This window comes from Myripristis murdjan, chromosome 19 (assembly GCF_902150065.1).
Source record: "Myripristis murdjan chromosome 19, fMyrMur1.1, whole genome shotgun sequence".
In the NCBI taxonomy this organism is placed as follows: Eukaryota; Metazoa; Chordata; class Actinopteri; order Holocentriformes; family Holocentridae; genus Myripristis; species Myripristis murdjan.
The window spans coordinates 19377312-19521490 of NC_043998.1; the positions used below are offsets into that span (position 1 = coordinate 19377312).

At 40.3% G+C, this 144179-nt stretch overlaps 8 protein-coding genes and 1 pseudogene across 9 annotated transcripts in view; 5 read left to right on the forward strand and 4 right to left on the reverse strand.

The window, feature by feature from the left end:
- LOC115378070 (1-phosphatidylinositol 4,5-bisphosphate phosphodiesterase delta-3-A-like) overlaps positions 1-27788 on the forward strand; it is a 29396-nt gene extending 1608 nt beyond the window's left edge. Inside the window, exons 2-16 of the mRNA XM_030078194.1 lie at positions 5730-5785; positions 7283-7394; positions 13038-13266; positions 14181-14310; positions 14923-15148; positions 15501-15702; positions 16404-16548; positions 17144-17296; positions 19402-19545; positions 20750-20903; positions 22228-22344; positions 23455-23633; positions 25266-25401; positions 25787-25936; positions 27070-27788. Coding sequence (XP_029934054.1) covers positions 5730-5785; positions 7283-7394; positions 13038-13266; positions 14181-14310; positions 14923-15148; positions 15501-15702; positions 16404-16548; positions 17144-17296; positions 19402-19545; positions 20750-20903; positions 22228-22344; positions 23455-23633; positions 25266-25401; positions 25787-25936; positions 27070-27278 — 2342 coding nt within the window. The 3' untranslated portion in view covers positions 27279-27788. The remainder of the gene's footprint in view (positions 1-5729; positions 5786-7282; positions 7395-13037; positions 13267-14180; positions 14311-14922; positions 15149-15500; positions 15703-16403; positions 16549-17143; positions 17297-19401; positions 19546-20749; positions 20904-22227; positions 22345-23454; positions 23634-25265; positions 25402-25786; positions 25937-27069) is intronic.
- A 7367-nt stretch (positions 27789-35155) lies between these two features.
- naglu (N-acetylglucosaminidase, alpha) lies at positions 35156-43300 on the forward strand. Its single transcript, XM_030077294.1, has 6 exons — positions 35156-35711; positions 39397-39544; positions 39791-39937; positions 40137-40222; positions 40592-40848; positions 41068-43300. Exons 1-6 carry the CDS (start codon positions 35299-35301, stop codon positions 42270-42272), a joined length of 2256 nt encoding a protein of 751 aa, XP_029933154.1. The 5' UTR covers positions 35156-35298; the 3' UTR covers positions 42273-43300.
- Positions 43301-50271: 6971 nt separating this feature from the next.
- ipmkb (inositol polyphosphate multikinase b) lies at positions 50272-73417 on the reverse strand. The gene is made up of 6 exons (XM_030077295.1): positions 72108-73417; positions 62591-62676; positions 60963-61059; positions 60083-60255; positions 53947-54028; positions 50272-53408 (listed from the first exon to the last, which is right to left on the reverse strand). The coding sequence occupies exons 1-6, from the start codon at positions 72343-72345 to the stop codon at positions 52549-52551; spliced, it is 1536 nt and encodes a 511-aa protein (XP_029933155.1). The 5' UTR covers positions 72346-73417; the 3' UTR covers positions 50272-52548.
- Positions 73418-84593: 11176 nt separating this feature from the next.
- On the forward strand, positions 84594-92204 carry ube2d1b (ubiquitin-conjugating enzyme E2D 1b). Of its 2 annotated transcripts, XM_030077422.1 has the most exons (8): positions 84627-84734; positions 85774-85889; positions 86906-86969; positions 87591-87622; positions 88846-88923; positions 89737-89842; positions 90722-90815; positions 90984-92204. In XM_030077422.1, exons 4-8 carry the CDS (start codon positions 87614-87616, stop codon positions 91027-91029), a joined length of 333 nt encoding a protein of 110 aa, XP_029933282.1. In that variant the 5' UTR covers positions 84627-84734; positions 85774-85889; positions 86906-86969; positions 87591-87613; the 3' UTR covers positions 91030-92204. The 2 variants fall into 2 exon arrangements, with proteins under 2 accessions (XP_029933281.1, XP_029933282.1); XM_030077421.1 differs by lacking the exon at positions 85774-85889 and having other exon boundaries at positions 84594-84734.
- Positions 92205-94095: 1891 nt separating this feature from the next.
- Positions 94096-101901, forward strand: tfam (transcription factor A, mitochondrial). Its single transcript, XM_030077420.1, has 7 exons — positions 94096-94423; positions 96265-96407; positions 97329-97399; positions 98780-98929; positions 99559-99654; positions 99926-99982; positions 100089-101901. Exons 1-7 carry the CDS (start codon positions 94335-94337, stop codon positions 100371-100373), a joined length of 891 nt encoding a protein of 296 aa, XP_029933280.1. The 5' UTR covers positions 94096-94334; the 3' UTR covers positions 100374-101901.
- A 1625-nt stretch (positions 101902-103526) lies between these two features.
- LOC115378418 (DNA-directed RNA polymerase III subunit RPC4) lies at positions 103527-110915 on the reverse strand. Its single transcript, XM_030078677.1, has 9 exons — positions 110506-110915; positions 109188-109515; positions 108551-108597; positions 108289-108443; positions 108059-108183; positions 107252-107360; positions 106763-107037; positions 105703-105855; positions 103527-104402 (listed from the first exon to the last, which is right to left on the reverse strand). Exons 2-9 carry the CDS (start codon positions 109374-109376, stop codon positions 104259-104261), a joined length of 1197 nt encoding a protein of 398 aa, XP_029934537.1. The 5' UTR covers positions 109377-109515; positions 110506-110915; the 3' UTR covers positions 103527-104258.
- A 2498-nt stretch (positions 110916-113413) lies between these two features.
- LOC115378235 (C-reactive protein-like) lies at positions 113414-115306 on the forward strand. Its single transcript, XM_030078425.1, has 2 exons — positions 113414-113471; positions 114678-115306. Exons 1-2 carry the CDS (start codon positions 113414-113416, stop codon positions 115304-115306), a joined length of 687 nt encoding a protein of 228 aa, XP_029934285.1.
- A 2090-nt stretch (positions 115307-117396) lies between these two features.
- On the reverse strand, positions 117397-125994 carry LOC115378236 (ectonucleotide pyrophosphatase/phosphodiesterase family member 7-like). The gene is given in 7 exon segments (XM_030078426.1): positions 117397-117434; positions 119203-119310; positions 120509-120662; positions 120664-120756; positions 121080-121712; positions 121872-122017; positions 125718-125994. Coding segments are annotated over 7 exon segments (1449 nt in total).
- A 2701-nt stretch (positions 125995-128695) lies between these two features.
- LOC115378237 (ectonucleotide pyrophosphatase/phosphodiesterase family member 7-like) lies at positions 128696-135824 on the reverse strand (annotated as a pseudogene).
- Between the last annotated feature and the right edge of the window lie 8355 nt (positions 135825-144179).

Here is a 144179-nt window from a genome sequence, read left to right on the forward strand (position 1 = left end):
TTGTCCAGACTGGGAACTCTGGTGTCCCGCACGGAAAGACTAAACATTTACCAGGTGGCCAAGCAAAATTCCTCCTGGGAGATATTTCGGGCTTCCAGGTTTAAGGCGACTTTGCACAGCACACTGTAATAATAGACAAGCAGCGGTGCATCTTGGGGTTTGTGTGCGTGGATGGGGATGGGTTAGTCAGTATGTTTCCACGCCCTGCGGCAGGCACCTTGGTTCACATGGCACGGGGGTTGTCATCTATCATCAGTGTATTCCTTTGCATGAGCCTGAAACATAACCAGAGCCATGAGAGTCTTTGTCCCATTGACTAGCAATGGAATGAATGAGCTTATTCAGCCTTTAAGCTGCTTAAATGTTTTCTCTAATCTAACTAAAATGTGTTAGACATTACTCCCACCTTCTAAAAAATTCATCCTTTTTCCCTTCTTGCACAAAGTTAAGTTGTCCCCTCCACTTGCTTAGGGCTAATGTTTTTTTCAAGTGAACTCTGTTATTGTGTTAACACACATTAACCCTAACCCTAACCCTAACCCCCCAACCCTAATAACACAAACCCCCTGAATACAGTGCTGGGGAATATTTTTTAGGTTCCCATTTTGTGCTATAGAGTTGGGGAACATAGGACCCTGGGAACTAAGGAATGACTCTGTGAGTTCGTAGCCAAAATTTGTGCCAAATGAATTCTGCTCAGCCTCAGACAACCAAGCTGTGCATTTCGAGATGCAACATTATTGCCCAAGAACTGCTCGAAGTATCAATATGGCTGCCGCAGGGTGTGGTACATAGTGAAAGACCTCTGATCTGCCCACTTACAGTTGGCCATCCACACACAGTGCATCCCTACCAGTGGCAATACAAGCCTTAAGCCTTTCTAAATGTAAGGCAAAAGCCTTGTAATACTAAGGTACAATTTGGCTAATCCAGCTCTGTCACCTCAGTACTCAGGCTCACTGCACAGGGGTTTCATTAAAATGCAGAGCAGCATCGTCCACAAACATAGGTTAGCTGTGATGCAGCAGTCTGGCAGCAGTTTTCCTGGTAGCCTATCCCAGCTCAGATCAGGTAGACATAATGTTTGTGTCTTCTAGCAGAGTGGTCTCAAGTGTCCTCCAGTGTCTTCAAGTCTGGAAAATACTAGGTGTCTGATGATTCATGCAGTCTGTTTTGGTGCTCAAATTTGTCCAATAAAACTTAAAAAAAAAAAAAAAAAAAAAAAAAAATGACAAAAACAAATGATAGATTCTGATTGTGTAGAAAAAATGTTTTCACATCTACCTTCAGTTTTGTTTTGTTTTGTTTAGTTTTGACTGTATGATTTTATCTTTTTAAAAAGCCTGTCATTCATGTCTTTGTGCAAACAAAAACAACTTCAAATGGCTTTAATCTTGAGCTAATGGCCTTTACTGAGAGAGGTGTTCAAGTGGAGTTAATTAAGACACTTACAGAGAACTAATTAGCTCTGAGAGACAAGTCTGCTCTCTACTGCTCTCTCTCTCTCTCTCTCTCTCTTTCTCTCCCTCTGTGTGTGTGTGTGTGTGTGTGTGTGTCTGTCCTTTATTCACTTTATTAATTTACAGTATGTGTGTGTGCAAAGGGACTCCGGGCATCAAAGCCAGTCTCATTGGCTATGATAATCTGTATTACTCCACCCAACCAAAAGGTCTCTTGTAGGTCTACAAGGCATGGACCTAACTTTTTACATTACTCAGTATTGGTAAAAGAATTCAGAGTTCACCACCCACTTTTATTTTTGGGCCTGTAAAATCATTTTTAAAATAGAGGAGCGCAGATCTCCAGCAGGCGTATCTCTGATTCTCCGGTGCTCGGACTTAATTTTGAAAAACAGGTTTTTCAAAAGTTTTGAATCACCGCAACCACAAGAGGTCCTTGATCATATAGTCATAACTGCGCACCAACAGGTTCAGTAGTATGCACAATTAACTGTGGACAGGATGTGGATAAACACACACACAGGGACAGAAAAAACAGTGTTTTCCTTTCTATTACAAGACTCATCTGAACAGGAAATATGGGGAAAAAAGTTTTTAATATGCAGCGCTCATGCTAAAAAATATACTACACAAAACATTTTGCATGTCAGTCTGTGGATGCGCAGCTTCGTAGGTATGGGAATACTGAGGTGTGGTCCAGTGTGTAACACCAGCATGTAGAAACCAGCATATAACCCTGCTTCTAATGGAGAAGCATGCCACACAACATAAAATCAGACAGACAGTGTGGTACGCTTACAGTGAAACACAGTTTTGTGGGCAAATTGGCCCAGTGACCTCAGCCTCTAGCTGGCCAAACATGAGAATACGCCATGTACGAGCGCTGTTAGAAACCACACGTTAGACCAGCAGCAGTCGGTGCCACTTTCCATTTGATTGCAGGCAACAGCGCGGCTCATCACATTTTTCTCCTGGCAAGAGTGTTTCACATGTCTGTGAGGGTGCCAGGCCAATCTGTTTATAAGCCACCCTCTAATGGTCTGGCTGTCTTCCCCTGCACACACACACACACACACACACACACTCACACACATGCACACACGTACTGCGCAACCACTCCCACAGTGAATTTCTTCCACTGCTGCAATCTTTCTGTCCTTACTTAGCTTACCTCTGCACACAGAGGGGTTAAGATGCAGAGGTGGAAGTAGCTTTTTTGTGTACTTGTCGTTATTTGAGTATTTATTAAGGCTGATAATTTTACATTTACTTACAGTACATTTTTGCTTACCTAACTACTTTTTAAATCACTTACAGTACAGAGTAAAAAATGTTGGAGACTCCCCATAAGCGTCAAAAACAGGACCATCACAAAATCTTAAGCAATGAGCAGTCAATCAGCGAAGATGAGAGGAGGAATCTGGATTAATGTTGTTGTTTTATTTTATCATTGCCAAATTTTTAAGTAAAGGTGTACTATGACAAGGTTTAGAGTGTTCATGGAAGCCATGACGTTTAGACTCAGCTGGCAAAACTGGCAGTGGAAAAAAGGGGGAAAATATCAGTAAGGCCCTATAGACGCATCCATCGTTTATAGATATTTAACTGAGCTACTTTTTTCATTTACTTATGAAGATTTTAACAGTTGTGCTTCTGCTTCTATGGAAGTAAAACATCCGCAAAGTAACAGTCCTTCTCCTTGGGTAGTAACTCTTTTCCACCGCTGTTTGTGTACATGCCTGTGTGTGTGTGTTTCCAGTATCAAGACTCCTTTGTCAGTGTAGTGACGCAGCCCCTCCCAGCCTACAGTGACACTACTGTTTGAGCTGCTGATCTCTGCCTAGTCAGCATGGGACTCAGCGCTATCTGACAACCACCACTGTGACTTTTATGGATTTCTCTTTTGGCTGGAACTGATTAACACGTTCTAATTATGTGCTGATGGGCTTCTCCCAATACACATATACACTCACACACATGTGGTTTATGTTGGTCTGTGACAGGCGTTTTCAAACGTTTTCATCTTCTGAACCCCCCAAGTTGACTTGTGAAGTGATTTTGCCCTGCAGGCACACTTAGACCAAGAGATATTTCAATTTGTGTTCAAATACCACTCACAAACATTTAAACACAAGAAATCTGATCCAGCATGACTGATCTGACTTTTAATATATATCATTTATTTATCATATTAATAATTAGCATTGTGAACAGATAAATACATAAATGCTTTCTTACTATGACTTTGCTCAGTTTAATTTTTTTCTTCAGTTTTTTTTTTTTTTTTTTTTTTTTTTTTTTTTTTTATAAAAGTTCTCAGTAATTTTTGCTAATTTGCCCATTGTGTTTTTCCCCATGTTTCTGAACAAAATCAAGTGAACTGGAGCAGGTTTCAAAGAGTTGAACTGTTTCAATGTCATACCTGAACTCTGAGAAATCACAGTGAGATTAAATGAGAAAGAAGAACATGTAAAAACGACCCCTCATACATTTTCTGCATTCTAACAATTTCTAGTAAATTAAATAGCAGAGATTATTCTTCATTTTGCTGAGGACCCCCTTGAGGTCCCTCTAGGACCCCTGGGAGTCCCCGGGTCCCACTCTGAAAGACCCTGGCCTGTGATAAGAAAGCCACGGTGGCCCCCCTTCAGAGCACATTTCTAGATAAGTTGCATTCCACACACCTTCCAGGTCAGCACACTGAGCAGGGGGCGTCTCTAAGTGGAGCAGCACAGCAGCCTGCTGGGTTGGGACCATCCCATGACAGGTCTCACATCACAGTTCACAGCTTGTTGTTTAATTTGTCCCCATATTTGGTGCTGTTCATTGCTGTGGCGTTTTGCACTGCGCCTCCCGGAGATCACCCGGCAATTAAACCGTATTTCCAGTAATGTCTTGTTCAATGGATTTTCTGGCGAAGAAATATTTTCTGTGCCCCCATAACCCTAACTAATTTTCTTTTTTTTTTTTTGTATTTTATATTCATCATTTCAATATTACGGTTATAACAGTAATATTTACGGGGAAAACAAGGTCACACAGAACATCCCAACAATGCCACACTTTAGATTTCAAAATATCAAACCGAACAAGGTGTGATGTCATATATCCTATCTACATTTTTTTCAAGGTCAGCTGTTGATATGTTTCTTCATATCCTAATGACACAAAGAGCCACATCAGAATGTTTTGAGCATTGCCATTGATTTCCTAAACAAAAAGGAGAAGCAGGTAGTTTTTTTTGTATTGCAGGTAATGATGCTGTTCCAGTAGTTCCTTTTTTAATATAATTTTTTATTGCCGTTCCATTACTTCATCAAAGTTATGGTGAGCAGGATATGATGTTTACAAGAGCATTTAGGAGTGAACTCCGTCAGTTCACTTATAAATATTTGTCCCAGCTGATTTCACCATCAACCTTGTCATCTATCACCGATGAGAGTGCAGATGCTTCCACTTTTCTCAGTTGCCTCTTGTTATGATATGAAGTTGTTTGGAAATGTAATGTTTGTCTATATCATGAAAACAGGGTTTAATGGAGTCAAATTTCTGAGTAATTTAGGAAGTAATTTGCAATGTAACATCTTTAAATTCGTCAGTTTCATGGCCAAAAATCAGGGTCAGAGGTTCCTGCAGAGTTTGATCTTGCCAGCGCTTCACCGTTGCCTAAAAAACGTATGAACATCTGTAATGTAGCGAGACACGTCTGCAGCCTGAAACATTGATTGACGGAGACACAATCAGCTGAAATCCACATCTGCTGACTCGCATTTAATTGTTCATCTGGCGAGACAAGGGCGTCATGTCTCGCCAAAAGCACTTAGCTAATTGCAACATCCTTTCTCCACTGTAACCTGAATTACCCCGTCTGTCCACTCATGCCCCAAACTATCACAAGCTTTATGTTTCTCTCTTTCATATCACCTCTCTTCTTCTCTTGCATGTTCACAACATCACCCCCCCCCTCCCTCCTCCTCTCTTTCTCCCTCTTTCTCCATACCTACTCATCCTGTTTGGCATCCCACACCCGACTGTTGGTTCAGGACCACAATGTCAGAATTACAGAGCGACCACATGAACTGCTTCGGTCCAACAGATGTATACACACCAACCCCTTAATTCTCTCTCCATTCATCCTCCCTCTTCTCCTCTCCTACTCTGTCTGCCCTCGTTCAGCCTCATCCAGCTCAAATCAGACCTCCACAGATACTGCTGCACATGTGTAAAATCAAATTCAAACTTCCTGCTCTCCCCCTCTTTCTCCTCTAGGAGTGCATGATGATGAAGATGTGAAGCTGATGATGCAAGGCTCCAGTATGGTGAAGGTACTATTATTATTATTATTATTAGGCTATTATGACTATGATTATGAGTATGATTATGATAATTAGTGGTAGTAACAGCAACAGTAGTTGTAGTAACATTAGTAGTACTTGCCACTGACACTAACAACAAGTAGAAGTACTAGTAGTAACAGGCCTACGTGTATCATTAATAGTAACAGTAACACTACTAGTATTAGTAGTGGTTGTAGTACCAGTAATACTTGTAATAGTAGCAGTAAAAGTAACACTACTTATAGCAGTAGTGGTAATAGTTGTGGCAGTAATGGTTGTAGTAGTAGTAGTACTAGCAGTAGTAACAGTAACACCTGTAGCATTAGTTAGTAACAGTAACAGTAACAGTGATACTTCAATTGTAGCCTTATACTACTTACTTGTAACGTGATACTTGTAGTATTAGTAGTGGCTGTAGAACTAGCAACAGTAACACTTTTAGTATTAGAAGTAACAGTAGTACTTGTAGTTGTAATGACTAATACTTGTAGTATTAGTAATAGTGGTCTGTAACAGTTTTACTTGAAGTATTAGTAGTAACAATAACAATAACAGTAGCACTGTAGTAGTAGTAGTAGTAGTAGTAGCAGTGGTAGTAGCAGTAGTAGTGGTTGTGGTGGCAGTAGCAGTACTACTAGTAGTAACTATAACATTTGCAGTATTAGTAGTAACAGTAACACTTGTAGCATTAGTACTTGTACTAGTAACAGTAACACTTTTGTATTAGAAGTAACAGTAATATTTGTAGTTTTAGTAGTAGATACAGTAACAATATCACAGCATTATTTGTTCTTTACTACAAATACGTTAGTACTTTGGCGGTAGTTTAGTGGTAGTGGTAGTAGCAGTAGTCTTAATAACTGTAACAGTTGCAGTAGTAGCAGGGGCGAAAATCCCATTTCATTATTGGGGGGGACAATAAACAGCAAAATTTCAGAGAGTAATTCCTGGGGGGGACATGAAAAAATTGCTGTCTGGCACGACTGTACCTCCCTCTTTCTCTCTTACGCTCCTTTGAAACTTGCCGTACAGCGTTGAGCCCTCAGCATGTTCATATGTTTTAAATAATGGTATTAAAAGCAATAATCTTCGAACCAAATTTCTTTGCTCACTGTTCTATTTCCACTACAGTCCATCAAAGTAGCTTTACAAGCACTAGAAACTCAAAATAAGCTCTAGAACTAGAGGAAATACCTTGAATAATCCAACTACATCAAACTATTCTTCAAAAAAACAGATTTATTGTAGTGTCAACAAAAAACAAAGCAAGATAATGCATCAAATAGTGACATACAGTATATAGTATATGTTTAAGCTGTACACTGTCCCTTTTAGATTAAATAGTAACAGCAAAGCTTGAAGTAGTTGTGTTAGTAGCTGCAACAATAGCATTATAGTATTACTAGTAGTAGTAACACTTGTAGTAGCAGTAGTAGTAGTAGTAGTTTATGTCAGCAGGCTCAGTGCTGGTGATCATGTCTGCAGGTCCGCTCGCCGCGCTGGCAGAAGAGACGGACTCTGAAGCTGCTGGACGACGGCGTCACTGTCTGGTGTCAGTCAAACAAAACCTCCAGCCGGGCCAAGGAGCAGCAGTCCTGTAAGTGTGTGTGTGTGTGTGTATGTGTGTGTGTGTGTGTGTGTGTGTGTGTGTGTGTGTGTGCTTTTGTGGTTCTATACCCACTAGAGTAAGGGGCTATGGGCCTTGCAGTTTTAGCATAAGTGGTTGAGGATTTGCATTTAGTGTGAAGAATATAACGAGGACTGGGTTCAAGTGAGGATAAGGGGAAGCTTAAACACCATTTTCAAGAGGTTATGTCGGGTTATGAAACTCGCTCCACACATAAATCATTTTCATTTCAAGGAAAAAAAGACAGAAAACCACCAAAGATTGCAGGCTTTTTCCATGGCAACAGCAATAAAAAAAATATAGTTACATTTTTGGGTTTTCTAGCCCTAAAATGAATTGTAAACCAAGATGCCAAAATATGATTGTTTGTTTATTTTCAACATCCAGGCTCTTTTTATTTGATGAATAAATATTGGAATAAACCTAGAAGACACAAATATACATGTGCCATTTTGCATTTGGTTGACAGCCTTTTCCAAAATGTCCTGCAGGGCCATGGGTCCACCCAGATTTAGCACAGGTGGCACCAACAGGACTCATACCCCTGCTCCTGGCAATGCCATGCGACTCTATAGGCAACACAGTACAATCATATTCCACTGCTCACAATACATACATGTTGCGTATGCATGTCCTTATTCATTTTGCGACCCCTTGAAAATCACCTCAAGACTCTGTCAGAGGCCCCAGCCCGTTGGTTGAGAACCAGCTCCATATGGCATCACGAGCAGGCCTGGTGGTCTGACAGGGCGTGTAACCTGAAACATGGAAATACGGTATTTTTGTTACCTATAATAGCACCTTCTGCTCTGTGCACGCAGAAACACAAACACACACACTTTCTCTGTCTCTCCCTCTCTCACACACAGCTACTCTCCCTCTCCCTTACTATCCGAGGGTCACACACACACTGCCTTGATTATAGTGCTGATCTATTTTGAGGCCGAGGCTGCAGCCCATCCCTGCCGTAGATCAAACAGCCAGATTACAGGACATCCTATGGTCCTGAGGCCTGTGGTCTGCTGCTATATAGTTACCATACAGCTCAAACAGCAGGCCAGCCTCCCAACTTAGATACAGTACAAGACCTTTAATTGCCACAAGAGTAGATTTCCTTGTGATGTGGCAGTGAGTATATGTATGTGTATGTATGTGTGTGTGTGTGTGTGTGTGTGTGTGTGTCTTGGAACCTCTACTCCTACCGCCAATAGCTGGGTGTGTATCTAGCTTCTCTTGCTGACACCCAATAGTTGTGTTATCATTACAGATGTGTCCCCTCCATATTAAGGAGCTAGATGTACCCGAACATCAGACAAGCTTTGAAACTGGGACCTACTCCCTACACACTCACACACTCACACTCACAATGTGCTTGTTCATTTCATTTTTCTCTCTATTTATATCCATTGTTCTATGTAAAACACTTTTTCGCCCACCCTGGTAGATAATTAAATTTGACTTGACATGTGCACAGAGGAAAGTAGGGAGCTCATTAGTGATGTTCAGTGATCGGTGTTACCATGCATTCAGACTATTACTATACTATGACTACTATATATAGTCATAAAGATTAAGCCCTTTAATATCTGTATTCTTTATGGAAAATGTTTGCCTACTCAGACAAAAGATTAACTTAATATTTTTTTCCCACCCATTCATTTCCATTCATTCCACTACGATATGAAAATGAGCCTTCAGAGACTTCAAACTTTCTTCATACCGGTATTCCTTTACCGGAATGAAGTCCTCCACATTAGTTTTCCTAGAAGCAGCAGCACTGTTGTGTTTTGATGAAACAGTCCCTCCGCTGGAAAATAATCCCTGGGGAACCGATTACTTTACACAGCCGGTTAGCCCATCAGTTCTGTGGTTTATGAATGGCGACGACTTTGTTAGGCATTGAAGCAGAACATTATAAGGTGGCTGTTTCAACCAGAAATTCAAATTTGAAAATGGAGGGATTTTGATTACCCCCCCCCCCCCTCCCCCCCCCCCCCCCCCCCCCCCCCCCAAATTATTTGCAAAATAGTTTGTTACATGTGGGTAAACTGTTGTAAATGAGCCAAACTTTCAAAATGACCAGCATGGTCCTCTAACCTTACAGCTGACGAGACAGATTTACAGGCCAAAAGCAGATGCTAAAGCTAATGCTAGCCTGTTGTGTGAATATCAATCAACTGAATAAATGTGAATAATAGAAGCTCATATCGACTGTCTACAAGTAGTGTTACTGACAAAACGCCCACAAGGAAGTCCACGCTTGTAAAATTGTCTTGTAGATAGATAGATAGATAGATAGATAGATAGATAGATAGATAGATAGATAGATTTAATTTATTGATCCCAAACTGGGAAATTCTCATGTTACAGCAGCATCAATAGAAACCTAAAATAAAGTTATGCAGAAGTATATACAATAAAGACAATAAAGACTAATGATATATTAACTAATACTAAGACTAATGATATATGAAATGTGAAATATACAGATGGTAATAACTATGAAATATACAGATGGTATTGAAGTATACACATGGTTGTAATAGATAAAAAGAGTTGCTGACATTGTGTGGCAAAGTGGGAGAAATCATATGGAAATAGCAAATCCTGAGTTTCATGTAGTAAGGGATGAATGCTTTGTGTCATAGCACATTTGTGTAAGTTGAACATTCTTAAACTTTTCCTTTTCGCGCATCTTGGCCTAGAATGGTGTTTCCTGCACAGGGACTGTCCCCTGACCATACATTTAACAGCTTGGACCCCTTAGCAGCCCAGGGTTGAAAATGTCTCCATAGCCTACTTTAAGGTACCCACTTGTGCATCATCCTTATGGACAACATGCTCAGTATTCTGCGTCCCTTCTCTCTGCATACTGTAATTCTTTGTCTTCTGAAATATGTCGCCCACACGGTGCACAGAGCCTTGTTGTTGCTGCTGAAACCATTAGCAAATAGAGCTGGACGAGCACCAGCCAATATTTGATCAGTGGGGATACCGTGTATTAATCTGGTTTATTCAAATTTGTCATACAGTATGGTGTGATTGTTAGAGGAAACATATTCATGTAGACATTTGCGTCAAGGTGTGCTGGACGAACAAACAGGTCCAAAATAACAGACACGCGGCGGTGTTTGCAGGCCAGAGGCAACATCCTCAGAGTGCTATTCGGAGGAAACCTTGCTTGCTCTGAGTGTGTGTGTATATGTGTCACCGACCCAACCTGCATTCCTAAAGCTGACAGCTCACCTCTGCAGCAAAATTTGTCACATGGGGTTGTTTGTGTCTAATATTAAGGATGAATTAGAATCAACACCAGTATGTCACCAGTGTAATTAGTTGGGAAGTGTTGGCGCTGTTACAGCATGGAGGTTTACCCAACAAACTGGCATACATTGGGAGCTATCATATTTGCTACCAGTGGAAAATGTATAATTGTAATTGGTGTGTGTGTGTGTGTGTGTGTGTGTGTGTGTGTGTGTGTGCCTACGCAACGCAAAACATCGACTTCCACAACTTCCTTCTGATTTTCTATCACAGGAACAGGGTGGCTGAACACTTTGCAGTTCAAGTTGTTTTTATTGCTGCACAGCACTAGAAGTGCTTGGATATTTACACACAAAAATGCAAACTGCAGTGCAGTAGATAAATAAACCAGAACTGATATCTTAATGCCGCATTATGCTTCATAGATTAGGACTGACCTCTCTAAGTGGACTGCATGTTAAAGCTTTTTGCTTGTGTGCTGTTGAGGTGTGTTTGTGTATGTGTGTGTGCGTCTGTGTGCGTGTGCGTGTGTGACTGAAAGCCACACCACCTTAAATACACACTACATAATTATCTAGGTAAGACATAATGGCGTAAAACACAAAGGATATTTCCTGAGTGCTGCTATTAGTGCAGCACTCACTTAGTGCAGAATGTAAATAAGGATAGTGTACAGGGGTGTAAAAACATAACAATGTATGAATAATAAACATGAAAAATATGTGTTACATGAATGTGAATATGTTTATATGAACAAAATGTGACCTACATGGGGTTACCCTCCAAAACCAGACCCGCTGGTGACTTTTTCTGCAGTCCAACTGTGCAGAGAATGAGAGAAATGGAGCCGTTGTGTGAAATTGTGTGTGAGTGTGTGTGCGCGCCAGAGTTAGACAGAGATAGATGAAAAGTGACAGCTATGATTGTGTAATGTGTGTTTGTTTGAGCATGGACTTGTACTGTGGTGCCTTTGCAGATGGGTGAAGGTTCAATCTCTCATCATCTCTCATTCATGGTGGCAATTGTTTTTCTCTTTACCCTCCCTTGCCTTACTTCCTATCTCTCTCTTTCTTTTCAAATCAATTCCATGCGCTTCACTGGCATGAAAGGAAAGGAAATTATTGCCATATTGACATGAGGTCCCTTATTTGTGTGTGTGTGTGTGTGTGTGTGTGTGTGTGTGTGTGTGTGTGTGTGTGTGTGTGTGTGTGTGTGTGTGTGTGTGTGTGTGTGTGTGTGTGTGTGTGTGTGTGCCAGGCTATCTTTGTGCCTGGGCACCGGGCACTGGAGTATCTGGGTTGCTGTGTAATGAGTTCCTCCACCATGATATCAGTAATTTAACCCTTTCAAACCTGAGCAAATTCACTTGATAATTCTCAAAAACATCATATATTTAAAACTAAGCCACATTCTCTGAATAGGGCACAAACACTACACAGTATTGTTTGTAATATGTATCTTTTGTAGGTAAGTTACAGGTTTCTAGAATACACTGTGTGCTGAATGTAGTGATTATCGTTCCAAGCAAACCAAGCAAATACAGTGGTGGAGAAAAGTTTTCGGACACCCCATGCATTTGTCAAATATTGCATTAAGAATCACTCTTAGGTCTTCAAGTGCAATTTCTTTTAGTACAGTCACAGCCAAAATACTAAACAAATCCTAAAAAAGCCATTAAAAACTTAAAATTGATTGGTTCCATAAAAATACATAAGAAATTTTGAGTATTGGGTCATTTTGGTACCAGTGATGAAGGTCGTTCTTTTTATTAAAAGACACAATTTTTGTTGCCAAGCTTCGTGTCTATATAAAGCCAGCACATTTGAAAGTTCTTCAGACACAAAAATGGCTAAAACAAGGAACCTAATGCAGGATAATGTGTATTTGTTTGTATCTGTCTAATGCAGCCACACCTTTTGAAACACAAAAAAGATTTTTCCACAAATATTTCATGATAATATTTGAGATTGGGAGATTGTGGAAAATTTAGTCCGAAAACTTTTTTCCACCACTGTAAGACCTAAATGTCCTAAGCAGTAAAGTCAAGAGCTAAAGAACTCATCTAAAGTGACCCAACCTGTCATCTGTCTTGAATTGCAGAATAGCAGAAACACATCAGTGTGCTATATTGCTTTCCCCCGTCCTTGACCAACGCCAGAAGTTTTCAGACAGTGTGCCCCGAGGCAGAGTCAAAGAATTTAGAAATGTCCAATGCATTTAACTCAGGCCATTGCTTGGCCTCATTACATTTAAGACAGGAGGGTGTCCATAGTACATAACTTCTAACTTCTTCTCTATCCTTTTCCCCCTTTTTCATGTTTTTCTTTTTACTTCACGGCCCCCTCCCAGTCTCTGTAACAGAGGTGGAGTGTGTTCGGGAGGGTTGCCTGTCGGAGACGTTGCGGCGGGTGGCTGGCTCCGTGCCCGAGGACCGCTGTTTGACCGTGATCTTCAAAGGTCCTCGCAAGAGCCTGGACCTTCTGTGCCAGAGCCAGGAGGAGGCGCAGCGCTGGGCCCGTGGCATACGAACCCTGAAGGAGAGGACTGAGAACATGAGTCAGACGGAGAAGCTCGACCAATATCCTGTTTGTTTTGCACACTGTACGGGGGGATAATAGCTGTGAGAGTGACGCTTATGATTGCGATATTTGTTATTATACATTTTCTAACTGGAATCATTTCCAGTGAATTACAGTGAAATTAGATAATTAGCTTTTCTTTATTTTTTTGTTGGGGACCCAGTGGAACCTCCTCCTCCTTGCTCCTCCTCCTCCCCTGAACTCACTTTGAGAGCCAATAGTGAAACAAGTCCCTGTTTCAATTTAAGTGATAACACAACAGTTATCAATCCAAAAACTTTTACTTTTGTCATCACTTATCTAACTACTGTGAAGTTATCAAAATACTACAAACATACTATCCCAACCCTATTTCTTTAATGATTTGCCTCGTATTTAATCATCATCCTCTCACATTCCTCTGACTTTAATAAAAGAATGGCAAAAACCTTTGGCTTTAGCACCGTCTGGATTTCTGAATATTGAAAAGCGAGTAAACGACCTTATTCTGATTTTAAAATGAAGCCATGGATGGAACAAATACAGTAACCAGTTACTGCAACAAATAATAATATCACTATTGAGTCATGATTAATATACTGAGAAACTGTTAAGCCAACCCAGAATAATTTCATCAGCAGGACTTTCTCTGGACAGTTTCCATGTCCCGTGATGATCTAAATGTTTTGGAGGCTTTTCATCTCACAAGAATAAATGTCTGAGATAAATTTCTGGCTTTATGAGGCTTAAAAGAAATGAAAGATGTTAAATATCAGCCCACAAGGCAGCTCTCAGCAGTTTAAATAAAATAAATCTCAGTGTTAGCCTTCAAAAACCCATATCATCCGAACCCCAATCACTGTCCCATAGTGCTGCTGCTACTCAGGCGCTGTGCATTTTGTGCTGCTGCTGCTTCCTTGACCTTGTTTGTCACCTGGATCCATGCTTACCTGAGACGGGCCGACCAGAACCACGACGGCAAGATGAGCTACGAGGAGGTGCAGACGCTGCTGCAGATGATTAATATTGACCTGAGTGAACAGTACGCCCGCAGCCTTTTCCAGGTGGCTGAACACACACACACACACACACACACGCACACACACCACATATACCAGACTTTGCCCCCCTATCTGGGAGATTATGATGTGCTTGTTCTTCCTTGTTTATGTCTCGATGTCCTCGGTTCCTTCTAAATCCCTTTGTACCAAACCTGTTTCTTAAAATTACCTTGTAAATTTAATTAACCTCCATCATCAATCTAGAATGCATATCTCTGCCAGTACTATGCAATTCTCGAGATATCCCATTTCCACATCACATAATTGACCAAATCGAACTTTTTTGTGTATGTGGTTGTCTGTTGGTCAGTCAGTGTGAAAAGGTAGCTCTACCTTCGAGCATTACCAAACTTTCAAAAAGTTTTGCCATATTAAATGAATCTATATGGGAGTTATCCACCTTTTTGCTATAGGCCACACCCATTGTAACTCCCATTTTTTTGGCCAATCAGCGTAATCAGCTCGTTTCTTGCACCATGACCAAACTTTCTACCAAATTTTGCTGTGTTACATGAGTCTGTTCAGACGTTTTATGACTTTTTGTGATCAGAAATGCCCCCTTCGGATCAGTCAGAATGAAAAGTTAATCAGTGTTTTCTTTCTTTCGCCTGGCAGAAATGTGACCGCTCGGCTGATGGTCGTCTAGACCACGGGGAGATTGAGGTTTTCTGCCGGGAGCTGCTGCGGAGGCCGGAGCTGGACGCTGTGTTCATCCGCTACTCCACCAATAGCTGTGTCCTGTCCACCGAGGACCTGAGGGATTTCCTGGTGGACCAGGGAGAGGACGCGTCGCTGGTCCACGCCCAGAGCCTCATACTCACCTACGAGCTCAACGAGTGGGGTACGGTTCTAAGTAACAATACACTGCAAAACTAGACAGGTGCTCTCGGTCAGCAACAGCAGGGTATATTCCCAAAACTGCCTGAATCCTCAACAGCACCTTGTGACTATCTGCTTCAACAGTTTGGCCAACCAATGGATGGGCTGTGTCAAGTATGGCTGCACCCAGCAATGAGATATGAGATGTCCCGTACTAACCTTTCTTCTTCATTGGTTCTAATTTCTTAAACCTTATAGACCAGCTTCATCGAATGACTTTTCAGCTTGACTTTGGTCAGTCATTCACAAATACCACGTATATATGTATATGTCCACTCGTTTACCAATGTGTTTCTGCCTTTTGCCCAGTACAGCCCAGAGGAACCAGTTCATGACACCAAATGGTTTCACCATGTACATGCTGTCGAAGGAGAACACTGTGTTTAACCCAGAACATGGCAGAGTTTACCAGGACATGAACCAGCCGCTGTCCCACTACTTCATCTCCTCCTCCCACAACACCTACCTCACCAAGGACCAAATAACTGGGGACAGCAGCACCGAGCCGTACATCCGGTGAGGACGGACAGCAGAACACGCACACGTGTGCATTTTGGCACTTTTATTCAGGACATCCTACAGTGAGCAAACAGCAAAAGAACATTTTATTGCCCAGAAAATCCACTTTTTAGTAATTCCATTGTAAAATAGCTTTTTACATTTGAAAAAATTGACACCTTCTTTTATAAGACAAGCTATCAGATATTGAAATAAAACATATTAAGTAACTTAAGGTCCTTGACTGAAATGAAGATGTGTCAGTGTTGCAGTTTCTACTGGCTGACAATAGAGAAAGATGAATAACTCTTTAAACTTTTGAAACCTGAACAAATTAATTTGATTCTTTCCAAAAATATGTTTAAATTAGCAAATTAGCAAAAAAGTTCCCAAACATAAACAAACAAACAAATAAATAAATAAATATTCAAGGAAATTACTAGAAAATTAGCATTCAAATTAATTAACAACAATAATAATAATAATAATAATTATTATTATTATTATTATTGTTGTTAATGTTATAATTTATACTACATGATTACAATTAAATCTCCAATCAGTGATTCTGGTTGGACTGATTTCTTTTTTTAAACACTTGTGACAGACAATTCAGTCATTTAACAAGCATTTAATTACACTTTCACAAGCATTTAATTACACTTTTCCTGCTTTATCCTCTGGATTTTAGCCATACTGAATGTTAAACTTTCTCTCAGGGCTCTGAATCATGGCTGTCGCTGTGTGGAGCTGGACTGCTGGGATGGAGATAAAGGAGAGCCGGTCATTTACCATGGACACACTCTCACCTCCAAAGTGCCCTTCATTGAAGTCATTGAGACTATCAATGAGTATGCCTTCAAGGTGAGTGCTGCTACCACAACCAGAGTGCCTTGATTTTGCAGGTAGAATAAACGTACAGGAGTTAGTCTTGGTCCCACTGGTGCACAGAGCTGCTGACAGTGCATTTGTCATCATGCAGGGTCATAGCAGCTGTTAACTACAGTTACACTGCTATAAATATATTTGGTTAGGATTTGAATGGACCACTGATGTTATAAATCCCATTCAGTTTTAACAAGCCCCACAACAGCTGTCAAGAAGTGTTACGACTTAGGTTGGACTAATAATTTCAGTTGATATGAAAATGTATCAGTTATGCTGTCCACTTCTGACATGATAGAGGTTTTGTTTTTGTTCCACTGAATGGATGGGATGCATCACCCTGTCTTAAAGGATAAATTCATCAACTTTGCACCTTTATATGATTTACCTCATTGCTGGCCTCTTGTAGCTAACAACAAGTCCAAATGAGGTTTGTCAGGTTTGTCCCACACACTTTCACCAGGCAGGAAATCACAGAACTGGTCAACTTGTCATCAACAGACCCTGTTCGCAGCAACCATTTGGCAAGGTAAACACAGGTGATACTACTGACATCGCTCTCCCTCCCTCTCAGGTGTCTCCCTACCCTCTGATCCTGTCTTTGGAGAACCACTGCTCCGTGGAGCAGCAGACAGTCTTAGCCCGACATCTGCGCTCTATCCTGGGAAACAAGCTGCTCACCAAGCCCCTCAATGGCCTGGATCCTCGCTGCCTGCCTTCTCCAGAGGTAGGGACTACAATACAGTGAAGAGGTTAGAGAGACTACCGATAAACAAACAGACCTAGGATCATGCCCCATAAAAGCCAACGTGTCCATCAACAGCTATGGTTCCCTTCAATAAGCAAATGGGATTTTCTCACACAGTAGCAGCTTTTTACAGTGGCCTCAGAAAGATGTAAGGTTAAAAAGGCTTGATGTATGATTGAATGGCTTGTCCAGATAAATATTTTGCAGTGCAGTTGTGAGTTTTGAATGGAATTTGGATGTGGCTGAAAATAGCTGATGACTCACAGGCTCTCACAGGCCTCTGCGAGGATTTCAATCTGACGTGCGCTTTAATGTCCAAATTCGTCGCTGCGTGTCCCGGTGGAACGATGGGATGTTGTTCTCTCCCCCTTGCTCTCTCTCTGTCATTTGCATGCGGCATTTGTAAACAGTTTCTCTGTCTCAGTGGGTAACACTACTTAGTTAGGATTATGAGTGAAGGAGAAAGCAGACAGTTTGTGTTGGAGAGAAAATCTGGGGCCATCTGCTCTGCCGCGTCCCACTTACTCTGTATTTCCTGGTAACCAAAATGCATGTGTGTTTGTAGGTGTGCATGTGTCTGTGTGTCTGTGTGTGCCAGTGTGCACGCATGCACCCATGATCTGTGCTCCAGTAATCACACTCCCTTGAGGCCGCTTTACAACATGCAGTGGTGACTTCTGCCTGCTGTCATGTGCCTGTAATTACACATAGACAGGCTTTCACTGATTTTATTCTCACTGTATTTTGATATATATATGGTTTTACATTTTTTTTTTTTATCATTATTATTATTAGTAGTAGAAGTAGAAGAAGTAGTATTGGTAGCGGTGGCAGTGGTGCCTGTGGTTGCAGTAATAGCAGTCGCACCAGTTTTAATAGTAGCAGGAAAATTGTGTGAAATTTGATCAGCTTAAGAGGAAAACTGGACATTATTTTTTTTTTATTGATGAGATGGATAGGCTTTGCCATTTATGTGGGTTAAACAATGTTATCGGATTGGTTTGATGTTTTCCAGCGCAATAATTTATTCAAAATCCACCCTAACTGATAAATAAAAAAATGCACATTTTTCTCAATAAACAATACAAATTAATTTATAAACAACAGCAACAGTGTGGTGGTTCATCACAATTCCTCAGTGTGGTATAATTTAAGTGTTCACAAGTGCACTGGAACAACAGAATACGTTGTACACTACAATGCAACTATACAACTGTTTTCCATTTCTGCCCTCTACCCTAAAAATACAGAAAAAAATAAAGGGGCAGCTCAAATATCAAAAATGATAGGTTTTACTTAACTTAAACTACAACACAAGCCTTGACAGTATGCCAACTTGTATATTGTGTATTGTATATATAAACATGTATTTTTTTTATTTACTGTAGTTTTAAATGTATTTAAAAACCTGTGCAACTCAAGCAAACCAGCCAAAACCTAAACCATCCGAACCCATTTTTCCCCACACAGTGCAACCCAAAGCCGCCCAGATTGGGCAACGCTGAGGTTAAATGAAGTTGGAACTGAACTGACTGATTTTTGTTTCATTTTTGTCCTTTGTATTATGTTTTTTTGAGGACGTTTTTGCTCAATAAGATCAATAAGGAAGGTCCTGATTACGTTTTTGATGGAAGACTTTAAAATAACTGAAAAAAAGTTTGAGAGGATTTACAGAATATTTGGGTAAAGCATGGTAACAGAAAGTATCTGTTGTTTAAATGGTTATAATGTCTGAAAATATGTTAAATTTATTATTACTTTGTTTTGCTGAGAGACCTAGAAGTCTATGTTCTATGTTGCTGTAGTTGTGTGTCATGTAAACCCATATGGGTTGGGCCATTTTAGATGGCATAGCATGAAAGTAAAAATTCATAAATTCATTCATTTTTTCACTCATTTATTCATTCATGCATTCAGCAGCAGGAGTAGTCAGTTTTAGTAGCAGCAGTAGAAATGATAGTAGTAGTATTACTGACATTAATAGTTAGTAGTATTAATATTAATGAGCAGCATTAGTGGTATTATCATTTTCGGGTCAACCAATAAATGCATTCTGTGCATAAATGCCCCCCTGTTCTGTGCAGGCTCTGAAGGGGAAGATCTTGGTGAAGGGGAAGAAGCAGCATGTTGTGGAGGGGAGCTCGTCCAGCTCCTCAGACCTCAGCTCCTCTGACGAGGAGGCCAGCAAGGCCGACAGCAAACCCAGGAAAAAGAAAGAGGACAAGAAGGTGACTTGGTATTTTCATAGCATTCTATTCCCAGCAGTCAGGGATCTTGGTTGGTTTTGGAGAATGCCACAGATCATGTAGTAGTTATGACTGCCGCCTGCACAACTACAGACTGTAAAAATAGTAACAATAAATTGACTGTGACCTTGCCCAGTGACTTTCTATGGGCCTGTCTGAAGCCCACGCAGCAGGACATCTGTATGTTTTTATTCCAGCTGGGGATGAACAATTCCAAGAATTCTAAGTCGATAATTTCGTGGTTGTGAAGAACCTTCTTGCTACATTTTCTTTGAGAAAATAAATTCTCAAAAATATAAGAGCAGTCAGTCCATCTGTACAGTATGAGATGGGCTATGTCCTTAAGGTCACACGTTAAGGAGGACATACAGGTGTTCACTTTACTGGCTGGTTCAACCAGCTCTGTACCAGTGATTCTCACCCCTGGTCCTCATGGCCCACAGCTCTGCTGTTTTTGGTAACTATCAAACAAGGCACTTATGAGCACCTGGGGTGTCAGCTGAATTCAGCTACCTACCTGGTAGGATAAAAAACAGCAGCAGTGTGGGCCTAAAGGACCAGGACTGAGAACCACTAAAGCTGTTTGGATGTGATGCAGCCAGAGAGACTGAACGGAAGCAGAACAGACATTGAATTGTTCATCTGTAATTTAATATAGCTGGCTGCAGTGACGTTTCAATTTCCCTGCAGGGAGTAATAAAGGCATCTATCTATCTATCTATCTATCTATCTATTTTCTACATAGAAGGTGAGATGTACTATTATTCTTACTATTATGTACAGCCTACCATTTCTTTTCATTATGGGAAAGAAATACTAGTGAGAACCATAATGATTTTACATCTTAATAATAAAATTTATTTGTTTATTTGCTCTCAAGGAAATTGGAATTTGGAAGTCATGAGAAAAACTTTAAGTTGTCATTGGCCTTAATACTCGGTGACAGCACTGATTTAGCTTCTCACTCACAGTTCCAGTGGTGGCAGGAAGCCTTCCACTGCTGAAGAGAGCCGGAGGGAACACTGCTGGGCAGCCTTTGTTTAAAAGGTGGCATTCAGACATGAGAGCTCAATGGCTGGAGACAGACTGTGATCTTGAATGAGACTGGAGCTGAATACCTAGTAACGGGTTATATTAACATTTGGTGTGTGTATGTGTTTGTGTATTTGTGTGTGTGTGTCGTCAGCCGGTGGTGTCTAAGCTGAGTCCGGAGCTGTCCGAGCTGGTGGTGTACACCCGCAGCGTTCCCTTTAAAGGCTTCGATCACGCCGCCAAGAAGCCGGCCACAGACCTGTCCTCCCTCTCTGAGAGCGAGGCCCTCAGGCACGTCAAAGAGTCAGGTATGCTGTGTGTGTGTGTGTGTGTGTGTTGTTGTTGTTGTTGTTGTGCTTCTGTAACTGTGAAAACTAGTCTGAATACGGGCCTTTGGACTGAGGTCATTTTGGTGAAGTTCAGGTTTACTGGCGTTAGGATGGGGGTTTATGGTTAAGATTAGAATTAGGTTTAGGTTAGAGTAATGATTCTTGATGCATTGATATAAATGATGTTCATTTTTTTAAAATTCCATCAATATTTATTTATCTTGTTTCATTAAATTTCATGAGCCTTTTACCATTTATTTACTTTTATTTATTTTGGTTAAATATCTGTCTCACTGAGTAGGTTTTATATCATGTTAGTGATTGTGTGTGATTACACGGGATTATATATGAACACAGCTAACGCTCTTAATTTTGGTTGTACTGAATGAATCTGTTACTGATCTTCTGTTTGTTTTATTATTATGAAGGAATATGGGTTTATGTGGGGTTGTGTGTGAACACTGGTATTTATTTTAACTTTGGTTTTATTGACTAATACTGTTTTATTAAGCTTTTGTTTGTTTGATAATGCGTTAAAGGTGCTTTACAAATAATTTCTATACAAATAATAAATGCAACATTATTATTATTATGTTTGTGATTTTTTCAAAAAATATATTTGATGGTTCAAAGCCCTATCAGTGTTGCCTAGTTTGTAAATATAAAATAGTACAATAATGTCACCTGTTGGCCACATATTGACATTGCAGTTTTCTTTAACTCCCAATAGGCTGGTGCTTGGCAGGTTGCCAGGTCAGCACAACTGTTAGCAAATAAAAAAGCTGATTAGAAACTGCTTTGAACTGATTTCTTTCGCAGCATCATGTCTGCTATTTGGCAACTATTGCTACACAGTAGCATTGCACTCAATCCAATAGAGCCTCCATTTGTGGAAACAAGAAGTCCCACAAACTCAAGCTTCAAATGCTACACAGTTTTCTCCCAACCTGCATGGTAATATTTGCAATATTTGCATTTGAACTGAAGATGTGTAAAACAGCCTAACACTGAGACGGGTAACAGTGCAGTGCTAAGGCTGGCATCCCTACTGAAATAGTCCCTAATCTAAGCTTTTGCCCCCAGATCTAGTGAGTGACACTGGATTAGACAATTAGTTGAGATTAAGATCTCATAAAATGAATACAGTCAATGGATAGTGTCTGTGTACAGGTGCCCACACTTAAAAACACATTTGTTTTTGCCTATTAGCCCTACCTCATCCACAGCACGAGGATAAATGATGGGTTACCCCTCAGTGCACCCCTGGTTAACTTTATAGACCCCTCTTCCCTTGTGTTTTCAGGGAAGTATTTTGTACGTCACAACAGCCACCAGCTGAGCAGGATCTACCCCTCGGCCCAGCGCCTCCAGTCCTCCAACTACAACCCTCAGGACATGTGGAACGCAGGGTGTCAAATCGGTGAGAACTACCTGACTTCAGACCAGTTAAGACGTGTGTCTCAGCCAGAGTCTTCAGCAAAACCCTTTGTAGATCACACTCTCCGGTGTGTGATTAATTATGCAACGTTGGCCCGGCTAAATCTGGACAGCACTCTGCCAAGTTCTGTCAAAAATTCAGACTTGTATCGTTGCTTATAATTCACCCCGTGCTGTTGTCATTGCAGTTTCTCATGAATGAATAATACTCTGCCTCTATCTATCCTTTTAAGTTGGATATCATTTTTACCTTAACTTGTAAGTTACATTTCATCTAGTGTCCACAAACAGATGACAGCACACTCATCTCACCTATCCCCTCCACTACTTTCTGGAGGGGACTGAAGGCTGCCTCTGTGTACTCAGGTTTCCCCCCTTTTTTTGTTTTTTTGTTTTGTTTTGTTTTATGTTTATGAGACAATGTCTACTCAGATATAGAATCATAAGTTTCACCCCTTAGATTGCATCGTTGAACACATCTTTACATAGCTTTCCCCACCCTGTCACTTCACACAAGGCTTCTATAAGGGAATTCCTGTTTGAAATTATTTCCAAATGCATTTATTTTTTGCGTTACATTAACTCTTTGAAACCTTAGCAGATTCAGAAAATTCAAAAATCTTTCTTTATTTTTTCTTTATTTTTTAAGCTAATTTCCAGGTTATTTCTTGTAGTTTTTACTAATTTCTTGAAAAATTTCAGGTCATGTCTTGCCAAGTTGCTCATTGCCTTTTTTCCCTTATTTTTGAAAGATATCAAGCCAATTTGCTGAGGTTTCAAAGGGCGAAATGCTTATGACAGGCATCTGAAAGCAGCCTGCAGAAATCTGTCATCCATCCAGGCATCAAAGGGTTAAAGGAGCATGTTTTGGTGCACTGGAGATGCCTGCATTGACAAGTTTAATGACTCATGAACATGCATGGTACTACTGCAATTGTAAAGATTTCTTCCACTGTATGTAGTTTAAGTGTTGAAACCAAGCAATAATTTGGTTCGGACACTTAGTTTAGCTAAGTTTCCTTTCTGATAGTTTCTTTCATGCCAGTGGTTAGGAGCATCCGCTAAACTGCATGTGTTACTGTGTTTTCTCCAGTGGCGCTGAACTTCCAGACACCTGGTGAGCAGATGGACCTAAACCAAGGGAGGTTCTTGCAAAATGGCATGTGTGGTTACATCCTGAAGCCTCCCTTCATGTGCCAACCTGACACCACCTTCAACCCCGAGAACGTTGGTGGAGGCCCCGGCCACAAGCCCGTCCTGTTCACTGTTCGGGTAAAAAAGACCAACATTATCCCTTAGGGACATCACAAGGTTCTCCGATGCCTCTCACACCACATCGATAACAAATTTCAAGAAACCTTTTCCTACAGTGTTGCACAGCAAAATGACAAAGATAGCGAGCGGTACGCCTGCTCCTCCTGACCCACAAACTAACAAAAAAACTTGTGGAAAGAGCAAAATGCAGTGCTGTCACGTTTTCCAGACAAGTACACAGTAACTTTTTGTCCATGGTATCAAAATTGGTATCGAGAAATGTGGATTTTTACTGGTATTCGCATCGAGTACCAAAAATTTGGTATCATGACATCCCTAGTACCTCTGTACCTGTATTTTCAGCATCAAATCTTGATGCCACTTACTTTCATTCCCCTGCATCTTGGGTTTGTACATGGCCAGTGCAAAATCTTCAGATCAGATACTATATGACTTCTTTGTCGAATGCATACAAAACAGATATACAGCCCAAAATTTAACTTTGTTGTTGAAATCACATGAGTACATCTCAGAAATGGGCCTTTCTGTGTCCAAGTCTATTTTCACCCCATTCCTGAACTAATCCGCCATGGCCCAATGAGGAGTTTATCACATCAGAGCAGGTCTTTGATCAGCTGCTTCTTGCCATATGGTCCAGACTTTCTAAAGGTTCCGACTCAAGTAGTAAATACAAATTAATTACAACATTTTGAGGCAGTCAGCAATTTTAAACACAGCAAGACTGGAAGCAGGAGACAGGCAGGCAGATACTTCATTAATTCTGCGGGGGAAACTGGGAAACAGATGAAGCCTGTCTGTTTTTCAAAACTATGAAATGGAATCAATAACTGAGGTTAACTAATGCTGTAGAATGCAGAGGTGTGTTCCAAATATGGTATTCATTTTAGAAATACATTACTATTTCTTCACTTTACTTTTTACATTTTTTAAAAACTTTTTCATTACTTCTTTATTACCTAAACTCTAAAAACTACACGATGATACAGATACAGGATGATTACATCCTAAAAAAGTCATTGTTTTGTAAGAAAAAATTTTCCTCCACAAATGATTGCTTTAAAAGCAGATGTCAGATGTTTTTCAAATGAATCACTTGTCTCAGACAACCCCTTACATTCTGGTTTTACCTTAAATTTCCCCTGAAGTAACTTAATAGTAAGAAGAGAAAAAATCCTATTTTATGAAATGTTGAGTCTGTTGAGTCTGCTGGTGGTAAAGCTTCACTTAAGCTCCATCACACTTATATTGAGTGAAATATTCAAAGCCAAGATGTCATTTTTTATGGCTATGGTTACATCTTATAGAAAATATCTAGATGTCTTGTGCATCATTTTAGACACATCTCCCTGTGATTCAGCAGGACATATTTGATATCTTTGGCAACCTTGGGATCTCAACTAGAATTTAAAATAAAGTTCTGTGAGCCTGAAGAAAGCTTGGCCACGCAGCAATGATAAATCCACCGAAAAGACAATATGACAGTATAATAATTTGGTAACTGGCAAGGTTTGGCATATAGGCTGTGATTTTTCCCTATTTAGTGTCATTAGAATGTTGTTTCAACAGGCATTTGTATTGCCTACCAGCAAGATTGTAACACTGTCAACCTATATAATTATTATTTCCCAGATAATTTCAGCTCAGCAGCTGCCTAAACCAGAATGGGAGAAGCCCAGCTCCATTGTGGACCCTCAGGTGTGGGTGGAGATCCACGGTGTTCCCATAGACAACAACAAGAAGAAGACCCATCGCATTGACAACAATGGTAAACACCACCGTGCTTACAATAAAGCCTTCATGTCCTATGGATTTGGCAGCAGCTATTAGTTGAGTGATAAGATTGTAAATTTGAGTGTTGATTGACAGCCGTGTTTTAGTTGTCAAATAACATAATCATGTATTGGCTTTAAAAAAGAACCTTACAAGAACACCATTAGTCTGTTAGAAGCAGAGATAAACTTATCTTACAGTATAATTATCTCATAAACATGAACAAGATATCACAAAATTATATTCAGTCTGGTATCATAGCACTGACCACACACTTGTCCCATAAAGAATTTAACTCCATGATTTTTTTTTTTAACACATTATGTTTTATTTCTAATACGTTTCATACACTGACGATATATTTCTAATGTGCCCATCAGGCTTTAACCCACGGTGGGATTGCACCTTTAACTTCACCATCCATGTCCCTGACCTGGCTCTGGTTCGCTTCATGGTGGAGGACCACGACTACACCTCCAGCAACGACTTCCTAGGACAATGCACCCTACCTGTCACTAGCCTACGCACAGGTGTGTTTGTGTGTGTAAGAGAGAGAGAGTGATTTCAGGAACACAGTCTATAAATAAAAAGCACAGATATGTGTTTTTTACCAGGTGTGCGCAGGAGACAGGAGCATTATGCAGGGGTGTAAAGAGTGCTAAAACATTCTACTCCAGTACATGTATTATCATATTGGCATTTTTTCTTAAATAAAAGCAAAAACTACTCATGTAGATGCTGGACAACAACCAAGCTAACACAAACTAGTAGTGCTAGAGCTGGATGGATGTCTTTTCAGCTGTTTCTAACCAATGGTACTTTCCATAACCTGGTACTTGCCAGAACCTGTGAAGTTCAGGGACTGCTTTTTTCAGGTCTCAAAACAAATTTAACTTAATTTGAAGCCCAAAATCTTGTTTTTCCTCTTCATCTTTATGAAGAAGCAACTGTGAAGGGTAGGAAGGGCCCTGTAAAAATTTTAGTTTTCATCTTTTTTTAGTCTTGATTCGTTTTTTTCACACTGTTTGGCTGTGCGCTGGATGACCGGGTCTGTCAAGTGCAATCAGTTTCTTAAATTTTTACTCTTCTTCAGGTCTACCAGTCAAGCTGCCTCTGAATAGGGCAACACTTCAGTTAAAAGCCGTGTCAGTCAGTCAAATCAAAATGTCACAGCAGTATCTAAGACTATATCCTCCTAAAAGTTTCTGGAAATCTCCTGAGCAGCACCAAAAATAGCTTCTGGGAACTTTACCTGGAACTGAACCGCTCTAGAATCCATGACACAGCCTTCATGGCACGGCACAGCTTGCTAACTTTTTTCAGCTGAAAAGGGCCATAAGCTATTTGAACATTTACTTGATGTTTCTGTCCACTTGTTTTATCAGGTTTGATGCAGAGATTTAATTAAGAACGCTCAGTTTCTGATTTTGACACAACTGAAAAACTCTAATTTAAAATGTGATCAAGTAAGATATATACCCTCACCCTTGGCCACAGTTTAGACTTGAGTAGGAGCAGATAATGTCATTAAGTTGCAGTTCTTCTTTGTTACCAGTGGAGGTCAGTTAAATTCACAGATTACTTAATTCCCCTTTAATCTCGGTAGCCCTCAGAATAACTCATCATATCTGCCCTCTTCATCTTTACCCCTGCCTTTCCCCAGGCTATCGTCATGTCCGCCTGTGCAAGGTCGATGGCTCCAGCCTTTCTCCCGCCTCGCTCTTCATCCACATCAAGGTCACTCCATGTCACAGCAGTCCCTCCAAGACCCCCGAGAAATCACCCACCAAATCACCGGCAAAATCACCGGCAAAATCACCGGAAAAATCACCGGAAAAATCACCGGGCAAGTCTGCAGCCAAGAAGCTCTAGCCCCGTCTCTACTATCCACTGCTGAACAAAAAGGAACATCCCACGGGGGGACGTGTGGTGGACTCACTCAAGCTCCCAAAATCTGGGCCTTTTGCATGAAACTCAACAGTAACATCATTGTCTTACATCAGATATGCAGCCCTCTAATCTCAGTTTATTGACGAACTTACCATGGCTATGATTAGCATATCAGAACCACATTACTCTGCTTAACTCAGAGCCAAGAGAATCGCCAGTTTCATGAAGCATTACATATTTAGCAGCAGTGCCGTCCCTAGACATTTAGGGGCCCTTGGTGAAACGTCATTTGGGGGCCCGTGCATTTGTCACCGTCGGAACAAAATTCGGTTCTTTTTATTTTTCATGTTTTTGGGGGATTTTGTTTTTGGTAAGTTTGTGGTGATTTTTCTTGTAACATAATTTTTTGTTATAGTTTAAGTTTTTGTGCTAATTTACAGGTCATTTTATTATATTTTTTCTTTTTTCTTTTTCTTTTTTCTTTCTTTCTTTTCTTTTCTTTTTCTTTTTCTTTTCTTTTTTTTTTTTTTTTTTGCTAATTGATATCCCATGCTGTTGAAAGAAATCGAGTCGAGTGAAAGGTGATGAGCAAATTAGCCCCCCCTCCAAAAAAAAAAAAATTGCTAAAAAAAGCAAAAAAGTTATTAGCAAAACTGGCAAAAAGTACCAGAAAATTAGCACAAAAATATACAAGAATATTGTATTTATAATGATTTAAATGATACATTAAAATGCATCACTGATGCTGGATCAACATCAAAATTCTTGTTATGAAATGCTTGTCCCTTTCGCAAGCATTTCATAGAGCGTAAAAATTGGCTTGGCTGTGGGAATCCACTGAGGAAGACGCTGTGCCGGTTTTTATGCCAACACTTTCATATGGTTCAAAAGACAGCAATGACACCCTGTGACATAATTTACAAGGTTTTGAACCATCTAGTATAATAATTTATACATATACGTATTAACATAATTTTAAACATATTTCCATGCAGAAAATTTGTCCATCTGCCAGGTGGAATTTTATGCTTTTATGAATCACTTTTTTATGATGAGAAAAGGGATGGTGGTGTCAGACACCAACACACCAACAGTAAAACTGACCTGGTGATTCACATTTAAGTAAGAAAACACTGCTGTGACATCTGATCCCATTTTGTCACACTAACACTGCTAATACTTTTTACAATTCAGACCTCAGATCTGTAGCTCTGTGTGGTACACATTTGGTCTGCTCAAGGCCGTCGAAACAGAAGAAATGTGTATTTTACAAGGTAAAAATACGATTTTCTCTCTTTTTCTATCAGTGGAAACTCTAGCAGGGCAACATGAGTTCCACAGGGAGATCCTCAGGGTGGGAGGTTACCACCAACTACAAGAGCAGATACTGGTCAGCGGTCCTACTCTGTTCTGCACACACAAAACAACCATTTGTGTCATTTGTGACATTTAGTGAACTACTGACAGTGACTGGTGAGTTACTCAGATAGTGAAGGTACGAGCAGGACTCAGAGGCTTTATGCCAGCTTGTCGAACCAGCCTGTAGAAACCCAAATCTATCAATCTGAAAGACAATAACAAATGTTTGGTGCTAGAATTGACATTTCAAACACTTAAGACTCCTTACTAACCTCAGAAACCCCTTTTACCCCTCTAGCCTTAGACACCTCCCTTTTCAGCAAGAGGGAGGTCTGCTCCTTTCTTAACAAAGTATTATCTTATGCAAGTGTTGATTTTATCTGAATATTACAGAACGTTCTGCTGTTATGTGCTTATGTGGAGTGGAGAGCCCACTTCTCAAAGTGAGATCTTGCAATAGTGACTCTGTATGTTATTTATAATATATTGTAAATGCATGATATCAGAATATTATCAGGTTAAAATCGAGAGAAAATACTAAAACGTACTAGAAGCCATATGCAAAGCATCTTGATTTTGTGACTGATTTTATATTTCCCTTATGAAAAAATATAATTGCGTCCAGTTACTTCACTAGTAACACTAGTCCAATAACTGCAGCATCATGGTTTATGTTTTCAATAAGTGAAAGAATCAGAGTGTGACTTGAATGAGCAGGATTTAAAATGTAGCATCCTCACACTGTGTCCTGTCTGTCTGAGGGAACCTTCGCTTGTGCTGTTAAAACCGTCCTTTTTTTTTCTTCACAGTATTGCATGTATTATGTAATGTTAAGTTCAATGAGAAACTAATATGAAAGAAATCACCTTTTTTTTTTTTTGCTGTAATGTGAACACATTTTAGCCCAGCTTCACCAGTTTTAACAGTAAATTAACTTTAAAACATCTGTCTCAAAGGTAATTTAGGTATATGTGTAATAGCAATATTATGACTTGCACTAGAGCTGCTGCCTTTATTATTATAGCATTTTTAGTAGGTTATACAAGATATGAGGTATATTTTGTAGGTTTACACTTAATATTAGCCGCAGTAGTAGTGACTTTTATTAATCTATTTATTTTGTGTTGAAAAGTGTACTGTGTAAGGATTTTCAACTTGAATGACAATCCTGGGGAAAGATGAAAGCTTTTAGATAAAACCTTTTTCTTGTCAGAGGTGTGAGGAGACTGGACCACAGTTATGTGGCTTATTGGGAGCTTTAACTCCATGAGGTCATCACAGTAGCTTTTTATGTTAGAGACTAAGTTTTATATGCTGTTGTTTTTTATCAACAGGCAGGTTTTACTGTACAACTGTTTTGTAGAAGTTGATTTTAGAACATTATTTGCCAATTTTAATATGGTTATATGGTATATTTAAATGTGGTTATTTAAATGGTACTAATGTATAACTGTACTGTTACAAGAAGTGTATGAAATAAGGAGAACCAAAGTGGGGAAGTTGTTTTATCTAACTGTAGCAAGCATAATAATGCAGAATTCAAATCAAGTTACAGTCACAGCTGTCATGTATTTGCTGTTTATTGTATAAGTGTTATTCCATTTGGTTTTTCTGCCCCAGCTGTACAGTCATAAACTTAGTGATATTTATTTGAACAGGCAATAGAAAGTGGTAGAAACACGGTCAGACATGGCTGAAGTTGTCAGCTATATTAAGCTGACCTGACTGGAGAGATGTCTGTCCGTTTTTGTTTGCTTTGCTTTACAGATCTCATAGATCAAAACTGATTTTGATTCAAGAATTTCCTCGAGAAACTTTTACAACTAATATTGTGTCACTGAACTCAAGAAAATTCTGGAAGCAAATGTCTAAGACAAGCAAAAGTATCTTATCCAGCTGGTGGATTTTATTTACTTTTTTTTTTTTTTTTTTCATTTTTAGTAGTATGTTTTTGAAGATTTAAAATACAATTTCAACATTACCTTTTTGTTTATAGTGACTGACTTATACACACCACATGGTTATTCAAAGGAGAAAAGATAGAGGTGGGACATGAAGACAATGTTTACAGGATCTTCTTCACAACGACTGAACTGACAAAATCCAAAATAAAGAGGCAAACTGAACACTTGTGTTTAATGGCTGGTTTACTCCAAAGTGTGCATGGTGAGTGTGCTGACACTGTAACAGGTCAGCAACATGTGCAGAGCATGGCAGCATTCATTTCACAGCTGCAAGGGTGGCAGCTGTGCCAGTCTGCGCCGCTGGAGAAAAAGGTACATTCACTTCAAGTCTCTTTGAAAACATTTGAAAAAAATCTTGAGGTCTTTCATAAGCCACTCTAAGAATTGTTCTGTGACTGCAAAGGGTGACCAAAGTCCTAGTTTGGATTTTTACTCACACAGTGGTATTTGTTAGTGTGTGTGTGAGTGTGATACATCCACTGAGTTTGGTCCATGAATCCCCTCCCTGTCACAAGAATGGGAGCTTCACTCGGAGTGTTCTGCTCCAAATGACAGAGATACAGACCAGAAAACATGATTTTGGGCACAACACAAAGTTGACATTTTAGTGCCCTGGTTTTCAAAATTCAGACATTTTAGGGGTTGAAAAGAGCACCGAAAGGGAAGCCAAAACAAATGTGTTATGCATACTTCAAAACAGTTTTTCAGCTTGCATTGTTAAAAAAAAATCCCTGTGTGATTAATTTAAAAACACTGAAGAAAATCCATAAAGCTAACCCAGACATTTTCTCTGCTCATCTGTGCCCAGAGCAGCTTCTCTATGTCATTAAGAGCTGATCCAGCTCCAAGAAAAGCATGAAGCAAATCTAACCAGGTCATTGGTGCTACTGTATAAGCTGTGTTGCAGGGCTCTTGTGTTTACTCTACAGCTGTGATTCACTAGAGGAAGGTTTCTCCTTCTAGTCACCTTTGTTGTCATTTGGTGAACAAGAACGTCAATGGACTGGATTGATGAATAAGACGGGGCCATCTACTGGCCCATCAGGGTATGTGATCATCTTTTAGTGCAGTTACATTGTGAAGATTTTGAGATATAAAGATTTTAAGCTATATTAAAATGCAGCATAAGGGGCCTTTTAGTGATTTTTTTGTGTGTCATTTCCTTCACTGCCATTATTCTACATATTTATTATCAGACCATAGAGATCTACTAGAAGAAAAAAAACTATACAATTAAGAGGCACTTTTGGCTTCAGGCTCACACCAAAATATAACACCTGATGAATTCCAGTCACTGTGTCTCTCATGCTTATACATTAAGAGCTCTGGTTTCTTCTGTTGTCTTGTAGAAAAAAATTATGGTGCAGCTCCAGCAGCAGAACCAGCTCCTGTTTCTAATGAGCAGGAAATAGAGCAAAAGTAAAGCAAAGCTTTGTGTTTGCTTTCTGTTTGCAGACTGTGGAGTTTCTCACTGGAGGACCAGGAGGAGACTGAGGTCCATTTGGGCAGGACAAGTCTCCCTGACTTTTTTTTTTTTTTTTTTTTTTTTGAGTTTATCCAGGGGTTTTCAAGAGTTTGATATGCCCAAGCATTGCTAAAATTTTCTCAGCCCACAGACCACCATACAATACATGTATTCTGCAGGAATAGATGCTGAATGTGTGTAAGTGGCTAAAAAAACAAACAAACTTGCAAACACTACAAAAATAGTGCTTACACTGGCAGCAGTGGCTCTGAAACAACATTTATATCCTGGGATACTAAAACTGCCCAAGGAAAATTATCCTGATGAAACTGTTTTCAGATTTCACAGCTGCATACAGTGATCAACAGCACATATTCAGTGACAGGGGAAACTCTGGAGTACAATGAATGATTTTACAAAAAACATTGTTGAACATGTCTCTTCATTAGCATGTCTGTTATTAATCATCTGTCCAACAGGCTGTTCCCTAAAGGTGTTCTCTAAAGAGCTGGATTTTTAGCCTTTAGGATCAGGTCCAAGTTCAGTTTGATTTATTGATATAGCTTTTAATTGCTGTGTTAGACATTCCAAACAAAATGAACCTTCATATATCTGACAAGTCAGTGTGAATAAGCTAATAAAACAGACAGGAGAGAACAGAATACATGATACATACTGCATGTGTCAATTCTTTGTCCTTGTTATCAAGAACATAACATACTTATCCTATTCTATATTTGTTTTATATTTTGTTAGAAAACACTGTCTTATATTAAATAATAGCAAATCAATAAAACTTATTGTTTTTTGTTGGACATGACATGCCATTTAAATTTCATGGGAATCTGATGTTACCAAATGACAGCTTTTCCAGGCAAAGAGCACATCGGTGTTATAATACACCATCTGGCTGATGGTGTATTATAACAGATGGTGTATTACAACAGATTATAATACACCATCTGGTTGATAGTGTATTATAATCTGTCATAATCTGTTATAATCTGTGAAGAGCCTGACACCATCATGTTCTTCACAGGTTTCAAAACCTTAATCAACATATGATTTCTCATACATTCTGTGTGGCACCTCTTTTATTTGGAGAGTATGATCTTTTAGTTTTAGGCAGCACTTTGCCGTCTCTTGGTTCTAAAAATACATACAATTTAATACAACACAATACAATCTGGTGGCTGAGAAGGCTGCTTTTGCTCTCTAGTCATTATCACTTTCGAAGGGCACCATGGGAAATGCTGCTTTACTGGGCTTGATGGATGTAGTGGATGCTCTGCCAACACTGCATGACATTTCTAGCCTCCATACTTTCCATACTTTGAAAATCCCTGTTCCCTGACTGACACCATGTTAAAACCCACATCAGCTGCTAGGCTTATATTTATTAGTATATTTATTAGTTTTGGTTATTATTTGGACAGCAGCATTTTGTGCAAGCTGAAGGTTTTTGATGCTGTGTTTAGGCGTAGGCCTGAGAACAGGTCATTACAATTGCCTTTATGACACAAAAGTGTGTATGAGCAACAGATGGATGTGCAAGATGTGCTATTGCAAGATCTAGTCAGATAACTGGGTAGCAAATGTTCCCTCCACAACTTAGGATAATTATTAAGGACATATGTGTCACAGTTATGTTTTTAAGCAGAGGTTTCATTTAGCTTTTTTAAGGAACAGCGCATGTATTATAATTTATCACTATTACTTATTTATTGCATGAAGGGCATTCGATCTTTTTTCCCGTGTGAAGAGCAGACAGTGGGGCACTTCCTCTTGTTTTTGTCACTCTAGAGGGCACTTTAACCATGCTTTTTCAAACATGGGGGCACCGGGGGGGGGCAGTTGCACCCCACCTGGTGCCCCTCGAGTCCACCAGTGTGATGCATCATAGCTCTTTTCGTGCTGGTGAGATCACCTGTTGTGCAGTTGGTGCCCTTTCTTTTGCCCCCGTCCTTCAAACAGCCTCAGTCTGCCACTGGTTAAAGGTCTCTACACTATTTAAGACTAAAAATTTGCCAAACAACTGTCACCATTGATGACAAAGGTCTGTTCTTGTGCAATCATCCAGTTTCGTTTGCCCTGGAATACCATGAGTCAGTCAAACCTTTCACGAGTAAATAAATCAAACATTTGACCTGGATTCAATTTGTATATCACCATACATAATACTTTAACATAATTAACAAATGTACATGCATTGTATCAACCAAGCTACTAGGCTGCCCCGGTGGTACAAAAAAACACATTCACATTAGCACTCCTAAAACCTTTGCCTCTAACTCACTCCTAGTCAAAGCCCAGACAAAACTACTGAAAACAGTTTTGCTTCTGGTGAAAGCAAATTAATGTCTCACCTTTGTGGCAAATTAAACTTCTGTGATGTTTGGACTTAGAATGGTCTTTGGACTTACCCAATGTCCCCTTGGGGATCAACAAAGTGTTACTGATTATTCTGATTCTGACTTTGCATGATGCATAGAGGCACTCAGCCAATAAAAAGCATGATAGCACGGTAAGCAGCTGTAGACCAAGTCCTGTCAAAATTTAGAGCTGATACTGATGAAAAATCTATGTTTTGTACCACTTACATGAGACTGTCACTTATTTATGCACATTTATTTGGTCAGATGTGATTTTTTTTTTTTTTTTTTTTTTTTTTTTGGTCAGATGCACACTGTCAAATGGCCATGATAAAAATATATATATTAGAATTTTCATAATTTATTTTTTTTTTTTTTAAAGTTATATAGAAACAAAAAACACACCTTTTGTAACTGCAAAAAGAAGCTTTATGTATAACAAATAAAAACAGAACTACACTACATCAAAACTTTACAATGTCTCAAAAACGGTAATGAACACTGTTTTGATTACGAATAAAACTGGCAATTTCCTGTGATAACACGCCTCATAATGAACTGCTGAGTTTCAGCTTTAAGGAATCTTGCCCTCATGTGACAGAGGCATCACATGACAGACACTATGATGGCCGCGGCGCCCCATTGAAACTCATTTACAGCGACTGGCGTCTGTGATTGGCCGTGAGTTTGGACCAAGCCGGCGGCTCTCTCTCTGATTGGCCACGGGCGTTTCTCCGAGCCCATGCTTCCTGGTCGCCTGCAAATGGAGAAATAAACTTGCTTTTAAATCTTAAGCTACGGTGGGAAACCCTGGCTTGACTGGGGCTGGGGGGTCGGTCAACATGCCACTCAGGAGCGGCCGCGGTGTTGTTTTGCTCGTCGCATTCAGTTTTATTGTAACAGCTCAATGCAAATTTCCTACACTTGACCACCTGAAACCGACAGCCAGCGACAAAACCCAGGGGAGAGCGGTGGTCTCTCTTCTGAAACGCCTGCTGGGGAACAGATCCACGGAGTTTATAGTGTCAGTCAAAAGGAGCCTCTCCAACGACAGCCTGGATGTGTGTGAGCTCCGGTCCACCAAAAACAACAAGATAGTCGCCACAGGCAGCACGGGGGTTGCTGTGGCATCCGGCATTTATAACTATCTTAAATATTTCTGCAACTGCCATGTTTCTTGGTTTGGTGACCAGCTGAATCTGCCCCGTCCTTTGCCTCGGCTCAGCGGCGTCCTGCGCATCAACAGCCAGCACCGGTGAGTTACGCAGACCGGCGAAACTGACGGCACACAAGCGGTCGGGTTGATTTCTCCTTCTTATTTTTAAAGGCACATACTCTGTACAAAAGTTGAGACTGTTTTAGAAACCACTAGCATCCTCTCTTTCATTCGGCGTACATTCAGTCCACCGAACAGCGCTTGTTTCATAAAGAGTTCAACTTTTCTAAGTGTCTCCCCTGTTTTTGCTGTTGCGCTCTTCACCCAAATACACAGTGGAGGGAGCGGGCGGGCTGTCTGAATCATTTCAAACAGCTGACTATTTTGGTTTAATTACGAACAGTTTGGTGGATCATTCATGTGCCGAATTTTTCAGAGGAGCCTATTGACACTTTTCATCGTCTAAGTCTTAGTCTAAGATGTGTGAGAGGCTGCTGATACGCCAGCCCGCTGTAAATTTCTATTTATTTAAATGGACGCTGGTTCGAACATCTGTCACTGTGAGAGGGAATGGGATGTTTTGGGCTTATCTGTATTCCAGGAGAGTAGCATGTCTCAGCGATATGGACAAAATCAAATAACGCAATATTTTTGACTGAATGCCTCCATATTTATATGGTGACAATAATGTAGGGATGACTATTGGTGCTTTAACAAAACAATTACACAATGAGATTTGACAAATAATCATTAATAATGTGAATACGATGCCAAAATAGGTTCAGGTGAATAATAGAACATCAAAGAGAGTCTAGTAAGTTCAGAAAATTGCATTTCATTATATCCAGAGACATTTATCAGCCTTTACCAGCATTTTTATAACACTACAAAGTCATATCCAACAAGCATCTCCTCAGATGGGATTCAATGGGATAAACTTTAATCAAATTAGATTGTCAGTGGATTAATAAATCATTTTTTTGTGTTTGATTTTTGGGGACTACCTGTGATATGAAAAGATTCAGGAACCCAGGTCTAGTTTGGTGTTTTCCAGAATGAGGTTCAATGATTCCAGAGGTGTCTGGGGCAGGGGGGGGGGGCTTCAAAATTCAGTCACCTATGATTTTACTGTTATTATTTCATCTTGTGCATTATCAACACAATCAAATAAAATTAAGATTAGATGCCAGACTTGAAGTTCTTTGAAAGTAGATGTGGGTATGGAGATCTGAAGCCATGTGATTCAGTTCCTCCCTTTCGGTTTCATGCCCTTGTTCTGGTTCACTTGAAACTTGGGTCTCCATCATGCCTCACTTTTTGCTGTACATAAACACTCAGTGGCCACTTTTTTTTAGGTCTACCTGCACCAATCCAGCTGTTATGCCATAAAGTTTCCTTGTCTGCTGCCAATAATGCTCAGCTTTTCTTTTTTGTCACAGTAATAGAGGTGTTCATTCAATTCTGTGATTGGCATTGAGCTCATAGTTAGTGCTGCTGTTGTACTGGACTGCATTTTACTGAGAACTGTTTCTAATGTTCTGTCCCCCTCATGTATATAAATAGGGAGGACAAAAAAATAGAAACACCTCAGTACCATGTAGTTCAGTTCAAGACCGCTGCAAACTACAACCTCAATAATAACTTTGCTTGTGGTGTATAAAAATGTCATATGCACATTGCTTTGGATTAAAGCATCTGCCAGATGCTAACTGTAATAGTAATAAACACAGAATTAAATTGACACATTTCTCCACAATGGCAACACAAACTGAACATGATAAACTTGGTTAAAAGGTAGAATTTATGGCAGAGCTGTTGCACTGAACTGCATTAGACTCTGCAGGTGGCCCTGATGACGTGGACTCTGATTGTATAAGAGGAAGGTAACTCCACTCGCTGGTGTTCTTTAAAGACGTTGCATTTTCAGTACCCATATTGTGCAGAGCCGTGTGTGTGCGTGCGTGTGTGTGCCCTGTGGTGCTTCTAATCATGAAACACACCGACAACCCAATTTTACTGACATCAGCAAAACGGCGTCTTTGAAAATGTTTTTTTCCCACCAAATCCATTTCACACTGCTGTACATGGGATGTGTGCCAACTCTGTGGAAGCTGTAGAAGGTGACAACATAGAAGAGGTATTCCTCTTCAAATCACTGAATGGTTGTTTGCCATGGAAACTAGCATCGTTGGATTGCATGAGACTCATAGAGATATGGTGTTAATGGTACTGTACTTTGCTGAAAATTTTAGACTTTTTGAGTCTTGATTCAGCAAATGATGCCGTTTTTACAATATCATTATCAAACCCTCGATTGCACTGGCATTCAAAGTGGGGTCTGGAGGAACCCAGGGGTCTTCCAGGGTCTTCAGCAAAATGAGGACTAGTTTGCTTGTGAACTGCTTGTATGCTTGATACCTCTCACAAGCATACAACACAAATTCAGCATCATTGATCTGACCTTTTTAATCATTTTATTAATTTTAAATAAAGCCTTCTTGTCATTTTATTTGTCATTCTATTTTGCTATACTTCATCTGTTAACTTTCTTTCTTTCTTTTTTCTTTGTAATTTTGTGGTATTTGTTTTGCTATTTTTTCCATAATTTTCTTGTGTTGTGTTTCCTTTTTTCCTTTTTGGTTATTTTCCTGATCACAAGTGAGTTTTACTTTCAACACTCTGGTTTTATTTGACAGGTATGACACCTAGGCAAACAGTATACACACGCACATCCGTTTCCGAGTCCAGGAGAGGATGACTGATGGTGTTGCACAGAAAGATTCACAAGACTGTATGCGCTCTCATTGTATTCTTTATTAATTACATAGAGAATAAAAATATAATGTTTCTGAGCCATGACAGACTCTTAGTCAGGCAATCTTTGGGGAGCATGACACCTAGACAGTTCCATAATTGGCACAAATTAAAATATCTTGGATTGAGTCCCCAGGATAAAATCACTTCAAGTGTGGGTCCGTGGCTTAATGAGAGTCAATTTGGGGGTCCAGAAGATGAAACAGTTTGAAAAGCCCCTGTACCAAAAGAGATTGGCATGGTCTAACAGGTAACACCCACTCTAACCATTCTGATTCTATGGTGGTAGCATTTTTGAAGGGTATACCACCCCCCTCAAAAGTGTCCTGTCCCCCTCTGCTGCATTACCGCACAGCAGAACCCATGGGGGCGTGACAAATGGAACATTGTCACACATTATTTTTCTTTGTTTACTGTGAGAGTTCTGGACACTTACGCTGCGGCAGGGCCCTTTAAAGGACCCTTCCCTTCAATTATCTGTTGTGCATTAGGCCCGCATGAGCTCACCCCAGTTATGTCATGTGTACACTGGTCAGATTGTAAAATCCATGGCAAGCATGGCACCATGTTTTTTTCCCCATGACTCTGCCTTTAGTGGTTGATGAGCAAGTCATGAGCTTATGTAAGCTCCTTTGTTTTGGAGGGCAAAGATGTATGTTTTTTGGGACGCCTTTATTTTTTAAAAAAAAATAAAAATAACAAAATGTGCAGAACAGAAAAAAATGCTTGTAAATGTTACGGAAACACATTGTATTACGGTTTTGTTTGTTGGCTTTTAACCGCTACTGCTCACATTTGCATGAAAGGCAAACTGCACTTGCAAACCTAATGGAGCTTGTCACTAGTGTCTGTTATTCAGTTGCGTACTGTCGTTTGGAAACCCCTTTTTTAATCTCACTTGCCAAACATTGGTAATGATCTTCTCTTTTCTGCATGTTATGTTTTTTTTTTTTTTTTTTCTGTCATTCAGATTCCGGTATTATCAGAACGTATGCACTGTTAGCTATTCCTCTGTGTGGTGGGACTGGCCACGATGGGAGAGAGAGATCGACTGGATGGCACTCAACGGCATAAATCTGCCTTTGGCCTTCACTGGCCAAGAGTTCCTTTGGCAAGAGGTAAAAGCACACCAGCATGGCTGTTGTTTCTGTGAATATGAACCACCTCCTTTAAGGAAGAATCCAGCCTAAAAGACTTTGGTGTCAGGATCTCAGAGTCCAAGAGCAAGGGCGTCTTTCTAAACTGACCATTAAGTTGCACAATCATATATGGAGAAATCCATTAGAATGAAGGATGAAGCGATACTGATGCCTAGCTTGATATACGCACCAGCATGTAAACTTCAAATCAACATCTACCTTCAGGTTTACCGCACTCTTGGTTTGAACCAGTCGGAGATTGAGGAGTTCTTCTCTGGTCCTGCTTTTCTTGCCTGGAACCGCATGGGAAACATGGTCAAGTTTGGCGGACCTCTACCACAGTCCTGGCATGCAAAGCAGCTCTACCTTCAGGTACTGGCAGTTCCTTGTTTGTCATGCAATTTAACATTAAAAAGCAATGGACATACAAGAAAGAGTAATTTCAGATAGCAAAACAGTTATGTGTCTTACTAGTGAAGTTCTTGGCCTTCTTTAAAACCTTTACAAAAATAATTACATCTTTAAGGTGGTAAAATAGTCTCTGTGTATGTAATAGTTGCTGTCTTTGCAGTTTAAAATCCTGGGGCGAATGAGATCCTTTGGCATGATTCCTGTCTTGCCAGCCTTCTCCGGGAATATTCCCAAGGGAATACTCAGGTGAATCCAACCACTCGCTGGATATTGTTACCTGTCCCTTATGATAGAATTTTACTATTTTACATCTTTCTACTTAATACAGACAGCTATGCATGTGATTATATACAAGCCATCATGAAACACTGATTCATTCAAATAGAACATTCTACTGAAATGCAAGAAGCTTATAGGAATTTTGGTACCATAGAACAGAGACTCTGCCCAACTATTGCCAGTAAAGTAAGTTAAATTAGATGTATTTCCATTTCAAGATGGAACTACTAACTACAACCACGTTACACAGTGATAAATTCAGACAACCATGCAGGACACAGTGTGCAAGTCAGTAGTTCAACCTGTTGCATCATTGAAGTTTTCCTTGCTTTTCAGGTTGTATCCAAAAGCGAATGTGACGAGACTGGGGCCTTGGTCTCATTTCAACTGCAGCTACTCATGCTCCTACATCTTAGACCCCCGTGACCCTCTTTTCCTTCAGATCGGTTCCCTCTTTCTGTCCCAGGTGGTGAAGCAGTTCGGGACAGATCACATCTACAATACAGACACCTTTAACGAGATGATCCCTCCATCCTCTGACCCCACCTATCTGTCTGCAGTTAGTAGCTCTGTGTTTGCCTCCATGACCGCAGGTGAGAAGTTCGGGGTGACCATGCAGTTAATTCAGTTAGTTAGCATTTCAAATTGTAAATGTGGTAGTGGCTGTAATTTCTTTGAATATTGACTACATAGCAGATATTTGAGTTACAAGTACGATAATTGCCCTAGTTTCATAACCCATGGTTGGCCTGTTGCCCTATTGTCTTACGACCAAGAACTGTCCGTTTCTTCTCCCTCATCTTTCTCCCCAGTTGACCCTCAGGCAATTTGGCTTATGCAAGGCTGGCTGTTCTTTAGTGCTGCAACATTCTGGAGACCAGCCCAGATTAAAGCCCTTCTGCATGGAGTGCCCCTTGGCCGTATGATTGTGCTGGACTTGTTTGCAGAGACCGAGCCAATTTTCTCCTACACTGAATCCTTCTATGGACAGCCTTTCATCTGGTGTATGCTCAACAACTTTGGTGGCAACAGTGGTTTCTTTGGCACAGTGGAGAGCATCAACTCAGGGCCATTCAAAGCCCTGAAATTCCCCAACTCTACAATGGTCGGCGTAGGCATGACGCCTGAGGGTATTGAGCAGAATCCTGTTGTGTATGAATTGATGAGCGAACTGGCTTGGCGTAAAGAGCCGGTCAACTTGGCAAAGTGGGTGTCGCTGTATGCCATGCGGCGCTATGGCAGTACGCATGAGAACTTGCCTGCTGCATGGAGGCTTCTGTTCGCAAGTGTCTACAACTGCACTGTGTCGCATTACCGTAACCACAACCACAGCCCGCTGGTGCGTCGGCCTTCCTTTCACATGAATACTGACCTCTGGTATGACCCAGCTGCCTTGTACAAGGCATGGAAACTAATTATTGATGTGGCCCCATCTCTGATGTCTAAGGAGACGTTCCGATGTGATGTTGTGGATGTGACACGACAGGTCTTACAAGTGCTTACATCAACGTTTTACCTTGATATCTTAAAGGCCTTTCATAGCCAAAAAATGTCAGATCTACTAACTGCAGGTGGTGTTCTGGTTTATGACCTTTTACCTGAGCTCAACCGTTTGTTGTCTAGTGACGGTAACTTTCTTCTTGGCACATGGCTGGAGCGGGCACGATCCTTAGGCCTAGATGAGAAGGAGAAACAGCTCTATGATGTGAATGCCAGAAACCAGATCACTTTATGGGGTCCCAGTGGTGAGATCCTGGACTATGCCAACAAACAATGGGGAGGCCTGATGGAGGACTACTATGCCCAGCGCTGGGGCCTGTTTGTCAGTACCTTGGTGGAGTGCCTGGACCGTGGACAACCTTTTAAGCAGGATGCCTTCAACCAGGCCGTCTTTCAGATAGAAAAGGGCTTTGTTTACAACGGCCGAAAGTACCCGACCAAACCTCAGGGAGACACTTTTGAAATTGCCCACAGGATCTTCCTGAAGTACTACCCACAAGCCTTGAAGAGACTATAGTTAGTGGAAATTCCTTTTGTGGAGAGACTCAGCTCACAGCAAGAAGAATGTCTCCCTCTGCCTCATTTGTTCAATGCCCATCCCAAAACATTTTGCAGTAGAAAACAGTAACAACCTAAATTCACAGGGAAAAAAATCTGGTTTTGCATATATAGTAAAATCAGTTGTGGATATTTTGCACAATCCAGAGAAGAGGTTTAAATTTGCAGTTATCAAATAGTCAGTCTACATGAAAGAGAAGGGAAATTAGGAGATGAAGACATGTTAACAGTTTATTGTAGATGACTATATGAAGGTGATCCATAGTAGTGTAGTTGTGAACCAGTTTGCTCTCTGGCTTTTCATGCCATGTGTGTGCATATGATTTTACTGTTTTTGGGATCAATCTTGAATTCGTGGTTCCACCCTATGGAACCACAGATAGCAACAGGGCATCAAAATGTGTTGCATTTTAGCATCAAAGGAACTTGTATTCATTAATGACACTGCATTATTTAAACTCATGGGATGATGGGAACATTCCTATTGATAGGATATTAAATTAAAATCTTGTGCCTTATTTTATACTACAGAGACTTTGGGCTGTCTTCTTAGGTGTTGCCTAAAGTAGCATCAGTACGAGTAGGCTATATGTAGTTACCAAATAAGAATGGGATGGGGGATCTTATCGTCATGAAAACGAACCATATTACACAATCTGTTTGATATATTTGCAGCATTTGTTTAATGCTGACTAACTGTTCTGATTAATTGGTGTACAGTGTGCCTCAGCATACTACTTTATATCCCATGATATCCCTTCAGGAATTTTTTTTTTTTTTACTATATAATATATTTTTATATGACAAGCTTGGATATAAATTTGAGATATCTCTCACACACATAAGTTTGTGAAAAATTTTATTGAAAATCACATTCATTTAACTTTAGAATACTAATATGTAGATGATGTGTTTTTATATTTTTCTTGTTTTCCACCCTTGGATGTGTTGATCGAATTTACTCTCAAATATAAATCATTTCCTACATTTTGGGAGTTTGGGTCTTTTAGCAGACACTACATTAGCACAGCTCAAAAACAGCCCATGCCAATAAAGTTTGAGTGTAGCAGAAAGGAACAAATTCTGTGCTCAGATCTTAGAGTCCTGTGTTTGCTCAGTGCTTGGTTTGTACTGACCAGTATTGGTTCTTACCATTTTTTTTAATACAATATGCAGTGCATACAAATACAAATGTATCAAGATGACCCATAAAATGTAATGGGATTTTTCTGTGATGGCACTTTGCGCTTTTAAATATTCCTTTGCCATGTATTCTTGGCAACCTTATGCCCTCTTTTCTTCTGTCATGTCCAAGACAGGTCTAAATCATTCCATCTGACCTGTATCTGAAGGTATTGCTATTTCAGGTATGGTATCTACTAACAACATAGTTGTGAAGTTAACAATAAGGTCCTGTTGGCTGAAACTCACTGCCTGACCAAAAATAAATAAATAAATAACACAATGCAAGATGCAGCTCAGTCACTGGGAATACATTTTATTTGTAATAATTCATCTGCCAAATATACAGCTTGTTATTGAATCTTCTACATATTGTACAATTTATAATATATGTAATGTACAAAAAGTAATTAGTAAAATTCCATTCTGTGTGTGAGACCTATTCCCTAGAAATGAGGAGTTACAATAATGCAGGATGTGTTGTTGAACACCATTGGGGACAACACTGTTAACACATCTTTAGTGTCATCAGCAGACATATCATATATCACCCTGTAATTCCTGCAAGGGCAAAAATCACTCTGTTTGAGGACTTTTGTTCCAAAATTATCTATTTAATAACATCACTGTTGGAAATCATCTCCTGACCCTACACGCAAAACGATAAAAAGTGTCAAATTAAAAGACATGACTGTAAAAGTAGAACTGAGTCCATGGTAGACAAAATAATACTTTCTACAGACTTTCAACATTTTAGAGATTCAGAATGAAATATTTTGGGGCAAACATTTTTCTTTCCTTAGATGACACAATATCATTTTAGAAACGAATAGTCAGGTCATATTTTCACTCAGATTTCCTATATTTGATTTACTGGTGGCAACGTTGACATTTTTGCAGTGTGTCCATCCTAAAATACAAAGTCTGCTATGTTGAAAAAGCATGACATGTCAACAAAACTCTGAAAAATTTGCCAACCAAATGCAGATAGTTTTAATTCGACAAACCTTCCTTTTCCCAAAGCAGTGCAGCTCTGGAGGCAGAAGTAATCTCATTGGCAGATTTAAATGTGATTGGGTGGCATTTAAAGCTAAATGGGATTTTGATAGTGTTGAGTTGTTTAGTTACCTGGACCTGATATGAGTCCACATTGTGGTGAAATATTATTAGTTGCTCCATGCTCCTCTGGGCTGCTAATCCACAATACTGGATTGGTGTCTCTCCCTTCACCTCCATTGTGCTCTAAAACTGGTCCCAATATAACACTGCACATACGTGAATGCGAACAAAGCGGATTATGCCAATATAAAAAGTAACAAGTCACAGTGACAATCTGACAAAATTAAATGTCTCTTTTCTTGTTATTTTCCTGTTTGAATTGGAAAGTAGATCAGGTAGGAAGCGTCTGCAGAAAATGTCTGCCTAGTATCCTTGTGCCAGGAAGTAACCCTGTAATTACAAAATCATTGTAATTACAATAAAGAATGGGCACTGGGTCTTGTTTATGTTGGCATAATCCACTTTCTTTACAAGTTTATGTGCTAAAATTGTTATTATGGCTCATGTTGCATTTTGGCGTGCTATAGAAATGAATGGAGAGACAGAAATACAGTATTGTGAATTAGCAGCCCAGGGAAGCATAAGGATATTTCACCACTATGTGGACTCATGACACGTCCAGGTAACTACAGAACTCAAAGTCAAATTAGCCATACTAGCCTATAGCTGTAAGCTAATTAGCTGGCCTGCTGACCTTCCAAGATCATGAATGGCATAGTTATGAATTAATGAATGAAATAAAAAAAAAAAATAAATAAGGTTTTCTATGCCATGCAAGTTTGCCGGTCAGCTAACTTCTGCTCTGAAAAATGGTTTTCACAGCTCCACCCACTGACATTTGACTCACTGACATTTGACTCAACCAATGAGATTATATCATGAAAAATATTTGCGTCAATAAAACTCCATTCTGTGCCACATTCCACATCAATGGGAAAAATGAACATAAGTCAAACAGTATGACTGGCAGTCATCAACAGCTTAAAGTTGCTCAGCTTTGATTTCCTGTATTTTGGGGTTAAAAAAAAAAAAAAAAAAAAAAAGCCTCCTTCGGGAGTCACAAACCCAGTTATGATTAACCTGCTTGAAAATATTAACGACCCAACTTGGACTGAAACAAAGCATGTATGAATACATGCCAGTGTGTTTATCATGAATCCAGACAAGCCCCACTGAGATGTTAAGTTTCAAATAAATGTTATTAACAGGAAAAAAAAAAGAGAGAAGAGTTCACTGGGGCTTCTGTCCTTTAACTATGAGATCAACAAACCAAACTGAGTTCCATCCATGATGAGAGAAATTTCCATGAGTATGCAGATTTTGGAACAAGTTGGACAGACACCCTCTCTCTCAAAAAAGTGACAATTCCAGCAAACAACCAATTCATTCATCCAACAATTTGATTAATATATTTATTGTTGAAAAAATAATGAATATAAGGTTTGTAAAAGCAGAGGAGTTTTGAAAATGAGATCTTCCCCTTATTACACTGATATTCTGTGTTCTGCTTTAGGCTCATTTGTCAAATATATTAAATCCAGTCTACTGAAATGAATACGCTGTTCAAAAGCCACAATGAGAAACTGAATCGCTTTGCCTCCAACACAGAGTCAAATAAGAGCTGACCAGGGCCGATCAATAAATAAATCAAATACCCTTACAGAAATTCAACTGGTGCAGTCACAACCAACAAGCTTCAAAAAGAGGTATCTGATTTCCAACCAGCAGCCAAACACCGACACGCCACAATGCCCTCCGGGGAAGAGTGCATTATGTTCAGCTCTTCCAACCACATTAATGCCATTGATTTCAGCAATTCCTGACTGTGGCTTTTTACCTGAATTTTTTCAGGCAGGCATTACACGAAGACACTTGTGTGGATAAAAGAGCAAGTTCTTACCCAGAAGAAAAATGCAAAGAGATTTCCCAGCCACTCAGAATTATGGGTGAATATACAACATAGATAAAACATGTCTATGCAGAACTGATGCTTTTTTTTTTTTTTTTTCAAGCACCAGTCTTGCTCAAGCACATTCCTAGATTGTGACTTTGCTTTTATACATATTGTGTACTTGATCATGTTATGCTGCATGCACATGCCATGGGAAAGGCAGTGGGTGGGATTTTTCCAATGTTCAGCTTAGTTTTCAGCCTTGACTTCTTTGAGTCAGGTGTGGGAAATGATATATTCCTTTTAAATGAAAATGAAAATGTTTTTAAGGGTAAGCACCATTTTATGCTTGGTATTTTAATGTTTAAGAGCATAAAACAAGTATGAATGAGCAAATCTTTGATCTGTTAAGTAGTTCAGGCTGTCATTCCCATATGACATGAAAGCAGCATCACACCCCCGACTGAGTTCAATCGAATGCTGAAACAAGCCGTCTTCAGTGGGAGCCATGGCTTTAACTGAAAGCAAGGGATTCTGATTGGCTGTTTCCTGCATTTTTCTTCTCGGTCTATGTTAAAAGAAAGCAAACCGTTGGTTAGTTAGTTATTGTTCACAGCAAATGGAAATAAAACAGATGTTACATATCGGCTATTCCATTAGTCTTCAGTGCATAACAGACCAATAAAAATAAAAGAAGAACGAAAACAATGTAGAAAAATCCTGTTTATGTCCTGGCTTTGCTAAATGTAAAGGTAACTACCTTTCTGGCCATGTGAAGAGCTATAAGGATGGGTTTTGTTTAACCAAGAAAACTGAGCTGTAAACAAATGTGTAGAGCACTATGTAGAACAACCTACAGCCAAACACAGGTACACGTTGTCTTGTCTGTCCAATGTCATCGTCCACTGCTATTTTTTCTTTTACGTCCTAATCATAACTGGTGAAACAGCAGAAAAGCCACACGAGGGATGCACCGATACCACCGATATTGTCCTAGAACTCAGGTCTAGCTGCTACCTTGTGTGACATTTTGATCAGCGTTCACACAAGAATACATGAATGATTTTATTCTTATTCTTCCTGGATTCAAACACTTTGCAGTTTCTCGGTTATAAAAAATAGTCAAATTGAAACATGCTGAATACCGGCGCAAAATATCAGCTATTATTGGCTTCCATCCAAAATATATGTACCGGCTTCCAAAAATCCCATGTGAGTCGAACCCTAAAATCAACTCGAGATACATGAGATTCAGTGTTCTACAGTTTATGTGCAAAAGACTGTCAATGACATATTCCGCGTGGCTTTCGGTGCCAGATTTTGTCTCACAACAATCCGGCGATGCTCAAACACTCTAAGCCCGGTAATGATGCCATATCAGTTTCCAGTATGTGTAACGGTGCATCCGTACATTATACATGATGACATGTTGATGCAGAGGTGAGCAGCGATACCCAGCTCTTGGGATGGGGACTGAAAGCTGCTACCAACTCTTCCCTGATTGTACCAAAATATCAGGACCACCTCCCTGATAAGGATGCCATGCTTCAAAATCCCCTCTGACATCTCTCCCCCGCTCCAGCCACATCAAACTATCTGATAAACATGGATTTAAAGGTGCATTAAGTGCAACTTGTACCATCCTGTAGTTAATCAAAAGCAACAAGACGATCACTTGGCTTAGTGAAAATGTGACCGCTGTTACTATTTGCCACGTTCATGTTCTCATTGGATTCATGGGATGGTTCAGGATTTGCAAAACTTCCGGATTTGCAAAACAAAACAAAACAACGTTACATCTCAAACCCTTCCTGCGCACGTCCTGGTTTGAAACTCGAATGGCCAATAAGGAGTTTGACAGGGGAAGCAAGTCAGCGTTGTAATTCCCTCTGGCCACCCACAGAGGTCAGTAGACGCTACAGATTACTTAATGCCCTTTTAAAAAGATGGAATCAGTACAGAATTATAGCTTTGACCTGAAATCGCTTGAATCCTGGCCAGTTCACTGTGTACAAAGAGCAGGTGGTCCTAATATTGTGAACATTCAGTGCATGTGGATAGCACTGTGGGAGACGTGCCCACCTACTCTGAATCAAAATGTGTACATCACGGCATAGTTCTCTGATCACCTGTGCTGTTAGAATGAATCTACTGCCAAATGCATCACTGTCTGCAAATTGATCAACCAAGCAGTCAATCGTTAAATGAATTACATCAAGAATGCCCTGTATAAAAATGCACAATATGGTTTTTCTTAGTAAGCAATGATACAACCAGTCCAAAAAAACAAAACAAAACAAAACAAAACAAACAAACAAAAAAAAAAACACAAGGTGGAGTTTCAAATGAGTGTAGATTCATAAAGCTGCCAGAATGAGCGATACTTAAAAAAAAAAAAAAAAAAAAAACAGTATTCAAAACATGTACAACATGGACGACAACAGAAATAAGGCAGTGATTAAAAAATAGGGCAAAAAAATAATTTCTTCTCTAATTCTTGTAAACATCTTTGAAAAGTCCCCTACGCTGACCCCTTGATTATTCCAAATACGTAGCAAATTATCAAGTTTATTAACAAGAGACAATGTTAGAGAAAATAATATATTCTAATAGTATGTAGTCTCTTTTGGTTCAGATTAGATGAAAATCATGATACAACTAATCTTGTGCATTTACCCTTTGCAAAAGATCAGGATTTCATATTGTCCAATATATCCATATATTACAAGCTACATAAACTGAAGAGGCATGTGCATATTACTTGTTAAGATAAAAAAAAAAAGAGAAGAACAAAGAAAAAACACTTAAGTTCATGGCTAACTGAGAGTTCAAAGACCACAAATTAATAGCAGGTACAATGTTAGTGAGGAGAGCAGGGCGGGTTCATGGAAACCTGTACAAGATGGGCAGGACGCTTTGGGACAAGCTGAAGACCAGTCAGTGCCAGAGACATGGCAGCTTAGGCAAAGTCGAGTGAAACACATTTCACACCAGCTAACAGAGGGGACATTGCCAAAGGTTAGACTTTTCTTTGACAGCTACTTACAAACTTCAAATCAGTCACCTGCAGGTCAAGTAAGAAATAGCATTTCTTACTTACCCTAGAATCTTAAGGAAAAAAAAAAAGAGGTAAGTGAAAAATTCAAAAAAGCATTTCATTTGTTGTCATGACACTGGAAAATAGGATTAGACCAATGTTTTGAGCTGATGCTGGCCATTCAGCAGAGCAGCTGCTGGAAGTGAGGATCCTGTTCTCTTCAGCAGCTACATGGATGTCAATCTGTAAAAGCTGTAATGAAACCTCCGTTTAAATTCTTGAGTTTCATTAGTCTGGTGTTCTAGTGTCCCGTTTCAGAGGCTCTATCACCATGACGAGATCAGGATTCTGGGGGAAAACACTGAGCATTTGTCTAGTATATATATTTGTGACCTGAAAATTGTCAAATTCAGGTATAGATTAGATTAGATTTGCAGCTTCCCTACCAATATATCAGTTTGAAAACATATCGGTCTAACCCTACTGAACAACTAAAAAAAAAATGCATATTGCAACAGGTGACGGTTAAAAAGTTGCAAACAGATTGTTGAAAAGGTCTCCAGCTGTACCTAGTGTATGCAACATTTGTATAAATTTCCTCTTTCCCTATAATAACCATTATTTTGGCATTTCTGCTAATCTGGCCCAAGCAAAAGAAAAAAAAAAAAAAAACATTCAGCAAAACTACAGACAACTTTGAAAAGTTTCAATCAAGGCTTGTCTGTCCCATCTCTCCCTCTCTTTAGCATTCTCTTGCCTTTGTTAGTCCACTGGCATCGAAGCAGTGCACTTGTTTTTGTTTTTTTTTGTTTGTTTTGTTTTTTTACAATATTACAATCCTGACAGTCATATTACATGTGACACTGACACAATCACATCATGTCACGTGTCATGTGACATATCGCTCCTGTCGGGTGAAAACCTAAACAAACCCTTTCCAAATGGTAAGCGTCACAGAATTTGGGAAAATATGGTGGATTTTCCTATAGATGCCCGTCAAACTAATTAATTATATTCTAATAACATTAAATAAGAACTAATGGTTCTGTTGATGCTAAAGTGATGGCACTTACTCAATCAAACCTTTTAAGTAAAAAAAAGGGGGGACTAAAGGTTTTCGCTTGACAACAGCAATATAATCTCATCCCTCAAACAAGGGCAGAAAGAGGGCTGACACCGATCCAAATAATCTGAAATCAAACACCCATCACAAAATACAGCAAAGAGCACAGGGTTCTGAAAGGGCAGGCAATTTGGCAGCCAAAAATGTACACCAACAATTACACAGCCATGTTAAAATACAACTGCTAACGTTAAGAGGTCAATAAAACGATTCCATAAAGGTCCAAATTCATGAGATTAGGGCAGTAAAAGCATAAACACAGAGTAAAACTGTATAAAACAATAGTTTAGAACCATGAACACCCAGACAGAATGAGGATCATCTTGTTGAGAGAGAAGAATAATCGTAGTAATATTAATAACTAAGTATTTTTGATTACAGTAAATTTACCTGAGTTAGATACCTGGAGACAGCGGTTGAAAACACTAAATAAACAAAATATTAAGAGAGTTATGCCAGAACGCGCCACATAAAATCAGACATTCTCCAACGCCTCGGTTTGCCGGATGCTCAGTACATTAACAGCCACTCAAGATGCCATCTCAAAGCCAAACATCCTGGTGGGACCCATTAAACAAACTACTGGTGAGACGTGAGTTTTACAACCCTGGTTTGCTTGTGAAGGAGCAGAGTGAACCGAACTGAACCAGATAACAAAATAATAAAGTCAACTTTTCACTGGTGGGTCACACCCAAGAAAATAAAATGTAGTAGCCGGGTGGCCTGATGGAAAGAGACTTCATGCCTTAGTCAGAACATCATGGGTTCAATACCCTCCCTTGAGCAAGATACTGATCCCCGCCTCCTCCCACCACCACCACCACCACCATTTTAAATCACCCTAAATGAGAGCAGATGCCTCGTTTGTGAATGCAAAAAGTGATGAACCAGGAGCAGTGCTGTAAATAAATGTTAGGTTAAATTGTGTCATCACTAACAACTAATTGTTTGAAGTGGTTTTCTAGACCAACTAAGCTCTTCCCTGATCTGATGAGAACAGCACATCTAATCTTAGCCAAAAAAAAAAAAAAAAAAGCTGTGTTCAGTTGGATGAAAAGGTGGACTTTTTTTCCTTTCAAGCAGGAAAGGTGGCTACACCAGCATGATTACTTGATGATTTGTTGAAAAGTAATCAGGACCTAATCTCATTACCCAGTGGCATTCTGTTTCTATTAGGGTTACACCAATATAGGGCTGATACTGTCCTTTTGTTAAAAATAGGATCTGATCAGTGTTGATCTATATGATGGATATGATGCAATTTGACTGATTTCATATTTATTGTAGAATTCATCAATATTACACTGCCTGTAGGTATTAACAACACTGAATATCAGCACAAAATCTTCAGTCCAAAAACTCCTATTGGTCTAACTCTATTTTTGAGTTTAACTTCTTTTGAATGAACTAAAGTGAAAGTAAAGTAAAAATCTTTGTGGCTGTCTGAGCATCGGCAAACCAAAGTGTCGAAGCCATGTCCTGTTTATATGTGAGGTCGTAATGCCTTCATGGATATGATTAGTGCATATAGTGCTGCAGATCACAAGGAAAAGAAGAGCGGTCTGCTCTTATTACCTCCACCCTGGTTATAAACAAAAGGACACATACACACACACACACACACACATACACACAAATACACACGCGCACACAACCGACACCATCAAACTCATAGGGGAGATGACGATAATGATGATGCCATGGTTAATTTGTTACACTTTTCACTTCTTTGATTCCTCCCTCTCTCTTCTGAGGGTTTTTTTTATTTTGAGACAAATTAAAGCAAAACTGCCCTGTGTTTTTTCAAAAAGAAAGGAGTGTTAGACGGGAGGAGACGGCGGTTTAGCTTTAGGGTTGGCAGCAGCTGGCAGAGAGAGGAGGAGAGGAGGTCAGGAGCACATGGTGGGATTCAGGGAAGGAGGGTTGGCTTGTATTTGAAAGATCTAGGAGGCGTCGTGGAGTATCTGCTCCAGCACTGTCAGCAGGTGTCTGAGGCCGTAGATGTAGCCGTGGTCGAGGCTTTCGCTCTGGAAAACATGGGCAAAGTCGATCATCCTGACCTCCACCTCTCCATCTCCTTCTCTGTTCCCTCCTGCATCCCTTGCGTCGCTCCTCCGTCCTTCCCCCTCCACCTCCTCCTCCTTTCCTCTCCTCCCTCCGTCCTCCTCCCCGCCTCCGTCCTCCTCCTCCTCCTCCTCCTCCCCTTCCAGTTGTGATTTGATTCCGTTTCCATTCGGCTGCTGCTGGAGCCGCGTCTCGCTCACCGCTTTCCACGACGAGTTGTCCTCCTCGTTCAGCGCCGCGATGTCGTCGCAGATCACCGGACTCGTCGTGACGTCGCTGGCGCCGTCATTGCCGTGGAGATGCTCCTGGGCGCAGTGGTGGTGGTGGCCGCCCTTCCTGTGGTTGGCGTACATGGTAGCCAGGCTGTAGTCCCAGGGTGCCGCAACTCGGATGTTGTTGTTGTTGTACTCCGCCACTTGCTCGTCCTGCCCCGCCCCTTCCCGCATTCCTTTCTCCTCCCCTCCCCCGCCGGCATCCACGCCGCCCGCCGATGACAAGACGGCGACTTTCCCCACGGTCGGGCTGATGGACAGGTTGCTGAGAAGAGAAGAGGGGGAGGAGGAGGCGGAGGAAGAGGAAGAGGAGGGGAGGCCTTCGTACACAAAGAGCAAAGAGCTGGCATAGAAGACAAGCTGGCGCTGGGATTCGAACCAGCGGAGGATGTGCTGCACCCGCTGCATGCTGGCTGACACCGCATCCTTCCTCAGACCCACACCGTTGTGGAAGAATTTGGACAAACCTGGACGAGAGGAGAAGAAGATAGATAGATAGATAGATAGATAGATAGATAGATACTTTATTCATCCTGAAGGAAAGAGTACAAGATTAAGTAAATAAAAAATAAAGAATAAAAGATGACACTCGAGATCTAAAGATCTAAGTACCCAATGTGCAAAAAACCAAAAAAAAACAGTGTGCATCGATGTATACAATGTGCATAGATGTGGGCAATGTGCAAATTTACAGTATAAACAGATGATAAATAGCAGCAAGCAATATATACACTATAAACAAAGAATATATAAAAAATAGAAATATGAACAGTTTAAACAGCAGAGAAAAAAAAAAAAGAGCAGAGGAGAGGAGGGGACATGGATGAGCAGTTATGGTGAAGAAAGGACACATCATCATAACCATTTAGTTATTAGAATGAAAGCAGAACATACAGCGCTGTATATATTAATTACACTCTTCATAATAAAGAATAATAAAGAAATTCATAATAAAGACATAAGCTCATCAGCTGAGACTCAGCACTCTCATAAGCACACACATACCGTCTTTAATCGTGCCCTTCACCAGTCCCCTCCCATAGTGCTGGTCGTAGGATTCAAAACTGTCACTGCACACATTATAAACCTGAAACACAATAAAACATCACTTTTAGTGTTTGTGTGTGTGTGTAGGCCCTCTTTTGTAGTAATGATCACCAGTTTCATATCTGTCTCCACACAAGTGCATGAAACGACACATTCATGTCATTACTTCCTATATTGACTTACTTCTCATATTTGTTTGTGTGTGTGGTTTATGATTTCACCACTTCATTGCAAAAGGGCACCTCTGAAGTGAAACACAGCCTCTAATCTAACAAAACCGAAGCAGCAACGTGTATAATCTGATCAGCAAAGGTGAAAACAAAGTCTTTTAGAGTGATAAGATAAGAAGTCTTATGCTCTCCCGCTCTTCACTGTCCAGGACGACGTCAACAGGAGAATAAGCTTCAACTTGTAGATCACCAACATAAACAACCAGTGAGAGGGAGGTCAGGGGTCAGAGGTCACAGCGCCGTGACAACAGATGTCAAAATATTTCTTGAAGTCTGGAATGACCATAGATGGTGGAGAGCAGCTGCATGTCTCTGCTCCTCTATGTGTAGGAGATGCAACACTATCTCCCCCTTCTGGCGAAACTCCATTGCTGCAGTTACACATGCCTCCAGACAGACATAGAAGCATCAAGTTACAAAAAAAAAAAAAACACCCTCACCTCATTCAGAGAGATAAATCTACAGATCTTGGCTTCTTTACATCTGCTTCATATATGCTTATGTGAGTGGACAATTAAAGACGCATTAAAAAGATCAGAGTTGGGTGGGAGCGAGCAATATCACTGCCAGGTTGACAAACAGCATAAAAAAGTCGTTTAATTTAATTTAATTGTGAATGACATTAGTTATCAACCATAAAAAAATTGCTAGGTTTGTTGTGACAAAAAAAAAAGTTTAGAGCGGTGTAATCATTACTGCTTCCAGAAAGCAATACACAGAGAACACTATCACTTTTACAATGAGCAACAATGAATTACATTTTGAGCCATAAAAGCGAATTATTTATCATTATCATTATTATTATTATTATTATTATTATTATTATTATCATTATTTTTGTCTCCCCCTTTCTGCCTCCTCTGCTTGTGTTTGCTGAGTTTGCCGTGTTTCATGTGCGGTAACCTTTTTGTGTGTGTTGGGGCTGTGGTATGTTCAAGACAACTGGGAAATGTTCCACTTGGCTTTTTTTCTTGCTCCCCGCCTATGGACAACAGGAGGAACGCTGCGACTGTTTTACAGTTTTGAGAGCAGGAAAAAAAAAACTTTGGAGGAGCTCTTGCAAAAACACACAAAGAGAAGGAAAAAAGCGCCTATTCTGAGTGTTTATTTTTAATCATCTAGATCTATATATTTCTGATGATGCCATATGCAAAAAGAAACTTCAAGGTCCAGTTAAAATCTAAAAGCATGTTGTTTTTTTTTTTTTCTTACCATCCACTACAGGCACAACTATATTCATGTACACTTGTGAAAAAACAGGGCAAAAAATAGGACTTCTGTATTAATTTTACTGCTATGTCCCAACTTTGCAATATCGGGGCTTTATCAAATTCCTATCCTACGAAAAAAAAATGTACAAATAATTCTTATTACAGCACTGTTAGATCTCTATCCTACTTATGATTTTTGGATCAGGAATATTTTCACTGTCACTGTTTAATTTATTTATTTATTTATTTTATATCTTTTCCTTTCCATCTGTCAGTGACTCTCTCCTCCCTGACTATCACCTCTCCATCAGGAACATCATTACCACTAATGAGTCTCCTCTCTCTCTAAACAAACATAACCGTGATAAGCGTGGAAGTTTTCCATGCCCGGTGCCAAACAGATACAACTCCCCCCCCCCAAATTAAAGCCACCCTGCAGCCACCTTGTTGTCCGTCTCCGTTTGTTAATGTCTCATCAAACTGCAGTCTCCGCCTGGGTTTGTCCTTGTATGATTAGTGAACGTTTGTGCAAGAAACGTGAGTCAGTGCGAAACCTTTACCCCTTGATGCCGAGGGAACGACATCCAACCCTGACGTTTTAAGATAAGGCTTTCGATTGCTGAAAATTTCCACTGGAACATCTCCACTGGAGCTGCACTCTAAATATCTGGACATCTCGTTTCTTTCTCTTGGCCAGTTATCCTCGACAATAAGAAAAATATACCGCCAAATAGTTTAGAGCCTATGTTTCCTCTTCTTGCTGAAAGAGGACTGCAAAAATACAGGCAGAACCAATTCCAGAGTTTGAATTCAAATAAGTAAAAGTTACTGAACGCATGCCGAACTGGAGAGTGGATCATATCAGTCTGTAAACTGGATATGATTGCCAATATGCCAAGTCGCATGAAACTGCTGGATATTTTTTAACAGATTTTGCTATGTTCTCTCCATGTAGGAAAAAAATGGACTCTTGACTAAAGAATTTGTTAGTTTCCCTCCTGATTACAGCTTAAGTTTAATTTAGCACCGAGCCATTTTTATTTCAGTAACATTTAGCAAAACTCACAATGAGAAGTACTTGGACAATATGTGGCTAATCTGCGGCTGATTCAGCAGTTTCACCAAGACAAATATCGACCTGATGTTAAATACCATTATCGATATATCACTCTAAGCTCAAGCAAGAAGAGGAACGTCTTCTACTCATCTTTCGCTGCAGTGGAGAAACTCTAACATCAATTGCACAAGACTTCCTACAAACTCCACAGAGATAAACGAGCACATGTCTGAGAAGTTAGCTGATCCACAGGTAAACAGTATAAACATATAATGGGTTTACAAAGGGTCGGGACATGCAGGCAGAAAACCGGCACCGACCAGTGGCTGCCGTTTCCACAAAGCATGAAGTCAAACAAACACTATCGAGCCTTTTAGGACAATCCTTCATCACTCAGTGGGCTTGTTCTTTACCGTATTTACAGGAGGTGTGTTAGACCTTCATGACTCATCTCTTCCAAGGAACATGTCAAACTTCCCTGAATCACATCTCTTATCTGCTTGCACGTTTCCACCAGGGCTTCTCAATCGTACATTATTCCAGGGACAGAAGGGCTGCAAAGCTACAACCACGTCCCTCCATACTGCTGGTTGCCTGTAATGTTTATAGTAGGGATGGAAGGAGATGGTGTTTCAAGTCTGACACCAGCGTCTAACACCTTCTCACCCACAACGGCTCGTACCGAAGCTAACACACATTTTTGTCAGAGCTGTAAAACAAATGCAGGAGCAGCTGGGAGACCGTCTAAGTCAAGCCTGACTTACAACAAATTTGACGGAGTTTGTTGTATTACTATCTGGATGTGAAGTCCACATTGTGGTGAAATATCTTCCTTAGTTGTTTGGTGCCCCCCTGGGCTGCTAATCCACAATACTATATTTGTATATCCCCATTCACTTCCATAGTAAAACAGCTCCCAAAATAACACGTTTAGTGCATAAACTAATGTGAACAAGGTAGATTATGCCAGTATGAAAAACAGCTGTTTTTTTTTTTTTCATGCAATTGCAATGATTCATGAAAGTACTATCAGGTCTTCTTTCTTCCAATACAGAGGTTTCCTGCAGACACTATCTGCCGGTTCTTTCCGATTTAAATGAAATGACAAGAAAATAGTTGTTTAATTTACCAGGACTTGTTTTTTATGTTGGCCTATGTTGAACGTGTTTTGCCACACCATGGAAATGAATGGACAGAAATACAGTATTCCCGATTAGCTGCCCAGTGGAGCACTGAGAAACTAATGACAATAAGACAAAAAGTGTTAAAAAAAAAAATAATAATAATAAAAAATAATGACACAGATTGTTCTACTCATTTTAAGAAAAAATGCTCTGGAAAAAAAAAAGATCATCCATCTGGCATATTTTGTTTTCATTTGAAGAAAAAAAATGTGGGATATTTGTACAGCATCCAGATTGAGACATAGTGAGACCATTTATTCTCCAGCTGCCACAGTGAGACAGGACAGGAAACCCCACAACAGGCCAGACAGCGCTCATGATGATGACGATGTCATGGTGACAGTGGTTGTATTGGAAACTGATGGAAGAGATGAAGAACTGTCACTTTAAAGTAGCTATTTCACCCTCTTCCTTTCTGCGAGATATGAAACTCTGATTTCCTAATGAGCGCAGTATGTGGTTTCTATTTATGAGTGTGTCAGTGTGTGTCTGTGAGTGCGCATGTGTGCTCACCCACATGTTAGAATTAATTTGTTTCCTGTTGAGTTCTGCAAAGAAGCTGATGATGTGACGATGGTAGATTTTAAATGTAAAATCAAATGGTCTAATTCAAATTGTTCATCAGTACCTCATGTGTTCGCATGTGTATGAGGCTGGAACAGATGGAGTATTTCCTTCTACATGTAAACACTTATGGTATACAGGCTACTTAACGGATATTTCTCTCCAAAATGCTTTATAGGATCATGCATGAGTGGATACTTTCCTACTGCAGTGACAGTTACAATGTTTTCATGTGACAAAATGCTAAAGTAAAACTTGCAAGGTGGTGACTCAAAATGTTTTTTTTTCAGTGCTTTTGAATGTTTGAGCCATTTACTACACTTTCCCCACATTTTACATGGCAAGAAAACCATTTTGCGAATCATGCACAAGTACTAAAGATTTCTCAACTTATAATTACAATCCCTACATTTTCAATTTGACATTGAAACATTTGAATTTCTGGTTGAAACGGCCACGTTATAATGTTCTGCTTCTGTGTCTAACAAAGTCGTCGCCATTCAGAAACCACAGAACTGATAACTGGCTGTGTGAAGCAAACGTTACCCTGGGGCCCAATTTCAAGTCATCACAACACAACGGTGCTGCTGCTTTGAGGAAAACTAATGTCGACAACTTTATTCTGGTGATGGATTACTGGTGTGAAGAAAGTTTGAAGTCTCTGAAAGCTCATATTCATATCGAAGTGGAATGAATGAAAACCAACAACTGGATAAAAGGGAGGAAACATGACAGAGTTCTAAAATACGATCACTTGCTTTGGGAAAAGATTAGCAGAAACATGAAGTATATACATTTTGTAGATATTAGACTAAACATGCAAAATCCCCAGCATGCTCCTTTAATTATTTTATTTTTCCTTTGGTCGGTCTACCACCCACAAGTCATGAAGCTCGCTCTCTCTCTTATCTATTTCTATCTCTGTCTGATGTCAGCCAAGCAGCAGGAAAGTGTGTGTGTGAACTTAGCAGGGGTCAAACTAAGACCTGCACTTTAAAGGGCTGCTACACCCACATTAAAAACCTGCATTAATTCTTATGCAGTCGTTTGCTTGTTGTCTCATTCCATAATGAAGACGGCTGGCCAAAATGTCAACCCTCCTTTGCTTGCCTTTGCTTTTTTCTCATTAAAACCTTATGTAAAATGGATTTTTTGCTTATCTGTACTCTGACTGGTAAGTCATGGTGGAAACTGTATTAAAATACCTCACAGGCAAGCAGCTCTGTCCTCATGACTCTACTGCTTAGAAGAAAAAATGCATTTTGTTATTATTATTTGGTTATTACAAATTTAAAGTTAGTGGTATAGCAACAGTGAGCGGATATGCCTCAGCTCTTATATGTGGTTATTTTTGTGTTGGCCATTTTTAGTTAATCATCTTGCGACAGAACTGCAAGAGCAACAAATCCTCCATATAGAACTAAATTTCCCACTTACTTTCATGCCAAGGACCACAATAATTATCACCATTTGTATTTTCTATTACCTTCTGTGTTGTCTTATCGTCTGCAGATTGAACCAAATATCCACAGAATAAAAACACAACAAATCCATTCTTTAGAAACTGCCCAAAAGCAGTTTTTTAAACTATTGCTGCACTCACATCATGTTGGAAAGATAACAAGGGAAAAACCTGCAGTCAAGTATAGGAAATGAGATAGTCATTTCAAATGCAAGCAACAAAATAAACAGGTTTCATCAAAGAAGTCATCACAACAGTCAAATGCCATGGCAAGGCAACGACTGGTGGATGTTTTTGGCTGTGGTTCATGCTGCAACGCTTTATTTGCTCTAATGTAGCATTAATGCCATAAGTGTGAAAATGTGGTGAACCGCACTCTCACTTACCCTCATGCCGAGTACCAGGAAGCCGATTTCCTCCATTAGCGGGTACTTTCTGATCTGCTGTTCCCGTTTCTCTTGCGAGGCGAACGGGTCGTAGCTGCGCTGGCCCAGCTTGACATCCATGATGCACGGCTTGACGAAGCGACGAGTCACATCCTCCAGCTTCAGGTACAGGTCTGAGTCACACACACAGACACGCAAGTGTAAGGTGTAATCATGTGATGTAATGTATATACCGTATTTCCCCAATTAATCGCCCGGGTGTTTAATACGCAAAATCAACTTGGGCCCCAGGCGTTTAAAAGAACCAGGCGGCTATTCGCTGCAGGCCTTTATTTATTTTTGCACAGACCTGCACCAGGCCATTATCGTGATGACAGTTACTGTCCAACATATTTACAGTCGGTCAATTTAAGATTACGGTACACCCTTTTTTCTAACGTTAGCTAGCGCTCTTATTTTGACAGAAAACGGAAGTGCCGCACAGTTATTGTGCGGCTAGCTGTTTACTTCTGCAAAAATAAGGTGAGTAGCCTTATTTTGGGTTACCTCAATATAATGCAAATAATCGCCCTGCGGTTATTCGGGTGGGCGTTTAATACGCAAAATGGGTGCAGACCCCAGGCGTTTAAAAGAACCAGGTGGCTATTTGCGGCCGGGCGATTAATTGGTGAAATACGGTAGATGGTACTGTCCGTGTGTGTGATGGTGAGGGTGTAAATGCCTACAGATAATGTGTAAATACATACTAGATATGGTTTAATTCCTGACGTTAAGGTAAAAATCTCAATCAGAGAGAGGAGAACACTTAGATCTGATTTAAGATCTGGATGAGAGAGATAAACTACTTGGACGCACAAACCCACAAACACAGTTTCATTACCGTTGGGGCTGTCAGGAGACGACCAGGTGCCGTAGTATTTGGGTAGATGGTTCTGGAGCTCCAAGAGACATGGGTCACTGCAGTTCTCTGCATACACCTAGAACACACACACACACACACACACAAATTTTACAGAATGACTGGCTAGTTTAAAGGTAAACTATGTGATTTTATCTGACCACTAGGTGGTATTGAGAGCAGCAACAAGTTTGAGTGAGAACGTGTGGAAAAGTCACTCCTCTGTCCCCTCTCTCGTCCAGAGATCAACCTCACGGCTGTACAGAGGCCAAGCTGGGAAAAGTAGGGTTTTTCCACACACACGTGCTGGCCTGGCTCTACTCGGTTTGAGCCTGGCGCGGCCAAGATTTGCGTTTCCATGACAATAGGGTTACCCGCTTCACAGTGTGTCTTTAACTAACGGTTGCCTGTGGGAGTGTTGCCTCGTTCTGATCAGCTACAAAGTCTTGTTGTGGTATTTTCTGGATGTATGCAGCTCAGTTTCTGTTTGACCAATGAATGATGATGGAGCCTTCTGAAACCCTCTTACTAAATGTCAACAAAGCACACTGTACATTAGTTTAATGTCAATAGGCTCTGAAATCACATAGTGCAGGTTTAAGTTTAAAATGTCAAAGTGTCAGACACACACACTAAAGATCCATGAAGACTTGGCAAATAATCTGCTGTATGAAACATCGATGGCTGTTGTGCACGTCAGTTTTTACAGTCGTGAAGCATCAGGCTATGTAACCGATTTTAAACCTACACTCTGAGACCTTTTACAGTATTTTTTCCTGCGAGTCTGCTCTGCGTTCTGTTGACTTACTTGTCAGCAGCGTGCAAACTCTCGCCCATAAAAACGCAAAGTACATCCTGGATTTTTTCACCCCTGATCAGAGCAAACACGGCCACCACTGGATGAAAAAACAAGTGAGCTAGATAGTGAATGAAGTGAGGGACCGTTTTACAGCGACGCTCTACAGACAGAGCAACAGTCCTGTGAGCTAGACAGTGAATGAAGTGAGAAAGAGTGGAAGTACCAAAAAAACAAACATTTTTCAAAGGTTTTGAATCGCCACAACCCTGAGAGGTTCTTCATCACACTGTCATAACTGTCCACAAAAACTTTAGGCTGATAGACCCAGTAGTTTTCTAGGCAGACAAGCAACACACACACGATCTCCTCCAGTTTGCTGCCTGGTGGTGATAATAATTAATTTAACCAAAATGTCTCTCCTCAGACCTGTGTAGAATCCCAGCTCCCCAGTGCTTAATATATTCATTGAGATTAGTTTTATGGCTTTGCTCAGAGAGAGGCAGATGTAATGCTGTGACTCACTGGTAGTTGTATGAGAGTTGCTGATGCTGACAGCTTTACTAAGCTCTAAACCAAACACTGCAGGAGCAGTAGCCCACAGGCACACGCATTACTCTGTGTGTATGTGTGTGTGTGTAAGTATATAATTTGTCATGCAACCTGTTTGTGTACGCGCTGAGAAGGCATAACATAACATGTATGTACTGTATATATGTCTTGTGATTTGCCTTGTATGGACTGTGAAACAAGTCGAACAAGTTACAAGTATGGTTATGTAAAAAATGAATGTAAATGAATTTGTCTATATTACCATGCTGTAAAACTGCATTTCTCGTGGGCCTCTTGGTGGAGGCTGAAGCTGCTTGAGGACTGTTCCATCTGGATGCTGCAAAATACCTGCAAGAAATGAAAACACAAAACTAAGCATACATGTACCAGTTTCAAATACCTGTAGTTAAGTAATTAAGGAAGTAAATAAAGAAAACAGCAGCAGCAACAATAAAAAATATTCAAGCAAATGTAACAAAGGAATATGTTTGTTCATGTATCAATTTAAAAAAAAAATCCTACAGTCCTCTGAAATCAATTTTTTAAAAAACTGATGAAAAAAATCAAAACATTTGTGTCCTAAATCTCCACCTCCAATCTTCACTTTCACAGCGTGGCAAAAAAAAACAGCCAAAATAACATTTTAGCACATACACAAATGGGGAAAAAGTGGATTATGCAAATACAAAAAAAAAAAAAAAAAAAAAACAAGTCCCAGTGTCCTTTTTATTTGAGGAAATGAAATGCCTTTTTCTTGTAATATTTCCTATGTGAATTGGAAAAAAAGGGTACCAGTATTAGGCTAGTTGTTTTTATTTTGTTTTGGCAACCCAGTTTGGGACCAGTTTTTCTATGGAAGTGAACAGAAACACTGTAATGTGGATTAGCAGCCCAGAGGAGCACAGAGCTACTAATGAGGATATTTCACCACCGTGTGGACTCATGTTATGTCCAGGTAACTATATAACTCTCTACCAAAGTTCAGTTTTGCTATAAAGGAGAATAGTTCAACTAGGGCCGTGGAAAGCTGCAGACACAGCAGCTGTAACACACAAGTGGTTCAAGAGCAATTCAGCAGTCATCGTGAAAGATGTAAGAATCGCTGAACACGGGATTACGTGGTATGAAGAATATTAGCATTCATGTGAACACTTCATTTTACCTTTTCAATCAAAAGTAATTCATCAGGAGTGATAAAATATTCAATACATTTAACAGTCAAAGGCTGTAGTGTTTTTAGTGTTTCCTACAGTGACGCTGCTTAGCCTGATATTTAACACCAAGCCATAAAACTCTGGGCATTTATCAAACACACACAGAGCTCAACCACCAGGCAATAAAGAAAAGAGAGAGAGAGAAAGAGATAGAGAGAGAGAGAGAGAGGTATAAGGAACTTTGCCCTTAATTAAACTACTATGGCTCTTCATGAGCTGTCAGCAGTTAGAAACTTGACTCTACCTTTATTACCCAACTCAGAGATCTGATCACAGAACTAGACAGCATAGACTGGAGACTGCCATTCTGTTAATACTGCTGACTGGTACCTTGGAATTACAATGAATTGAAAAGGCTTTGCAGATATCAGCTGTAACAAAATGCATGAACCATCAAAAAAAAAAAAAAAAAAATATATATATATATATAAATGTATGTATCACAGTCCCCTTTAGAAACCCATAGCTTTCTATCTGTCATAATTCTGGAGTGCTAAGCCTTCAGCCAGTCGAGACAGATAAGAGAAGCGCTCTAAGGAAAAACATGATTCTTGCGGTTACATCATCACTGACTGACCACGGCTGATTAAAGACGGCCTTAGTGAACTTGGGAAGGAAAGGATTAGTCTGCTCTGGGGCCGATTTGTAGATTCCCTTTAGAAAACACACACCCGCCTTGCAGCAATTGTTAATTCTTTTTTTTTTTTTTTTTTTTTTTTTTTTACATCAAGGATTGTTATACAATGGCATCATTTTATCAAGCGCATATATAAACTCAACCGATGCACTTGTTGCTTTCATTGTTTTATATCAGGCCAGTGACTGTAAATTGAGTCACCCTCGCATTAAAGGAAACTTAAACTCAAACTTAAGTAAAGAGATCCAATGCATTGTTAGATATCACTGTAGAATGGAAAATGCTATTATGATCCAAGTATAGTCAGATTGCATTGTCAGGGCAAAGTTGTCAGTCAGTGCCCACCTGCAGGTATTCAGTTTCTAATAAGAAGCAATGTCTTCATCTGAACATGCTGGTTAAAACATGCAGGTTAAAAGTGTGTTGGTGGTGTTTATTGACCTTAATGCTGCAACGGCCAACTAACACACTGACACAGACACCGTCAGCCGATCAGATCAGATGATCCTATCATGGCCAATCAGATAAGATGATCCCAACGAGATGCTAGTCCAGACTGACGAAGGCAAAATGTGAAACAGAGAGACAAAGGAAAACTGGGAGATGAGGGGGATACATTCCATCTTCGAAATTGCCAAATGGCAGCTCTTTTGAAGATGGAATAAATCCTTGGAAACAGCCCCAGCATAAAAACTACTTTGTGAGGCTTTCTGCATCAGAAACAGCCAGCAAAATGAAACAGTATGCTAAGCCCACTAGAACCAGAGTGGGGAACAAGTAAACAACCAATAACCCAGTAGGTAACCCAGGTCTCTCTCAGCCTCTCTTTTGGTGGTTGCCTCTTGTCTCTGTGCTCTATTTCAGCCCATTCTCATTCCAGGGCATCATACACTGCAGCTTGCTCACACCTTTCTGCATCTGATACCAACGCTGAAGACACCTAGTAGAAGCCAAAGGCATCCTTTCATGTAAGTTTGAGATGCCGAGGGTGGTGATGTAGCAGAAAGAGTGAGAAAGTCCGCAAAGGGAGGTGGTAGGGGTGGATGGCGGCGTGTCCGCCATTGGACCTTCATGCACAGGACCTGAGTTTGATCCCTGTTTCAGAAGAGCTCTTTCGAGTGTAACCAGGACTATGTCAAGTTTCCATTTTGTTGCCTAAATGCAACATTTCCTAACTTGAACCGAGTGTTTTTTATGCCTGACCCTAACCTCTCCCTAACCTTAACCAAGTGTTTCATTGCCTAAACCTAACCATGTGACACTGACATGTGGCGTCAATGGGGCGTGACCAAGTTGCGGTATTTAATGACCCGGAAACAAGAATGTGTTGCATAGTCTATGTGTTGTCTTTGGACTGTAACATTACCGCTACCTGTCTGAGAATCCTGAGAATTTAACCTTCTTCATGTTCACACAGTTGGCATCGCCATTTGCGCTAGTCCTTTGGGGTCCGGTAAATGTGTGTGAGAATTTCCGACATTATAAGTGCTAAACATGCGAGAATCGATGAAATTATGCACAAAACCAAAAATTCCATACTGAAATTCAGGCCCTGTCACCAAGTTACCAGTTGAATGATATTTCAGTGTAATCCTATCCAGTCAGTGCTGTCTACCTCTGATTAGGCTGGGGAATAAATCCATATTATATCCATATCATGACAGATACCGTCTTGGATTTTGCAGGTCATAATATGGTGATATGACATAAGTGTTATTATTTCTTGATTATAAAGCTGCAGTACAGTAAAGGGAGTCCATTTTCGAACTTTTGGAACTTGTTTGTCTGTTCTAGTTATTCCATTATTGTCAACAAGTGTCAAAAATCTTTTGTGTGTAAATATTTTATGAAAGCACAAATAGTCATCCCTTCAATCTTGTCAAAATATTAATGCCAAGGTATTCGGTCAAAGATACTGTGATATTTTATTTTGTTCACAGCACCCAGCACTTCCTCTGACACGGCTTGTGTGTTCCAGTTCAGTTTGACTGATTACATATTTATTGTGGGAATGAACAATGCTGGTTGTCCATGGGAAGTGCTGACTCTAATGAGACATTTTGATAAGATTACACACAGATGCATGAATATAGGCCATCATCACAGGTTTCAATTCAGTTCCATGAAAGTCTAAATGCAGATTCTCCAATCTAACAAGAAAAGAGTTCCTCGAAAGCACCAATTACTTTTATTTCTTTGACATCAAACTGGTCAAATTTGGATTTACTGAATACTGGCACTAATGGCATATCAGCCATAAAGCTATAAATGCAGGTGTCAACCTTTGAAACACCCGGATCAGTGAAGGCATCATAGCCGAGCATCCTTTGGTGGTTTGATTACAATCTAAAATACTAAAGTTTCAGTCGTCCCCTGTCTACAATGCTCCCCATCGACATGGAAATGCAACATGTAGCAACATGCGGGCTAGTTGTGCTGAAGCATCACTCTTATGCATCAAGTCAGGAGTTTCACCTATGCCTTTGTGCCTTGCATCACACTGTAATTGCGTTAGGTTCAAACGTCACATAAACCATAGCCGCTCTCACACTGAAAAAAAAAAAGCACAGCTGTAATTTGCATGGCGAGTTTTTCATAAGTCATTAACGTGCTGAGTGAGTTTCATAACCCTTGGGCCCTGAAAAGCTACTGTATAAATTCAAAAATACATGCAGTGTTAATGAGGAAAATAGGCCTTCTGCTCTTCCTTAATGGAAAACCTACTTTTTGCAGATATGTGGGTTTCATCCAACAACAGCACTACATTCTCAAATCCCAAATGGCAGCCTACAGCTATAATCAATCCGCCAAAAAAAAAAAAAAAAAAAAACAGACGGCATCCACCAATGTAGGTCAAACCTATTTGTAATCTAAAGGCCACCTGACAGCGTTTCATCATCATCAAATAGCTTTATGCTTGTATTTAGTTCTTGGCATGTGTTAGCATCACCAATACCAAGGACCACTTCAGCTTGGTTTCCTAAACACAGCATATTTCTGTTTTGCTTTTTTTTTTAGTGCTCCAACATGTCAGGGCGGTCTGGTGCAGAAACTAAAGTCACACATCTGACAGCACATCAATGACAAACGTGTCCACGGGTTAATATTTAAATAAGAAAAACATCAAACCTGCCTTCTCACTCATCTGAAGTCACTGTGGATAATAATATTGGCCGAATGCCTAGGTGGTATAAACATGACAATAGCTCGTGGGGTGTTCAAGTGCTGTTTGAACTTTGGATGAAACAAATCTCATTACAGTTCCTGCAACTTTTGCTAAGAATGATGTACTTGTCTGCTCTTTTTGCTGTAATTTACTTTTTCTGGTCTTCGTAAGCACACATGAAGAAATAGCTGAATCTACGCATCAGTCGAGACTGTGGCTTGTCACTTCATTTTGTTATGACAGGCTTTCCAAGCACAGGGAACTGTCTGCTATCAGATGTGAACATCCATCTCCTTATACCCATAAACCTTTGCATTTTGAGGTCATTTTCTGCGATTCGGTTCGGATTACATTCTCCTAACAAACCGCACCGCTGCTGTCTTGGAAGAACTGGATGTGGTGGACGCTCTTTTTGATTGACAAGCACAGCACTGAGCGCTTTGGACCAAAGATGGAGACAACTTTTTTTTTTTTTTTAAACAGTCATCTTTCAGATTACCACGTGAAAGAGCGAGCCAATACGACCAGAAAACTTTTGCTGCACTTCCCTGTCGAGCTGAAACTTTCAGAAGCCACACCCAACCTGTGATGCAGCCACAGGTCTTCTGCAGTTGACAGCTGCTAAACATACCTGCAGCCACATCACTGAGTGGGCGTGGCTAGAAGTGCAACGTGCCAGGAAGTTTCAGCCCCTGGATATGTGATTTACCTTTTGAGACTTTGCATTATTTAAAGACCCAAAAATGTACCTGCTTACTAAGTAGGAGCCAAAACATAAGATAAAAATAGGGGGAGAAACTAACATGAAGTGATCAGTGAACTCACCTGCTGTAGTGAGTATCTGGTTGGAATGACAACCTGCAAAGTCTCAGTGCTCCATGACACATTGCCCAACTGTAGGCAGACCCACATTGCAAGAAACTCTCCGGTGTAACAAGTAATACTACAGGCTCTGGCACCTGTGGGACTTGAGTGCTGGGATGGGGACACTGCCTTGATGTTGTCAGATGCCGACATTACAAGCTAAACAGGATTCCAGGACTCGTTCAGCAGTCACAGCAGCTTGAAGGAGAAAGCAGATTCCTAGCTGGGCCTCACTGCTGTCTCACTGTGATTCTACCTCGCTGTTCACTTTAAACTTACATGGCTAATGCAAGATTTATTCTCTGCCCACCCAAAAGACAGAGAGAGACATGAAAATTCCTAAATATTTCTCTGTAAAAATATATACTGCACTGATGCCCCAAATATGGCTTATTTGGACTTTCTTTGGAGGTAGACAGTGGACTGCATCATCTAAGGAAGACTCTTGGTTTAAACTGGAAGATAAACAAAAGGTAGATGTGAGTTTGATTCCTGTTGACATCCCCATGCTCTTTTATCATTCCAGTCTCCCTCAAGGACCGTGAAGCATGCCATCCTACAAGCAGATCACAGCGCCAGTCAATATATTACAAGCAAGCCCTAATTATTTGACATGGAAGGCCAAGGGCAGAGCTTTAACACAGGTAGTGAACTGCAGGGCCAAAAAATGCAACTAAAAGGAGTTTTGACTCCCTTTAGTTCGGTTTGTATGTGTTGCAGTGCTAATCAAAGAGAGCTGTCATGCAGTTTGCTTGGAGTGAGACAGTAATCAGAACAACAAGAAACAACCCCAAAACACAAGGGTTTCTGGGTAGATGATGATGACAAACAATAGTCAGCAGCTGACCAGGCGTGGAGAGGCTGGCATAACAACATGAAGTGGATGGATGCTCATACTCAGTGGTTTCTTCATGTGCTCTGAGTGTAAACTGAATGTAAATATAGTTAGATATATGCAAATACACTGTATCAAAATGGCCCAAAAAAGGAAGGAAATTTGTGGATGGATGGGTCTGGCCTGCTGGCCACACCCTGGGTATCTCCTTGCCATCTTAGAGGACCACACCAGTGATTTTGAATGTTTGGCCCATTTAAAACAATTAACCCGCATTTTACATCACAACAACATATAATCAAAATCCCACCATTTTCAAATTTAAATATCTGGTTGAAACAACCATTTTATCATGTTCCGCTTCTGCAGCTAACAAAGTCATCACCATTTATAAACCAATGAACTGATAACTGGGGGCCTATTTCCCAGGGGGGAGGACAGTTTCACCCCACCCAAGTAATGAAAACACACCAGTGCTGCTGCTTTTAGGAAAACTAAAGTGGATGACTTTATTATGGTGATGGAATACTGCTGTGAAGAAAGTTTGACGTCTCTCAAAGTTCATTTTCATATCGTAGTGCAATGAATGGAAACTACTGGCTTGTTAAAGGGGAAGCAAAATGCCATCAGAGTTCGACATTGTGACTGCTTGCTTCAAGAACGATTAGCATGAACTGGAAGTTTATGCATTTTGTAAATATTACACTACACATGCAGAATCACTGGTATAATCCTTAAAGACCATCTTTACTCCATTGTTAATACACTGACTTCAGATGATCTTGAGCCCCTTTCACATGTGCAGTGTTTCCCGGAAATGTTCAGGAACACCTCCTGCATGGGGTTGTGTGAAAGCAGGCAAGGATTGGTATTCAGAGAAATCTGTGACGCCAGTTTCCCACCTCAAGACCTAATGACATTTCAGGGGAAAAGTCGGTAAGGCTGTGCTCTGAACGAAAGCAGTAACATTGCAGGTAAGGGCACACAAAGGCTCCATCTCACGAAAGACACTTTCATGTGGACGAAGCGAACCAATCACAAGACCCTGCTGATGATGACAGCTTTGTTTGTGGCTGCCTTGATTGATTTAACATCTGCAATGCAATTTCTCATTCAGAACAGCTGGAAACCAGACTGATTCATAAATGAGTGAACTCCACTGAGTCTGAACAGAGGATGAAACTGATAGGCAGTTGTCTGGGACAGTTAAAGATGTGTGAGTGTTGGAGAAAATAATATGAATTCAACATGAGTATGGCATAATGTGGCACGTCTTAAGTCTCTTGCCCCATCTATTCCAGCACTGCCATGGCATGTGTGAAAAGGCACGAGATGGAAATGTCCCTGAATGTACAGTAGCTGTCATCTCCATCTCCTGTCACAGGGCATGAAGATGTACGTTCCAAGATGCTGTATTGATTTGCAAATATTTTTACTTTACCCTTTATTTAGGGTAATCACATAGAGAATTAATGCTGTTTCCGAGTCCGCCCTAGCCAAGAAAGATTTTCAGTATTTCAGTAACTGACTGGCCAGCAGCTGACTGTGATGACTCATCCAGCTGAGACTGTACCGGACCCGACACCAGTTACAAATTCATCATCCACAATCAATTCAGCTCAACACCTCATCTGATAACGTACAATGGACTCTTTGATAATGTCAAGTGTCCTGGGTGGGAGTGGGAGAGGGAGCATATTATGTGGGAGTGTGTGTGTGTGTGTGTGTGTGTGTCTGTGTGTGTACGTCAGCAAATGAAAATGTCAGGACAGAGATACCAGGGGTTTTCAATGACTCCCCTGCAACTAACCCCCAAATACACACACCACAACATCAGAATGTGATAAGATTTAGCACCGAGGCTCAATATCAACAGATTTTTGTTTAGTGTGTTTGTTTTGCAGATTAAGAGTTCAACTGTTCATCATAGGTGGGGAAGATAATAGGGGTGAAAGTAAAATGTATGATTAGGATAGCATTATTTGAGAGTTCTCTACGTTGGACTTAGTTATGTTGCAGATTCCACAGAACTCCCTCCATTTCCTCCGGGGCTCCCAAGACCCCACTTGGGAAACCATTTCTCTGTGTCTGTACCCGTCTGTGCACATTTGCCTGGTTATGTTCAAAAATCTTATTTTGATTAGTTCAGACTTAGGAAACAAGTGAGAGACAGGCAGAAGCACAGGGATGCCTCCTTTCCACAGGTGCATGCTATGCAGTTTTCTCTGTAGATAAATGTTGTTTATACAACACCTGGTAGAACATAACTTAAAATCTTCCCAGATTCGTTAGGATCCATTGTTCAGTTCGGCATATATCCGACACACAGCACCTGTTTCAATACATTTTCAACACCTAGCTATATCTGGGTTACTTGTGCTTCCAGCAGCCTTCTTCCACTAAATACAACATAGTAGGCGGTAGCAAGCACTGTGAACTAAAAGTCACTCAGTGGATTATATGGACGCCGAATTTACTGTTGGACCCTTTCTAGATAGATAGATAGATAGATAGATAGATACTTTATTCATCCCGAAGGAAATTCATAGTTTCCAGCAGTATCCACAGAGTACAAGATTAAGTAAATCAAAAATAAAGAATAAGTAAATCAAAAATAAAGAATAAAGATGACCCTCGAGATCTAAAGATCTAAGTACCAATGTGCAAAAAAACAATGTGCAAAAAAACAATAAAACCAGTGTGCATCGATGTATACAATGTGCATAGATGAGGGCAATGTGCAAATTTACAGTATAAACAGATGATAAATAAATAAATAGCGCCCAGATGATAAATAGATGATAAAAAGCCAATAAAACCAGTGTGCATCGATGTATACAATGTGCATAGATGTGGGCAATGTTCTATTCATAATGTGTATTACATTATGTTATATGAAATGTTTACTGACAGCGATAAGCGTCGCCACATCCAAATGCCATATTTCCACAGCGTGTTGGGTCATGTCACGTATCGTGTCAACACAACACCATTCATATTTCATTACAGAGGCTTATAGTATTGGACCAGGAGGGGAATGAGCCTGTCGCACAGGTAACTTACCCACTTTATCCACTCCATACTTGTGACCCGCCACCTGGTGTGACAGCGGGACGCAGCCGTTCAGGTGCGCCGGGGCTTGGGGCCCCACAGGGCGCTGGCCGCTCTTGTCTTTCGGCGGGGGGCCGCCGGATAGCCGCGGGGCAAGGCCGACCCCAACCGCGGCCGGACTCGGGGTCAGTTCCAGTCTACCGAGAGCTAAGGACGACTCCATCATCACTTGATGCTGAGTTGTTGACATTCGTAGAAGTAGAATCACCAGGAAGTATAAAGTGTTTTGTCCGAGCCAAAAATAAAATAAAAAAGAAAAATCATCTATGTGGCTGTATTGATTCACATATTGATCTTACGCAATCAGTGAATATAGTCCCGCACACGATTTCGACAAACGAGTGTGTCGTGAGGTTGGGATGCCTTCATGGAAATGGTCCACTGCAGACGAACCAGCCCGGCAGCTGCGCCCCAGCGACGACAGCGGCGACAGAGAGCCAAGTGTCCCGTAACCCCCGGGGTGTCCGACAGAGAAGCAGGGCTCCCGGAGCAGCGCCGATTCAATGGTTTTCATATCTCGAACAGCAGCATAAATACATCCTAGCCACATCCCACTTCCTACTGCTGTCAAGTGAGTGGCAATAAAAACCAACACTTCCGACCACAGCTTCCAAAATACAACCTTCACTAATAAAAGAGTTGTTCTCGGCTACTATTTAGCAGTGACGGTAATGATAAATTTGTAGTCAATGAAACCGTACTTTATGATTTCACACCAAATGATATTGCCTGTAGCCGCGTGGAAACCCAAACTCTTATTCATCAGGAATAACTGCGCCTTTATTGTGAAGGAAAAAAAGCCACACTTCCGGTGGAGTCCCGGCTAAATTCCGCGAACTTGCCGCAGCCACACTTCCTCGCTCAAAGGGACGTAAACACTCCTCGTCTCTCGTCAACAATGATGTTAACTACACGGAAGAAACACTCAGTCAGCAATTACACAACCAGGGGGGAGGAAAAGGGGAGACAGTTATCTCCTTACGCCGCAGCGACAGAGGCTATTTGGTCCCCGTGTCGATACCGCACATCATAAACAAGCCCCTTTCTTTCATTACACGTCCCGCAAACAGGCAGCGGAGCGGGACGTCACATCTGCCGTGCGGCCGCCCTCGCCACCGAGCGCTCCTCGCTGAAAACACGCACACGGACGATGCACAGTCGCTTTAAAATCCATGATATCGAGAGAGTTTGGCAGATTCCTCCTCAGCGATGAATATTCAGGACAGGGTAACGCTAGGCGGCTATCTGTCTACGTAACGAGCAGCACCTCCAGCCGTGAGGCGAGACGCCCACACTTTTGCGACACTTGAAATTACTGTCGCAAAATCGCACACCTTGAATATTAGGCCTGTATTAACCCTCCTGTTATCTTCAAATTTACTAAAAAATATATATATATATCATGGGTGCCAGTTTGACCCGAGCAATTTATATCCCCAGAAAACTATTATTAAAAAAAAAATGCTACCCAAGGTTATGTGTCTGATACTTAATGTATCTTGTTGACTACCTAAATAAACCTGTAAATAAAAAATAACCTCTCCTCTCACCCTCTCTTATACATCAAAGTTCTGGTCTGAATTATGTTTTTCCCCAAATGTCACTTTACTTATCCTGTGGTTGTGTTACCGCAGGTGTGGTTTTGTTAGGTGAGGGCCCTAAAGCAGAGGGAAGTTTTCTGATGATAGTAAATGGCATGTCATAGTTCTTCAGTGTCATCCAAAACAGGTAAAGCAAATGTGTGTAAAATGTTGATATTTCTTACACACTGTATGGACAAAAGTCCTGGTACACCTCCACATTCCTCCTCCAGGAGCTTTTCTGGCCTCCCTAACCCTAACCAAACTCAGCCAGCCATGCCTTAATGGAGCTGCTTTGTGCACTGGGGCTCAGTCATGCTGGGACAGAAAAGCGTGTTCCTCAAACTGTTCCCACAAAGTTGGAAGCAGAGAATTGTCCAAAATGTCTTGGTGAGCTGAAGCTTTAAGATTTCCCTTCACTGGAACTGAGGGGCCGAGGCCGAGCCCAGAAAAACAAGCCCATAGTGTTATCCCTCCTCTAGTAAACTGCACAGTCGGCACAATGCAGTCAGGCAGGGAACGTTCTACTGGCTTCACCAAACCCAGACTCGTCCATCAGACCGCCACATAGAGAAGCGTGATTGGTCGCTCCACAAAACACTTTTCCACCGCTCCAGAGTCTGGCGGCAGCGTGCTTTACACTGCTCCATCTGACGCTTGCCGTTGTGCTCGGTGATGTGAGGCTTGCATGCGGCCACTCGGCCATGAAGCTCCCGGAACACAGTTTCTGTGCTGATGTTGATGCCAGAGGAGGTTTGGAGCTCTGCAGTTACTGAGTCAGCAGAGCGTTGGTGACTTTTACGCACTATGAGCCTGAGTGCTTGGCGATCCCTCTCTGTAACTTTACATGGTGCTGCCCCCTGGTGGCTGAGTCGCTGTGCTTCCTAAATGCTTCCACTTTGCAATAATCCCACTTCCAGATGATGGTGGAATATCTAGGAGGGAAGAAACATCACCAGCTGACTTGTTGCAGCGGTGGCATCCTATCACATTACTATTACAGCAGCACACTGGAACTCAGTGAGCTCTTTAGAATGAGCCATTCTTTCACAAATGTTTGTAAAGGCAGACTGCACGGCTAGCTGCTGGAGTTTATACACCTGTAGCAATGGAACTGAATGAAACACCTCAATTCACTGATTAAGAGATGTGGCCCAATACTTCTGTCCATATAGTGTGTATTTAATTCTGCTAAAACAGCCTGCGGTCAAATTGACTCCAATGAAACACCGATGGGCACCAAATGTGTGCATGACATTGAAAACATATCATCATGCTCATTTAATGTTGACCCAGTTATCCCCATTAAATTATGAAAAATAATTAAATATGAAGTGAAAAAGAGATTATTAATCATGTATTTAGAGACATTAAGCATTAATTGGGGTCAAAATGACCCCAAAGGTAATAAGGAGGGTTAATTATTTTTGCATTATAGATGCTAGTGCAAAACTGGCATGAATTCCAGGAGACAGAACTTTTATTTTGCAGTGAGATGCTCTGTGTGGTTTTCAGTATCACATTCCTGTTTTAACAAGATATTTTCATGTTTTAATGACATCTGTTAGCTTATCTTGTTATAATATAAAACAATTTCACTGCAACATGATAAAGATATTAAACAATACTCTGTCCCTCAGCCGTGTGTGAATCTGCATATTATCAGTAGAATAAAACAGGCTTATACTGTGTGTAGGCTAATATTCTAAATGTCTACCAGCAGTTCATAGTATTTACATATAGGCTTGCAGGTGATGCTATATGGAAATGCTTTCAAATATAGGCAAGTTTAAAAATCAGCCGAATAGTCAAAAATGTTTCACCTGTCACGAGGAGACGTGTCATGATCAGGCTGTTCTTGCAAGAAAATAACTCTATGTGTGTTGTCTGTTACTGTTGCTGTGTGAAGAGGCTTGTGTGTGGTTGGTGTGTGTGTGTGTGTGTGTGTCTGGAAATACTTTGTGAAAGGACAATCTCGTGTTTGAAGGAAATGATAAAGCAGCTCATTTTGTTTCCTAACGGGACGGTCAGCAAGATGACGGGGTGAACATCAGTTTGTGGGTCAGAAAGGAAAAAAAAAAAGGCAGTCGTGAAGGAAAAGAGGAAGCTGTTCTCTGGAAACTGGATGCATCCTTGATGAATTTCTGGATTCCACAGGCTTTCACTCTTCAAAAACAAAAAAAGGTAAAATCTTGCAGTGTGTGGCCTTCCCTTTCACATTAGATTAAACCTTAATCCCACTGGGGCACATTAGATGTCAGATCTCAATACTCTAATATTATTTTATGAGGTGGACACTTAAATTAAGTTATTTGTAACCAATCCAGTGGTTTCCCTGGTGTTTGGAGAGAGAAAAAGCTCCTCATTATTCTTTCAAATGTTCTAGCAAATCTCAACAATCAAGACCTGACCATACAAATGTAAAGATTCAGAATGTCTCTATCACAGGACTAGCAGCTGTTAAAATTTGAAATGCAGTCTATTAAGACAAACACAGGAGCAATGGAAGCCAAACTGGCAATTGATCTTAGTTAAAGGGTTTGTAGAACCTCAAGGAAAATGAGATAACATATGTAACAACATTCTCAGCATATCAGTATGACATGATGTCTTATTAAATGAGGTTTGTTTTTCTGGACCCATCTTTCTATAACTCAGTTACTGTTACAAATTCAACTCTTTGTTTGCTTTGGTCATTAATGGGATCATGAGCACAGAAGGCATGCTCTCATATGAGTGTTAGGATATATGAGATCCAGCTGATAGGCTGCAATTCAACTCATCTACAAGAATTCCTTTAGTTTTCCTTTAATTCTTTGCCTTTTAAAGCTAAAGACTTGCTGCCCTATCAATCTTTTGAACAGCGACGATGAAATAAAAGCTGACTTTTTTTTTTTTTTGGTAAAATAATAAGATTAAAAATATAATGATAATAACTAAAGAGGTCCTTGACTCCACCATAGATGAATCACTGTCCAGTTCTCCAGAAACACCACACTCATACTTGACATATTACATCAGTCCAACTTGGTGGAAGATGACGGTTATCTCCTCTTCCAAAACATCCCTTTATTTTCAATACCTAAGTCCCTTTTTTTTTTTTAATTTTTGGTAGTCATGCAGTGAAAACCTTATATAGAAATAGTAATGCCTCAGTCAATCTGCAGTAGCACCACACATTTCACCGAGTCCACTGTCACCATATTTGTTCCTCCTCCCAGTGCAATTTATGGCAAATCACACCAGAGTGGCGGTTACGGGGATTTCTGCTGCTGGGAACTCTGTGCTCATTAGTCAGCAGGTGGCTGATGACATTTTCTCAGCTGCCTCTGGGCTGTCCGTTATCATTAAAAAAAAATGTGAATGACTTTCAATAAAATCTTCTCTTGAATCACATTTCCCATGATCTGAACATCAGGGGAAAAGCTAAACTTATGACTTTAGTGTGATTAATCCACAGCAGCATTATCAAAAGGAGAGGCTGGGAGCGACAGGCAAAGAGAAGAAGACTGTTAGATAGACAGTTAAGTGAGCATCAGAGGAAATGCTGCTGGAGGCAAAGGAAGAAGTTGTCATTAGCTGTTAAGTTGTCAAGAGGAAGAATCAAGTGAATCTGTTTTATTTATGTGGGAAATGCAGGGAAGTCACGGCAGAAGGACAGATAAAATTAGTTTACCTTGGAAAGAGTCATGAGTGTGTGGGGATGGTGTGTGAGGCCATATTTAATTAGTGAAGTGAGACTTGATTCATGGAAAGAGTACAGCTGGCCGGGTTGAGACAGATTTCTGGCTTCTTGTGGAAAAAAAAAAAAAAAATTAAGTTACACATTTAACCCATGGGAATAAACCTTTTCAATCCCATTTCAGCCGTGTTCAAGAAATCAATATGTTTTAAATAATTGCCATTCTGCAGCTGGATTCAACAGGGCATGCTGAAGACTAGAGTGCCCAATCAGCCCCAGGTTAATGCACGTCTTCCTGTTATTACTCTCACTTCCTCTGTGTCCTTGAGTTCACTAGGGTTCATGTAATCGCTAGAGAGGGCGGTTCACTGCTAGTCACAAAGCCACTCACAGCTCACAGTTTTCCATTTTATTTGTTGACCATGATTGCTGGTGATAATTATAACGGCGTATTAAGGCTACTGTAGGCGGAAAATACAGAGCTGGGGAAGGCGGGTAGTATTCCAAGACAAAAACTAAGAATTGATTAATTTAATCCTGAGTTTTGTTGTCTGTATATTACCCCTTCCCCAGGCTCTGTCATTTTTTTCCTCCCCACAGTGGCCCGAATACACCATTGTCGACAGCTGTCATTCTGACTATATGAAATGCCCGTGCTGTAGTTCTAAGTTGAAACCATTAAGGTTAGAGCTGAAAATCTTGTTTGTGCTAAACCCTGCCCTAACCCGTTTCAATCATGTCATTGTCATAAGACACATTCCTTTTCAACCAATCAGCAGGTAGAACTGGTCAAAGCCGCACTGACCCATGACCGACCTGCTCTCCCAGTTTCATGAAAGGACACAGCAACGCAGGCCAGTTGCCTGTATCAAAGACTGGAGGCCAGTTGCCCTGAAATGTTTGCTGGTCTTCGTTTACACACATATCCTGATAATTACATTTTGGCATTTTGACCAACAAACATTGATTATTTAGAGAAAATCAGCTGCTGTAAACCATAAATCGCACACAAATAAACGATTCAAGTTATTACAACAAAGGCCAGCTGCCGATTTGTGAATAACATCAATATTTAGTGCATAATTGACTTTGTATGAACCCCATTCGGTGTCTGCTCAGTCTTTGTATCTTGTGTCAGAAAAGTTTACTCTTCTCACACTGGAGCGCTGTCCTGTTCACCCTGGCTGGTTGAGTGTGTTATTCTGTTAAAGGTGAGGACCTCGGCACATAAACAACTTCATCTCTTTGAGCTCGTGCTACAGTTTATTTTCAAACTTTGTCCGGAAATCCACATTTTCCACAACTTTTCTCATAACTCAAAGGTTATCTCACCATCTAATCCGGCAGAATATCCCCCGTTATTAAGCACAGGAACAGGAAAACGTCCGTGTTTTATTCAGCCTAGCTTGAGGACATGATTTTTAACAAGTGGATCCTTTGAATGAATTTTGTTAAAAACAGGAGGGCAGACGTCCTGTATGAGTCTGACCTACAGCCCCCCCGTCCTGTAGCGCTGATGAGAAACATATAGAGGCTCCTCTTCCACAATCTGACAGAAGATCGTGTGCCTAATTACACTGACAATTACAGCTATCTGTTGGAAACATCGAGCTATCACCTTAATTGGGCTAAATTCACATAAACACAAATACTGTGATCAGCAAACAAATTGAAGCTATGTTTACCGTTCCCTCCGGACGTTTGCTTCCATCAACATAATGATGTTTATGCTGTAGGGCTATGTCCACCTTACATAATGTGAACATGACGGTGCTATTGGGCCTCCATCACATGGGATATGTGTCTGGATCACACGAGCTGGACCTGAGGACATCCACATACTCTGTTCCACTTCAGAATGCCGTGCAGACTGAGCCCATCACGATCAGAGGCAGACATTCAAACTGCAAGATTGTCACTTCCATTACTGCTCTGTAAGCGGCCAATAACACAACCAATACTGATGTCATTTTCTGTTTGTGAGTCACATTTGCCGACATCCTCATGAAAAAGTTAACCCCATGAGTTAGCTGCAAATTCACTTGGTTTCTTTAAAAAAAAAAAAAAAAAAAAAAAAAATTAGCAAGAAATCAATGCACAAAAAATTACAAGAAAAAGATCAGAAAATTAGCAAAACCTCACAGGAAAACTTATGGCAGGACCTTATGCCAGAGCTGTTGCATTGAGCTGCATCAGATTGTACAGGGGGACCGAATAAAGTGGACACTGAGTGTGTATATATATATGTCTGTAGGTTGTATTTAACCCTGTGAATACAATTCACTTCATTTATTTATTTATTTTTATTTTTTAAATTATTTGGGGTGATTTTACAGTCATTTTTCTTAATATTTTTTAAACAAATTTTATGGTAATTGGTAATGGTATGGTAAATGGTAAATGGTAATTTAGTGGTAATTTCATGGTTAGAAATTAGAAATTGTTTTCTTGTATTTATTTATTTATTCATTTAGACTTTTTTTTTTTAAATTCTCAGTTCATTTTCTTGTAACTTTTTAGTAATATCTTGCTAAGTTTCGGGTCATTCCTTGGTTATTTGCCCTCTTTCCCTTGTTTTTGAAAGACATTAAGAGACCTTGTCCCCATCTTACAAAAGTCTACTTGCAAGAATACAAACATAAATCCAAAGTATGTAATGCAGATCCAACCTAATCAAATAATAAACAGCACCCTGCATAGAGTAAACATGTGTTGGGCTGGGATGTCTGAGGTTCTCTCTCCGTGGTGTGCAGCTCTGAGATCCACTTTGACAGGCAGCTGGCAGAATTATCGTCTCTCTTCTGGAATATTTAGCCCCAAAAGGTTCTCACAAAATAGTTGCAAAATAGGTGGCTCGGTCTTAATTGAAAATCATGGATTACAAATAAGAATTAGATTTTTAAAAAAACATTGCAAGAAAACAGTTACATTTCTGATTTATGACATCACAACTGTGAGGAAAAACTCACAATTCTGAGTTATTAAGTCACAACTTTGAGGGAATAAATCTCACAATTCTGCATTATGGACTAAGTCACAACTCTGAGGGAAAAAAATACTGCTCTGAATTATTAAGTCATAATCATGAGAAAAAGTCTTAATTCAGATATAGAAAGTATCAGTTAAGTCAATTGTGAGGGAAAGGCATCTCACAGTTCCCGATTATAATTCACAATTGTGACAGGGAGGAAAGCAATTCTGAGTTAAGTTACGACTGTGAGGGGGAAAAAATGAAAACGTAGTCAGATTTTTTAGTTCTTCATATGGTGGGAATGGGCTTCCATACACGTGCCATTAACCTCCTGTGGTGTAGCTGATATGTTCCCAAGGCATGCTTTCATTCTTGTTATACACTCTTCTACTTTCTCCACAGCAGCCACATTTTGTTACGTTACAGACTTATTCTAAAAGTGATTTGAGTGTAGTTTTCTTTTAAAAATCGACACAAAATAGCCCATAATGAAGTGAAAACATGTTTTCAGACATTTTTGTAAATGTATTAAAAATGTCAACATTTAAACATAATAGGTACATAAGTAGTCACACCCTTTGCAATGATGCTAAAAATTGAGCTCGGGTGCATCCAATTTCCACTGATCATCCTTAAGATGCTTCTGCAACTTGATTGGAGTCCACCTGTGGTAAATTCAGTTGATTGAACATGATTTCGAAAGGCACACACCTGTCTATATAAGGTCTCACAGTTGACAGTGCATTTCAGAGCAGAAACCAAGCAATGAAGTCAAAGGAATTGTATGTAGACCTCCGAGACCGGATTGTGTCAAGATACAAATCTGGGGAAGCATACCAAAAAATTTCTGCAGCATTGAAGGTCCTGAAAAGCACTGTGGCTTCCATTATTCAGAAATGGAAGAAGTTTGGATCCACCAGGACCCTCCCTAGATCTGGCCGCCCGACCAAACTGAGTAATCAGGGAAGACGGGCCTTGGTCAGAGAGGTGACCAAGAACCCAATGGTCACTAAGGCGGAGCTCCAGTGTTCCCTTGTGGAGTTAGGACAACCATCCAGTAGGTCAACCATTGCTAACGCACTCTACCAATCAGGCCTTTATGGTAGAGTGGCCAGACGGCAGCCCGCTTGGAGTTTGCCAAAAAGCACCTTAAGGATTCTCAGACCAGGAGAGACAAAATTCTCTGGTCTGATGAAACCATAACAGAACTTTATGGCCTGAACTCCAAGTGTCATGTCTGGAGAAAAATAGGCACTGCTCATCGCCTGGCTAACACCATCCCCTACAGTGAAGCATGGTGGTGGCAGCATCAGGCTGTGGGGATGTTTTTCTGCGTCAGGAACTGGGTGACTAGTCCGCATATATGGAAAGATGACAGCCAAATATAGAGAGATTCTTTGAGAAAACCTGCTCCAGAGCGCTCTGGAATTCAGACTGGGGCGACGATCCATCTTCCAACACGACAATGACCTGAAGCACACAGCAAAGATAACAAAGGAGTGGCTTCAGGAGCAGTTTGTGAAATGTGGCCCAGCCAGAGCCCGGACTTGAGTTCAATTTAACATCTCTGGAGAGACCTAAAAATGGCTGTCTACAGACACTGCCCATCCAACCTGACTCAGCTTGAGAGGATCTGAAGGGAAGAATGGGAGAAAATGCCCCAAAACAGGTGTGCCAAGCTTGTAGAGACATACCCAAGCATGCGCGCGGGAACTACTTTTTGCCAGGGGGTGCTGCGTATGGGGGGGGGGGGGGGGGGGGGGGGGGGGGGGGGGGACTGGATTGGATTTGGAGGCTAAACATTCAGTGACAGACAACCAGCTGTGCGAGCGCAGCGCAAACAAGTGAGAGAGAGTTGCAGCAGTATCCCGCTGTGCTGGCAGACTCGGCAGCAGGGACGGTTTCTGCTATGGGCAGTGCAACTGCCCAGGGCGCAATCTACTTGGGGGCGCACGAGAAAAAAAAAATCTCCAGTTTTCTAGACTACCGTATTGATCCGCACATGCCGTGGCACCATCAGTGCCACGGCATGTGCGGCCGGCCCGCCTGATACCGACTGATGGTGCCCCGGTGCCGCGGCCGACCGGCGCTGCTAAATAATGGCGAATTTGGCGATTTTTTTTTTCGGGCTTTATCGGACTGTCGGGCCTAAAGTTCAGCTAATTAGTCGGGTCGGGTAGGGCCTCGGGCTGGCCCAGTCGGGCCCGGTTCGGGTCGGATCTTAATTTTCAGGCCAGATGAGAACTCCACCGGTGATGTGTCTCGGCGTGATTGCCCCTCTGCACGCGTTTTACATGTTTTTCGTTTTCCTTGCATTAGGTGCAGTAGATTAATACACGTTTTACTTTCTCCCCCTGTCCACACCCTAAGTGACTGCCACAATCAAGTCATTTTCAAAAGAAAATGACTTTGAAATGTGGTAAAATTAATTTGACATTTATTCCACCCCTCCTCAGCAGGGGGTGCTGCAGCACCCTCAGCACCACCCTTCCCGCGCCCTTGTACCCAAGAAGACTTGAGGCTGTGATTGCTGCCAAAGGTGCTTCAACAAAATATTAAGCCATGGGTGTGAATACTTATGTACCTATTATGTTTAAATGTTTACATTTTTAATAAATTTACAAAAATATCTGAAAACATATTTTTAGTTTGTCATTATGGGCTATTTCGTGTAGATTTTTAAAAAGAAAACTATACTCAAATCACTTTTAGAATAATTCTGTAACGTAACAAAATGTGGAAAAAGTGAAGGTGTGTGAATACTTTCTGGTGGCAAAGTATTTAGCTGCTTTTATTGGTGGCAAAAAAAAAAAAAAAAAAAAAAAAAAAAAAAAAAAAAGTTCAAGGAACCACTGATTCCACTGCACTCGCTGTTTATCGCACTCGAACAGCACCGCCTGCTGGCAGACACGCAAAACTGCACTGCGTTTTAATGCTGCATTCAAAGTATGTGGGAAAGATGGTGATACATAAGAGCTACTCTCTTGTAAATACTGTAAATTTTGTTCACCTTAGCTTCCTGGTGGAAAGTACTGCTCACTAAAGATTTTATTGGGAGCTTGGAAATCTTAGTTGGACTTTTTGGGTGTGGTGATGGATGCCGTATTCCCAACTTGCTGAATTCTGAATATCACCAATAAGAAATAGTTGTACCCAGTTTATGAACATAATTTGACAAATTTAGGACTAAAACATATAACATGTGAATTCGCGTATGAAAAGGAACAAATACACTATTAAGAGGACTTGCAAAACTGCACCAGCAGAAAGTCTACTGAGCAAATATGCACAAAAAACTACATATTACATTTTCATATGTGTTACTCACAATTCTTAGCTATGAAAGTAAGTCATAATAATTCTGCATTATAGGCCAAGTCACAATTAGGAGAAAAAAAGTCAGAATCCTGAAATAGAGTTAGGTTAGGTTATTTTCCACTGCTGTTTAACTGTTATTACTTCTGTTTAACTGTTAATACTTCTGTTGAAATTGTTCATATTCCTATCTTTTTATAATCCTTGTTCATAGTGTTTATATTGCTTACTGCTATTTATCATGTGTATACTGTATATTTCTTCTAAATTTGCACATTGACCTACCTCTATGCACATTTTATACACCCATGCACACGGTTTTTTATGGGGTTTTTTTTTTTTTGTTGTTGCACATTGCTTTTTGCACACTGGGTTGTACTTAGGTTATTCTGTTGTACTCAGATCTTATTCTGTTATACTTAGATCTTATTCTTTATTTCTATTTTTTTTTTTTTATTTACTTAATCTGTAATCTGTGGATACTGCTGAAGAAAATGTGAATTTCCTGCGGGATGAATAAAGTATCTACCTACCTACCTACCTACCTACCTAGAAATGATGAATTTATGAAAAAATACCCCTCACGATTCCTAGTCATTAAGTCAGTAGTGAGGGAAAGAAATCCCGCAGCTCTGTATTTTAAGTCAAAATTGTGTAATTCTGAATTATTAAGTCAATTTTCTCACAGATATGAAGGGAAAAAAACAAAAATTAGTCAGAATCCAGTAGCTCCAAGCGCTAAAAATCACGTATCACATTTTTCCACAGGGTTACTCCGACACCACCTGAAGGCAACATAATAAAACACCATTTCCCATCATTCACCGCGGAGGACCAACCGTAAACAGACGATAGCGGAAACAAAAGAGGTCTTTATAAAAACACAAACACATCCCCGGTGATCTAGCTACTCAGGGAATAAATTAAATTGACTGACCTCCTCAGCAATAAGAGAAGGGGTTTGAAATAAAGAGCGAGCCGAAGTGAGTTGAGGCGTATCAGTCAGTATGGCACTGAAAAGAATACAGAAGGTAAGTTTGACGAGCTAATGGTCTGCTTAGCTGTTTAGCCCAGCAGACGCTAGAAACACTCGACCAAGACTTATATTTACGAATATTTCACTTGCCACGGCGTTCCGAGGAAACTCGTGGCGTACTTTGTCATGTTTGTCGACACAGTTTGTCCGCTGACACCGCCGAGAAAGCGCACGACACCCAGAGACAAGTTCAAAGTTTGGGGCTAGCTCGCTAACAGCTAGCAGAGTTAGCTTGCTAAGCAGATAGATAGATAGATAGATAGATAGATACTTTATTCATCCCGCAGGAAATTCGCAGTTTTTCAGCAGTATCCACAGATTACAGATTAAATAAATCAATAAAAAAAATAATAAAAAATAAAGAATAAGATCTAAGTACAACCCAGTGTGCAAAAAGCAATGTGCAAAAAAAAAAAAACAGAAAAAAACCGTGTGCATGGGTGTATAAAATGTGCATAGAGGTAGGTCAATGTGCAAATTTAGAAGAAATATACAGTATACACATGATAAATAGCAGTAAGCAATATAGACACTATGAACAAGGATTATATAAAAAAAAAAATAGAAATATGAACAGTTTAAACAGAAGTATTAACAATTTAAACAGCAGTGGAAAATAACTTAACCTGAGGAACACACGCTCCGACCGAGGTTCAGAGTTAGTGTGAAACCATGAGACCAAGACCGTCGACAGAACCCTAACCCGGTACTGGGAATTCAGGAACTGTCAGACTTGATCCAGCCTCATGGAATCACCCCTTCCCCTCCAGGCAGTGTGGACGGCTGCCCTCAGGTCAGCCTGTCACTGTCTGTGCTCTCTTACCTGGCCTCATTACGGGACAGCAAGGCTCTGGGCGGTGGACGAGCAGCCCCGCACACACCAGGGAAGTGATTTCACAACACACACTGTCCTTCATCCCTGTCAGGCAGTGTCCTGCTCCCCTGCTTTCAGCTGGTATCACCTGCTGCTTAGTTCTGACCACATAGCATCCCTGGTGAATGTGTCATAAACTATGTATTCAACTGTTTAAAAGCTGAGAAGACACCAGCAGCGCTTCAGGCATCCCTAACAACCACAGCTACACCTGAAGGCCAGGGATTGTACTGGAGAGTAAGACAAGACATGTGATACAGTGATGATACAGCAAAGGTAACAGAGCCCAGCAATGACTCAACTAGGGCTGCACAATATGAACAAAATTATAGTACAAATTACTGTAAAAATTTCACTGTAGAAAATGCAGTAACTTCTCAAAGAGTTTTATTGATCAGAACAGACCACTTTGTATCTGAGGCTAACCCTAACCCTCAATTTGATATCCTCCATATCATTGCCTTTTGAGATACTCATATCTTTCATGTTCATATCTAGCTAACCATATGATAATGTTTTATTATCCAGCCTGAGACTCAGCCTAAATGCACCTCATGAGTTTGTATATTTGCTGTTCTAGCTATGTAGCAGAAAGTAAACATCATACAGCACAGGTTAAGCTAAAACACTAGTGCTGTGTCGGGAAAAAAATCTATTACAATTGCCATGAAGTGGCCATACCACTACAGTTCAACCAATGTGCGTTGAAGCTGCCAATAGCCATTATGCTGCGTTGATATTCAGTATCTTGAGAAAATAACTACAAAAACAAGGGAACAAGGGAATGATTGCTAAAGCAAATCTTTTTATATAAAAATAAATAAATCTTTAAAAATTCATAAAAAAGAGCTTGCAGAAATAGAGAGAGAAGACATGGACATGCTGATTTCTAGTACCAGACAAATATCATCCCAGTATAGCAGTAAACTGTTAACTGGTCTAACCTCACATGCAAGCTGTGACAGATCTGGGGACTTTAAGTCCAGGCCCTCAACACATTTGGGTCTAATAGCTGCATAATCCACTGGTGCACAGGAGGGGATGGGTTTTCCATTTGCAGCAACAGTGACAACGGTGTGTTTGGTAAAATAGACAAAAGTAGTTAGCATGAGCAGCAACAGATGTCAAGAAGAGCGCCGCCTACTGAAACTCAAACTTCAACAGAAAATTCAAGGGAAAAGACATCATAGTTCAGGACATACGGATTGACAAGTGATCTCAAGATGTGGCAAAACAAAGAATCTCACTGATGACCACTTTAAATGTGATTAAATATCTGGTGTGTTCTTCAGGAGCTGCAGGACCTGCAGAGAGACCCTCCAGCACAGTGCTCTGCTGGACCAGTGGGAGACGACTGTGAGTAGAAAACAAAACCAACACACTTCTTCACCCCTGTATTCAACTTTGGTGACCTCCTTCTGCAGGAGCAATTTAAAGATGGTTTATAATCATCATCTGGGCTTGTTGTTGACCAACCTGTGAGCCATTAAATGCTCGTCATTTAGCAATAGCACAGTGAAAGTTATCTTGTCAAAAACCTGATTAAAAATAGAAAATACAAGGCACTTGTAGGGTTCCTATACCCTACAAAAATTAGATACCATTTATCATGGTATCTAATGGAGCTGTTAAATCTGTGTGCCACAAATGAATTCCCCCCCATTTTTCTCTCACTGCTGCCTAACAATTCTAGTTGCAGTTCTGCCACTAAAAATGTCTTTTGTGGAAAACCCCTTTGTTACTGTGGATTGGTTACCTTTTAAATAATCCAAATGTAGTCAGAGATCGGAGTAGGGAGCTGTTTTTTTTTTCTTTTGTGGTAGGCCAGCATATCCTGTAGAAACAAACCTGGGAAAAGGCACGAGGTTATGTCAGTGACGTGATTGAATGATTAATAAACATTGTGCTGGTGGCTTGTTGTATAACCTACATTCTTCTCTCTTTCTCACCTTGTTTCTCTCCCTCATCGGCTTCTAGTGTTTCATTGGCAGGCGACCATAATGGGTCCGGTAAGTATTACATCATCGCTTTAGGCTTTCAGGCTTCTCATAAAGGCTCATGGTGTGCATTAGGATCTGTCTGTCAGTAGCTACAGGGACTTCATGAGTTCTTCCAGCAATCACTTCCTAACCTGCATATCTGTTGTACATGATTTGCCACACAAACTAAGCTTTCATTTCTGCAGGCCACAGAGGCTGCAGATGCCCACATTAAGCAGTGGTTTTCATTGCTTTGCCAGCCAAGTAAATGTTAACAACAGAATGATCTTTTTGGTTAAGTGTTTAAGTGGGTGGAGATGTAAAATATTCAGTGGTAACTGAACTTTCTGCGTGCACCCAAGATCAATAGCAGGCAAAACGTTGCAAGTGCAATTAACCACTAACATATTATCATTCCAGTATGTAGGGGTTGCTTCTTTTTGTTGGATGTGCACACACAACCTTTCTGTACAGCTGACAAAGTAACTTGCCACTTGGCTAATAATCTCCCACCTTTATATTTGCAGTGTGGAAAACATGAGAGGAATCATATGTTGGTTATGGCTATTAATCATATTTACTCAGTCTGCTATGTAACCTCTCTTGGCAGGTTCCATTTGTTAACTATTTATCTACTGTGGGTGTTAACATTCAGAGGGAAAACATACTTGGAAATATTTTTGCAGTATCTGTCAACTCTCTAGTGTCATGAAAGTTAGGTTGAAAAGCTTTTAGTTGTTATTTATTTCTTTATTTATGTAAACAGTATATGATATACTTCCTGAAAGTCATTATTTCATCAGAATAGGATTGATCTGTTCTTGAATTTCAGTAGTAGTAGTAGTGGAAAAAAATCCTGAATTTGTATGAATGCAAAGTTTGGTGTTAGTAAGACAAGCAAGCTTGATCCATTATGGCTTCAGAGCAGATACAAGTGTAGTAATTTTGTTTTTCCATGCAAGCCTCCAGTTTGTAGAAAAAATGCTAAAAGACTTTTGCACATGTTGGGATATTGATCGATGCTGTAAGTCTGCATGTGACTGATAACTGTCGTCTTGCTTTGTCTGTACAAAGTGTTTTCATCCTGTTTTGTTGAAGAGAAAACCTTTCACACCCGTTGCTGTTAGTCTGACCCTTGGACTTCCTGCTGCTGGTTGCTTTTAACATTGAACATGATGGAGTTCAGCTTCGTTTTCCTTTTGTGCCAGCTAAAGGCTTCAGAGGACAAAATGTTTGATGTCTCTTGATTGCAGGGTGACAGTCCTTACCAAGGAGGAGTTTTCTTTCTCACAATCCACTTCCCCACCGACTACCCCTTCAAGCCACCAAAGGCAAGCAACTCAGAGCTTTGTTTTGTTGCACTGTACAACTAATAATTCTCTTTTTATAGTTAGGAGATCCTCAGGTCCTGAAAAAGTCTTCATATCTGAACTCAAGGCCTGAAATCTATTGAATATACTTAGAGAGAGCATTTTAGTCTGAAATCAATCATTTGCTTTTATAGATACTGAAATGTTTAGTGAGAAATTAGCCACAGTCATGCAGGTATATATGTATGCATGTTTACATTTGATTAATATATTTGCTAGACCAGTGCTATATATCATTCAAACTAGTATTAAAATGTTTATAAGAAGTGTTAAATTTAACTTGATGAAATTTGACTCTGCAAGCAGATTGTACAAGCTGGCCTTAATGGGCATTCCATAATGCTTTTATAAACAAAAAGGAAGTGATTGATTTAAAATATTGCAGTTCACATTGCAGTTAGTGTTTACAACAAGAATTATCACCGAAGCACACCATGTAGTGTTTCCTCTGAGTTCACTCAGCCAGAGCAGGCCAGCACAGTAACAGCGTTACCACCACTGACGAAGAAAATGTGAGAGGGAAAAAAAAAATAGCATAATTTACTGCCAAAACTGAAGTAGGAACAAGAACAATATTTAAAACTAGCATTCTCATCACAATAACGTGTTCAAATAAAACCATTTTCTGTGCCATAATCTACACTGGAACCAGAACTGACAGAGACATGCAGTAAAAACCAGCATGGTGTGGTGCTACGATGGAGATGACTACAGGTGAAACACTGGAAACAGCACTTGCAAATAAAATGTGATTGTTTGATTTTCTTTTCACAGGTAGCGTTTACAACAAAGATCTATCACCCAAATATAAACAGCAATGGGAGTATCTGTTTGGACATTCTACGGTCACAGTGGTCTCCAGCACTAACAGTATCTAAAGGTAAGTACAGCCGCTGCCTTACCAGTGACCACTGCCACCACAGCAGTATCTAAAGGTAGCCACCACATTAATGAGAGCATCTAAAGAGAACAGGCTTTACAGCATTTAAAAGTAACTGTTTAGGCCTTAAAGTCAAAGTGTTTTTGGGTTGGGCTCGGTCATGTCGGTGTTATTTTCATGAAACTCTAGTGTAAAATAAATATAAAATTATGGACCTACTGTCTGTTCTGTAACCTAGTGATGGAGGACATGCAAAATCTTGGGCTTGGGTCGGGTTCAGACACAAGAAGCAGAGTGCCTGTTGGGATTGGGTCGGGCTCGGTTACTATGCTGTCAGGCTCAGTGCCGCTTCAGTAGTGTGTTAACCTTTTGAAGCTTCTTGTTTCTTGAGATTTCTTGTGTTTAAATGCTTGTGAAAGGTGTGCCTCAGGCAACCTTTTGAAACCTGAGCAAACTGGCCTGATTTCTTTCAAAAACATGCGGAAAAAGGGTAATGAGCAACTAAGATAGAAATGAGAAAGAGAGAGACAGAGTGAGAGAGAGAGAGAGAGAGAATATGACCTGAAAATTAAAAAAAAAAAGAAAAGAAAAACTATATTTATTATAATTATACATTTAAAATTATGTTACAGAAAAAAAAACTGGCCAATTTCCAGGTCATTTTCTTGTAACTTTTTGCTCATTATTGGGTCATTTCTTGTGAAGTTGCTCAATGCCTGTCTTCCATGTTTTTACAAGAAATCAAATGAAACTGAGTGGATCAGGTTTCAGCCGGTTAGAGGTTGCTGTCCACATAATGTACCTACAGTCTAGCACTATGCAAATCATCATCTGTAGGTGATTATTAATGCAATGCTTTTTCAAAACCTCCTCTTTCAGTTTTATTGTCCATATGTTCGTTGCTTTGTGACCCCAACCCAGACGACCCGTTAGTTCCCGACATAGCGCACATCTACAAGAACGACAAAGACAAGTGAGTACTGTGACAGGCTGGTTGTAGTGATGTGTTACAGCGTCAGCCCCAGCCTCAGATATCAGCTCCATGTAAACATGAAACGCTTCTGTTTGGTTTCAGTCACATCTTTGTTCTGTGCGGCTGTTAGTGGATGCAATGACTTTTTCTGTCTTTTTTCCTCCTCAGATACAACAAACTAGCAAAAGAATGGACCCAAAAGTATGCCATGTAGACAAAAATACTAAAGCAAAAAGAAGACAAAAACATGCAGAGAATTTTTCTTTTTCCTTTGTTTGTTTGTTTTTTGTTTGTTTTTTTTAAGTCACAACACACTGTAAGTTATAGTAAGGAATCATGAAGTAATCTTAGGTAACATTCATCATACTGTACTGTCATCATCATTATTAATAATCTGAGACCATGACTTGGAGATTATTTGTTCTTGAAAGGAGGTCGGAGGTTTTACTTTGCACAGATGCTAAAGGTTGCGTATTAAAAGATTAAGGGATATCTTGACATTTTGAAGTTTAGCGTGTTAGGTTTTTTCGTCAAGATTTTTTTTTTTTTTTTTTACTAAGAACATGTTTATCACCAGTAGCTTTACAGCATTCAACTATACCCCGCTAAATGCTGAAATAAATTTCCCGCAGCCTGAAATGTGTAGGAAAGAGCAAGAAACTTCAAAATGTCAAAATATCTCCTTCGATATTACAACTCGTCACCTTCATTTACCAGTTGGTGATTGAGGGTTTTTTTTGTTGTTGTTGTTTTTGTTATTTTTTTTTTCTTTTGCGTCTTGTAGCAGATGAAGTTGAATGAAATAATGTACTGTTACTGTTGCATTTACCCTGAAAATGGGAACAGTTATGAATCAAATCATGTATTAGTGTTTTATTTCTTTCATTCATCCTTTTAGGTTTGTTATTATTATTTTCATTTGGATATTTTTATTTTAATGTATAGTATTAAACAAAAAAAAAAAACTTCTCTGGACCTATTTTATTGTTTTATTCTTGACATTACAAAAAAAAATCATCCAAGAACCATGTAAAGCTGTCATTAAAAACTATTTATGTACCTGTTTTCCCTGAGAATAGCTGTGATGTTGGGTTTTGGTTGGATTTACACAGGCACAGGACGTCGGATTTGAAAGCTGAGGGGACCCATATCTGAGGGTTGAATATGTTATTCTGTGTTTGATCTGTAGTCAGACTTTCTGTCTAGCTTATCTAATGTTTACTGCAGATCAAATTGTTTTTCAGAGCAGACCTGCACTGCAAAGGTGGCAAAAAAAAAAAAAAAATCCCATTTTCTGTTCCTGTGTAAACACAGTCTCTCAGTTGTGTCTTTGAGGCCTGTTTGGCACCTTTTGTACTGAATTAAAGAATGGTACAGTTTTTATCATTACTTTATGGTCTGAGTCTGTGTCTGTCACTGCTTAATGTTGATGTGATGTGTGGGATCTCGTTCTGCTTGTTTCCATGTGCTTACGTGCTCTAACTGCATGTTCATCAGCTCGTTTTGATTTTCAATTCAGTTTTTATCTTCGTTTAATCAGGGGTGTAGATTACAATTTTAGCTTGCAGAAAATGTTACAGGAAATCCAAACATAAAAACAAGCTCAGATTTTCAGGAAAGCTAGAGCACTGTAGGAAATATTCATGAAAGTGTTTGCCGACTTGCAGAAAGCATTACTGATTCAAGTGTAGGTGATCACGTTTGGTCAGCACTGCATTTCCGTCTGTTTTTATGTTGCAGTGCTCTGCTGCATATCACAGTTCCCATCCCAATGTAGCTTTTGCAAATCTTTTTCAGCCAGATTGTAAAACCATACAGTGGAGCTGGAATGCCATTTACTGTTAGGGAATTTGATAGCCATAAACATTCCAAAGACCCCATGAAATGGACTCTTACTTTCTTAATTTGATGTATTTCCTGCTGAAATGGTGCAGGATCATTGGTGTGTGAAAACCTGTGGACAAATTGAAGAGCAATGACATTAGTGATTTTTTTTTATTTCGATCATTTTCAACTTGCAGAAATCAAATACACATATAAATAGACAATATCCTATACACATATTTTTAAACAATAAATAATATTTCATTTCCTTTCAGTACTGGAAAACCAAAACAAATATATGATACAAATATACACTGACCGAAAAGGTACAGGCCAAAGTCTTAACTTATTTTGCCTACTTACATTACTAAGCCTTTGTCAGCTCACTTAATAATAAAATAAAGTAAATGAAAGACCAAAACAAAATATGTGTATATTATACATACAGGCACTTCATAAATCCACTAGTGTTCATAATTCTGTTTAATATTTACTAATAATATTATTTTTAAATAGCTTTTTAAATCTATTAAGCGTATTACATAATTTCATTTCTATTTCTAAATTATTCCATAAATTTACACCTTTGACTGTTATACATCTTTGTTTTACATTTGTTCTTGCCTTTTTTTTTTTTTTTTTTTTTTTTTTTTTTTTTTTTTTTAACATACAAATCCCTCTCAGTTGATATTTATTCGCTCTGATCTGGAGCATCTTCTGGATACTTTCTGGAAGCATGTTATTATTTACTGTATACATGATTTGTGCAATTTTAAAGTCAACCAAGTCAACAAATTTTAGGGCCTGTGAATTTATGAATAACATGTTTGTATGTTCCTGATAATCCCGATAATGACATTATGTTGTACGGCACCTTTTCTCTGTCTCACTGGTTGGGCCTCCCAGGGGCGCTGCCAGGAATTTTGGGCCCCATGAAAAAAAAAATCTATTTACTCGATGATGGTTTAATAATTTTATATTAGTTTTTACCTATTTTTGGGGCCCCTGTCAATCAAGGGCCCTTGGAATTGTCCTAACTTTTCCCCCATATACGGCGCCCCTGGGGCCTCCTCTCTGCACAGGCTTTGATAATCTGATATTTTGCATCATTAGATTGGAACATGAAACAGACATCAGCACATACATACCACATTGTAGATTCAGGCCTGTGGAGAGACGTAATATCGCACCATTCACACACAAAGCAATTGAAAGTGCTTTACCGATGTATGGAAATACATTAAATTTTATTTGTATTTATTTAGTGTTTTTATTTACATTGTAAATAAAAACACTGAGAAAACATAACAAAATCAAAAAATTACTTTATGATCACAAGGTAGTAGCGTATGTGTTTTATTGGAAAGCTGCAGCAACACAATATTGTTTTTAAGCCAGCCGAGGCCTTCTTAGACTGCTGTCTGCGCGGAACCAAGCGGACACGGAAGTCGGTCGAAGTGAGAGCTCTCGCTTCGCATAGCTCTCTGCTCCTGACCTTCTCCCATAATGCAGCGGGGGGAGACTGAAGGCGCCTTCTGCGGCTCATGCATGATCGTAAAGAGAAAGGAGAAAGAAGAGGCCTGGACTGGAGGAAAACCAGCTCATGCAGAACCGTATCAACCGGCTGATCCTCCGGGGAAACGCGGCTGACGCTCGTCGCTCTGCAGCTCGGTGTTCAGGGCAGACCTTGCAGACATGGCTCCTTTCAGCGTGATGACGGCGGGTGTTAGCCTGCTGGCTAAGTCCTTCAGTGTCTTCTGCAGCAGCACTACCACTTTGGCAAGGTAACACCAGCTAACCTTTACTTACTTTATCACACTCAGTTGTCACAGGAGCCTGTATTTTTGTCATTCCGCACGTAGCAGCTCACATTTCTATCAGTGGAAGCGAGCTAATCTTGTGTCATGTATTTAGGGTGAGTGAAATAGATGTGTGAACTATGACCTCCACTGTTAATAATAGACACCATGAGTCCCAGTTTCAGACAAACTTGAATGTGTCGTGCTGCCTTTTCCTCTTCCTTTGTGTGATATTTACACTAAGGACAGTTGACTTTAAGAAGAAATGTTCACTGGAATGTGCTGTTATGAAATAGGACACATTAGGTTTATCTGGGTTTTACTCCACTTTAGTTAAATTAAATTAATTTTCAACATTTATGGGCTAACCATACCGCAGTAGCCACCCCCATAGCATGCCAAATGTAAGCCCGGATCCTCTGACTTTGTTATGGGAACATGGCTGCCACCAGCTCCTGGCAAGTTCAGTGAACACATATGGAGAGCGTTTGTGCCTGGCGCGTTGTGTGCGTCAGGTGGGGCTTACCATGGCAAAAAGTGGACAGATACATTCACTAAGCGGATTCATTACGTTGTAATGCACGTATGGAGAGAGATTGGAATAGCAATTAAGTTTCTCTGTTTTAGTCCAGTCATTTTATGAGAAAAAAAAAAAAAAAACCTAGGACAAATTGCAAGAGAAGCAAACTCAACTGATTTTGTATCCTCAGTTTGTCCTGAGTGAGGGGAAAAAAGTGGAAAGTTTTGAAAATCACCCATATATGACCATATAATACCAAAAAACGCCCTTTTTAACACACAAGTGAAGGGTTAAACATTTTACTTTCAGATATCACTATAAAAATTGCACTAATTGGAATAAATGCCAGAACAGATATTTAAACAGTGAATTAAAAGGTTTCTCTCTCTCTCTCTCTCTCTCTCTCTCTCTCTCTCTCAATATATATATATATATATATATATATATATATATATATATATATATATATATATATATAAACCTTGAATTAAAAGGTTACAATATAACAGTGAATTAAAAGGTTACTATATATATAGTAACCTTTTCTGTTCTGGCATTTATTCCTTATATTCCTTATTAGTGCATATCAAATCAGATAATGTGTGATATGGATGTGTAAACAGAATAATTCAAAGAACTTGTAATTGACTTTTTTTCTTTCTTTGTGTGTGTAATCAACTTGTGAATTTTTATAGTGATATCTGAAAGTAAAATCTTTAACCCCTTTCACCTGTGTTTTAAAAAGGGTGGTTTTTTTTGGTATTATATATAGGTGATTTTCAAAACTTTCCACCAATGGGATTCCTTGGGACTTTTTCCCCCTCACTCAGGACAAACTGAGGATACAAAATCAGTTGAGTTTGCTTCTCTTGCAATTTGTCCTAGGTTGACAACAATTTTGGCCTAAAATTACTGGATTGTATATGCATGGGTCTTTGATGAGAGATGGAGAGAGAGAGCAGCACACCAAACTCCATTGGAAAAATGTAGCAGTTTAATATTGTGTGTTTACTGGTAAATCTGCACATGCCTGCTAGAGTATGGCTTATGATCATTTACACTTCAGCATTTTTCTGGTAAATTCAGCATATAGCATATTCAGCTTACAGTTTATTTTATTACAATGGTGGAACAACATTGTTGGAACAAATGGTGTGCCAATTCTTACAGTAAGTGTTGCTTGGTGCATTGCATGTATGCCAAAGTGAAGAGTTTGTACTCTCAAATGATTTCAAGGCAAATCTGTAATGTTTTGGTGTGTGTGTGTGTGTGTGTGTGTGTGTGTGTGTGTGTGTGTGTGTGCTAGGTGTACAAGTGTGCTCCCCGCTCCATTCCTCAGCACAGTGAGGTGTTTGACCTCCCAGGCCAGTGGCCCCCCAAAGCGGCCCCTGAACGGGTACATGAGGTACCTTCAGCAGCAGAAGCCCATCGTGACCAGACAGCACCCAGGTAAACAGCTGATGCCTCATATATTGTTGTGTTGTTTTAATTTGCTGCACTGTAAATCAGTAATGAGAACATCCGGGTCATTTCCTAAGCATTTTGTTTTCTTTTTTTCAATTAGAGCTGTGCAAAAATTCATTTCAGTATCATGATGTTATGTTTTCCAATGCTTTGTCATTTTTATTGGTCCCTTGGACTGATATGTACTATTTTATGCACTCCATTTTCATATGATGTTATTTAGGGCTGCAGTTAATGAATATTTTCATTGTGGAGTAATTTTGAATGTGAAACAGTTGATCATTTGTACAGGGAGCATTTTTTTTATCAAATGAAATTGGGATGTTTTGCAAGTTCGAGCAGTATTTTTTTTTTTTTTGTTCCTACACACCTGCAGTAAGGTGACTCAGGTGTGCAGAAGTTGTGTTTGTAATGATATGAAACTGAGAAAAGCAAGTGATCCAACTGTCAAGCTATAGTCAGCAAATATTTGCTATATTTACTTGATACATGGAATTATATTCCGTTAATTTTCTGTCAGTTGATTAATCGATTTGTTTAATGTTAAAGGCCCCATGAAATGAACCCAGGGTGTGATCAGGGCTCAGCCTTAACACACGATACGCGCTCTTATCTGGTGAGCCACCGGGGCGCCCTGTAGTTTGTATTTTTGAATGATTCTTCCCTGCACTTTGTCCCACCCAACATCCTGTTTAACAGGAAATACATCAAATCAAGAAAGTAAGAGTCCATTTCAGTCCATTTTATTAAATTGTATGGGACTTTTAAATGAAAAAAATTCCAATCAGTTTGACCCTCAGGTTATCACAATAGGTTGTACATTTTATTATTTTTGCCCAGGTGTTATGCAGCACATGGTCTGTACAGTATTGTGATGCATTAGATCATCTTGTTTTTTACCTGCAGAAATCAAATCGGTGGAAATCGTCAAGAAGATTGCCCAACAGTGGAGAACTATGACCCCGGAACAGAAACGGGTATTGGCTAAACTTACAGTTTATATGCCTTTTGATGGACACTTTTTTCCAAAATACTGTATAAATTCTTAATATTGGATAACTTCAGCTGCAATCTAACAGCCCACCGCTGGCTGTGCTGTTGATGTGAAACACCTGCTGTTATTCCTCTTTTTTAATTTGTATATGGGAACTATAAAATTTGGGTTTGTTGACTTATTCTGCTATTGTACTTAATACAAATCGCTCTCCATACAAATGTCTAAATACTTAATATTTAGTTGTAACAAAATAGCAGCGCTGTTGGGAAAGAAATGTTAGTAGTTCCATGCAAACTCAAACAGATGACCTCATGCAGTATTTCTATTATTGCTATCATTATTTTATTTATTCCACATAGAATCACTGAAGTTACCTGTCCTTATGTTCACTAATGTTGGAGTAACTCCAAATTTAGTTTGCACCTTTTTACTTATGTGTCCCCTTATTGGTCACATGTAGAATAAAATGGTTCTCAGTTTGCCAAGTATTTTTCTTTCCTGTGGGAGCTCAAGCTAAGCTTGCTTTTAGTCGTCTGAAATTAACTGTACAGCATGTAACATGATTTGTTTCTCCTACTACATACTTATCAGTATTGTTTCAGTCTCATGCTAAGGCTTTTTAATCATTAAGGAACTGGTTCCAATCTGTTTCGCAAACCTGATCCTAAACTTTAAGCATTTTGATCAAAAATGAATTGGTTTGGAACATGAAAAGGTGGTTCCCAGCTGGAACCAAAATGTAGACAGACAGAAAAAGATGACTAGTTGTTCTGTATGTTCAAACAAAGATCAACAAAGATCAAGAATGTGTTGGGTGTTCTTGGAAACAGGAAAACCGAGTACTTGCGAGGGCAATCCAGGCACTCCAAAGACCTGACGAAGGTTTAAAGCCCTCACAAAGACCTACAGTGGTGGAAACATGTTTGCTTTTTTAATGATTTAGTGACTACAAGAAATGCTTATTAATATTTACTTCCCTTTTGTCACATTTCCTGATGGTTGGAGTGCCTGGATCACCATCTTAAGTAAATTAAAAACTCTACGCATAAATATTAATGTGTGTAATAACAGAACAAAAAGCTTGCAAGTAAACAATTCCATCTGCCACCTCGTTTACTAGTGTCCTCCTCCGTCTTGTTAATAGCTACTGATCTACTTCCTGTGAAGTTCTGCTGGTGACACAGTGGTTTCACTCCAAACTGATGCAAACGCAGGCCGGTTCACTTGTTAGCACCTTGGTTCCAAGAATCCTGAACAGATCGGGTTCAAGAGGCAGAACTGTTTTGGTCTAAAAGTGCATGTGACCAGAGGGGTGGCTGGGCTTCTAGAGACTCAACTGGAGCTCTCTCTTCCTCTGTAGCCGTTCGAGGAGGAGTCTGTCCGGGCCAGGGAGAAGTTCAAAGTGGAATTGGAGCGATACCAGGCCCAGCTGACCCCGGCACAGATCCAACAACAAGCCTTGGAGAAGAGGCAGAGGATGGCCAAGAGGAAGGCAATCCGTAAGAAGAGGGTAAGAGAAAGGGAGAGCAGCAGATAGAGGAGACGTTAAGGCTTGGGCTGATTGGGTTACTTTTGGGAAGGGCCATGGTATACTTGCTCCAGAGACAAAGCTTGGCAGATTTGTTCAAGTAAAAGGACACAGTGGTGGAAAATACAGCACCGCCATAGTGGATTTTGACTGCCCTAACTAGTCTGATTGGCTGATTGGTTGTGCCTCCATTTCCTTGCCCTTTGTTTCCATCTCCATGTGAACATCTCATGGCCAGTTCTGCAATGTGAATCATTATTAGAGGATTTCTGTACTTTTAAAAGAGATAAAACGGCTCCTAAATACTCAGTGGCCTTCATTGTGCTTTCGTTGCATCGATTTTTCATCAAGTTTTTGACACTTATGTCTCCAGATTCCTTCACCATTATCATACGCAGCAGCTCTTGCAGATGTGTTTCTAATTCTGGCAAGTTCAGTGTCATTCTAAGTAGCATGATCTCAGTGGAAGCTCCATCTCAGCCCTCCCCCAATCTACTGATGTTGATGTGATAAATGAGAAAAAGTACTTGTTGGATATAAGTGCAGAATATTTGCTTTCCGTCTTTGTGTCATGTTGTCTGTCTAATGTCTGTGCTCTGTCTCTTCTTCAGGAGTTGAACAGCCTGGGGAAGCCCAAACGCCCTCGTTCTCCCTTCAACATCTTCATGTCAGAGCACTTTGAGGAGGCCAGAGGAGCCACCATGCCGGTCAGCTAAAAACACCACCATGTTCACCACATTAACACAGCCCATTTGGTTGATGCTTTTATCCAAAGTTTGGGTTTTCACACCTTGATTTAAAAAAAAAAAAAAAAGTTCAGATAATGCAGTTGTTGGAAACAGTATTTCTTTTCCAAAGTTTCCAGTCATGCCCAGATATGATTGCACTGGTTTTTGATGTAAATGATTTATGGCTACTGGCAAAAAAGATAGAATATTGTGTTGTGTTTCTCATAATGATGATGTTGATGTCATTCAGGCAAAGATGAAGTCACTGATGGACGACTGGAGAAATTTGTTCAGCCATCAGAGACAGGTCGGACACACAATCAGTTTTTAATTATTGTATATAACCTCTTGTATGTGTTAAAAAATAGAAAGTCAACTCTACGTGGCATTCATATTCCCTCTCCTGTTCTCAGGTCTACACACAGCTGGCGGAGGATGACAAGATTCGCTACAAGAACGAGATGAAGTCGTGGGAGGACCACATGGTGGAGATCGGGCGGGACGACGTCATCCGCGAGCAGACCCTGTCTGCCAAGAAATCACGTGCCGCTAAAAAAAAGACAACAGCCAAGAAAGCAACAAAGAAGCCTAAAGCTAAAGCAGAAAAGAAGGCCACAGCGAAGGGAACATCGAAAACAGCTGGGGGGAAAACTAAAACTAGCTCTACAAAGACTACTAGGAGTACGAAGAAGGCGTAAGACGTGTTGATCTACTGAAACCAGAGAAGCTAAAGTGTGTTCGTGATAGTTGGAGGCTGGGAAACCTCAAACCCGACCCTATCCTCTTTGTTTTTCTAACTTTGAGGTCGCAAACTTGCCGGTTGTCATGACACCTTCTTAGGTTTAACAGGACAAACCTTTCACTAACATTCAGATGGAAAATTGTGGAGACCTGGAATGATTTCCCGATGCTTGTCAAAGCCACTCTCCAGTAAATTTGGTACATTTTCAAACAAGCCCTGCAGACAGCCAAACATGAGCAACAACCAATTCTTGACTGTTGAAAATTTACATATATACATCCTGGCGCAGATTCACTGTGTCCCTGAAAATGATGCTGCTTTTTGAGATGGAGCATATCGCAAGTGTGGAGGTGTGAGGTGATTGGAGGCCTTCCCAAACAGGCACATACATTCATACATTTTTTGTACATTTCTGCCTCCATAAAGTCTCATGATCCTGAGCATAACCACAGTAAACTTAAGGGAATGTAAAAATGAGTTGCCGTCCCAAAAACCCATCACATTGTTCTATGTTTGGTATTTCAGAAGTGTTGGTATAAAGAGTTTGGATGTTGTATTTTTTTTAGTGATTTGAGCTCCACAGTCCCGCTCGTTGGCCATCGCTGTATAACTGGGGAGTGTTTACCTCTGACCTTGAGATTGGAGATGTGGAGGGATGTGTTCCAAGTCTACAACCAGCACTTACTCCTGGGCGACAGGCAGTAGCGTAGTTCTCATAAATACAACCTGACCAAACTCTGTCTATCATCGTGTGTGTTGTGCATAAGCTTGTAAAGTAGCAACTTCAAACTGTGAAATATTTGTCATTCATGAAGACGTAGGTCCTGGCAGAAAGTAATATACTCAGCTGACAGTGAAGTGTTTTTGAACACAAGGGTACCAGATTGTGCATTGGTCTATAGCATGAGATCTTTTTGGGGTTTTTTTTTGACTGCAATAAAGCTTCAGTGTTTTTGTTGATTGCAAAAGGAGGATGTTCCTTTCAGAGCGCTTTCATCCAAAGAACTGCAACATGTTGAGTGGCAAATTGGCTCACATCGTTATGCCAGCTCCGAAATTCTGCATCTCCTGTAAAAACGCTGATTAATTATGAAATTTAACTGTTGGAAAATTACACCCATGTTTTTGATAAATTACATATCAACTATGTAAATTAACTGATTCCATCTCAGCAAAGATATTGTCTGTTCAGTCAAAAACAGCTCAAATTTGAGACATAAAGGCAAACACCTGTTATGTCTAAGTAAATTTGGTTACTGTCAGTTATGAGGTCACATTATTAAACTACTGTACTATACTACGGCAATACCTCCATTGGGCATTTTGTTAAGGTAAAGACTTACCAGTTATGAAGAACACACAGTATTGGCAGTTCCATTTGCTTTGTAGAATGTATTTAGTGCTACCATAATCAGACAGCATTCAGTTTGTGTTTTGTATCATGTATTTACTGAATAAACATTTACATACACTTTTGTACAAAACGACTTATTTATGATGTCTCTCATGACGCAATAATTAAAACCATACTCGTAAAAACGAGCAGTGTTGTACACACAGGAGCCATATAAAAGACAGAAAAGGCAAATTCTTTGTACAGACAAAGATAACTGCGGTCAAAGTGGATAATCGCAAAATTCATTTCACGCAAAGAGGCAAACTTGACAGCAACACTAAAAACAGAACTTGAAAACAGGTTGTGGAACAAAATAGTGTAAAAATATACACACAAATACGTAAATACCAAGTTATTAAACATAGTCTACATTATCAGTGCATTAAGGTATATGTAGCAGTTTAGAGCTGCAAATTTCAGACCTTCACTGTCTTCAGTAAAATATGCCCTCACCCCAACACGTCAGCAGTGTGGTGCAAAATATTAGGACCACCAAGTTTTGAAAATCACCTATTTATGACCATATAATACCAAAAAACACCCTTTTTAACACACAGGTGAAAGGGGTTCAAAATTTTACAGATTATCACATACACATTATCTGATTTGATATGCGCTAATTGGAATAAATGCCAGAACAGATATTTAAACAGCGAATTAAAAGGGTACTATATATATAGTAACCTTCCAATTAGCGCATATCAAATCAGATAATGTGTGATATGCATGTGTAAACAGAATAATTGAAAGAACTTGTAATTGACTTTTTTTCTTGTCTTTGTGTGTGTCATCAACTTGTGAATTTTTATAATGATATCTGAAAGTAAAATGTTGAACCCCTTTCACCTGTGTGTTAAAAAGGGTGTTTTTTGGTATTATATGGTCATATATAGGTGATTTTCAAAACTTTCCACCGATGGGATTCCTTGGGACTTTTTCCCCCTCACTCAGGACAAACTGAGGATACAAAATCAGCTGAGTTTGCTTCTCTTGCAATTTGTCCTAGGTTGACCCCAATTTTGGCCTAAAATTACTGGACTACTTGGTGAGTCAGTTCAACTAAAGACGCAACCTTCAACTTTTTCTTTTTGGCGTTAACTAAACAGTTCTCACTTCAGTGCAGTTTTACATAGTGCACTCTGAATCAAGACTTCAGACGTGACTAAACCCCAAACCCAAAATCTGTGTGAAGCCGCTTCACGCGTCAAAAAGTGATTAAGCAGTGGTGGAAAAAAGTTTTCGGACACCCCATGCATTTGTGAAATATTGCATTAACAAATCACTCTTAGGTCTTCAAGTGCAATTTCTTTTAGTACAGTCACAGCCAAAATACTAAACAAATCCTAAAAATTAAAAAAAACTTTTAAAAAAAATTAAAATTGATTGGTTCCATAAAAATACATAAGAAATTTTGAGTATTGTGTCATTTTGGTACCAGTGATGAAGGTCGTTCTTTTTATTAAAAGACACAATTTTTGTTGCCAAGCTTGGTGTCTATATAAAGCCAGCACATCTGAAAGTTCTTCAGACACAAAAATGGCTAAAACAAGGAACCCAACGCAGGAAACACGCCTGAAGATAAAGATTAAACTGTCAAGAATTTAGTTTTGTTAGTTTTTCTTGTAAAAAATAAACAAAAAAATATAATCTGTATTTGTTTGTATCTGTCTAATGCAGCCACACCTTTTGAAACACTAAAAAGATTTTTCCACAAATATTTCATGATAATATTTGAGATTGTGAGATTGTGTAAAATTTTAAGGGTGTCTGAAAACTTTTTTCCACCACTGTATAGAAAGGCTGTTTTCACCTGGGGTCTGGTTCACTGAGAAGATATGGACGGCTGCTGATGAGTGCTTGCTCAAAAACAAAGTCAGTGCTTTGGTTGTGTGACGCTAAAATTTTCCACAATTTGGATAAAAGCCTTTAAATTCAAGACGACAGTAAACATCTGCTATGGCCGTCCTGCTCATCTCTGTCCTTGTAGCTGGTGTGCTGGAGCTTTGCGGAGTGGAGCCTGACATTTGAGTCGAATATATTCTCCTCTCGGGAGTCAAACATTTATAAAATGTGCCATCAAACGTTTATAGAAGTGTCCAGAGCTTGTCTTTGAGTTCATGGCTGGTTCTCCTGCCAGTGGCCCCGTGGCTCAGGGGGCTTAGTCTAATATCATGTGCTGTTTTCCTATTTTTGACTTATCAAATCATAAAACAACATTTTTAAAAACAGTTCCCCTCATAAAAAAAAAAATGAGGAAAATTGTAACGTAGTCAGCTGCCTTAAAAATGAAAGGAGATTCCACTTATTTGTGAACTTGTCTCAAACCACAAGTGTCTACTGGCTCTAAATCGAAGTTGAGAAGCACCACAATGGAAACACTTGTAGGGGAAATAAAATTTGGTATCCTCTGTCTTTGTCCTGTCCCTCTGACAGACAACACGCAGGTTATCGGTGTCCTTGTGGCGGTTTTGTTGGAGCTTCTCGCAGCAGAGCCTGGAAGTCGGGAGACAGGACGAGTTTGTGGTGAACGTTCCCCAACACCGTCATGTCCCCAGTTCGACCGTCAGACAGACGCACGGACACCAGTTGCTGGAAGGGGAGCAGGAAGAGAGAGTTTGCACATTAACAGCGGCGGGGTGGCACAGTTGTCAGAATCACCAGTGAACACAAAGTGCATCAAAGAGATCATCAAAGAGTGCATCACAGAACAGGGTGGATAGCAGAGGCAGGAAAAAATCCTAACAGTAATGATAAAATAAATAATAAAGTAATGATAAAATAAATGGAATGAGTAGAATAAGGTTAACACACTAAACATTAACAGAGTGATTTGGAACAGTGTTTTAGTCTTTTTTCCCTAAGATGGTGAACTCATGACCTAATTGACTTACATTCATTCTCTACACTCTTACCCTGATCTTAGCCCTAATCAATTTATGCCTAACCCTAACCTTAACCCTAACCCTAAGGTGCTAAACCTGATTTTCAGGGTATATAAACATCCAGAGTGTGTATGGTTCCTATGTCTCTGGACACAGGGAACTTTTGTCTCTTTACTTGACCAATAAGCCAAAATGACTACTCAAATGACTTTGCCATCCATAGAAACAAAAAAAAAGGTGTCCAGTGTACCACGGATCATGAGCATGAGCACGAGCAGACAGAACAGAACAGAACAGGACCAATAGGGCTGAACTGGGGCTGTGTGATATGACCAAAATCTCATATCTGGAGATCAGTCATTTCATATATATCATGATATAGCACACTTTCAGTAAATTACATGAATAAATAGTTTATATAAAATGACCATATGGGGAGGCCTATTTCTTATTATATTTTGAATTATATACATGACAAATAAAAAGCATTTAATCATATTTTATTATTTTTGTACTTTTATAAATCAATGGAAGTAAATCAAAACTTTGCTCTGGAGTGGATGTTTTGTCTCAGTGGATGCAGCCACGACTTCTGCTGTTTTTATGTTAGCTTCAGCTGTGTTATTATGTTTGTTAGGCTGTTAGTTTATGTTGCCTATGGTCATGCGTGCAGGGCAGAGGAACGTGAGGCATCGTCCAAATTACAGAATATAAACTGCTGTAATAAATTACTAGAGAATTGATTGGTGACACAATGAAATAGACGATAGAGCAAAACATGGAGCAAAAGACATTTTTCGACTGTCGCAAGATATATATCGTCATATGACGCATTCGAAGAGACCTGGTGCATGTATGTACAAATATACCACAAAATAAAGAGTATGAAGACAGCCATGTAAAAGAAGGGTCACCAGCCAAGGTGTCTATCCAGCTCAGTCATTAAAATTGAAAGGCTTACTCTGACCGTTCTTTAACCACACACACACACACACACACACACACACCTGTAGAAATGAGAATGCAGCGCCCTCAGAAACATCCATGACAACGTCCCCCAGCTTCAGCTCCACCTTGCCTGATCTCCTGATCTGGAGTTTACCCAGAAAGCCCTCCGGGAAGTCGGACAGCACAGGACAGTCCTCCTTAACCGCAGCCTCCTGGAAACAAACATCAGTGTGTGTTCTCATTAATACTAAAGTCACACACATGGAGGAATTCTTTCTGCCTTTCTGTCTACAGGAATCAAGAGTTAAACTGACCTTAGCATTTTAACAAGACTGCATTTTAGACAAATCTTCCTTCCTATTTAAACGAGCATTTCAGGAAAGTATAAGTACTGTAAATTTGATTGAGTGCAGAGGTACATTTTAGATGGAAATATGTTAAGTTATTAACTTGATGATTCTACAAACTGTTGCAAGTTCTCTAAGTATTAAGAGTCCTTTACGTGCTACTGTAATAAATCTACCCATGACTCTTTTTTTCTTCATTTTACTCTACTGATTAGTATGACTCGAAAATGACCAAGAAAAGATCTAAAAATTTGTAAAAAAAAAAAAAATAAAAATAAAAAAAAATACAAAAAAGAGAAGGTAATCAGAAAATTACCATTTACATACATAAATAAATAAATAAATTCTGAAAAACAAACAAACAAACAAAACCGGAAAATTACCATAAATAACTTAATAAACATGGATAAATTACATCAGAAAAAATGTTATATTGAAACCTTCTAGGTTCAAATTTAAGATTATTTGATGACCTTTAAGGCGTTGGAGTTTGTAAAATTGCACTGAAGACATCTTCAGACTTTAAAGATGTGCGGGCCCCCTGTTTTGGGTGGTTGAGCAGCTCTTACAGGTTGTGTGTTTTACAGACAGAGGGAGGAAAATCCATCACATTAGAGATGAATGACACTGACTGGACGATTTCCAAGTTTAACAAAGTGCAGGCTGTGTCAGCGGGTGTCTGAACACACATCACAGTACCGCTCACATGTCAGCCTCATGTTGTCTCGTCCAGCACACACAGATGCTGCCATTATTCACTGGATTAACTCACTTGTGCTTTTAGATGTACGGCCCTCTTGTCATCTGCCTTGCTGTCTTTTTTGGCGGGTTTCTCCGTCACAGAGCTGACCCCGGTGTCAGCCTTGACGGGTCCGGACGCTCTACCAGGCATGCAGTCGGGCAGCTGGATGAAGAACAGCTCCTCCTGGCCAGACAGGCTGAGCTCCTGGAAGAGCTGGACCAGCGACGGCTGCTCTGGCCCGCTCTGGAGGCCTCTGCCTGGGACGACAGAGGACGGGCTCCTGAAGAGGGGAGGCTCCTCTTTACCTGTCACAACCACAACAAACAGCTTGTCACCTGGCACGGGGGTTTTCAAAGTGCTGGTTTAAACACATGACAAAATAATGCAGATACTAAAAGAAGAGACTTTGACTGTGGGATTTTATTGGCCTCCATGTTAATAACTATGTAATGCATCTGTGCTGATGTTATGGCAACAGCATGAAAACTCAACTTTAGCCAAAAGAGGTGGGTTTCTCACATGTTGTGGTCGTCAGCGCCTCTGTCTTTAAGAAGCTGCTGGAGTGGCACAGAGGCAGCTGGATGGGCCGCAGCTTGCTGTCATTCCTCAGGCCTGGGTCATCTATAAACTACAGTTGGGCAGACAAAATATCAACAAGTTAACACAAATGAGCTGAATATTACTGTACAGTATTATTGTTGCTGTTTGAAGCAATTATCACAAGTAAAATAAATACATTTTAACAATAGTAACAATAAAAATAAAAGGTATGCAAATAGGAAATTCATTAAAAATGAATAAATACATAGCATCAAATAATAATCATGATCCTTGTGATTTTTTAAAACACTTTTCAAAACTACACACAACAGAGCAATATAAAAAATTAGTAAGACGTCTCACACTAGCCCATTACTGCCCCATAACACAAAATGACCATAATACATCAGCATCATAAAGACTTGACAATTATTCAGCCAAGTGCTGCGATCTCAGACGTTAAAACGCCACTTTGTAGTTACTTCCGTCATCAATCACACATGCAGCGCTGACGAGGATGTTCTGCAGAAGCGTCAGCATCAGTGGCCGGACAAGTTTGGACAAAGAATTGATGCGTCTTCACTTTATTGCTCAGTTTTACTGTTACGTTTGTATTGGGTCCTGCAGTTTAAATCGCTTGTGAATACGGAGATCATGTTCTTTCCCTAAGCACCGGGGTTTGCTTAGAAAGTTCCCTCTTAACAAGGTTAGAACATCATGGCTGTGTTCTCAGATGACCAGATATGACACAGCTTTGGTATGTAAATGCGATAATGAAGCACTCACGTCATCTCGCTGCAGTTTGCTCAGTATCTCATCTTCGTCCTCCTCTGATTCTCTCCTCTCTTTCTTGACAAATTTACACACAGAAGAGGCTGTGGTGTCACACACATCTGTAGCACCCCGCCAGGCTGAGAGGAGAGCAGAGGAGAGGAGCTGATTTATTGACTGACTGATTCACTGTTATCACACCGCTAATGACAGAAAAGACATAAAAAAAAGAAGACTGTGTGAACCTGTTTTGCGTATGGTGTCAGCAGGACCCTGCTCGAAGATGGAGTGAGACTGGATGGTCTGAGGCCTCTCCCTCCTCCTCCCTCTCATCTCTCTTCTCCTCTCCTCCCTCTCTCTTCTCTCCTTCTTCGGTGGCATGTGAGTCTCCTCCCTTAACCTGGAAGAGGACAGAGCTTATGATTAGAGGAAAAAACATGATGTGTGCCAAAAACAGGCCACAGTAACAAACATGATGTGGTCACAGAGTTATTGACAGCCACTCACTCATCCTTGCTTTTCCTCACAGCTTTGACATTTGGCTCAAACGTTTTCTGTACAAAGGAAAGACAGAGAAGAGAGATATCAAAGACATAACAGTGTGTTCTCAATCCCTAGGATTTATTTTTTGGAAGCATTTTGCCCTCATTCAGCACCAAGTCAAACCAAGCTACATTATACCGCTTCACGATATTTCTCCTATACTGACTGTCATCTTACATATTACATGTTTGCAAAACATATAAGCAAGTTAATGTTGCATCTAACTGGTAAAGACTTAATGACATATGGATTTTTTTTATATATTTCAGGCTGTCCTTATGTTATGTGACTGTTGTTATTAACAATAATAAGAATATTTTATTTTATTTAACCTTTATTTAACCCGGAAAGGCTCACTAAGATTAAAAATCCTGTCCTGACCAAGACATGCAGCAGCACAGATAACAGGGTTGCAGTCATCCAAGAACACATGATAAATTACAGTAAAAATAGGACATCAAGACAGAATCATAACGTATCAAAAATATTCACCAGCCATCATCACAAGACACTGATAACAATAATAATAATAATAATAATAATAATAATGATAGGTTTAAGATACTGACTTCTGGAGAAACAGAACCCATCCGCTGTTTACCTTCGACTTCTTGAAGGCTCCCAGTGTCAGGTCCCTGGATCTGAGGGAGGTCAGTCTTCCAGGCGGAGGGGGGGAGGATAAGCCCCTGGACCTGCCTGGGAGCCCCCTGCCCGGCGGGAAACTCAGCACGACCCCGCTGCTGACGCCAGACGACCCGGCTACACAGTCCGCATCCCCGGGGTCCGTCATGTTGTGGTATGAACTCCCTGCAGCGCTCCTCTAAGACACTGAGCTCTGTGTGTTTATACGGCAGGGTGATCCCTTGGACCAGGACATCCGAGGTTTGGGGGGGCGGGGGGGTGTCCCAAATCTCCCGATGTCAAGTTAACTAGAGTTGAAAGACACCACTTCCGGTCACAACTTTCAATTCAATCCCTTCGATATGACATGACTTTGTTCCTATCCACTTTTCCGGCTGTGTCCTTAAACAAATGAGTCACTGAGTACTGAAATATGATACTGGGTGTGTACGACAATAACACTTAATTTAGGAGTAACTGTGTGCTTTTATTTAGAAGAAAAGTCGCTACGAATCCGGTTGTGTGCAGGGTTGCCAAGTCCGCGTTTTTTCCGCCAAATTGGGCTACTTTTTAAGTGTTGCCGCGGGTAACAAATTTTGTCCGCGGGTTGGGCTTGGGCATAGAGATGATGAATAATGCCTATGAATAAAGATTCATATTTTGAATGACTAATGAAATCTGCTGCCACGAGTTTGAGCCCACCAGAGAGATGCTGGCCTTGTTCAATACAGTTCTGTATGACAGGGACCAGGGCGAGGAATCTCAACATGTCTAAAAAGAAACTGGACAGCGCTGTAAATAGTTCAAGTTCATGGAGTTTTTTCCCGTTCTTTTTTATGTTGGAGACAGCCAGCAGTTTAACAGGTGAGCTGAAATGATTTTCAATTGCCTTTGCCTGGGAAATTGCCTCTAATGTTTATGATGTTATTTTATAGATATTATAGTGCATTTTGCAATTATAGCAATGCTGTTGGACTTTAAAAGCAACATATATGGATTTTTATGGGCATATTTTGAGTTCTGGTATTGGGCTGATTTTTGGGCCGTTTTGATACCCGGTTGGGCGGGTTTTGGGCTGGTTTTGAGTTGCTGTTTGGCTGCTTTTGTCTCACAGATCTGGCAACCCTGGTTGTGTGTCTGTGGTTAGCCAGCTAGCTTGACGCGACTCTCTCTCTCTCTCTCCCTCTCTCTCTCTCAGAGTAGCGTTTGTTTACTTCAGACTACCAACTACTGACATCAAACTAACTACACAACTATAACCAAGCCACTAGGTACAAAGTTAAGCCAGTAAAACTTACCAACACACTAGCTTTTACCCTCCATTTTGTCCGCGCTCTTAATACCAGTGGAGACGGCGAGCGGAAAATCTCACAGCTGACCAAAATATGGACTGCAGAGGACAGAAATGCAAAACATTCCTCACAACAGAATGAATGTTGTATTTTTGTTCCAAGGCGCTGCTTTGCTCATGCATTCTTTGTGAAAGGCCGCATACGAAATACGTCCGTCCGCTGACAGCTCCTCTCGGTCGTCCGGGGCAAACCGCACGCCGCGGCGCGCTGCTGCGGCGCAAAAGGCTGAAATAGGAGATAAATCCGGCGTTATCGATAATTCAGTTCTGAAGCGGTCCCTGTCTTCGTTTCTTGCCAGGCAGCCCGGGCTCCACTTCCTTCCGCGCTCCGCTGCTTTTGTTGTTGTTGTTCTTCAAGCTGCACTGCAGTCTGTGGCCGCAAGGGGGCGATGTTTGTCCTGCCGGTATTAATAGGACCTTCATGGAATCTCTCTCTCTCTCTCTCTCTCTCTCTCTCTCTCTCTCTCTCTCTCTCTCTCTCTCTCTCTCTCTCTCTCAATTCAATTCAATTCAATAAGCTTTATTGGCATGACTGTAGTACATACAATATTGCCAAAGCATTTTTGGACAGACGTGTAACAAACAGTAGTGATATACATAAAATAAAATAATACAGATAATTATAGGTAATTAAGTATATCCTATGTATGTGCGTCTGCGCGCGCGCGTGTCTCTCTCTCTCTCTCTCTCTCTCGCTCTGAGTTTAATTTGCTTTACTTGGAAATTCAATAGTAGCCTTGTAATTACTTAGAGCTACAAAGAATGCTGTTAGCTTATATAATTTACATCATGTTACATACTAATGTCCACCTGTAATACCAACTGCATGCACTGCAAAGTAACCGCAGATCACTTAAAAATCTTTTTTTTATTATTTTTTTTATTAATGATCTTAATGACCCTCTGTTCATAATCTTGATATTCTGCCTTGCCGTGGCAATAAGGGGTATCAGTTCATGTCTGTTCTGTGTTCCACTGTATTTTTAAAAGTGCTGTGTGAATAAACATGGTGATGATGATGACAATGTAGATCCATCTGAAAGCCTTCATACCTCTGACCTGATTTAGTGCATTTAAGAAATATTTTATTGTGAGTAAATCGTTTCACACATGGACGCAAATGCGTGTCACGCCAAATAGAGACAAATGTTCTGATGAGGAATATGAACTGAGTGAATTAGGAGTGTCAGGTTGTGGTTGTTTGCCTTCCATTTCATTTTGTGCTCAAAATACACAGCACAAGCTGAAACTCATTAAAACTCGTTATGAGGGAAGATGTAAATGTCTGACTTGAGTTTGTAATCCTCGGGCTGTGAGCTGCGATAAATGAACTTGAAGCTGAAGTTGCACTTGATTGTGCCAGTGGACCAATTAAACCCAGAGGAGACACTTTGGTGAAACAAGCGTCAGGTAGACAGACTGTGTTTTTATTCACTATACAGCTGCTTTACAGCCAACCTGCTGTTCACTTTGCATTTGGTCCATCAGCTCTGACAGTTCAGCTGCGCTCAGCAGAATCAGCAGGATATTGTTTCCAGTGGAAAACTGACGGGTCGGGCTGGTGTCGGCATTAAAGCATGAGGTGTTGGGCTGGACCAGTGCTGGCTCTGCTTGGGTACGGCTTTGATGTTTAGGCCCGCTAAAATCTCTAAAGAATGACATGTTGATGTTTGCAACATCAGCCCTGTTGATGTGAATGATGATTTAACCTTTCTGTTATGTTCAAATTCGAACATCTTTTATGTTTAGGGTCAATTTGACCCCAGCAGTTTAAACCTCCACAAAATTATCATAACTAAAATTGTTACCAAAATTTATGTCATGTACTTTATGTTTCTTTGTTGACTACCTAAATAGATACACCTGCGTATCCTTGCTGAACCTGCTCTGTCCTCTCTCCTCCAGATGCTGCTTAAGGAATTGAGAGATTCCTTAAAGATGGTGCACTGAGATCAATTTGCAAGTCACAGGCAGGAGGATGAAGGAGAGAGGAAACAAGGAGGCACAAATTAGAGAAATGAGAGGAGGCCCATGTTCACCTGAGCAGATAAACATGACATTTGGGTTTGCCTTGTTATGTCCACATGGTGGCGCTGTAATCCAATATTATATTATGCTCCCTTTCCATTGTATGGTACTGGCTCTACTAGACTTTATTTGCTGATCAGTGGTCTGCAGTGTTGCATGTCACCTTTTAGTATTGGCTCAGTTCCCCTCAACCCTCAACGGAAGTGATACCAAACAAATATTACCAGGTACGGGGTACTATTCCTAACTTTTGCCTAATGGAAAACCAAAAAAAAAAAAAAAAAAGTAGGGTAGAAGTCAGTTGGGTAGGACAAGTCAGGGAGACTCTCCATCCTTCAGCCTGTGAGTCCAAGCTGGATCTTTTAGTTTTTCTCATTATAAGTGAGAGTAAAGCTGAAGCCCAAATTTCAAGAGATCTGCTTGGACGCATATCTAAAAATATCAGGGTAGTACTCAGGATCATTATGTCCCTTATGATGATAGTTTGGTGACATACTTCTAATAAATTTACAGAATAACAAAAAATAGTGTCTTGTCAATCACTGGTTACTTACACTTTATGCCCAGAAGTTATATCAGTTTGGAAGTGATATCAGAGCTGATGGCCTCACTGCAACTCTTTGTGCCTGATCAAATAATCAGTCGGTGATGTGAGGTCAAATAAATAAAATCAGCTCCTTTGCAATTGGTCAGAAAATTTTCCACCCCTTTTAAGACCTCTAAATATTAGCAAGAGACAAGAGAGCCTCAGATGACATCAAGACCTACGGGTAGTTCTAGTAGACTGGTTGGGCAGCTTGTTGTTGTGAAATAGCCCCCAATAAGAGATGGAGAGGCTGCTGCTTTTACTAACCTTGCTGTGTGGAAGCTATGCTCAACGCCAAGGTGAGGCTATCCAGTACTAAGAGGCTGATGTTATCCCTACGTCTATCTGATTATTATCTTATATTAAACTCTATGTGAAGTATTGGAATTACCCATATTGACACTGAGTATTATTACCAATATTAAATATGCTCTATAGAGATTAAAGGCAAGGTAAACACAGTTAAATACAGGTATTATCTTATTTAACACTAATCTTGAGAAGTATCGTCAAGTTTACACTTTGTGTTTGAAGGAGCACACTTTTTTTGGCAGCAAGATAAATCATGTTTTTAAGATGTGTGCTGCATTATATTTTTTGTTTATCACACCACATCTCTACTGAAGCCTTTGGTCCTAAAAGCAGTTCTTCAAAATACTGTTAATGTGTACACTAACCTTCTGTCCTGTGTTTCATCATATGTTGATTCATGTCAAGCGTAACTTTTTAAAGGGATGAGCCTGTCTGTCAACAAAGAGATGTGGAAATCAAGGGAATTTCCCCTTTCAACTGGTTTGTTCAGTTAAAAATGAAACAATTAGGAAATTGATTTATTTAGTTTCCTGTGGGAAATGCTAATGTGTGAACACACTGTATATGTTTGATGGCATACCATAAATAAACCGTATTATCAGCTTTGCAGCACACTAAGACTGAACACACAGTGGGGAAGCTGTTACTAGGTACACCTGTACTACTGGCTCCTGTAATTGAGCCTTTTGTCTATATATAATGTTTGGAACACTTAGTGAAGGCAGTAATTACATTTTTATGTATGTTTGCTTACATTTCTATGTTTTAGATTGCATCTAAATACAGAGTACAGAGCTTTTCATATGCACTGCATCACAAACCTGCTAAAATGTCCTTAATAGTTGCCTACTAAGGTTAACTAAATGTAACTTTAAATGACACACATTCATTAGTCCAATTACAGCATTTTGGGTTTGTACTAGCCTGGTTGTTGCTTGGCTTGTCCCCTGGCTTTATTAGCTATTTGGATTGATAAGAGTATTGATGAAGTCCCATTAAATTATAATGAGAATTTCAGAATTTGACTTTTATGACCATACATCCTTAGTCCTCATTTGAGCTCATTCTTTTTCACATGAATACATCAGCACAGTAGTAAGGTTAACATGCTGACCTTTACGTTTGTACATTTTCACAGTATACACTTGCTCCTATCCTAATCATCATCATCATCTCCTAATCTTCCTCTGCAGATCTTACAGAGAGGGTTTTTACCTTCCCGCTGGACAAAGGGACTCCCCATGTAAAACTCACTGCTAATATTCAGAAACCCATCACTGCCATGACTCTGTGCCTGAGGTTTCACACTGACCTGACCCGCACTCAGTCTCTTTTCTCCCTGGCAACCCCATCTCATGCCAGTGCTTTGACACTGTTCAAAAGCTCTGTCTCAGGGTACAAGCTGCACATCAACGGCGACTCCCTTGCTGTCCACGGACAGCCAGACATCATGGACGAGTGGAACTCAGTGTGCTGGACTTGGGACTCGTCCACTGGCTTGACAGCACTGTGGGTCAATGGGAAGCGAAGTGTTCGGCAGGTGCTGCAGAAAAATGGCAGTGTAGACAACAGGGTCAGTATAATCCTGGGTCAAGAGCAAGACGCTTTTGGAAGAGGCTTTCAACAGAATCAGTCCTTTATAGGAGACATGGCTGATGTCCACTTGTGGGACAGCGTCATCGTTCCTTGTCAAATCAGGCACTACATGGAGGGTAATGACTTCGTTGCTGGGAACCTTCTCAACTGGAAAGACCTGCAGTACACCATCACTGGCACTGTCTATGTGGAGAGCAGTGATTTTGATAAACTGTCATGCTATTAAGATTATAATGTACATTGGGTTATTTTTTAAGCAATGGAATCTTTTGTCCTTACTTTGATTGTCATTGATTCTGAAATCTTAATAAAACCCATCCAACATGAGTGTAATGATGTGAATACCAGTGCTGATGTGCTGATGTTTAATATTTATGCATGTGAACATTTTTATTCCAAAAAGATGTAGTTTTTCCACAGACTTTCTGAAACCCATTATAATCATCATCATCATCATCATCATCATCATAATCATCATCATCATCATCATAATGAAGTTTTGGAATATGTGTGGAATCCACTAAAGTGTCAGTCTCCATGTTCACCTGAGGTAACCATGACATTTGGGTTGGCCTTTGTTATGTCCACATGATGGCACTGTACATATATATATATATATATATATATATATATATATATATATATATATAGTTTTTGAAGCCCAAAAATAGCGCCTCTCTTGGCACTCAAAGACACCTCACAGTAAAAAAAAAAAAAAAAAAAAAAAAAAAAGAGCTAAAATCACATGAAATATACAAAACATACATAAAAAAATAAAGTAGATAAATTAGAACAAGTAGATAATTTAACAGCAACGGCACAATTAAAAAAATGAGGCAGTTAGAAGCTTGTTGGAGTCTTGATGGGTTTGGGTGAGAAATTCCAGAGGTCAGGGGCAGCTCTGGAGAAGGAGACCAGGTTAGGGGGGCCTTTGTAGGTAATGAAGAGGAGTTTGAATTGAATTTGTTGTAAAATGGTGAGCCAGTGGAGGTTTTGAAGGACAGGGGTGATGTAGTCTCTGGTGCAGATGTGGGTGAGCAGTTGGGCAGTTCTGAGTGTATTGCAGTTTGTTGAGGACTTTGTTTGATCTGCCATAAAGGATGCTATTGCTGTTGCTGAGTCTTGATGTGATGAAGGCGTGGTTGAAGGTTTCAGCAGCTGAGAAGGAGAGGGATAGATGTAGACTGGAGATGGAAAAAATGCTGTTTCAGTGATTTGATTGACATAGGATTCAAATGAGAGTGTAGAGTCAACTAGGACCAAGGTTGCAAATGTGAGGTGAGGTGTTCACGATGCCATCAGCAGTGAGGGGAAAAACTGTGGCTGGAATTGGTGAGGAATTTGGGGCCAGTCATGAGGCTCTCAGTATTGTCATAGTTACGTTTGTTTGTTTGTTTCCAGAATTTTATTTCTGAGAGACAGCTGGTGAGGGTGGAGTGAGCCGCAGCAGTGATAAATTTGGTGGATATGTAGAGCTGGGTGTCATCAGCGTAACAGTAGAAGTGGAGACCATGGCAGTGGATGATGTCACAGAGGGAAAATATGAATACAGTAAAGAGAAGGGGACCAAGCACTGAGCCTTGGGGGATACCTTGAGTGACAGGGGCTCTTTTGGATTTGCAGTTACTGATGTTGATGTAAGAGTGTCTGTCAGAGAGGTAGGATTTGAACCAGGAGAGAGCAGTGCCAGTGAGCATGTTTACATGCACACCTTATTCCTGTATTAACCGGAATATTTGCAATATTCCGGTTGCGCACGTGTAAACACGCACCGAACCCGATTAAGGTCATATTCCGGTTGGAGAGAATTTCGAATAAGACCCCTGGCATATGCCTGTTCCAACCGGAATATTGGGGCATGTAAACACCTTAGTCGGAAAATGCCCCGAACCGGAATATTCAGTCACGACTGCGCATGCTCGACCTGCAAGGAATTCTGTGGCGTCTTTGTTGCTATGGTTACCTGCAAGCGGGGAAAACGGCATGGCGAACAGCAGCAAGAGCCAGGAGACTGCAGTCCGCCTTCAGCTAATGAAAGACTTTAATATCACGGAGGATATAGATGGGAGAAAACATAGAACTAGCGACAGAAGAAAAACAAGAAGACTTCTTCGTCTGTATTTCCGGCAAACCAGACGCCTATATGCGTACTGCTGCCCCCCGCGGCTGAGTGTCGCATTACGTCAGAGAGTGGAATACGCCGAAACACGGGAACATGCCAAGTAACATGTAAACGGAATATTCCAGTTGCCGCAGCGCAGTTACCTTAACCGGAATATTGACCCGAACCAGAATATGGTGTGCATGTAAATGTACTCATTGATGTTGAGGGATGATTCGAGGCGAGTGGTTGATGGTATTAAATGCAGTGCTGATGTCTAGTAGAATGAGGATGTTGAGGGAGCCAGAGCTAGAGGAGGGAGGAGTTGGTCAATAACTTTCAAGAGGGCTGTTTCTGTGCTGTGTAACGATCTGAATCATTGAGTTGTGAAGAAATTACACATTCCAGTATTTTTGATAGAAAGGAGAGGTTGGATATGGGTCTGTAGTTATTAGGGATTTCAGGGTCAAGGCCTGGGCTTTTCAGGATGGGGGTGACAGCAGTGAGTTTGAGTGAGTTTGAGTTTGAGTTTCCATTATTAACTGTCAGTGAATAATGGAAATCCCTCCCACTGAGGCTATTGTCTAGTCTCTGATGTGTGTGTGTGTGTGTGTGTGTGTGTGTGTGTGTGTGTGTGTGAGAGAGAGAGAGAGAGAGAGAGAGAGAGAGAGAGAGAGAAACAAAGAGAAAGAAAAAGGCAAGTCATGTTGGCATGTGGCTGCATTATGGATGAACGTACTGAACTTAAAGGAGAGCAGGTTGGAACTTGGTAAACAAAAAATGATCCCAAACCATGAGACTATGACACTATACAGATTTTTATTTGATAACACCAACAAAAAACCATGTGTGATTCCAGGCTTCTACTCCAGAAAGACAGACGTGTCATTTACAGGGATGTAATGGAGGAAAAACCCACCCTAAACTTAGTTTATCCAGAGGTATCAAACCTATATATGAATATAAGGTCTTTAAAGGAAAAAAATTACAAATTCATGTATTACTGCGTTTCACTGACTGTGGGCTAAAATTCACCCTGCTTTTCATTTATCAATTTCATCAACATTTCATCATTCATTTCATTTCTTTATTTAGTTTCTTTTTAATTTGTTTTTTTGTAAATTCTTGTAATTTTATTAATTTAAAAAAAAATATTTTTGAGTAGTTTTATGGTAATATGTATCTTATGTATCTTGATTTTAAACATATGTCTATAAATTTACATATGTTTTTAATCAATTTTCACGGAATTTTCTGGTAATTTTTTACTTTGTTATTTATTTATTCATTTATTTATTTATTTATTAAAATTAAGAGAACTGGCCCAGCTTTCAAAGGGTTAAATAATTGTTGCAGGAATGTCAAGGAAAGAGGTATAACATTTTGCATAAATAATTAGGAATTAAGGAAAAAATGTTTTGGCCTGCTCTTTTGAGTTATCGTGATTGACTGGAGGGGAGTGATTTCTTCTACATATAAACACTTTCTGGTAAGATTTTCGCACCAAGTAACAATACTATGAATTCTCCGCCATAAAAACATATAAATCATAAGCCATCACCAACCAAGCAGTTCTCTTACTTCACTTATAGAGTATACATGTTCTTAACTATGGCTTTTTGTTGGTGTTGGATAGTGAAGATGTGGTAGTCCAGATTCTCCATGAGCTGGCTTGCATCATATTCTCTTCTGCACCAACATCATGTTTCTCTTCAGAGCATAGAAGAAGACACGCTTTCATTTCATAACTGAGGAAACAGAAAGAAAATTTTACTCTCACTTTACATCAAAAATGGGACCAAGTGTGTGCACATCCAGACAAAGTTTTCAGGTGCAAGACAAAAATGCCAATACATAGTACAAAGAAGTGAAGTCTGCACACTGTAGAGAAATCCCCCAAAAGCTAAATAGTTAGGAGCAACACTGAGTGCAGATGGCAATGAAGTTATCATGTTTTGATCATATCATTATATATAGCCTATTGCATAACAAAGATAATCATATCACTTCACCTCATCATTCCTTTGCCCTTTTAAAGAGGGTGTAGGCAGTGGTCACAATGAATGCTAGTACAAGGAACCCAGCAACTGTTGACACGCCAATAAGCACCTTCAACTTGATTTCCTTTTCTGGAATGGCAAACAGACAACATTTAGATACACATATGAGACATGGCAAGGAGGTTGGTGCAGTTTTAGACAGCATTTACAAGTGTCAGCCAGAGAGCAGAGGCTATAATCTTCAAAGATGCTTCAGGGAGCAAATCTTCAATATCTACAGACAACCTTTTACCTGCTGATAAGAAATGACTTTACACCTGCAGATGTAATATACCCTGTGTTATGAGGTGGTTATGATCACTGTCACTAGGCTAGGTTGGCATCTCTTACCTTGACATACACAGTGATGCAGTGGACAGTAAATTCACCAAAAATCAATTCATATACCTTTTTAGAACACACATACATAGCATAGATCATAATAGCCAGAAATTTTCTATGAATGTTTTATGAATTTAGCTTCTTTAAATGACAAAACAAACAAGATATTACTGTTTCATATTGGTGATTGGTGATTGTTTTCCTCATTCATGTAGAGTTGAATCCAGGTCAACTGGACTGATGTAGATTCTTCAAGAACTGAAGAAGCTTCTTGGATGAGAAATGAAACATCTTCAAAAATCTACAGCAGTCCAGATGACCTTTATTCATCTCCACGTGGATAACCATGACTTGCATGACTAACAAACAGAGACATCTTGTGTGCCTTATGATTGCCACAGAGCAGTAATCATCAATTGTATAGCCTTGGTAGAAGTGGGTAGCCAGGAGAACATGGATTGTTCTCAACTCTTGACATCATAATTATGCTTCTTCTTTTTCAAACAATACAATTTAATTTCTTAACTGCCAAGCAGGCTCTTTCAAGTCATGGTTAGCCATGCTTGTATGGGTAATGTTATGAATGTGAATGAATGTTATAGACTAGGTATTAGCTTTTAAGTTGTTATGGGTTGTGTATATAACTACTGAGCCTCCTGGAGGCAATGAGGCTCTAAAATATTTGTGATGGAAAGAGCTCATTTAATGACACCAGTGACATGCCTGCTATTATCCTTTTATTCTAACATCTAGCCTTCTCTACAAATGTTCTTCCAAAACAGCAGATGCGATGACTAGATCATTATCTTGTGTATTGGTAAATTAGCCTTTGTAATATAGATAGAGAAAAAGCTAGACATAGCATTCTTCATATTGTTAGATTTTTCAGCCTAAACAATAACTTGCACTGCTGACTAAATTAAAATGACATCTGGAATTATCTTACCATCATGCTCTCCTCCAGTGTCTTCCTGAGAGACCAGCATGTGTTTGATAATGCTTGAGTCTCCATCGTTGACCTCTGGGTTTATACCCAGTAGATGGCACATCAGTGGGTACACGCTGACCATGTCAAAAGGTCCCACCTTCAGATTTTTTCTGGAAGTCAGGCCCCACTGCCCTGAAGATGGCCTTCATGTCCATCAGTTCATTGTCAAAACCATGATCTCCTTTGTTGAACTGCAACTGCCTAGACTGTATAGCCACAGAAACCAAAAGATGTGTCAGCAAGGCGTCTGATGTGAGTTATACCATATAGTAGGGGTTTCAGAGTCAGAGATTGTGGCCCTAGCCATGAACAAATCTTAACATTGCCATTTGGGACCCCCACTATATTATTTATGGAAAATGTTAGTCAGTAAGTCAATAAGTGATGTAACAGTTTCTAGACATTCCCCCTTTCACGAATTTGGCTATTATTTAAAAATGCTGACTGCAAAGCAATCTATTTGTTTGTCTGTCTTATGACTGATTCAACTGATAGTAAATTTATTTGGCCTGACTGTGCCCATTCTCACCCCACTAATAGCATATCCTGGGTCAGCAAAGAGAATGAGAGGCAGGAGGCGAGGATGGTTACTGTAGTGCAGTCTAGCTGGCATCTCCTCCTTCTTGTACACGTTAAGATGAGGGTGACCTCCTTTCAGAGCCTGGTACACCTTCTCCAACTTCCCCTCTTTGGGAAGCAGCATCCCAACAGGACCATAATCTAACAGCTGAAATTTAATATCGCTGAAGCTGAAGCCAGGGATGTTGGAAAGAATGATCTTTTCAGACATTCCAGTTTGTAGTATTGAGTTCATCCCATGGTCAGTAGTGATGATAATGTTGAGTTGGTCAGTGAGACCATGCTCTTGGATTTTGTCCCGGATGTAGCCCACAGTGCGGTCCACTTGTTTGACCATGTCCCGGCGTTCTGGGGAATCTGGTCCATATTTGTGCCCAACGGTGTCTGGTTCTCCGAAGTACAGGGAGACAAAGTCCAGGTCCTGTTGGTTGAACCACCCTCCAATCACCTTGTCTATGTTCAGCCTCCAGTCTGTCTCATTTGAATGGTCATAGAAACGAGGCTCCACTTGCCTCACTGCCACAGTTTCTCCTTGGTAGGTGGCTGCAGTGCCAGGGAAGTGGAGGGAGCCTGTCTTTAGACCCTGGGAGAGAATGGAACACAAGCTGCTATGTAAAAACATATGGATGAAGAACTTTTTTTTTTTTTTGACAAAGTGATCCCAAAAAATTCTTTGCCTTTGATAGATACAGACAGAAAAGTAAAGGCAGTAAGACAGAAAAAACAGCAACAACATGGACACCTGTCTCTGTGCTGTTATCCAGATGGGCAAGCTGCCATTGTCCCAGTAGGAATCTACAAACTGAGCCATATAGTACTGCTTCTTCTCCTGAGTGGTGGTGTTGAACCAAATGTTATGGATTACTCCATGATTTTCTACATGCCGTCCTAATGGAAAAAAGAGAGAGACAAAAAACAAGCAGAAAACTTCAATGGCCTTATATTGATCTTGTGGCTATAGAGGCAGATGTGTCCATTTGCCAGACCAGTTGCCATTCCAGCTAATAACTAGACTGGCTGATTGCACTGATTAGTTCCCCCTCTTCACCTGAAAGAAGTGAGAAGAGAGTGCAGTAAGAGGGGGAAGATGAAGCTCATGAGTGTTCTTGCTAACCAGTTCCTGCTAACTAAACTGATTTTCAATAGAAGTCAGTCACATAACAAGCTGTGGCTGTTTACATGATGTCATCATGAAACAGCTGACTGATGGCTGGAGAAGAAACATCAAAGCCATCTCCCAAAGAAACTCAAGATCTATAGCTACCAGTTTGCACTCTACCTACACCCGATGTAGCTAATATGTGCGACATCACTGCATCTGTGGTGAAAAATGTGGATTTTTAAAGCTAACAACTCGTTCTGCTGATAGTTAGGCTACCCTGATGCCTTGCCATTGTAGGGTTGTTCTGGGGGAATGTCCTGTAGTTGCTACCAAAATCTATCACCTTGGGATTCAAAAAAGGAGAAGGTTAGGTTGGTATTGATGTTAAACTTTGGACACCACACTTTGCCAAGGCTAGTGTAGTAGGCAACATGATCAGTTTGAGTGCCAAAAAATGCCACCTTCCGCCTCAAAGATGACTAATTCAGTTCAAGCAGGGTAACAAGGAATGGTAGAGAAAAAAAAAACTTTTGGCCCCTGGAAGCAATTGCTTAAAATGGACCTTGATGAACATCTCCAGTTCCTCAACACAATCAACAATACACTAAGCCCTGATACTGTAATGTCTGCATGAGCTAAGACTGTTAAAATGATGAAGCTGACTATCCCATGGGAAAAGGGAAATGGAGGAAGCCCAGGAACAAGACAGGCTGAAGTATGCAAAGCTGGCAGCAGAATGCAGGGAAGAAGGATGCAGGGTAGTCACTTATCCAGTGGAGGTTGCTAAGGATTTGTGGGCACATCCTCTAAATGTTAACTGAAGAACGTTGGATTAACAGGAGCAAAACTGTAAAAGACAAGGAGTTGTGCCTGCTGCTATCACACCACCAGGTAATGTTCTGGGACTAAGAGTGCAAAAATAAATGAAGAGTGGCTTCCAGCTCATGATTCTGCTGGACCCACAGACAAATTGAGATAACTGAATTCCCTTTTTAGAGATTAAGAACCATTGTCCATTGTCTCAGACCTAGAAGTGCTGGCCTTCATCCCAACCACATCACACCAGGCAGCAAACTGCTCCAGTGCACATTAGAGATCAGTCTGATGAATATCTCTAAATTGGACACTCTCCAGACCTTGGCTACACATTGATAATCCCATTCTTTTATGCTATGCATAAACAAAAGAGTTGACATAGCACATCCTTGTCAGAATCTGATGCCCACCTTGAAGAACAATCAGTTTTCTATTAATATATGAAATGTCTTGAAAAAAAAAAAACAAAAAACTACTTTGAGTGGTGAGTACTCGTTACGTTTTTAGTTTGGGCCACTTTCACGCCATGTGATAAAATTAAGAATGTTGAATACTGGTGTCTGGGTGTCTGTTGTTAAGCTGTAACCAAGCATTTAAACAGCTTCTTCAGATAGACAGGTGAGTTTCCAACTGGGCTGCATCAGCCTTTTCACTGATCACTCATTTATTCATCTTTTTTATTTTCAAAGTAATCCTGGGTGGGGATAGAGATCCCCAATGGTGGCAGGCATTTCAGGGCTTCAGTCACTGAAGTTCAGCCTTTCATGTCACCTCGAACCCAGCATGCTCCACACGACAGATGCACAAGGGGGTTTTGTAGGCAGATGATTCAGGTGATTCAGGTGTGGTTTAGACAAACCCTGTATCATATACTACATAAGTATAAACATTTTGTTTTGTCATAAGCAGACGTGTGTAAACTAATACAAATTTAACAAATAAAATAATGAATAAAATAAGCATATTCCCTATCCTGGTAGGTTCCTGTAAAATCTACACATCTGGCATTTGTGCCTTTGTAATTCCTGGTCACTTCTTACAATACATCGTTATGGTGTTCAATATGAGGAATGGTACCACCATCTTTCAGTACATGATGCATTTGCTTGTGATGGACAGCCCCCATTTCAGTGTTTACCTTGACAATGTTGTGGTATACTTAAATAACTGGGCAGACCATATTTCGAGTCCGACAATGGTGTTCCAGAAACTTGCTAAAGAATGATGAATGCCAACATGCCATTGATCCTGCCAAGTCTTTCCTCTGCAGCAAAAAAGGGATGTGTGCCATCCTTCGAGTTACTTCTCTGTTAAGTTCAAGCGTTGTCAACTTAACTAATCTACCACTGAGGAGACCCTGGCCATGCTACTCTTTCAACATTGTGAAGTTGGTTCCAGTCCATCTCCATTGATTGCATGTACTAATCACACCGCCTTATGCTCCTAGTGCAAATGCATGACCATAACCAGTGGTTGATGCATTAGCCTCTCCTTGTGCTAGCCTACAACATCGAAATCAAGCACAAGAAAGCAACAGACAATGTTAGGACTCACGGTCCATACCCTTTTGTGTACATTTAATTATATCTACTTTGGTGATTGTGGTCATACTGAGTAACCTGGCTACTCACTGTTTATCCCTAGTGTAAATTGAACTGGACAATAGTGGAATTGTTTTTTGTTTGTTTGTTTGTTTGCTTGCTTTTTTAATGCATTGAAAGTAATGGAGATGTTTATGTACTGTTAGCTTGTTCTATTGGGGGTGGGGGGTTACAGCCACAGTGTTTTGTGTGTGTGTGTGTGTGTGTGTGTGTGTGTGTGTGTGTGTGTGTGTGATCACTCGTACCTGCAGCCACTCTGAAACCAGTTGCTCATGCATAAAGACCTAGTGGAACAGGCAGACTTTGCCTAGTTGGCCATCCAGCAGTCTTTTCACATAGCCTGTTTGCTTAAGCTTTGCTTTAAGCATGCTCTTTGTTATTTGCTTGAGCAAATAGTTGTGTACTGTATTCAACAGTCTGACTCCCTTTAGAAGGCATGATGCACTTTTCTGTTTAACTTAACTGTTTGATTTAAGGCTTGTTCTCTGGTTGAATTTAAACAGTAGGGCAGCCTTCTCTTCTTACATAAGCCTACATTTCTGTTGTGTTTTGTTTATTTTTAGAGTTATATTTAATGGATTTTTGAGTTGAATTGTTTCTCAATTCCTGCTTGTTATTTAGAGATCAGTTTCTCCTTTTTCCCTGGGTGAAGTTTTTGTTACCCTCCTGATCCCCTGGGCATTCTGGGATGGTTTGCAAGATTTTTTTTCTTGCCCTTTGATGTTACTTATGTACATTACTATGTTAGTCACATACTTTACTATGTAACCTCATGACAAACAAGCACCCCGCCTTACAGTTTTGCCCCTGGCTATTTTCAACGGTCTGGTAGATAAATGGATTTGCCTTGGTTTCCTGCCAAAAATATGTGTGGGAACTAAGTATAGAAGTAGTGGAACAGGTTTGGGCTACAGAAAAAGTAGTCATCATTATTAGTGTGAAAATTTCATACATCTCAAAGTATAAATGAATGAAATGTACCAGTTAATGTACCAGTTAATAAAACTTTCATCTTTATGTTTACTTAAAGTTGATGATTGTTATTTCCTATTTTGTCTGTTTTTGTTACCTGTGAGCAAAGTGAAGTGAGAAGGGCTGGTGATGGTGATGAATGGCGGCGTGATGTAGGCTGCCTTCACCCCGTCCTGAGCCATCTTGTCCAGGTGAGGAGTTGACACATCTCGGTCGTAGTCCCAGCGGAAGCCATCGAAGGAGATGAGCAGGAGCTTATTCCTGGGAGACCCAGTGAAGACTGGGCCCGGTCCAGAAACAGAGTCCTGCAACGGGGCAGCGGCAGAGGGAGAGCTGGCCAGGAGGCACAGGAGAACCAGACCCAGCAGCAGCATGATGTGGGATTCAGACCTAACCGATTTAATTGAAAATCCACTGATTTCCAACTTTTTTTCTTCTGCTTTTTCTGCCAGCTTCTCTCTGCTTTAATCACCACTGTTTTTATTTCGCTTACTACAATCCCTAACCTCAGGAGGGAAGACCTTATTGCTACCCTCTCTTAACTGTCATGAAAAGCTGTTGCTGGCCACATGTACAGTATGAGACAAATCATGTGAGGCAATATCACTTCTATCTCATAACGTGAGCGGATACACCCCTTATTAATGTTTGTACTTAATATGGGATAGTGGTCTGCTCTTATCTGTTCATAAACACAGCAGAGCCTTTATGCTTTTATAACCGCACCATATTGATTGCATGGAGTGCTTTTGCGTGTGAGAGAGACAGAGAGTGTGTCGGGTCCTCTTTGATATTATTTCCTCTTTGATATTTATATTATGGTAACCAAAAATTAGTAATTATTATTACCAATATATTGGCTAGGTCTAATTTATTTTATGTTGCTTACAGCTTACAGTTGGATTTTAATGAGATTTTGACAAACTACTCTTCATCTTTATAATCTTGTTATGTTTTCAGCATATTTGTTATTTTGTTGCCAGTGCAATTACACACAATCACAAGGCAATCCAACCAGGCAGTCCAATGCAATCATGGTCTTCTACCAATGGCCACTGAGTAGCTGTGTTGAAGCAGTTTGGGGTTAGGTGCCTCATTCAAAAGGCACTTTGACTGAGTGCTTCTTATTGTCTAGATTTTACCCTCCAGTGCCCCTCTGTTATCCTTTTGGGAAGACACATTTTGTTTGCTATAACTGTTTATTATTTACAGCAGAATTTAAATGATGCCACATGAAATTCCATCAAGAAAACTGGCACCAACCAAGTCATTGTTTTCCCGCATTTACAGTGAACATACTGTCATTTCTTGTATGCATTAGATGAAACAACATCTCCACCTGCTAGTAGATGATGACACAATGCCTAGACAGTCCAAATTCTTGAAAGTTAGTTTGCCTCATGCCCGCTTTTTCACCCGCAGGATGTTTTGCATCATAACTGGGGAAAGAAAAAGAAACATGTAAGTAAAGATGTCAGAGAGAGAGTGAGAAAGGGAAAGGGAAAGAGAGAGACGAAGAAAGAGCAGATTGGGATTGACTGGTCAATAAATTGCCACATTTAGCCTTACAGAGACAATACAATCATGGATTTTAGAAAGGAAATCAATCAAATTTGTTCATACACATGCTCATACACTGTTTGTGGTACTTTGATGCAGGTTAACATATAAATGTGATGAATTTATTGGTGTGTAGGAATCATATCGCTTAATGTTACACATTATTATCAGCTTTGTTCCACATTAACACATTTACTATTTTTGGCACTGTTTGGGACTAGAAAAACAGACTCATGGGAGATGAAGTCTACTTAGGGCTGTTAAGCCTAAGGGTAGCTCTGAGTAAAACTGTTTCATTATCCATTAGTGAAAATGGATGATGATAGCTTGGCTAGAAACAGAGAAAGTCGAAAAAATATATATCTTTTATGTTCATATATCTGTACATAAAACACAAAATGGTGACAATGATCTTACTGCATGCCACCTCTTCCAAGTCAATGCTGACAAACCTCTGAGTGGATGTTCCTCTCTGGAATGGCAGAGAGACGCAGGTGAGCTAAAGCTTTTGGACAAATTCTGCAAATGTCAGCAGAGAAGGTGTGATCACCCTCAGAGTGAAAATGTTGAATATGTACAACATGAACTAGATAACCTTTACCTACTGATAAGAAATGGTTTTATGGTTGCTAGATATAATTTACTAATATATTTTTGCCAAGGTATAAGCTCTTGATGGCTATGTTAGATTAAAATCATTTCGCCAGACGATTCCACACACATTTCTCTAGAGTAGATTACCTTATCCTTTATATGATCAAGTTATGTGCTATCTCAGTCTAAGAGCAGTCACTGTTAATCACAGGAAATGTGCTTTTCTGTCAAGTCATCAGTCTACGTCCCTTAAAGGGATCACAATGTATAATGGAAGTGTGTCCCGTTGGTTAGTTTAGCTGTTAAGTGATAAGAGCCTAGAGAACCAAAATCATCCACATGTCCCTGGTTGATCACTGGCTAATAGACTCTATGCTAATACTTTGTACACCGTACCATGCAAACACCATGGTAAGCCAGCAGTATCACAACAAACTTGAATTTGTAGCAGCTCCAAAGCTAAATAGATATGTGTTTAAATCTGGCAAACAAACTTCCAAATGAAACACAAAATACAACACAAAAAGATAACACTGTTTCAAACTATTACTGTTCAAAAATACCCTTGAATCTCCCTTAAAGCAGCTCCAAAAAAAACTGAAAAGCTCTATGAAAAAACCATGAATCTTGGGTTCATAGGATAAAAAACACTACAACTTTTAATTGCCTAAAAGGTCAGTCTTGTTAGTTTTGATATTAGTTACATAGTATCACTCAGCATGGTGCATACTTCACCAGCAAGAACCACACCATCAGCAAGAGGCGTTTAAACGATTTATTATGATTAATTAGTGATTGTGTGAGTCTTGAATTTGCTTGTAGTTCTTCCGGTAATGCCATGCCACTGCAGTTCTTCCGCAATGGCATGCTGGGAAACTTCGGTAAGGAACCTGCCATAACACCCAGGCACAACGAAGCCCCTTAGGACCCTATGTAGGAAGCAGAGAAGAACAGAGAAAGAGGGGAGGAGGAGGAGCAGGAAGAGAGGAGAGGAATTGGGCAGGAGGGAGAGGCGCAGAATACAGAGCGAAGAGTAGGAGAGGGTTAGGCAGGTATTTATAGGAGCGCTGGAAGGGATGGTGCTACTCCTGAAACTCTGCAAGAAAGTTTCAATAAATTGCATGCAGCACTGGAGGCAATGATCACCACAGGAGAGATGAGTGATTTTGGTGTCTATGTTCTCATTAAAGGCTAGGCTGACCAATAGATCAGTGGAGTATTCCTTTGACAATCATCATGCACTGTCTGCCTATTTAATAAATACATTCCATTGCAATGTCAATACGTATTTGTCCTACTGTTCATCCCTAACAGTGTACATTGCACTGCAGATGTTCACAGCAGGTATCTTACCATCATGCTCTGCTCCCATGTCTTCCTGTGTGACCAGCATGTGTTTGGTGTTGTTGAAGTGTCCATCGTTGACCTCTGGATTTATACCCAGTAGATGGCACATCAGTGGGTACACATTGATCGTCTCAAAAGGCCCCCACCTCCAGGTTTTTCTGGAAGTCAGGCCCCACTGCCCTGAAGAAAGGCTTCATGTCCATCACTTCATTGTCAAACCCATGCTCCCCTTTGTTGAACTGCAGTGGGTAAAACTATACATGAAAAGAAATATGCAGAATTGTGTGTAAGGTTTTGGATATTAGTTGTGATGGATGGATATTTATTAAATATTTAAAGTAGAACTGATCAGTTGTACACATGTTGTATATTGTATAATCTGTTACTGTGATGACATGGATTTATATGAAAGAATTGAATAGAGGGCTTTCAGGTTAGGTGGCTGTCTCAACAGTATTCGATAGCTATGGGTCATTTCTGTGCTGTTTTGATTTGAAACTGATTATGTTGTACTGTAGACAAACTTAATTAAAGACTTCTGGAATTGTCATAGGAGGCATCTTACGATGCTGCTCCCTTTTGTCGTGAGAAAGCATTGCAATTACAAGAAAATGTTTTCCATATGTAAAATCACATATTGCGTGAAGTGTTACTAAATCATTCATTTTGTGCCACCTGGACTGTTGTATAACAGTATGGTCATCTGCATCCAAAACAAACCTTGCAAAATTACAAGTACAAACAGAGCTGCTGGACTTGCTCTAGGGCTCTGTTGCAAGTAGAACTGATAAGTTGCACTCCAGCCTCTCATGGCTGAGGAAAAGGATTTCCTCAGCAATGGCCACATTCTTCAGCTGCACCATTAACTCAAAGATGCCAACATTTCTATTAGACCAGATAGTCACTACAATAGCACACATCAACACACACACACAATTGCTGGTAATGGTCATATTGTGGCACCTCACCCTAAGGACTAAGTCGTTTGAAAAAAAAAAAAAAAAGACAGACATAACGACTGTGCTAGTGTTCAATATTCGTGTTCGGCTTCATCTAAGTTGTATATCTCTCATTCTTTTTAATCATCATCTATAAGCGGTGAACAAAGGCTGAAGGCTCTCCTCTGTTGCTTCTGTTGCAGCCCTGATGGCTATTTTCTTCATCAGCCTGCTCATGCCCAGTCAGGTGTAAGTTTGGAAGAGAGACAGACCAGCAAGTCCTCTGCAGCCTACTTCTGCTGGATGGCAGCCTGATCTCCAACCTTGCCTCTGGCATGCCTCCACAAGACCCTGGTATTTGGCAAGCTTCCTTTCAGATGCCTCTTCCAAGCAGTCTTCCCAAGGCACAGTCAGTTCTATCAGGGCAAGTTGTTTAGTGGCCTCTGACAGAATGACGATGTCAGGTCGCAGAGATTTCACTGTGATATTTATCAGGAACTTGAGTTGCCTGCCCAGATCAAACCATCAGCTGCCAGTCCTGCGCGGTCGTGAGTAGACCTTCAGCAGCTCTTGGTTGTGGTCTGGCTGCTTTCCTGCCTTGACGAAAGACGCACTTTTGGAGGGCCAGTGCCATCTGCTGTTTGTATGGCTGTGGAGACACTTTTGGCCACCACCTTCAGCACCTGGTCATGTCGCCAGTGGTTAGAGACCATCCCCCAGGGTCTTTGGGCAGCTATATATTAATTTTTAATTAGTATGCCACTGCAATGAATATACTTTTTGAATTGTAAATGAATATGAATGAACTGTACGTAATCTGAATGTATTTTTTTAAAATCTCAGATCAATGTAGGCTTTGCATTTTTATATGAATCTATACTGATGCTATTTCATATGTATTAATGCTGTTAATTTTCATCATGTTATGTGTTATGTATTGAATGTCAGATGTAGACCCCAGGATGAAGTCCAAGAACAAGAGTTTGTTCACTCATTTGACTCTTTTCAAACCACAATGTACAGACTAGCACTAAAGGCAAGACAACTTTTTGTCACAGCAAACTAAAACTGGAAAAAAATCATTCAAGAAAAAGTATTCACTTTTCCTTATAGCATCCCTGAATTAACCGAACCCACACCACAACAGTCCTTTTCATGTATTTCTCTATTACTCGACTGGATGTTATATATTTGCTTGCTGTTTAGATTTGTGCATAACCACCTCTCCTATCACCTATCATAACTATCATAATTGTGCTCTAAGTAAATAAACATGGCCTTTATGTGCCTAAGTTCTTACCCCATTGATAACATAACCAGGGTCAGCAAAGAGGATGATTGGCAGGAGGCGAGGATGGTTACTGTAGTGCAGTCTAGCTGGCATCTCCTCCTTCTTGTACACATGGAGGTGAGGATGGGCCCCTTTCAGAGCCTGGTACACCTTCTCCAACTTCCCCTCTTTGGGAAGCAGCATCCCAGTGGGACCGTAATCCACAAGATGGAACTCAATATCGCTGAAGCTGAAGCCAGGGATCTTGCGGAGGATGATTTCGTCAACCAGTCCATCTCGGAACACTGTGGTCATCCCTGGTCGGGCAGTGTGATAATGTTGAGTCGGTCAGTGGAGGCCATGCTCTTGGATTTTGTCTCGAATGTAACCCACAGTGCGGTCCACGTGTTTGACCATGTCCCGGCGTTCTTGGCGGAAATCTGTCCATATCTGTGCCCAATGACGTCTGGTTCTCCAAAGTACAGGGAGACAAAGTCCAGGTCCTGTTGATGGAACCACCTCCAATCACCTTATCTATGTCCAGCCCTCCACTCTGTCCTCAATTGGAATAATCGTAGAAACGAGGCTCTACTTGCCTCACTGCCACAGTTTTCTCCTTGGTAGGTGGCCGCAGTGCCAGGGGAAGTGGAGGGAGCCCGTCTTCAGACCCTGGGAGAGAATGAAGCATTGCACAATTGAATTCTTTCAAAAATGCTCTCAGCCCTTTCTATCTTTGATGGATAGTTGTATTAGATAATGTTGACTGAATATACATGAACTCTGTAAGACAGTTAGGCAAGTACACCAACAGATGGACAGCTACAGCACCTGTCTCTGTGCTGTATCCAGATGGGCAAGCTGCCATTATCCCAGTAGGAATCAACAAACTGAGTCGTATAGTACATCTTCTTCTCCTTAGTGGTGGTGTTGAACCAAATGTTGTGGATTACTCCATGATTTTCTACATACCGTCCTGATGGAAAGGAAAATGAATAGGAAAAAAAAAACAAATGTTAAAACTGAGTGAAGTACTATTCATTGACCTGAACGTGAGGCTAAAGAAGCAGCTTCCATGAGGGAGAAAATCTGAAAAAAGATTGCAAAATATGCCAGCAGTGTAGAAAGTCACTAAGGCCTATAACTGAAAATAGAAAATGAAAATGAAATGCATACCGGGGTATACTAAATTGGACCACTTAGCCACACTGTACTTTCTCAGCTGTGTTTCAAGTTGATTTCCACAACATGGGGCTGACTGAAGAGAGATGATTTGAGGGGGGTTGCAAATTAATTAATTTGTTAATTGGTTAACTTGTATGACATCTTATCCCCAAACTGTCAAGACTGCCAGATATATTTTCGTATTTTTGGTACCAAAATACAGTACCAAAGGGGACACTCTTGAGTGTGCCTGACAGCGGCCTCTGTTTCAGAGATTCAGATTCATTATTCAGTTTTTGTCTGCTCAGACGATTCGGACAACTTAGCTGCTTCGCTCCTTTGCTACTCTGTAGACAACCGAAGAGTAGCTAAGAAGACACCTCAGTAGCATACATGAACCTTAAATCTAAAATATGTTGGAGGAAATACAAAGTGGCCACACTGACCAGTCACAGTTCTTGTAGTCTTGAGTTGCTGTACCATTTTGATGCTGAATCATAAATTGGACTTCAATTGCCAGGTACAATTGGCCAATTGAATACACCACACAAAGAACAGAACAGAGAGAAACAGTCTCCTCGTCATTTCTTTTAAGGAATGTTTTTGAGTTAATGACAAATGTACAGAGCCTGCAGTTTTGTTTGTGTTGATATTCAGCATGAACATGATGGAGGATGGTCCACATGAAGTTTGTGCCCCCGGGCCCTGTGGTCTTAAGATCTTGCCCTGCTGATATGGAAGTTTCCTTGCCCCCATTAATGTATACTGGGCACAACTGACTGGGAAGAGCGCCCAGAGTGTCCTAGAGGGGACTGGAACTCTCAGTTGGCCTTGGACTAGCTGCTGATCCTGGAGTGAGCTGAAGGAAGAGGACATCTGGACTCCGCAACAGCAAGCCTGACTAAGTGCGGAGAAGGTGGATAGATGTATGAATAGATGGATGGCTGGATGAAAGGACCCACTGATGTGTTATTTTGTAGTCCAGCATGCAGAAATATATCTACTCTTTAAAGCAACCAATAAATCAGCCAATGGATTACCCAACGGGGTTGACTATTTCACGTGGAGGTGAAATTTTATTTGAAACTTTATTTCTTCCATCACAGTGTGTTCTGCCACTCAAATTTATGAATAAATAAATAAATGAGTAGTTATAGTTTTCAACTGTTAATTGTCAATTTTTGACATGCCTATCACCACAAATTCCTCTGAAATACCTTAAGCCACACTAAGAGTGCTTAAGTCTTTGATTTCTGTACTATTTTCTGCCAGTCAGATCTTGATTGAAAGCGTGAATGCAGCTTTAAGCGCTGTAGCTGTGCTGTAATTGAATAGTGTTTGAGGTGAATTCATCTGTGCACATCAAAGTTATCTACAGAGAAGTTAATTAAATATCATTTATCTACAATATTTTGTTTCCATGTGTAATGCACTGTTAAATTGTTAAAAATGCTGGCTTTATGTTTTAAGTGTCAAAAAGAAGTGAGATCCCCTCACACCCAAAAACAGCCTGGTCATAGTGACACTGGGAAATTAAGGGATTTTCCATCAAAAGATGTTGATAAAAGTATGCTATAATGATTACAGCTATGTTATGTAAAGTAGAGATGTTGATTCAAGACAATGTGTAGTTACTGTACAAGAATTGATATGGATTAAGGTAATAATAGTTAATAAGGATGAATGTGGTTTATAAGTGTAATCAAAAAGCGGTTAAAACCTGTTGAGAAAAGTCTGTGTTTTACTGTGCAGTGAAAGGCCAAAGGAGGGGAAGTGTTCGCCCCTCAGCCGCACCCAGCCAGAGTATGAAGCCATCTTAGTTAGAACATGCATGTGCATTCAAATCCATAGTTTGTGTGTAAATGTGTGTGCGTTCAAGTTAAGAGTTTTGTGTGCACTAGGAGGTGCGTGGGAAAGAAACCGAGTATAAAAAGGCATGTTTTAGAACCATCGGGGTTCTTTCTATGGGGTCGGACCTTAGGAGAAGGAGTTGTGGACCACCTTACCATTGGAGAGATATTCAAAGAATCTTCATCTGGAAATTATCGACTGAAGTATGAAGGAATACCAACTTTTTCCAACCAGTTGAGGATTAATTTGGACCTAGGATTTCTCTCTTGTTTGCGCTGCCTGGCTGGAACGGAATCACTTTATGGACTTGTGAACTTTGTACTGAGTCGTGAGTTCTTATGGGATTTCAGACACTGGCAGAAAAGAAGAACTGCTGCTGCAGAGCAGTGACTCTCTCCTCTCTCCTTTCTTCAGATTACTTATTTACTCATTTCAATCAGCATAAACTGAATTTTATTGTTTGGATTTTCTAAAGTTTAGTGAATTTTTGGATTTAGTTGTGCTGCTCTGCCCTGCTTATTTCTGCAATAAATCTCACTAAATTAGATTTAAAGTGTAATTGTGGACCTCCCTTTTCACAGTGAAATAATAGGTAGTTGATTGCATGCTTTAAAGGTTTTTGTAAAGGTTACTCTAGTCATAGTAAATTAACAGAGCCTTGTGGTTATTTTTCTAAGACACTAAACTAGAGCTAGCACATAACAAGTGCACAGATGTATGAGAAAAGAGCTGCCAAGTGTGACTGTTGCTTGCATTTCCCTCAGGGCTCCAGTGGAAACAGGTTAGACACTTGGATGAAGGTAATTGGTGTCCTCTCGCCACCGGCTTAAACAGACCTCACCAGGACTATTTGGGGTAAACCCTTTGAGACTCAAGGTTTGGACCCTTTAGATGGAGAGCCGGTCCAGACTACCTGTACAAAGGTAACTGGGATCGCACATAAAAAAACAAAACCAAGATGGCCCGAAGTAGCACTTGCTTACACTGGAAGGAGATCCATCCCTACTTTTCCAGGGCAAATTGATGGAACTGATCAATTCTATTTCTGTAATGGTGATGTTCTGTCACCATAGCCATGCCAAGTCCCTGTAAATTACTTAGAGTTACTTCAGTATTAGGTAAAGGTTCAGTGTTTTATCTTGCACTTCATTTCAGGCTGTTTGTGAGTGCACAAAGATAAAGATGTAAACGATCAGTATTCAGTGTGCCTACCTGTAAGGAGGGTGAAATGTGTTGGGCTGGTGATGGTTATAAAGGATGGCGTGACGTAGGCTGCCTTCACCCCGTCCTGAGCCATCTTGTCCAGGTGAGGAGTTTCCACATCTTGGTCATAGTCCCAGCGAAAGCCATCAAAGGAGATGAGCAGGAGCTTATTCCTGGGAGACCCAGTGAAGACCGGGTCCGGTCCAGAGTCCTGCAACGGGGCAGCGGCAGAGGGAGAGCTGGCCAGGAGGCACAGGAGAACCAGACCCAGCAGCAGCATGACGTGGGATTCAGACCTAAGAAGCAACTGAAGGTAGAAGTGTGCAGGTTGCAAAGTCTTTGCCCACCTGATCAATGATCCACAGTTTATCAGCTTCCTTTGATCCTTCTCAGATGATCGGTCTGCCTTCAGTTTTGAAAATAAAGAATATTTAAATGACTGACTTGTTTGACTGCAGTTCTCACTTTCAGAGCAGTGGATCTTATTGGTTTACTCTTATATGACCACACCCTCTAACCTGAGGCAAACCTGAAACAGAGACAACCAGATAACATGAGACTGTCTCTGTACTCACATCCTGAGAAGATGCTTCATCTGTTGGACTTTCTTATTGTATCTACTCATCAACAGAATAGATCTGTACTTAACTCCTCCATCTTGTGCTGCATGTTTCTTATTCTTATTGTTATTATTAAATCACGTGGGCAGAACTGTGGAAACTGGAGCCACACCGATTTAAGTTTTTGGTCCAGTCAGTATATGACAACCTCCCAAGCCCGTCCAATCTGTTCACCTGGGGCCTGGTGGACAGAAGCAGATACCATCATACCATCCTGTGAGCAGAAGCAGATACCATCTGCACTGGCATCAGCTCCAGCAAGTCGCAACACCCCACACAGTGCTCCATCTCTTTTGTCCGTGCCGGGGAATAGCCGCAACAGCAAGAGACTGGCAGCTCCTTGTTGACCTTGGAAGACAGCTGAAGTTCCCAGACTCTATTACACCGACCACGCTCAGGCCAGCCGTGGTCCTGATGTCTGAGGCATCCAAGCATGTGGTGTTGCTGGAATTAATAAGACCCTTGGAAGACAGAATGGAAGAGGCACAAGAGAGGAAGAGAGCCAGATATGCACCTTTGGTAACAGAGTGTCAGAGGCAGGGGTGGAAGGCCTGCTGCGAGCAGGGCGTTCTTTACACCGGGTCCTGGGACTATTGGGAATCTGTGGGCAGCAGAGACGTCGAGCCACCAAAAACATCCTGGAAGCCGCTGAGAATGCTTCCTGGTGGCTCTGGATTAAGAGGGGTGACAAGCACTGCAGTTAGCTACCTGGACACAGGTCGGGGACTGATCACCCTCGGCTGGGTCACCTGGAAGAGGGTGAAGATAAGACCTGAAACACCCAATGACGGAGCAGGTGTACAAAGACTGCAACCTCTGGTCCCATTCAACAGTATCTTTACAAACTTGTTAGAAGAGTGATGTTGGTATAACCACAAGGCTTCCATTTTCGGTGTCCTCTTGTGGGTGGAGAATACATACCCAGCACCAAAGTTAAACTTGGAACAGTATAGTGAAACTTCTGTCTCTCCCCTTGCTGTTAACATTGATGTCTATCATAAACTTATATATTTATTAGACCTAGAGAAGCAAATCTGCAGTTTCTCACTTTTCTGCAGCCAATATAATTTTTTTTGTTGTTTTTTCATTGTACAGGTGAGGTGTTATTTCTTGCTTTGGCATTTCAAAATCAAATCAAATCAAATCAAATCAAATCAAATCAAATCAAATCAAATCAAATCAACGGCATGTAGGGGACATCTCCCCGCCACCCCATGCAGCTGCCTTTACTGGGGTCTTGACCTCTGACCACTATCTTTCCTCTGGAGCCACAGCCAGTAGCTTGTCTTCACAGCTTTTTGCAGGTTTGACCCCACCACTCCTGCACTCGGGAGCAGTTGGACTGCTGTTTTGCCAACAAAGTCCAAACACCCAATCTCACGCAGGCCACTTTTATGCACTATGCGTCTCAGCACTCGGCGACCTCGCTCTGTAACTTTACGTGGTGCTGCCACCTGGTGGCTGAATTGCTGCGGTTCCTAAAAGCTTCCACTTTGCAATAATCCCACTTCCAGCTGATGGTGGAATATCTAGGAGGGAAGAAACTTCACCAGCTGACCTGTTGCAGCGGTGGCATCCTATCACATTATTATTACAGCAGCACGCTGGAACTCAGTGAGCTCTTTAGAACGAGACATTCTTTCACTAATGTTTGTAAAGGCAGACTGCATGGCTAGCTGCTGGGTTTTATACACCTGTAGCAATGGAACTGAATGAAACACCTCAATTCACTGATTTAAGAGATGTGGCCCAATAGTTTTGTCCATATAGCACAAATAGATGGATAGATTTTGCAGATGTATTTCATTATACATATAGTCTGTGCAAAGATTTTCAAGGTGGAAGGTTTGTAGGTATTCTATGGATAAATTTTAGTATATATATATACTAAAATTATATTTTGTTATTTGTTGTTTATATAGTTTATATATTGTTTGTATATTTGATACATACTGTATATGATTTGATATATATTTCTCTCCTCTAGTGCTGAAAGGTAAGAACTGTTGTAACACAAGAATTGGCCCATTTGAGCTTCCAATCAATTTTTCTATCATTCATTCATCCATCCATCCCTGCATCCATCCATCCATTCATTCATTCATTCATTCATTCATTCAGGCCACCACTCAGGTCTGAGTAACAATACCTTGACAGCACCAGCAGGTGGAGACTTTGCTCCATGAACAAGTGTTGTGGTTCAGGCCGTCAGCAAACTGCTGCTCGCTCTCCCCTCCTGTCACTTCCCTCCAACCGGCAACTTTTAACTGCAGAATCACTCCCCTCTCTCCAAAGTAGCTCTTCTCTTTTCCCTCTCAGACACTGATATGATTTGCTATTGTTATGCATAGGTTGTCATATGTATGATATTGCCATAATTTGCTGGGGGTTCTCCAATAATATGCATATGAAATGTATGAAAAATATTCTTTAATTACCAAGAGAACAAAAGAACAAATGCAATAAAAAAAAAAATGACATTATTATTTTGCTATTTGAACCTTCATATAAAGCCACATTTTTCAATGAAGAGAGGTTCACTTAAGGATTGACAGTCTTTTAGCTTTTTAAATGCATTTGCTGTGTCTACGTCATTGCATATAAAGGATTTTCTGAACAGGTGTAGGCAGGGATTGGCCAAATCCTCCTGGGTAAGTAGCTAGTAATCTGTTTGTACTGTATTTTAAAATGCTGATGCTGAATTGGACTTACTTTTGTAAGAAGTTAAATGTATGCAAAGAATGTAGCGAGGAAATCATTGAGACATGTATTTTTTTTCCTCCTGTGGATTAAGTGCAATCCCTTGATGGTCTTCAGTGCATTTTAATAAAAATCAACTTTAATGAAACCTGGGATGGCTTTTGCAGTCTTGCTCAGTCACACAGAGAAACAAGGCACAGTTTCAGTTTCAGTAAACTTATTGCGCACATTATTTTTCTTCATATGGATTAAACAGATTTTTTTTGTATTATATATTGATGTAGAACAGTTAAATATCACAGGATGGGGAACAAGCTCTGCTTACTGGAAATTCATAATGAGACACTGTGGGCCAATTTACCCAGAGATAGAGATGTTATCTGTATCAGAGCAGTTTGAACTACAGTTAGACCAATATGGATTTTTGGAGGCTGATGCTGATCGCTGGTGTTTTGTGCCAATATCCAATAACTTTAAATTAGATCTTGATTATGCTTGGAAAAAAAAAGAAAAGAAATCCAAACGTTAGAAATGCTTGGTGTTTTCCCCCAGAATGTTAATCTCACTAAAACTCCTCATTGAAACATTAAAGTTTAGACTTGTAATCGAAACGTAAAATAATAATAATAATAATAAAAAAATAATCCTAGGTGTGGAATCTTATCAAATATCACATTACAGTCAGGTCAGAGACTCAAATAGCCCACTGGTGTGAATGTAAGTACTGTACATGGTTCCCACAGACAACCAGTGTAGTATTGATCAATTCTAAAATAAATATAAAATCAATCAATCATAAACATCATATCAGAGGTGCATGAGTTGATCTGATTGTTGATAAAAAGCCAACATCAGTCCCACACATCATTCTAAATCTAGCTTGAGGTGCTGTACGTCGCCTGAGAGCAGAGAGAGACAAAGATGTAAACCCTGGAGGAGATCTCCATTACTCTGCAGAAATCCATGCCACTATTTATGATATCTGTCCTCCAGAGCTGTCCGTCACACCGGTTGACAGTGGAGGTGTTCGATTTCTCCCCTGACTTGGCCCTGCAGTGGGCCGGGTTCAAGGGAGATGTCTGCTCTATGAGGAGAGATCATAGGTAGCGTTCACGAGACGGGAAACGATCCCATCCATATTTATGATTTGTTAGTGGATTCAGGTTTGTTGTGAGGCCCTGTCTGCCGGGGCTGACTGGTCGAAGAGAGGATGGTCTTAGATCTCTCACACACATACACACAAACACATCTATGCCACTTCCACAGTGAAATCAATAGAGATGAGCTATCTCGCTATATGCTGGCTCACCGAAGATTTAGCTCGTTCTCACTAAGTGGAGGCAAATCAGTTTTTAACCCTGGGACTTGTGCAAACTAGCATTGGGTCAGTGCTTTGGTGTTTTATTTTTTTTTATTTTACTTTATTTTATTTTTTCACTGTTCACTGTCACTGTCACTGTTCATGCTAGCTGTTCAGTTCTCTATTTATTCCAAAAAAAAAAAAAAAAAAAAAAACTGGACACTTCCTGTCTGCCAGAGGATTTTTTCCCCAGGATAAACCTATCAGCCCCTGGCTCCAAATATAAAAACGTTCATGAAGTGGATATAAATTGACTATTCTAGCACTTGATATTCTTCCAATAAGCATTTGAGCAGTAAAGTGGACCTTTATTCAAATAAAAATGTGGATTATTACTTCAATGAGCTCCTTGCATAGAAACATTTTGCTTCATTCTCAAATACACTTTGGGCTCATTTTGAAAAAGGTATATACTGTAGCATCAGGCACTCTCACAATACTAATAACATTAGTGTTCTAATATAATAACACTTATTAACATTTCTTTCCACTATAAGTTACCTAGTATTGGTCACTCAAAGAGGAAAGGGAAATTTTCTGTTAACTGGTTTATACATGAGAAGACTCAATTTGACCTAATCTTAACCCTAATTGAGCCTGGCAAGCTGCCCGGCCTTACAGGCAGCATTCAGGGCAAAAAAAATCAGCATGTGTCTCTCTCGCCAGCAGGCCTTTACCCCTGCATCATTTCCAAATCCTCTGTCGCCCTCTGCCGCATTCAGACTGCACCGACCACCGTGCGTTGACTTGTTTCCTGAGATTCTTTAATTACATGTTGAGGGAGAGGTGGAGAGAGAGAAGGAACTGGAGAGATAACGAAGCAACATCCACCCGTGTGCCGAGCATCTGTAACCCCCACTAGCCTTTAGCGCTGTAATGTCTCAGTGTTTTACTGCCGACACATATGCTCCCAGCACTTCTCCTCCTCTGTAAGCCACAAGCACTTTAATTACCTGCAATTAAGCGCCAGCTCGTTAGAGGAGGAGGAGGAGGAGGAGAATGGCAAGCAGAAAAGAAAAGAGAGGACTGGGGACAAAGACCTGCCAGCTGCTGATGACTCTGCAGTTACTTTCTTAAGACTGAGAAATGTTTGCATGTGTGTTTGCTGTGTAACTCTCCTATCAGCTTATTGGAGGCTGCTGTACCATATTAGTCCCATATCTCCGCCCCATATGCTTGTGAGTTTGTGGGTGTGTGTGTTCGCATGAGCATTACACAGCTTTGTTTTCATGCACATGTCCGTAAACATGGGATTGAGTTTTTAAAAGCGAGCGAGGGAGAAGGTGTGTGTGTGTGTGTATGTGTGTGTGGGGGTTTGCATGTGTGTGTGTGCGAGCGCAGTGCTGTCGCCCTAGTCTGTGCTACTGTGACAGTGATGTATGGGTAATTTAAAAAGTCGTTCTTTTCCACAGAGCGGTCTGCAGTCAGGCCAGCCAACCGCAGCCCATTCCCCTACAGCACTGAGAAAACTCATCTACATCCACTCCGGCACACGCTCACACACACACACACACACACACACACATACAGACACACACGCACACACACACACACACAGGCACAAAGGTAACGTACCATGCACACTAACATTACAGTGCATAAACAAATGCATGTTCTCGCAGTTCTCACACAAACCGCTTTTGATGAACTTTATTCCATAGCTGATTTTATTTATATTCATATTTATTCTGGTTCTCGTATTTGAATACATATTCATTTGTCTGTCAGCAAACTGCCTCCTTTGATTGTGAACGTATGTGTTGTCATGTGACTTAAATGCCTCCACCATGGACACTAAGTGGCAGAGATCAGCAGTGTTGTCCTGGAAACCAGTTATTCTGTCTTCAGCCTCCAGCACTCCAACCCATTACTAAGAGAGAGAGTAGCACTGTGTGTGTGTGTGTGTGTGTGTGTGTGTGTGTGTGTGTGTAGATGGCGCCATATGATTCTGAGTGACCGGCTCCGGGCTAAGACATACAGACCATCTCAACCTTGTTACTTCAGACACAAACTCACACACACACACACACACACACACACACACACACACACAGATAACCTCTCACCCCTGCTACTGTCCTGCAACTGCAGTGCATTCTGGTCCATTGAGGCTACAGTTGGTGGAGAAAGTGTTATCTCCTCCTATTCCTGCATAATTTCACCCTGTAAGTTGCATTGTTGAATTTTGGTGTATAAACTGTATAAAGAAGCTCTTGCTGACTGACACCAACACCTGACATTCAGCTGACGTTGAAAAATGTCCTGCTATCAAACTCCATTGTAGCTGCGCTGAAAATATCTCAACGTGATGGCACCTCATCTACATTTGGCCTCCTGGTCAAATATTACTCCACTACAAGCGAAAGTCGCTCAGTCAAATTTTTACTTGAGTTGAAGTGCTGGAGTACTTGCCTTTAGAAATACCTAAAAAAGTACAAAAGTTGTTTTCACGATGCATTTAAGAAACCTGGTAACTCTCTGAAACCACCGAATGAATGCACTGACTTGCTGCGCTGCAAAAACGCAAAATCTTACCAAGATTATTTGTCTTATTTCAAGTCAAAAATGTCTTATTTCTAGTCAAAATATCTCATTAAACTTAAAATAAGACATGATCACCTCGGAACTAAATTGTTTTTAGACAATTTTCACTTGTCTCAAGTGAAAATTCACTTGAAACGAGTGAAAATTTGCTTGTTTCATTGGCAAAATTTGCCAGTGGAAAAAGTGCAAATTCACTTGAAATAAGTGAAAATTAGCTAGAAACAAGAAACAAATTTTGCCAATGAAACAAGCAAATTTTCACTTGTTTCAAGTAAATTTTCACTTGAAACAAGAGACAATTGTCTAAAACAAGTTACTTCTGAGGTGATCATGTCTTATTTTAAGTGTAATGAGATATTTTGACTAGGAATAAGACATTTTTGACTTGAAGTAAGACAAATAATCTTGGTAAGATTTTGAATTTTTGCAGTGTGGTAGAACCTCCCTGCTACGCACACGTACTGACCGGCGTCTGGTTAGCTGTTTGAGCTTTGCAAACAAAGTGGAACGGATGTGTTTTATTTTGAAAGCAGAGATCTTGCCTGCACTTGTTTCACAGAGCTGGATGACGTGTTTGTGCTTTTATGTTATTTTTCAAACCCGTACCGTGATTGTTTTTTCTCTTGTGAGGAACACAGTGTGTGACCAATCATGTTTTAGAAAAGAAAAAAATTCAACAGCTGACTTCAAAGCTGTGCTTAAAAGGAACAAGTAATGAAAACCTCCATGGAAATGTAGTGGAGTCAAAAGTACAATATCTGGCTTTGAAATGTAGTGGAGTAAAAGTCATATTCTTGCAGAACAAAACAAAACAAAACAGCACAACACAATAAAGTAAAGTACAGATACCTGAAAAATGTAAATGCTGTGTTTACTGTCCACTGCTGGCTGTCATCCAGGAGTAAGAAAAATACCCACCATTTTAATGCAAGACACATTGCCAGTAGATGATTTTAGTGTCAGAGTGGAGTCTTCCTTTGAAGTGTGCAAGTCATGAGAAATTATGGATCTTCAGTTGTGACCTTCTCCCTCTCTCCTTCTCTTTGTCTCTGTGTTTCACATGTGGCGAAAAGACAAAACCAAGGCCAGTCCGCATGAGAACAAGAGCATGACAAGATGTGATACTCTCTTAGCCGGGATGATTTCAAGTTTAATGTTGTAGTTTTTGCACAAGCTGTGATGGAGTGATGCTTGACATTTCAGAATATGCAGACACTTTTCAGCTGTGGCGCAATGAGACTGAAACATTAATGGTTTAGTCTTAATGAACTATCAATCAGTCCCCCCCCCCCCCCCCAAAAAAAAAAAAAAATCGTTATGTGATCATTTGTACAACAAATGTGTGCCCACCACAACTTATTCCAAAATATCTTTATTGACTAAAAACATTTTACACTTCAATTGAGTATGA

Coding starts and splice junctions, on each gene's coding strand:
- tfam (XM_030077420.1), top strand. CDS start 94,335: ATGGCTCCTTTCAGCGTGATGACGGCGGGTGTTAGCCTGCTGGCTAAG. Junction 94,424..96,264: donor AGCACTACCACTTTGGCAAG/GTAACACCAGCT, acceptor TGTGTGTGCTAG/GTGTACAAGTGTGCTCCCCG. Junction 97,400..98,779: donor TGACCCCGGAACAGAAACGG/GTATTGGCTAAA, acceptor CTTCCTCTGTAG/CCGTTCGAGGAGGAGTCTGT.
- ipmkb (XM_030077295.1), bottom strand. CDS start 72,345: ATGTCAACAACTCAGCATCAAGTGATGATGGAGTCGTCCTTAGCTCTC. Junction 54,029..60,082: donor TCCTGGTACTCGGCATGAGG/GTAAGTGAGAGT, acceptor ATTGTGTTTCAG/GTTTATAATGTGTGCAGTGA. Junction 53,409..53,946: donor GAAGGGCACGATTAAAGACG/GTATGTGTGTGC, acceptor CCTCTCGTCCAG/GTTTGTCCAAATTCTTCCAC.
- LOC115378418 (XM_030078677.1), bottom strand. CDS start 109,376: ATGACGGACCCCGGGGATGCGGACTGTGTAGCCGGGTCGTCTGGCGTC. Junction 107,361..108,058: donor GCAAACTGCAGCGAGATGAC/GTGAGTGCTTCA, acceptor GCCCAACTGTAG/TTTATAGATGACCCAGGCCT. Junction 107,038..107,251: donor GGCGCTGACGACCACAACAT/GTGAGAAACCCA, acceptor TGGTTGTGACAG/GTAAAGAGGAGCCTCCCCTC.
- naglu (XM_030077294.1), top strand. CDS start 35,299: ATGCCACTCAGGAGCGGCCGCGGTGTTGTTTTGCTCGTCGCATTCAGT. Junction 39,938..40,136: donor CAAAGCAGCTCTACCTTCAG/GTACTGGCAGTT, acceptor CTGTCTTTGCAG/TTTAAAATCCTGGGGCGAAT. Junction 40,223..40,591: donor ATTCCCAAGGGAATACTCAG/GTGAATCCAACC, acceptor CTTGCTTTTCAG/GTTGTATCCAAAAGCGAATG.
- LOC115378235 (XM_030078425.1), top strand. CDS start 113,414: ATGGAGAGGCTGCTGCTTTTACTAACCTTGCTGTGTGGAAGCTATGCT. Junction 113,472..114,677: donor AAGCTATGCTCAACGCCAAG/GTGAGGCTATCC, acceptor CTTCCTCTGCAG/ATCTTACAGAGAGGGTTTTT.
- ube2d1b (XM_030077421.1), top strand. CDS start 84,711: ATGGCACTGAAAAGAATACAGAAG. Junction 88,924..89,736: donor ACCCCTTCAAGCCACCAAAG/GCAAGCAACTCA, acceptor TTCTTTTCACAG/GTAGCGTTTACAACAAAGAT. Junction 89,843..90,721: donor AGCACTAACAGTATCTAAAG/GTAAGTACAGCC, acceptor CTCCTCTTTCAG/TTTTATTGTCCATATGTTCG.